At 36.0% G+C, this 127,194-nt stretch overlaps 1 protein-coding gene across 8 annotated transcripts; it reads right to left on the bottom strand.

Annotated features, from left to right (window-relative positions):
* Window positions 1-5,132: 5,132 nt before the first annotated feature.
* On the bottom strand, window positions 5,133-102,804 carry LOC142345788 (uncharacterized). Of its 8 annotated transcripts, XM_075398137.1 has the most exons (16): window positions 102,762-102,804; window positions 102,004-102,186; window positions 85,954-86,126; window positions 57,244-58,233; window positions 52,180-52,285; window positions 51,266-51,406; window positions 45,678-45,866; window positions 45,277-45,420; window positions 43,067-43,384; window positions 35,912-36,097; window positions 34,587-35,362; window positions 29,421-29,650; window positions 13,377-13,690; window positions 12,980-13,121; window positions 6,530-6,683; window positions 5,133-5,924 (listed from the first exon to the last, which is right to left on the bottom strand). In XM_075398137.1, the coding sequence occupies exons 4-16, from the start codon at window positions 57,376-57,378 to the stop codon at window positions 5,493-5,495; spliced, it is 3,267 nt and encodes a 1,088-aa protein (XP_075254252.1). In that variant the 5' UTR covers window positions 57,379-58,233; window positions 85,954-86,126; window positions 102,004-102,186; window positions 102,762-102,804; the 3' UTR covers window positions 5,133-5,492. The 8 variants fall into 8 exon arrangements, with proteins under 8 accessions (XP_075254252.1, XP_075254249.1, XP_075254250.1 ...); XM_075398134.1 differs by lacking the exons at window positions 102,004-102,186; window positions 102,762-102,804 and adding an exon at window positions 101,338-101,663; XM_075398135.1 differs by lacking the exons at window positions 102,004-102,186; window positions 102,762-102,804 and adding an exon at window positions 93,840-95,024.
* Between the last annotated feature and the right edge of the window lie 24,390 nt (window positions 102,805-127,194).

Below are 127,194 nucleotides of genomic sequence, written 5' to 3' on the forward strand. Positions count from 1 at the left end.
AAATTAAAATTGGTGTGGTTAATTTAGTCATGATGGGGTTTTAAGTGCAGCAAAAATCGAGAAGTTATAAGGCGTGATTTTTTTCCAATTGCTTTTAAAATTCAAGCGAGAGAATGGTGTTTAACAGATTTTCAGTTTTTGAGTGCAGTTTGACCTCTGTTTCCGCTGTTTTTCAAATATTTTTGTTACGAACACTTTTTAAAACTAAAACATACGTTCCAATAATGCACAGTTGAACTGTTTAACCCTGCAAATTGCCACGAAAGGTTTTCAAAGATTTTCTTCGTGAAAAAAAGGTTTCTTTGGCGTATCATTTTTCTTGTTGTCTAGTGGTTTCTTCTCACCAATGATAGGTCTCAGTGGTTTTATTGAGCAATGTTGAAATTAAATAACTCCTTTGAATTGAAACAAATTGTTCTAATGACATTGACACTAACTCAAAATTGCAATTTTTTGGATTTTTCGTCTTTTGTAGTTCTTTTTTGTTCTATCAATTAGTCTTTTTATGGACAGCTCTAAGTAATTTTTTTATAGATCCCATCTTGGTTTTTTTAAAATTGTTTTCTATCAAACATTTTTCACTTCTTTGACACCACTTGCTTTCAAAAAAAAATTTTCCCGCTTTTTTGTCTTTTGTACATTTTTTTGTTTTGGCACTTAATCTCATTAGTTATAGTTTTTTGGCTTTTCCGTTAGACAGCTCGTAATTTATTTGGTGTTTTAATTTCAAAACGACAGGTTTTAACGACTCTGAAAACGACTCGTTTCGAAAATTATTTGAATTTTTTGGGTATTGACTGTATTTGTGATTGTTTTTTGTTGTCCTTTCGGCTAGTTTCTATAATGATTGGTCTTGTATTCTCTTCAGTTAAACATAATTGGATTTTTAAAATGGTTTAGGCTTATAACTAATAAGTTTTCGGGCTTTCACGCCGTTTTTTTTTTACTTTTTTTTGAAATTGTTGCCAGCTTTTGTTGCTAATTTTATTGCCTTCCCAATTGTTTTCACTAAAGTCGATATACTGTTTTAGATAGCGCAATAGATGTTGAGGAATTCAAGTTTTAGTTGCGTGTATTATTGACTTTGATGCCGCTTATTTTCAATGATATTCGTAAAACTCATCTTTGCCGAATGTCGTTTGTGTTGTCCTATTAATTTGTCTGCAGCGAAGTTGGTTTTTGTTGACTATACTCCCATTGTGTAAAGATCTTCTCAAGAGGTTTTGGGAATATTAACTTCAATTGCACTACTTTTCCGGAAGAAACGAAATGAATTTGTTTTGACGGCTTATGAAGTAATCCGTGTGTTTTTTTTTCATATTTGTATTGTTTTGTTTTTTTTTCGTGAACGTCTCGATGTTTGTTTGGTTGAATATTCGAAGCTGACATGTTGTCTTCAGTTGCTTCATTTCATTGAATTAAAATTCATGACTGGTCCTGTTATGTTCTTAGTAAAAAGTTTGTACGCCTGTTTCCATGACTTTGAGCTTCCATAACGGGATAAACAGGTAAATTTCAGTGGTCATCAAACCTCAAATGCTTAGGTTAGCGAAGCTGCTGGGAACGCCTTAACGTGGCGCAATTTTTTCATTTTTTCGTCAATTTTGCGCGGTGCAATTTTTCACAATTTTTGTCAATTTTTTTTTAGCTTTGGGTTTGATCACTCTTATATTGACGTTCGTAAAAGTTGATAAAACCAAACGTTATTACTGTTCATGACATTTTTTGAACTATATGTTTTGCTACTCCAAACATAAACACGTTTTCAAGTTTTCTGAAAACGTGTTTTCAAACACCTGGGTCCAAGGCACCTCCTCTAGGGTTTGATAATAGGTTACTGTATAATTTGGCAATTGAACGGTTTCCAACATTTGTGTGGCATAAAGTTTAGCATTTTTTTGATAAAAATTGCATTTTTTTGTGCAAGTTTTCAAAATTTTTGTCTTTTTTTGAATTTTTCAAGACCGAGGGACCAGGAACCTCCTCAAGGGATTGTTAATAGTTTACTACATACATGGTTGTGGCATACACTACACACATACAAATGCATGTACAGTTGCAAATATTCATACACTACATACATCACTGCATACATACAATTGTTTTCAATTTTTTTAATAGAAAATTCTGACAATTTCCGATTTTATTGATTTTCAAGGTCCAATTAAAAATTTTTAAGTCTTTTGGATGAGTTACCGGACAAATTTCAGACATGTGAAAAATAGTTTTGAGCATATTGCGAAGTTTCAATCATTCATTTTCTCGGATTGTATTTCAGGACTTGTCCTGCTTTGTTTTTTTTAACTTGTTTTCACACATTTCTTAATGACATTGATCTTTCAAAACAGGTCAATATAGTAGAGGTCAGTGGGCATCAAGTTTCATTGGAGGCCCTTAGCCGAATTTTAATAGACGTTTGGCTGCTTAGGGTGGTGAAGCTGCTGGGTTCACGTGTTTTGTCATTTTTCGAGCTGTTTCACGTTTTTCGTCATTTTTCGAGTTTTGTGTGTGACGACTCCTGAATCGACAAAGTTGACAAAAGTCCTCTGCAACAAACAGTTATTTTAACGCGTTTTTCATGCGCTGTATTGGGTACTGCAAACATTAACATGAGAAACGATATTAATTTTCGCAATTTTATCCAACTTTTTTGAAAAAAAAAATTCGAGGTTTTTCCAGCATAGGGGCCAAAAAAATCCTCTAGATTTTATCAATAGGTTACTGCATATTTGCTAGAAGCAAAGGAACGGTTTTCAAGGTTTTAATATTACGAATTTCTGCAGTTTTTGATAAAAATTGTTATGTTCATAGTTCATCGATGGGCAAATAAAAGTTTTTAAGGCTTTAAATTGGGTTACTGGATAGCCTCTGGAGATAAGAAGGTGTCTGAAGAGAATTTAATATCACAAAACTTTGCAACATTTCATTAAATTTTGCTGTTGGTTTCAGTTTTTCTGAGATTTTTCTACAAAGTTTTTTGGATCTTTAGGAGCATGAAACTTTTTTTACCTTGCAGATGGGTTACTGCTCAGATTCCAAAGGAAAAAAGTGCGAACTTTTTGTATTCGAAAATTAGGAAACTCTTTAAGTTTTACAGTTTTCAATTTTTTATGTATTTGTCATATTTCTTGATTTCTATCTTTATTGGCAAATAAACCTGTTTCAGGGCTTGTACCTGGGTTATTGGGTATATTTAAATGCATCAAATTTTAAATGGTTTCAAGAGGTTTAGCAATGATTATATTTTCGATTAGTGTGTTTTGTTATATTAGATTCTCAACTTTTGAGGTTGTTTTTCTTTTTGGCTGGCATGTTTCAATTGATCTGCTGGTCAGGTACGGTTGCTCTAATTCTTATAATCAATTCTTTGAATTGTTTATCAGGACTGATCCTGCTATTTATGTTTTTTTTCAACTTGAGACCTTGTATCTCGAAAAAAGCACTAGAAATTGTGCCTACCAGCATCTTAGTAACTCAGTAGATTTCTTTCACAGATTTTTATCAAAATGCTTCAATTTTTTCTGCAATTCTTAACTCGGAGTTGATTATAACCAATTGTGTTAACCGACTATAACCAAAGTAAAATAATGTTTCCATAGAGAATGTGCACAAGCTCTGTAAAAGGGGAAAGAGGTGCATAACGTACTGAGGGAAGCACAAACGAAAAATTTAATGATTGATAGACCTAATCTTGAATCAAAAACTATAAAATTAGTTTGATGATTGATTGAAAAAAATAAAAAAACTTTAAAAAATAACAATCTCGTTTTTGCAAAAGTAATTAAAGTTCTTGGACAGAACTTCACAAAGCTATATATTGCTTACCAAAAGCATGTAGTGGATTTTGACATGGCAAATAAAAAATTTTCTGTCAGAGGGCCTTATTTTGCGATACGCGTCTATTGGTTTTGTCACAATTATCCATGTATTCTTTACGTTACAAAGTCACATTTCATTGAGTACACCTACTCGAAAATGTAAGTGTTATTCGCGACCATGTTTAAAGATATTAGGATTTTTAGCGCATGCAAGGACAGTAAGCAAATTTAGTTCAAATTTTAAAGTTTGTAAATATACTCCACATTTGTCTAAGACGCCTGTTTTTGAGCACACGTTGAAAAGATTTTGTAACTGTATTACACAATCCCGGTCACACTTGTCCATACCGTCCCTGTTGTGCATGGTAAGTATCTGATTAGCGAGATAGTTGATAACATGTTAATTAGACCGCAATCAAAGAAAACCTAATTGGCGAATAATTGGAGAGCTGTGGATATAGCAAATGTTGCAATACCAAATGTGGATTAGAGGACAATTTGCTGTTTTATGACTACCCATATCACGAAAAAAGTATCTGAATTTGGTCCCATATAATAACTAATTAAATTAGAGCAATAAGTTTTAGACTAATTGAACGATCAATATTATTGGATACGTTATCCAATTATAAGTGACGAAATTCAATGATGACCACGGTTAGTGTAAATTTTTTGATCCATCATGTGTGGATACCAGTGCCATTTAATGAGATTGTATGACGAAGTTTTGTCGCGTGTTTTCCACGAAAAGCTAGAGCAGCCTCAAAATTAGCCAATGTATTGTTTGCAACGTAATGTAGGTCACAAAAAAGGTCACAGAAAATCTTATCTTAATGGACAACCAAGTAGCGGTAAAAGCCGGAACTTTAAAGTGAGTTTAGCAGCGAGTCACGTAACTTTGCTTCAAACGCTTTGCTTTCAAGTTTGAGAATACTCCCGTTTTAGAAAACGGCATTCTAGAATCCCGAACAGCAGAACAGCTGTAATCTTGCATTGTAAAACTCTCAGGTGCGAGAATTGTGTCCTACAATACATGAGATATCAAGTGGTCATCATTGAATTTCGTCACTTATAATGTTGGATAACGTATCCAATAATTTTGGTCGTTCAATTAGCCTAAAACTTATTGCTCTAATTTAATTAGTTATTATATGGGACCCAATTCAGATACTTTTTTCGTGATATAGGTAGTCATAAAACAGCAAATAATGGCGGTCCACTATATCGCTCAGAGAACCCTTATGCAAGGCTCGCATTTTTTATGTTGAGCAAAGTTTTTAATACGAGGGGTTTTCTCTAAGAGCAAAAAGGGTGTTTCTGTTGATATTCAAATTAATACTATATTGCAAATTGTGCTAACGAAACAACATGGAGAAAGGAACTGTTCAATTGACATCAAAATTGCACGTTTGTTTCAAATTAATCAACTGCTACCCGTGTGATATAATTGTTCAGGAGACAAATTGAGATTGGAATGAAGTAGCAGGAAAACGGGGTGGGGAGGTGTACTTCTGAATAATTTTTAATTAGAATTCATTCAGCTGTCTTTTCTTTCTCAGCCCACTGTTGCGTTATATGGTCTCGAGTCTCCGGGCAATGGATTATGGTCTGTTTTATGGTAAGTTGGATTATGGTCTGGTTATGGTAAGTTTCACAACAATAATCACACATGTTTTATTGATTGTCTTGTTGGTCGCTTTTCTGATTACTGTCTTTATTATAACTACGGTGGAATCGTTTGGTGCCGCGTGAAAAAATTCCAGAACTGCTTGGGGGTGTAGCCGAGGGAGAAACGGATGCGGAATCGCCAGATAAAGAAATTTGGACTTTGCTGTGATCATTAAGGTCATCTGTAACATGTCTGGTATGATCGTCTCCTGCCATAGACATAGTACTACCAATTCCACAGTATCCCCCCTCACTCATGTTGTCAGGGGGTGAGGAGGGTGGTGGTGGGGGAAGCCACTTGCTTACGAGGATCAGCAGAAATGCGCCCACAGACAGGAAAAGTCCAGTCACACTGAGAATCCACTCGTCATCTCTACCCGGACTCTGTTGGCTGAAGAGGAGTCCAGCTATCACTGGTCCTATCACATAGCCCAGTGCCTGCAACAAATCCCCTGGTTTAGGCCTATAATTATGAATAGACTCAAAAATTACAGTGCGGGGAGAACATTTTATTAAATAAAATTACACAGGCGAGCTTGCTACTTAAAGTTGAGGAAAAATCTTTTCATGGGTCAAGCTTAAGACGATCTTTACCGTTTATCTACATATAAAACACTAGAAAAACCAGAACAGGATCTATTCTATTTCGGTCCCCAGTGTTTTCTAATGCCCCCAACAATAGCTTATTTTTTAAAAAATAGCACATGGACGGCGTAAAAGTTATCTGCCCACTCAGGTTTTTTTATTTCATTTTATTTTTATTTTTTTTGGGGGGGGGGGGGTGGTGGTTCCGAGCAGGTCCTTTATTTCGTAATTTTGTAATAAATTGCGAATGAATCAAACCTGTGCAAATTGTACATAAAAAGATGATTTTAATAACTGTAAAATAATTATAACTGAGTGCGTAGATTTATTTAACCAGTTGCACCTGGTTATACTTAAAACAATCTTTTGATGAAACTTTGTATTAACATTTCCAAATAAGGTTCTATCAGGTATGGCTGTGTAGTGTGTAGTGAATGGGAGTGTGTGTTGTGTGGTACCTGGAAGGTGTCCATGATTCTGAGAATGAAGGTGATGTGTTCGTGTTGGTTTCCAGGGATGATGTGGATGAGGTGGACTGAGTAGAGGAGGAAGGAAGTGGCACTCAGAAATGCCACCGACAGAGACAGTCCTCTCTGCAACATCTCACGGTCCCTACAAACAACTCAGTACAACAAAAATAAAAATTTCAAACAACAAACAAAGTTCAGCAATGTAAATGATCAAATGAAATAGCCAACTATCCTGACATAATACACGGTTTGCTCTTCTAGCGACAACCACTCCTTTATTACACTAGGGTGGCCTGTAAAATTTGGAAAACCTTTCAAAAATTTGCAAAACCATTAACCCACGTCTTTATTCTGAAATAGCCTTTACAATTTCTCGATTTTCTTGAGGAGCACTTGCTCAGTTATAGGGAATTTCTACGCAATAATTGTCAACGAATGAGGTGAATTATTTAGAAAATGTGACAAGAATTATTAGATGACCATACACAAACGAAATATGCGGTATTTCAAAAACACATGATTCATCTTGGCTGTGTTAAGTGAACAGCATAAGGAAGTATTGTAGCCGGCAACTGCCGCCAAAGACTACAACTGATTTTGCACCTAAATATGAATTGAGCAGTTGAAGAGTTCAAGAGACCTTGAAAATTTTCAAGATAAATTTCCAGCTTTACCTTAAGTTTTGTATCCATGAAAAGGCTTAAATCATTATTTATACAGAACAAATAAAGACGACAATTATGCTTGTTTGAATTATTGAGCAAAGTAGATCCTTTTGCATGAAACTCTCTTGTTTCGTATAAAAAGCGGTAACCAAAAGATGAAGTTCTTTTTTTATAAAAACCTGGAAATTGCCCGTCAAAAGATTTGTTTCGCGTATAGTTCACACAGATTGTCAAGTAGTTGGCCTTTAGGAAAACGTTAATCTTGACCATCAGCTGTGAGGAATAACAAAGTTTCTGTAGATTGCAACAAGCTTTGCCTGGCTAACCAGTGTTTGTTAAGTGATATTCGCAAATATGAATTTATTATGCTAAAACTTACAGCTGAGTGTTCGTGGTGACCTCAAAAAAATTTAGTAGCAGACAACTCAATTTTCTGATACGAAGTTTCGTAATACAGAAATATCTTTTCTGTGCTTCGAGTATTTTGTGATAGTTTTTGTCTTCTGCTGGTGTCCTTTTTTAATAAATGACGTCCTCCTTTTAGTAGTTTTAAAAATAGTCTGTTTTTCTTAAGAAACTCCATTTCGTTCACCTCATTGAGACTTTTATAATTTAATTCGACTGTATTTCTTCCAAGCTGGCATTGCGGGGCAAGATGAGTGTTGCGTTTCCGTTTTGGATCAACCATTTGTTGTTTATTACACTGCTATATATTTTTTGAATATAAACAAATATCGACAATTGCTCCGAGAGCAAGAGAAATGATTTCTGGTTGGTTTCTAAATAATTCATTAATTTTCAGAACTACATTTGTTATATTGTTCAGCAAAATACTGCGTTCTCAGAATTTTATTATCTGGCCGTTAGAAGGCTTCCAGCTGGGGACTAGCTACCGTCCAAAACTTTAAAAAAAATTTTGAAAATTTTGATTGGTGGTTCTACTTGTTGGGTGTGTACTATTCTGTCCACAAAAAGTTGTTCTCTCAGCTGTTTAAAAATTGGTTCCGGACAATTGAATTATTAATCAACAAATGTAATATCAAAAATTAGTAAATCTTTGGACAAAAACATACTTGAGAAAACTCATAAATCCAGGGGACGTTTCTGTCTGATACTAACAAATGATTCACATTAATTGAAACCAATTAAATCAATCTATCTACATGTATCCAAAATTCAATCAATGAACGTCTTCAACCAAACAAGGCTACACTATCTGCTTCCCAGTAGCGCTGTTACTAGCCAGAAATTTATTATCCTCTCCAATAACAATTTTAGTTATTTTTCGCAGATTTTTCCACTGCAGCTAAGCAACTATGTTCTTTCACAACAAACATGCTTAATACCAATAAATCTTGTTTCAGTGAGAACCAACTCCTCCACTCTAGCGTTTTATTTTTCTTGTTTGTTCTTGTTCTTGCGCAGTTTTGCGTTCTACTGAATGTTTTTCCTGGGCCTGAGGGTACAAAACCCTATCTGTTTTTATCAACAATTTGTAACATCTCGTTTCATTTAAAACATTTCGGCCTAACGTATTAGTACCATAGTGCGCGTACAAGATTGCTCACAACATGCAACTCATCTGATGTATTTGTTTGTTCAAGATAATTGGGGTTCCGTTTTTACGTGGTTTGGTAACTTCAGGAAATGGTAGAACTGATGGTTGATGCACAACTTTTTTTTATACAAGTACTTGCATGTTTTTCGTCTGCTGCTTCATTTCTCCTTTAGAAAAACATTTTAATGACGTTTGTGAGAACTTGGACAACAGCAGTAATCCTTTTTATTTTTTATTTTAGAGAAATTCTGAAAAAAAACAGATAAAGAAAGTCGCGAAATCTTTAGATACTTTGTTGAGTTTCAGCCATCCTTAACCAATTCATATTGAAAGCTGCCGGTTGGAATCTTTTTAGTTTGAGCGAGTTTATCCATAAGTACAATGTTTCTGATAATTTTATGAAGCTTTTTTGAGAGTGCAGAAGAACTGTTAGGTTTTCTTTTCTTTGCTTCATATAAAAAGAAATAGCAAGCTTCTTGAAACTGTGAAGTGCTCGCTGTTTTTGTCATGGCGTATATAGTTCTCTAGGGAACACAAATTACAATTGGAGGTCAATTCTGAGTCAGAAAACATGGTTTTAGAGATTTGCTGAAAGGGGTTGATAACTTTTCCCGTCTGAAAAACTGTCATTTTGATGTTATTTAGTTCAAGAGACATTCAGTATTTAGTATATGTTAAGTGCTTATTAGTTCCAACGATTACCAGTAATCCCGTTGCGTGATGTTTTGTTATTAAATCAAATTGATTGGTCTTTCCTCATTTTCATTGCTTGTCTTATATTAATAATCAGTTCGAAACTTTTTCCCCAAACCTATGAATTTTGATAAGTTTCAGTCAATTTTGTGATTTTTTGTTCATTTCAGTTGGGTCTTAGCTATAGTTCCAACAATTAATTTGCCTATTCTATCTGTCTCAATTATCAAACTTAGTTCATTACTCAATTTTTATCCTCAAAAATCCTCCTTCGGACTTTTTAACTTATTGAATGTCCACGACATTTTTATTGATATATCTTATTGACAAATTTTTGTCTACGAGTTTTTAATTTACAAAAACTCTCAATACATGCTTTTTATAGCTTTGGTGTTTCCAGTGGACACTTTGAGTTTTCTCAGTATCATTACCAGATATATCTGAGCTGAGTGGTGCAAATTGAATATGAAAACTGAAAAGAATGCTTATATTGCTTCAAAAACACCAAACCGGATTTCATCTTCAAAAAAAGGCACTTCTAGAAATTCATGCGTTTTTTCTCCCAATTCATTGTCAATGGGTTTTGATACATTAGTTTTCTACTGTAATAACAAACAAACAAAAATTGAACAACAGTAAAGTCTCTTTTTTTCGTACATGTTTTTTAATCGCCCTTTGCTGTTTAATTTTATCTGGTTGTTTAACGTTTTTGGTTCATGCACAGAAAATTCAATATTTTGCAGGATTAAACTTTAAACAAATCGAGTTCTGATAATCTTGAATCTTTGCTCCGAAAAAATAAACAATTGGTGAATCTCATTCTCCATACACAGTTTGCTTTGTGTTCTACCGCAATAAAGCTTTTCATGAACATTTATTGCATCTACTGCTTTTTCTTTTAATGTTGGTGTTTATTGTTAGCTAGCGAGCAAATACTTTTCTAATTTCGTGGAGAAATCCAAAGCGAAAAGGCGGACAAGTGTTTAAAAAAAGCGAATTTAGTTTTTCTTTTTCTTATATTTAATTACCTATATGTTTTGCCTGCTGAAAACCCCACTTGATTCTTCCAAACGTCGAATTGTTTATAGTGAACGCAAAATAGCAAAATCTTTTGCTCGTTTTTTTTACTGCTATCATTTTAATTTCATTTACAATATCCTCTTTGTTTCATTCATAGTATTTCTTACAAGAATGACTTTGTAAACAAGATGACTTTGTAAAGCTTTTCGCTTTAGCGTTGTTAAATAAATTTGAGCCACATTTCACTCTAACTTACACTGATTAAGTTTGGTCTTGAGTAAATATGTGCAAGATTATTAGCTACAAAGTTTTGCAAACTACGTTTCTCAAAATCAAAGTTCCAAGATAAAGTGTTCATGGCCTCAGAGTTTTAAAGCTATGGTATCAGCCACGTCTACAACATGGATGTGTAAAATGCGCTGAAGAACTGGTGGCTTCATATGGAAAACAAATCGGGCCTAAAGTTTGGTGACAATTGAGCTGAAATTGCGGTGAATTGTGATCAGAAATTATAAATCTTAGTTTAATAATTTTCAGTAATCATCCTCATTCTTAATAATGACAGCGAATTATTAAATGACAGCAAAAAATATTAAATGACAGAATTAATAATGACAGCGAATTATAATGACAGCAACATTGAACTTGATATTGCGAATTGTCTCAATAAAGTTTTCAAAAACTAGGCTTATACAATGGACAATATGTGAGCGCTCCAAATATTTCTCGCATAGAAGTTAGGGAAAAGTTTTGCTTCAGAACAGTTACACTAAAGGAACTCTATGATGCCATTGATTCACTCGACAACAATAAGTCTCCGGGTCCAGGCGTTTTTAATGCTTGGGCAATCAAGGCAGCAAAGTTTGCAATTGGAACCCATTTGCAGTTTGTTTTTAACACATGCATTAGTCAAAATATTTTCCCGGAAAATTTAAAACTTGCTTTCATTAGTCCGCTCTACAAAAAAGGGGATGTGAAAATTTGTGAGAACTAAAGGCCTATCTCAATTACTCCAATGTTTGCAAAACTCTTTGAGCGTATACTTCTCAATCACATTAACGAATTTATGCAAAAAGAAAAAATCTTGAACGGTACACAGTTTGGATTTGAAAAACATAAGTCTTCTACACTTAATCGAAGCTTTACAAGAAAACTATGATAACTTAAAAATTTCAGTTGCCGTTTTTATCGATCTAGCTAAAGCATTTAATTCAATATCGCACGAAATTTTTCTCAAAAAGATTGAAGCTTACGGTTTTTCAGAAAGTGCAGTTGATTTATTTGCTTTGTTTCCTAAAAACAGACAGCAGTGTGTTAAGATAAATGATGTTTACTCAGAATGGTTGGAAACAAATGGTGTTCCACAGGGAACCGTTTTAGGGCCACTAGTTTTTCTTCTCTACATTAATGATTTTCGAGAAAAGGTACAAGGAAACTTCGACATAATTCAATTTGCTGATGACACATGTTTCCATTTTAGCAGAAACAATGTCAGCGAACTGGAAAAATCTGTTTCTGAAATACTGGAGAAAAGAAAACAGATAATTATCTAAAGGAAAACAAATTAACCATGAATACCGGTAAAACTGAAATTCTTTGCGTCTCGAAAGAAAATGAAAATTTTAATCCAATAGTTTATCGGGGACAAGAAATTAAGCCACAAAATCACTGCAGATACTTGGGTATAATGATTGATTCTAATTTAAATTTTCATGTACAACTCAACAAAGTCCTGTCAAATATGGCCACAGCGATTAGATCCATATATCTTAAACGTTATCGGTTACCTCTGAAAGCACGATTGATGCTATTCAAATCCCTAGTCCTTTCTCATTTAACGTTCAGTGCTCTATTTTTTCAAAATTTGAAATTCTCTGAAATGCAGCGAATTAATCGACAAATCAATTGGGGAATTAAAGTTTGCTATATGAGAAAAAAGTTTGAGAGATCTACAGATCTCTTAGTAAAATCTAACAATTTGCCTGCAGAACTTTTAATAAACCAGATGAGCGTTTCAAAACTTAGGAATGATATTTCATTATTGAAATCAGATGGCACTGAGAGTTTTTCTCTGAGTGGTAATGTCTTAGTAAGAAAAAAACAACAGAACTGAACAGCTAATTCTCCTAAGGTCGAGCAGTCGATCATTACAAAAAAGAAGCATCCAAAAATGGAATAAACTTCCGCGTGAAGTCCGGACTATCAGATCACGCTCAAAGTTTAAACGCATGTTAAAACAGGATCTGCTCCAACAATTCAAACTTGTACCGTTGGAAAGGAACGTTGGTGGCTTCAAAAGTTATTTTTACCTTTAAAAAACGGAACCACTAATTTTGATTTTTAACATTGTACTAATTTTGTATATATAATTTTAAACTTGTAATATTTAACCCCCGGGTTATGTTTTCAATTTACTTGTTTTTTAAAAAAATTGTGTACTAAATATAGATATCAAAATGTGCTGACACCTTAACCCGGGTGAGTGTGTCATGGGGGGTGTACCTGTCCAGGTGTAGTGGGGATCCCCTGAGAATGGAGATGAGACCAGCTAAGAGACAGCAGAAGAAGTTGAGATACACTCTGTCACATTGCTCCCAGTCTGCCACCACCCCCAGCAACACTCGGCCAATCAATGCACCAAATCCTACCAACACAACACTGGCGATTTATAAATAACGGACTGGGAGTCAATTATTAAGTGAGTGGAAGTACAGATTCTGCAATAGCTTGCGACCACGAATAGACGTTTGTTACGCTAGTTTTTTAAGTTGGCCAATCACAGCTTCAGAATAAATTTTATTGCTCATTTTAATTGAATTGTCGGCTAATTTTCTCATTTTTTGATTGTCGGCTAAGCGCCCTGCCGGCTAATACGGCGGCCACCATTGTACAGATATACCTAAGCAGAACATTGTTGAGAATACGCCGATGGTGATGACGTGTTCATTGATTATGAGTTGTTTGGTGGGAATGTACACGAGTATCATTGCAAATGCAGCCCTCAACAGAAGTGTGATCAACCCATACACCCAGATACGAGGGTTTTTTAGAGCTGCCCTTCTTTCCCTCTTCACGTTCTTCTTCCTCAACCACTCCAGTTTCTTCGCCTGGATCTCGTTGATGCTGGATGCCTTTATCCACATGCCCCGGAAGGTGGCAGCCACCAGGATCTCCGGCACTGTGACTCCACTGAATGCTCGCACACTGTCGCGTCTTAAGAAAGAGAATAGTTATTCTTAACACTTAATTGGAGGAAATTTAGCAACTATATGGTTTATCATATGGGTCGTCGCGAGAGTGATTCCTTTGATGATTCGAAGTGAACTGATAATAACAACAATGATCACCTGTGAACCAAGATTTTAAATTTATTGATGACTAAGAGCTAAAAGTAGAGTTCATTTGGCGGAATTTTATAGTAAAAACGCCAGTTGATTGATCAAGGCTTATCTGAAGTTTGGTAGTAAGATTTATAAAGGTGAGAAATGAAGGGAATTTTTGCATTTGCAAGTACAGTTTCTTCTGACCACCATCTTGCCATTCTTCCAGCCTGTTATATCTTATCTTATTGAATAATTTAGGATTCGCGTTGCGAATGCTTTGTCTTAAGAATGTAGTAGCAAGTGCAGGGCGGATACACAACTAACTGTGTATTACGAATTCTGATTATTGGAAACGCGACGCGGATCCACTGCTAAGTTTAACTTAGGATTATGAAGAGCGTTTGCAGAGTAACTTGAATTCAGATTGACTAAATGAAATTATGATTACTAATAATAAACTGGTATGAACAAAATATGAAATAATTTAGTAGACTAACGGGAATATTAATATAGGTGAATAAATAGAAGTCATAACTTTTAGTTATAAAACACATGATATAATTATAGATATAGAGGGTAAATAATTTAGTACACATACAGGTTTCGATATATATTTAGGTATCCATACGTATCACATTTCCCTCGTGACAAAAAAAATTTTAATGTATTTACACTTTTTTAGTATCAACACAAAGCATGAAATTGAATGAGATGAACATAACTTAACTCAAAATGTAGGGGTACTACTATTGTTAAATAATTGTGTAAGTGTAAAGCGAATACGCGTCAAATTTTCAACATGTAAAGTGAATACATTATACTGAATAATTTAAATGCACACACAGAAATAAATGGATTCGCAGGGCGAATACTGAAATAAATTAAAGGCTAACAATTGAAGATGAACTGTAATCAATTAAAAGTAAAATTAAGATTAAATTTGGATCAGAGGAGCGGGAACAAGACTAAATAAATGAATGTAGTTTAAGACAGTTTTGCTGAGTTTTTGGACTTAAATTTCGTTCTCTGCATCCCAAACCGACATTTCCCGTTCTTGCTCATATTCAAAATATCTAACTCTAGGGTCCGGTGGTGAAACTTGTCCCAATTGTAAGTCGGGTCGGGGTGGTGACGGGATTCTAGATTGTTCGGCCGTTTGGATGAGAGCTACCACCGAATCCGTCTGTTTTGATCGTTTCTTCTCTTTTTTATTCTTGCGTTTCTTTGGTTGAGCAGAACTTGATGAAGCCAGAGAACTTGTAGGGGAAATGTCGGCATCTGTGAAGCCATAGAATTGGGGTCGATTGCGCTTGCGGCCTTTTGTTTGGTCGTCTTGTGTCTGTGCGGGGGGTACTTGTGATGCAGGTGTAGGTGGAGCCGGAACAATCGAAATGAGGGGCTGGTTTTGAGCTGGTACATCTTCTTGAATATCTGCTGTGAGGAAATTAAGGCGTCTTTTGAACTGTGGTTTGGTCGGCTTGCGTACCGTTAGCGCACGCGATACGTTCGAGTTTACAGATGATACTACCGATGTAGTGTCACGTTGTCGATGTCTAATTTTGATTTCGCCCCTCTTCTGTTTCTTAAGATCGTCACTATGCTTCGCGATCTTGAATTCTGTGGTCTTTTCGTAGGGAGCAGGGCATCGCTGGGCATATACCCACAAGTTGGTGGATCTTTCTGCTTTAGTTCCAAATTTTGCGAGATCACTATCTCGGACTTTCACTGGGGTTCTGCCAGGCTCATTGATTATCGTCGTTGTTGGTGACGATTTGGTGACGAAGGATCCAGGCTTTAGTACTTCGTAGAGACCCGCCAGTTGTCTTTTTGCTCGTTTCTTTTGTGGTAATTTTCGAGCCAGTTTGACATTAAGGGACTGTTCTGTCCTGGGTATAGGGTCTGTGATCTGCGGATGAGTAATAAAACGGGACTCTTTATTGTCGGATTCCCGATAGCGTTGACCTGCATCTAAGGAGGCCTGGCACATCTTTTGCTCTATTTCAATGTCACTTCTGTTGGCACTGATCCATCCATTTTCGTCCAGCAAATCCTCCGCAGAAACTGTTTCAGCATCTAAATAGTGATTAACAATTTTTTCATAAATTAGATTTTGACTTGATGGAAGTGTGCTGATATTACTTAAAGGATTATTTGCAGGACGACCGAAATGAGCTTCAAAAGATGTTATCGTTGTTGTTTTCTGTTTAGTTAATCGTAAATCAGAGACTATTTGTTTTATTGCTTTAGCTGTTGAAAATGTATCTTTATTTTCGGCTTTCATGCAAGATAAACGTCTTTTAATTGTTTGGATCATTCGCTCCACCAATCCAATAGCTCTATGTTCACCGACCGGAGCGTCGAGAATGTCGATATTATGTTCATTACAATAGTTTGTAACTTGTTTACCTACAAGACAAGTTGCTTGGTCTAAGCGTATTGTTCGCGGGATTCCATGAGTATATGCATAATCACGAAGAAATTTTACTACGTTTACCCCATTAGCATTGTCGAATACTCTAACAGTTGGGCATTTTGAGTAACGGTCAATACATGTTAATAAATAAATGTCTTTATCTTTATCATTAATTATCGGACCCCCAAAATCAATCTGTATTTCTTCGTTTGGTTCTTGACAAGCTTTGTGTGGATGCCATTTAGATTTTGGTATGATAGGTTTCAGATTCTTACCAATATCCGTACACGGGACGCAATCAGATGTTTTTGCTAAAATTTCCCGATGCATGTAGGGCCACCATGCATATTGAGAGAGAGAGAGAGAGAGAGATCATCCCCCAACTACCCGGGTGCGTCATGTGGATGGATTCGAGCACCGCCTCCTTAATAGAGTTTGGAATGGCCACGCGTTGGTCAACACACAGACACCCAGATTTCACGTGTAAGTCCTTCCAAAAGGAGTGGATGTATGTGCTCACTTCTTTACAACGGACCTCATCATCCTGCATTACACAATCGCGGATCTCTTTCAACACCGCGTCTTTGCTCGTGAGGACCGCCAGGAAAGATTTAGCGAAGAGCTGGTTGAGGTTGTTTTCAAATACCTCTTCCCGAGAGAGCTCGATGTCATATTCCTCGGGTGATGATGATGCTTGGGTGTTGCTGGGTCCGGCTCTTGTAGATGAGATGGGGGTGGATTGGGTGCGGAATGTCACTCTTGGGGTGTGTGGTGAAGTTGGTGGATTGTTTTGTGGTGCCTCTTTTGCTGACATGTTGATGTGAAGTACTTGCTGTGTGGAGCTAGCTATCAAATGGCAATTAGAATTTTGCGACTGGATTCGCGATGCGAGTGTGATATCAGATTGAAGCAATTGATTTGCACGGCAATTAAAGTTAGAAATGAATTCAGAATTGTAATTGTTTACTTGTGCTCGAGGAATGAATGGATTAATTGAGGCATTTGAATTATGCGCGCTAATTTTAGCAGGTTTGCAAGAGTGGACGCGCGTCGGGTGTATTTGTTGCTTATAATTACTAGTTATGTGCCGCTTTTGGAAAGGAATTTTATTCGCGTTACTAAATAAAGATGTAATCGCGTCGCGAATACGGGAAATTGTTGCTACCATAAATTCATCATCGTATTGATTGACACTTTTAGCGTTCTGATTTGGTTGTCGCGAAATATAATCAACCAACCCCATTCTGGTACCAGGAATATGTTCGATGTTAAAATCAAATGGTAACAAACGGTCAATCCATCGTGTTAATCTACTGTTGTAGGATTTATTAGAGCGGTGTGATTTTAAGACTGAAGGAAGTGCTTTGTGATCTGTTAAAACTGTGAAAGTTTTTCCAAATAGATAATATTTAAAATATTCAATGGCCCAAACCACCCCAAGTAATTAGAGTTCATTTACACTATAGCGTTCTTCATTGCTATTAAGAAAACGAGATGCAAACGCTATTGTTTTCCGTCCTTCACAATCTAATTGTTCAAGCGCAGCGCCTAAGCCTTGGCGGGATGCATCGCATTTGATGCGCGTTTCCAGTGTTAGACTAAAATGAGTATTTTCTGTAGCGTTTGCGATAACAGTTTTGATATGTTCAAAATGTAATTGATGATTCTCATTCCAAATAATTTTTTCGTTTTTCTTTAATAAAGGTCGAAGAGGGTGGCATATTTTGGCAAGATTAGGTATAAATTTGCTTAGATGGTGAACGCTACCTAAAAATGACCGTAATTGTTTCAATGTTTTTGGGGCTTTGATTTCCGCAATTGCCGCTGTTTTAGATTCGATAGGTTTAACACCACTTTGTGAGAATGTAAAACCAAGCCAATTTATTTGATGTTTTGCGAAGTGGCATTTGCTTAAATTAATTCTAAGGTTATCCGCTTCAAGTTTTTGGAGACATTTGTATACGTATTTGAGGTGCGATTCCTGGGTGTCTTTGCTAACTACGATTATGTCATCCAGAAAACAGTATGTGTTAGTCAGCCCAACCAATGTGTAATCCATTGCCTTTTGAAACTCGGCCGGCATATCCGTAAGGCCATAAAATCCCGTTTTAAAACGATACGTACCTGTTGCTTCGCCGCAAATGATATTAAAATTACAATGACGTGCGGTATCTGGATGCAGCTTTAGTTGGCTATAGGCATATTTTAAATCGATTGTTGAAAAATAGACGTTATCTCCCAGATTTGAGTTATTAATATGTTGTGAAATTGAATCGATGAGACTATCTATGTTTGGCATTTGTTACTTGTTTTTGTGGATCGCTTTGTTTAATATTTTCGAATCAAGAGCTAATTTTACAGATTTGTCCTTTTTGACCGTAATTACAATAGGAGAAATGAAGTTTTTATCCGAACATTCTTGTAATTTTTCAATGTGTCCTTGTTCAGAAAGTTTCTTTAGCTCAGCGGATACCTTGTCTAATAAATTTATAGGAACACGGCGGCCTTTTTGGTGTGATGGGGTATAATGTTTGTGGAATTTTGAACGAACTGTATGTACTTTGGACTTACCAATTCTGGAGATTAGGTCGGGATAATCAATAGCAATATGTTTTTTGATTGGGCAATATTCTTGATCTACCTGATTGATTGTTACATGATTACTTGATTGATGTATTGAAAGTCCAAGAGGTGGAAACAAATCTCTACCCAATAGAGAACGATGTCCATCCGCCACTACTTGAATTTCGATTGGATTCGCGTACCAATTGCTGCTTTGAATTGAAGTTTGGAGAATGCCCACCGTATGAATAGGTTCATTTGAAAATGTTTTCAATTGTTTAGGATTCGCTTCGCGTATCCACTTCGATTTTGGGTCATGGGAAATGATTGAGTTCGCCAAGGATTCATTTATTATTGTGCATACGCTGCCCGAATCCGCCAAAACATTTGTTGATGTATTGCCGAGAGTTACAGGGAGATTGGTTGCGTCCACCGAAGTTGCGGAATCTGTTGAAGATATTACTGCTACACAGTTATCTTCATCTGAAGAATAGTTTGACTCCAAATCGGGATCAAAATTGGCCGAAATTTGATTGACGTCTTCCGTTTGATCGTCTTTTTCTACGTTATTGACCCGCGGTTTAGGTTTTGGGTACGAATTGGGATCTTTAGGTTTGCGACAAACCTTTGCGAAGTGGTTTTCAATACCACAGTTATTGCATCTTTTTCCCCGAGCGGGACATTTATTACGGTGGTCGGAGGTCCTATTAGATCCACAGAAATGACAGGTTGTAGGCTTCTTCCGTGCTGTTGTGTTCATATTGGAAAAAGGGGTAGCATTCGCGATACGTGTCCGTTGTACTTGGTTAACCGTTGACTGTGACTCGGTTTTGCTTGCGTTCATTTTTAGTTGGTTGAGTGTACCCATCTCAATATTAATTGCTATTGCCAATGCTTTTTCCGGGTCTACTGTTTCTTTAAGAAGTTCCTTCTGAATGTCATCATTTTGCATACTTGCGATAAAGACGTCCCGGATGATAGTGTCCCCTTTATCTCCTAGATCACAGTTTTCCGAAAGTTCTTTGAGATGTCCATAGCACTTCTCAATAGGTTCTCCCTTTTGCTGTTTTCGTGTGAGGAAGAGGTATCTATCGAAGGTTATATTATGGATCCGAACGAAAGTTGTTTTCAGAACATCCCAAATATCCTTCGTTGAGATTGTTGCGAGGTTGATGGTTGAATTTTTTGAGTTGAACACGCGCCGCCCTTCCATGCCTAAGCTCAAGTACATCAAAGAGGATGCTTTTCGATCACATAACTTCCACGGTTTGTCACCACAAAGTACGCCGACTGTAATGACACGTTGACATTGATTTTTCCACGCTGTTTTTGCCTGCTCATTGCGGGTACGTCGATCTCGCTCTGATTGTGCCGTCGGGTTGTCAACTGCGTCCTCATATGCTGGCTCAGGAGGTAAGAGAACATGTTCTGGAGGGTCCACCAAGAGAAGGTCCACTTCAATTCCCTCTCTAGCGAGGATTGCGAGTTTCAATTGTATTCTCCAAAACTCCCAGCGAATTGGAGGTTCTAGTGTCGCCTTTTCCCAAAAAGGTTGAATTCCAAGTGGGGATTTGCCGCTGTCCTTTGTCGCTGACTGCGCCATGTTATATCTTATCTTATTGAATAATTTAGGATTCCCGTTGCGAATGCTTTGTCTTAAGAATGTAGTAGCAAGTGCAGGGCGGATACACAACTAACTGTGTATTACGAATTCTGATTATTGGAAACGCGACGCGGATCCACTGCTAAGTTTAACTTAGGATTATGAAGAGCGTTTGCAGAGTAACTTGAATTCAGATTGACTAAATGAAATTATGATGACTATTAATAAACTGGTATGAACAAAATATGAAATAATTTAGTAGACTAACGAGAATATTAATATAGGTGAATAAATAGAAGTCATAACTTTTAGTTATAAAACACATGATATAATTATAGATATAGAGGGTAAATAATTTAGTGCACATACAGGTTTCGATATATATTTAGGTATCCATACGTATCACACAGCCCTTAAACGCATGATTTCACTATTCAAATGCGACAATATTGCTTAGAATGTTAGATTATCCCCGCCAATCGAAACTTTTGGGCTCGTATTTTAGTGCCGATTTCCATGGGATCAGTAAATGTACAGCAACCAAATGTAGAGTAGACTCTATATTTTTGCAAGAGTTTCTTGCTCGAAGGAAATTCATTATAAAATTAGATTTACAAAATTTTCAACATTTTTTCAAATGAACTGACTTTGAACGAAATGACGTGAATTGTACGAAATCAGTTAATTGTTTTCAAGAAGACCATATGGGTTTAATTGAGGTTCAATTTTGTTCCTGAAATTATATTTCAGTTGTCTTGGCAGTTGTTCATCATTTGTGGATCCACAAATGTGCAAAAACTGTTGTCAGCTTTTTAGTCAGCGTTTTTGCCTTCAAAATTTCACTAATATTATATCCATTCAAAATCACAAAAATCAAATCCGATTAATGTTTTCGAGCTCTTATGGATACATTTTACAGATTTTAATGGCTATGGTTCAATTTGGTAACTTTCTACACGAAATAACTGCTATAAAGATCTAGAAAATACCTAACCCAGTGAATCCAAATTTGATAAACCTTGGTAAGACAAGCATGATCCTGACATCTTTTGCAAGAACTTGAAATACAAACATTTTGTGGCAAGAAATATTCTTCACACCTCTTGACAATGTTTTGACAAATCTTGATATGACTTTTCATCATTTCTGAGTGCTGCTCGATGTATCTAGTCCCCAGAAAAGAAAAAAAATTCCTGTGAACTCAAAAAAACAAAGTTTAGTTGCAAGAGTGTTTAGTTGCAATTTTAAACCTAAAAACCATAAATTTTTTTATCATGAAGTTTTTGACCCAGAGATAGAGGGCAAGGGGCGTCTTTGAATTTTGCAAACAAATAATTACTTCTTTTTTGCGTCGGCTTCATTTTATTTTATTTCATGTCAGTCTCATATTCTTTTTTCATTAGTAGAAAAAAAATGAGAAAAACTAAGAACAACCAAATGATATTATCTAAAATAGGAGGTCTCCACCTAATCGCTGACCTGCTTTTGGACACAATTCAGTAACCCAATGAAATATCAGAGTCGTAGGACAAGTTTCAACACCAAACTATAATTAGGTTTCTGCATTGAAGTTACAGTTGTTTACTAAAAGATTTGGCTTTGAATGAAATTTGTTTCAAAAGAACTGGCTAAGAACTTGCACGAACATTGAAAACGTCACCACCATATGAATTATGTAGGCTCAGTATTTCAGATTTTTTCACAAAAGCTCAATAATAAACAAAAAAATGATTAAAAAAGACAATAAATTTTGAATGAAACTCGGTTCTTTAATGTGAAAAACTTTACAATATAGTTTAATTGTTTATTATCGTTTTCCGGATTAAAAAGTCTCATTAATATACCACCCATTCGATAGCAGTTAGCAAGTTTGCATTTTATATTAAATTTTGTTAAATTTTGCTACATTGAACATTATAGGCAAGTTACAGCTAATTTTTAGTTTACAGAAAAAAAAAACAAATGATTAACGTAAAATCACCCCGCAATTAAACGCCGAAATAATCGAAAATCAAGTTATGTAAAATGAGGTCATTTTGATTTATCATAAAACAATTTTTCCGATAAAAATTGCCAAAAAAATCTTTCTGTTCAATTTCGCAATACTTTGCTTATACTTACAGGTTAAAGCATAAAATTTGAGACTACTTTTCATTTTGTCTAAGTTTATTTCTTAATTTCGTGGGCTTGTCCGCCCAAGTCGCCAGTTCAGCCAACTTCAAAGTGGACTAGGGCGGAACAAATTTTTCAAACAAAAACCTTCAATCCCGTATTTTTGAGGTTGATTATAATAGCAGTTTGTTCTTTCACTTATTTGGAAATAAGCATGTTCAAGTTCATATCTAATTATTGAAAACTTCTTATTTAGATGATTTTTAATAGCCGCAAAGCAATAGCTGAGGCTATCATTGGCCTTCTCTTTTTTTTTTACAATTCAGAGAATTTGAATTGTATTGGGGCGCTGTCTTTTTTACGACTCGAAGAGCACTATTGGTGGAGCGTCTTTTTTAATCGGTAATTTTGTTTGACTGTATTTGAAACAGGAAGTGAAATGCGTGAAAACAAAGTTTTTAGGTCAAAATGATGTGGAGCAGAGAGAAGATAGATTGGTTTCAGGTTTAAGCTATATTTCTGAGAGAGAGCGAGAAAAGTAGGTGTGAAAATATTTTCGTTAAGCGAGCAAATGTTTTGCGAGAACACTTGCGGTATTTTTAAAGCAGTTTTTTAGGTTAAACGCTAATTTTTGTCAAAGATGTTTTCATCGTTTACTAAAACTAACAATAGTGCGTTTGAAAGTTTTTTTGACCATCAGAATTAACAGATGATGTTTTAGATTCAATTTTGAGCTTTTTTATTAACAATTTTGTTAAGTTGTATGTTTGTTTAGCAGATTGTGTATTCTTCTTCAAATTTTCATAGCATTTGAGGAGTTCTGTGATTCAAAACAGCTGAATTAGTGGTTTTGGTTGGCTTTCAATATAATTGTTATTGATTGTGAGTTAATTTTGTCAATAAAAGTTTGAGTAAATTTAAGCAAAATTTGGTTGATTTTTTTTACTGTTTTCTCAATTTTTTGAACGTTTTTGCTCATTTTAAGCTTTTCGCTATTGTTTTTTTTTCAGTCTTCACTTTTGAGCTGTTTTATACGTTTTGCTCTGAAAGGGTGACGTTGAAGGCCAGAGAGGGCAATTTTTACTAACTTAAATAACAAAAATTTCTTAAATTTTTACGGGTTCTTTTCTCTCATTCTCTGCATTTTCCTGTTGTTTAACAAGTTTTTGCAAGGTGTTGGGTGGTTAGGAGTGTGACTAGAAGCAGTATAAAAATTTAGTGGACACTTAACTGGTGGGAAATAGCTTTACAGCATTTTGTGAATAATTTTCTTCTAATGTTTTGCCAAAATAATTTTTTCTACATTGTCCTTGATTTCTTTTTTCTTTTCCTCGGTTTCTTTCTATTTGAACAGTTTAGTCGCCTCTTCTGTCAATAAAACGTCAGTTACTAAATGAGGACCCGCTGTGTTGATATATTGTTTGCCATTAGTTGTTTTGAAGCCGCAATTCGAATTGAATTTTTTAAAAAAGATTCTGTATCAGTTGTTGTTGTCAATTCCTCTTCAATTTTTTTTTCTAATTTGCCTTTTATTGTATGCAATTGTTTAGCGAAGCTAATGAGAAAGTTCTTTACTTTAGTTAGGGCAGTCAACTATCCAATCGGAGTCATTTCCGGAATTCCTACGGCTACATTTTTTAAGAACTGTTTCTTGATTTTTGTTGTCAAATTCCAATTCGAATTTATTTTGGTCTTACCGAAACCGGATTAGGAACAAAAAACAAACAAGTTTGCGGCGTGCATTTTGTTCCATTGAATTTTAAAGTAGAGTGAGAATTTGGTGTTTGAACGAAAATTCGCTTTATCGATTGCGATTTTTCATTCACATGCTGTAAATTGACTTTGATTTTGGATGTTTTTTCATTTTTTTCATTGCCTTTTCTAAATAGTTTTCCCAATCCATTCAATTAACTTTCTAGGTGTGAGTTGTTTCCTTAGTCAATCAAAATTTTTTGAAGTGTAGGCCAGGTTTTGTACCGCTATGTTTTTTTTTTGTTGTCAAGAGTTGTGTTACAACCATATGATGGCATAATCACTTCAAATCTGCGTTCTGTTCATTTTTTGTTGCAATTTCAACCGAATTGTGTGCGTGACGTAGTTTTTCACTCTTGGTGGAGAGAGTCTTTTTTCACTCACGTGATTAATTATTTTGTCACATTAGACTTAACGCTCTCTCAATGACAACTTCATCACTCTGAAATTGACTTTGCTTTACAGTAATTGAAAAAAAAGTCAAATGTGTGGGTGTCACTTTAATTGAAGGATATTCGAGGGCAGATAATAGAAACAGCAATGAAGGAGATTCTTAACCAAGAAAACTTTTCAGCGTTTAATAAAAGAAATTTATTTTTTGGTTTGTTTCTTGTAGCGTCTTTTTGAGAATTCAGATCTACGGAACTACAGCGGATATTATCTGACAATCTGCCAGCTATGCTTTTATTTGCTCTCAAAAAGCTCCATTTAAAGCAAAATGGAAGCAATTATTGTGAACGGGTTTGTGTTTTCACTACTCAAACAGGAATATTGGTATTATACAGTTTTTTTTTTCGATTCGAATACGAACATTGGTATTCTACAGGTTTTTTTTAAAACACGAACAAAAAATTTGTTATTCTACAAATTTTTACGATTCGAAGAGAAGTATTGTTATTCTATAGGTTTTTCTAGCTGAACCAAGATTGTTAATGATTTGAACTATGACTTCTGTTTTCGAACCGTGACTTCCATGTTAGAACGTTTACTTCTGTTTGCGAAATTTGGAATTTATCGGTAGTTTTGTAGGTTTGTTACTTAAACGTAGTAAATAGGAGCTGCTAATAAATTTCAAGGCTGGAAGGTCATTTTGAGACGTTTTATTTCCACAGCAGTCCTCCCCCTACCTAACCAAATTACCCCAAACATCAACCCCAGCCAGCTACCCCGCCCAGCTACTAACCCCCACCCAACACCTACCTATCGCCCCGCGCACGTACTTTTGCCTCAGGGACATACCCCCCATAACCTACTCCTCCCTCCTCAGCTACCAAACCCGCTATCATTCCACGCCATTAAACAAAAACTTGCGTCTGCATTTGGTTCGAAACATTTTAGATCTATTATGTATTTAACTTTGAATCTCTTTCAATTTGATATTTGCTTTTTAGGTAGAACACTGACTCTTTTTTGATGTTTTTGATTTAAGGATTTTATTGAACGACTTTTCGAGTCTTTTTCCTTTTTCTTTCAGCTATGTTTTTTTTAGCTGAAGCAAGTTTGTTCAAGACTTGAACTTTAACTTTTTTTTTCGAATCTTGGCTTCTGCTTTAGGACGTTGATTTCTGCTCGCGCACATTGAACTTTAACAGTTGCTTAGTTTTTGAAACATAGTAATTAAGCTCTGCTCGTTTAGTTCAAGGTCAACCGGTCATTTTGTGTTTTATTTTTGCTTTCATAACAATTGCCCTTACCTATCCAGATTACCACAATTTTTACCCCCACTTACCGACCATCCCAACACCTACCTACCACGCTACACACTGAGTCCAACTGCATATCAATTGCAGACTGTAGGCAAAATCTGGCTCTTAATCCTCAAAATCAATGGTAGAAATTCCATTCTTAAATTGTGGGAAATTTTCTAACAAGGTGATTTGGTAATGTGAAATTGCACATAAGGTTCTGACCCCGCTCATCCACAATTTTGGCATGATTGTCTACCAAAGGAGGAACATAGAAAAATCCAAAAATTCAAGTATTTTTTTTTAAATTGGTGTATGAACAAAACGATAGCCTTCAAAGCAAAAAACTCAGTGATGGAGTGAAAAATGGTGCATTAGATTGATGAGATGTGTAAATATTAAGAAAGCGAGTCAAGACAAACAGCAAAATCAAACAACAACAACAACAACAATTAATTACATCAAAAACTTCAAGTCCGTTTTAAAAAACAAAATTTAATAAAAAAGTCAAAAGAGCGTCAGATAAAACTGATACTAAACAAAATAACTTTTAATTCCAGAAAAAGATATGGGACTACTCAATAAAAAGGCTTGGTAACAATTAGACAATAAAGAACAAAAACAGTAAAGTTGTAAATTTCTATTATTTTTTTTAAAACAATTAATCTCAAAGTAATGAAAAGAATCAGAAATCAACTAAACTATCCCATAGGTGACCAATTTTTCCATGGAAGGAATTAAAAACTGTCGGTATTGAATTTTTTATGCGGTTAGAAAAAGAAGAACCTATAGACAACAAATAAAAAATCAATTAAAACTTGGCAGAAAACGCTTTCGAAACCTTAAAGTCAATACCGACAGTTTTGCAAAAACTGCAATGTTCGATTGCAGTTTTTGCAAGCACCAATATTGTATGATGTAACTTCTCATTAATGAAGCTAAGTAACAAGTAGTTAAAAAGTAGTTAAGTAACAAGTGTTTTGAATTGTTCTGTGATTTAATTAATGTAGAAAAGATCGATTTTTTTAGTAAAAAAGACCGACTGATTACAATCCGAATTATTTTTGAATTATACCAGTCCAAAATTGGTCCTAAACTAGCCCTGCTAATGCTGTTGGCCTATTAGGAACACTTAATTATTCGAATGTTCTAGATATTGTTCTTTGGTTAGTTAAACACTCAAAAATAGATGCTGCATTTTTGATAATCAATGAACAAATTTAGCAAAAAAGGGCAAAGCTTTAATTACAGAGCACTCTCAATGGAATTTGAACTAGAAAAAGCCCCATTTTGAGTCTAAAAAGATTGTATTTGTGGTGTTTGGGTCTGTAGTTCCTGTAATTTTAATCAAACTGGACTAAAGAAGCTTATTTCGTGCTGATTTTGATGAAGAAGTCTTAATTTTTCCATGGAAGGAATTAAAAACTGTCGGTATTGAATTTTTTATGCGGTTAGAAAAAGAAGAACAAATAGACAACAAATAAAAAATCAATTAAAACTTGGCAGAAAACGCTTTCGAAACCTTAAAGTCAATACCGACAGTTTTGCAAAAACTGCAATGTTCGATTGCAGTTTTTGCAAGCACCAATATTGTATTATGTAACTTCTCATTAATGAAGCTAAGTAACAAGTAGTTAAAAAGTAGTTAAGTAACAAGTGTTTTGAATTGTTCTGTGATTTAATTAATGTAGAAAAGATCGATTTTTTTAGTAAAAAAGACCGACTGATTACAATCCGAATTATTTTTGAATTATACCAGTCCAAAATTGGTCCTAAACTAGCCCTGCTAATGCTGTTGGCCTATTAGGAACACTTAATTATTCGAATGTTCTAGATATTGTTCTTTGGTTAGTTAAACACTCAAAAATAGATGCTGCATTTTTGATAATCAATGAACAAATTTAGCAAAAAAGGGCAAAGCTTTAATTACAGAGCACTCTCAATGGAATTTGAACTAGAAAAAGCCCCATTTTGAGTCTAAAAAGATTGTATTTGTGGTGTTTGGGTCTGTAGTTCCTGTAATTTTAATCAAACTGGACTAAAGAAGCTTATTTCGTGCTGATTTTGATGAAGAAGTCTTAGCCAGAAATTGGCCAGAAATTTTTGACAAAAAAATTAATAAAAATAGCCTACAATAAAGTTTTTTGTGTTTACAAATAAAAATCAACAACACTGTCTCAGAAAATTATCAATTTTTAGCAAAATTGGCAAAGCTTTAGTCAAAAATTCCGGAAAATGTGACAAAAGTCTCACCGGAAATCACTCTATTTTCTCAAAATTTAAAACTCGACAACTCCCTGTAAAAAACGAAAATTAAAAAATCTTTTTAGTTCCATATTCTACGATGGACAAGCTTTCTAATGATACCAGTCTCAACTCTGTACGATGAATATATCGATCGGCCAAAATTGACTGAACAAAAAAACCCATTTGATTATATAGTTCCTTCCCCCTCAAGAGGGGTCGGAACAAAAATTTTTGGATTTTAAGGGAGTTGAATTAAAAACCCCTAATTGTGCAATAATATGTTTCTATGCTATAGAATCAACGAGACAAAGCTTCTCGCTCGATTCTACAAAGTTTGTTCTATTTTGTGGAATCCAATGACAAAAGTGTAGATCTAGCGACAAATCGTTCCTGTGTTGCTATATTCTCACTATAATAATAATTATGGTTTCTGCGTAACCGCAGCGGAACAGCATTAGGCCTACAGCAGCCTGTTTTTCAGCTGCCCTTTTTCTTATTATTCCCCACATTTCAGACTGATCTTTTTATGAGCAGCACTGCTCTCTTTTTGGTGACTATAGCCACTTTTTTTTGCGTCTGAAACTTTCACATGGTACCATTATTGCAGCCAACATTGGTCAGGCTATGGTCAAATTGAAGCTATGGTTAAGTAAGAGCTCATTCTCACACAGTCAGCTTCACGGAGGCAGGGGATTGACCTCACAATCATTGGCATGTGAACCACACACCTTACCTCTCGGCTATCACGCCACTATAAGGTTTTACATCTATTAACATTTTAAATTTTTGTCGAATTAACGAAGTAAAGGGGGCGCTGACTAGTAATGGGGTTCTGGTGATTAAAAGTAGATCAAATAAAAGGGAAAATTTATAAGAGTCAGCACCCAAAATTTTAGCGAGGTGATTCTCCTGAGATGCAAATAACTTCCTTATTCAGCAGGTAAAATCAAAATTTTTGTCGCAAAAATGTTTAAGACTGGTTACGCACTGGGAGGAGTTTTAAAAATAAAATGCAGCTTACTTGCGGACTGAGAGATCCGGAATTTTCGAAAGTGCCCTCCTGTGCAGCTCAAAGTTTAGATTTTTGTACGCCTTTTGTTCCATAAGCTCATTTTATTCATAAGCTCAATTGTTTGAGCTGAGCTTTTCTAAAGTCATCACAGAGCCGACCTTCTAAACTCTTTCTAGGAGGAAAAATTGGACCTCGAAAACTTGCTGTGCTTTCTATTGAATAAATTTTAAAAACCTGTTGCTCTGGAATGGTTTTGTAGCAATATTGGCGAGTGTCTCTCTTCTCTCTGCAGTCAAAACAGAAGACTTGATTACAAATGCCAATGTTCCTCTTCTAGCCGAGTGATTGTACCCTTTATTGTAGGCATGTCCACCCTGTTTGTTCTTCCCCTTTGCCTTCTTCTGGTAGTTGTTCATTCTGCCCTGCACATCGTCTGCTGATCGCACTCTTTTCACACTCGGCATCTGACTCAAAAGTTAGATCAATCATAATCCCTACGCTAATTGTTAACATACACAAAGAACGCTCGTCATACTTAACATGGGGTGACAGTTGTAGGCAAAATTTTGCAAAATGATAAGGAAACGAAAACGACGAATACAGGCAAAGGAATCTTCATTTCCAACGAAAGCCACCCGATTCACAATTTCTTGACTATACAATTGAACTTATCAATGAGAACATGAACAATGAATGAACATAGGTAGAACATGAACAATGAATGAACATAGGTGAATGAACATAGGTTATCACCATTTTTGTCCGGCATTAGTTAATTTTTGAACAGTGAGCATGAGAAAATAGGCTGACACAATCGGAAAATTACTTAAGCAAATTTCTAATCTGGAAAGGTATTTGCCATTATATTTAGTTGAAAGGTATTTAATTTAACTAACACCTTAAATTTAAAGGAATAAAATAACTAAAAATCAAAATTTAAGTTTTCTCAAGTTTTTAATTACCTTGGTAAGCCATGACAGTCTTCAGTTGTAGTTTCTTATAATGTTCGGGAAAGATTTCAAGCATTCGTTGGACAATTTTTGAAGTATTTTTGTCTATCATATCAACTATACCACCAGTTCTTTCATATAAGAGCGTTTATATAGAATAATATAATATTGGGAAAAAATCATGTTCATCCTCCGATCGATAGGTTGTAAGATATTTGTAAAAGTTACTAGCTAAAAATGACTTAGAGGGAAATAGCTAAAATGGAGGAAATTTGGCTGGTGTTTGCTGCCGTCCTTTTGATTCTATTCCACTAGCCAATGGAACAATCAAAGAAAAGCTGGCTCTAGGAATGTTGTTAATCCAAAAATTTTTGAAATTTATGGAGAGGAAGTGAAAACAACGTAAAATTGAATTGCATGGAACGTCGAATTTTTCGAAAGAGTTGCTAGTGTGGTGTCCTGTTTTTTCACCCCTATTCTTTTAACCCCCTATAATTTAACCCTGATTTTTTAACCCCTATATCATTTAACCCCTCAATTATTTAACCCCTATATTTTTTCGCCCCGATTTTAAGCTTCCTATAACTGAGGATAATTAGGCCTCAATCAATTCTATTTATTCTGATTAATGGAGATTAAAATCGGGGTGAAATGACTGAGGTGTGAACATACTTTTCACGCCTCAATCATTTTACCCCAATTTTAATCTGTAAATTCATGGATCATAATTATCGGGGACATAAAGCTAATTAGTTATCTCATCTAGTCCTTAATGGGGCAATTAAAAGCAATTGAAAACTGAATGCAACTCAAGAACATTTCTTGTTTCGTTGCATTTTGAATTCAGCATGATAACTGCCGACTTCGAGTTTACTATTTCTTCCAAAGTTCCATTTTAAAAAAGTTTTATTTTAAAAGATTAAATAAGTTTACCAATGCCTGGTTGTTCAAAACATCAGATCTATAAGTGCCGCGTTTGCGCTTTTACACAAGATGACCAATTTATTTGCGTAAACGGTGAGCACAATCATAATGCTTCGATTGGAAAGCCGGCCACACGAAAAGTTATAAAAGAAATCAAAGCCCTGAGAGAAAACCTAACGCCCACAGCAGCCTTAGCTTCCGGAATTTTACCAGTAAGTGACGTTCTTTCCACCCAGTATACGTTGCCGACAAAACCAAATTTAATACAAACCTCGCAGCGTTTGAGAAAGAATATACAAACAATGTCAATTCATGAGTCATCGGACCGGCATTTTGATATAGCCGATACTTTTCAAGTTTCGAGTTTTTGCGGTATGACAGCGGAAAAGATGACCATGAGCGTATTTTAGTTTTTGGTGATCCGTATATGTACAGCCAATTACTTGATGCCTTAGAAACCATTGCCCCAGATTGTAAGCCCGATAAGGTTCTGTTGGATTTTGAAATTGCCCCTGTTAATGCCTTTCAGAAACATCATCCAGCTTCAATGCTATTGGGCTGTTATTTCCATTTTACTCAAAATTTTGTAAGAAAAATTGGAGAAATTGGACTAAAAAAGCTGGTGTCAGCAAATCATGAAGTGGCCCTGGCGCTTAAATGATCCCTGCTCTAGCTTTCGAAAAAATTGAGGAAATCAAAAAATCTTTTGAATTGATTGTCGAGGAAATAAGTTATGTGGCGGATCAGCAGAATTTACATAGCTTCGTTATTGAGAAAATAGGCGAGTTTAGTTTATATGTCCAATCAAATTATATCAAGTGTCCACTATTGAACCATCCTCACACATTCCCCACCCCCCAAATTTGGAATCAAAGAGACGCAGCCATTGAGGGAATTGTCAGAACAACTAATGCTGTTGAGCGCTGGCATTATTGGATACAAGCCTTGTTTAGCTGATCCCACCCCGGAATTTGGACACTTTTGCTTAACTTACAAAAAGACGCGGCGGTGCTAAGATTAAACTTTTTGAATTCCTCATCCGGGCAAAAATTCCCAAAGGAGAAGAAGTATGAGAATGTGAAAGGCAAAGCGCAAAACTTGATGCAGATTTACAAGGATGAAATTGATATTCATTTTTTCAGGGCTATTGGCAGTTTGACTTAGTTGTGTATTATTGTGTTTCTTATTGTGTTTACCTTTTCGTGTTAATTTAAATTTGAAATCCATCTTAACATTTTTGAGTTGGCGCCCTCCTTGCGTCCTCGTCACCGAGTTACGTCGAAGCCTCATATCGGTACTCATTAGGGAATTTGAATCCGCGCGTTAACCCTATGATGGGACCCCTAATTGGGAACACAGTTTTGCAACATTTAAATATGAAGCTTGCACAGCGTAGCTGCTGCCAAAATTATCAATCTGGAAAAATATCATCAATAACACAAGATTGAATTTCGTTTGTATTGTGATTTTACGCTTGCTCAGAAAGTAAGTTTAAAATTTAGCTTGCAGCATTTCATATGAAAAGTACGGGTTTTTCCGTCTTTTAGACTAGGACAGTTTTTGAATTTTTTTGATTCAAATCAAAGTGCAAGTTAAAAGAGGTCAGACTTGTCAAGTGTTCTTTTTCGATCAAAGGCATTGTTCTAAAAAACAGTCGCGTCATTATTCTTTGATTTCAAACAAACGCAAGCTGTTCAATGCCGCACTCTTGAAGGTCAGTAGTTTTGTGTTACTTAAGTGCTTTGAACTTTAGCTTTGCTAATTGTTCTTTTGGATGCCGAAATAGATAAAAGATTTCGGTGGTAAACCGATTTCGGGGTGAATAAATTGCGGGGTTAAATGACTGAGGGGTTTTTATATACGGGGTTAAATTATAGGGGGTTAAATAAATCGGGGTGAAAAGGAGTAGAACCGCAAGTGTGACTAGTTGGCTGAATCTATTTATACTATGGGCAGAACATGCTATATTTTTCGTTTTTCGGTTTTTCCTTGAACGAGTACGGTGTGCCCTTGATTTCTTACTCCAGAAATATCTTCATATTATCTTTATTTTGAGAAAAAAAATTAGTTCTCCGACTTTCAGGTTTTGAGTTATTTGTAAGACTTGGCGGGAAATTGCAAACATGCGGGAAAAGTTGGGGACTCTGAAAATTGTTTCTTACTTTGTTTCTTACCCACAATTCTTTGACATGGCTTCAAAATACTGGTCCCCCTAGCTCTGGACACGAGCAATTTATGTAATTAGTTATAGTTCATAGGATCCCAAAAAAATTTGAACAATGAGTTGAACTTCCAGATCATATTGTCGAAAATTAAGTTGATTTTCCAGTTCATGGTTCATTCCGCATGACCAATACCTATGAAGATAACAACGTAGCAACGCCATGATGTCGGAAATTTACAAAAGTTACTTTAAAATCATTTTGTGTTTTCGAAATTTCATTGCTCATTGATTTTGGCACATCCTCAATATAACACTTGACCTCTAGCCATAGCTAACTATTTTAATGTAACTATGGCTAATCAACAACGAAAAACGTTCGAAATAAAAAGATATCGGAGTTTCTTCATGGTCAAGGTTCACTTGCGGACAAATTTGAGTTTGATTGCAAAATCCACAAAACCTGTCCATTTTGATCCTTGTACTTGAAGATGGCATGTACAAGATTACCTGAACTATTGTTCAGGTCAGATTCAAATGTCTGTTCAATTGAAGATTATCTGAATGGAAGTTGCCTGAACTGAGTTCAAGTATCTTTACTCGAACTTTTCGCACTTTCTGTAAGCCTAAGATAGCCTGTAATACAGCGCCTAAGAAATTTTAGCAAAGCAGCATTACAGTCCATTGCTATGTAAATATGGGCACATTTAAGGACATCGGAATTTACTTACCACAATGCCTTCTAATAACCCAATGACTGCCTTAATCGCCACATCACTCGGACTTAGTTCACGATACATACGAGCAACATACCCGTTATTCCCTTGTATGGTAATAATCACTCTCAGGTGGACCAAATCAATGTGTACTCGAATTCCGTTTTGAAGCGGCCTCGCCAATGTATTAAAATTAGAAAAAGATTAGGATTTCAGTTCACTTACTAATGAGAGTAATTTTGCTCGTCTCTTATTTGTGCCGATATAAACATAGCAGCGGACTGTAATGGATTGTACGATGACGTAGTAAATTTGACCACAACTTTGAACTAATTTATTTTCCCTATTAACACAAGATTTGTTAAAAATCGATCATTGAAAAACAATATGAAAACAATAGTATGACAAATAAGATGTTGATTTATGATCCGGTACTATCATAACCCTGTGCGTTCGAAGCTTCCTCTGATCAGGCTGGTTCAAGACCATTTTCTAGACATTCATGCGCTCGATGACTTTTTCAGATACTTTAAATTGAGCGCACAATGAGGAGAGGCGTTTGAAGATTGCCTGATCAGAGCTCATTTTGGCCTGAGACCCCAACCTGGGTACTATGTTGATTTTTCCGAGATTTCCATGTTTGGTTTACCTGGGTTGGAACTGCGAGAGTATCCAGCTGGACATGAGATGCAGAAGGGGATACGATGAAGGAATCCTCGTAACTTCGGCTGCGATGGATGCTGGACTGACTGCCGTGTATTCTATCGTAACTGACTGTCAAGTAGTTCATACCTCCACCCCCACCACTACCCCCGCTAGTTGAAGAATGATGCTGCTTCTTCTCGTACAGTGAATGTTGACTATCCGTTTCATCAACACAATATATCCCTAATGACGGAACCCTGATATCCCCATTTTGAAGTTGGGTAAAAGAGCCAGCAGCATCTGTGGTTGTTCTGGTGATGTTTTTGCTGGTAACGGAAGCACTCGTAGTTATGGTTGGTAGCAATTTGGGAGATAAACTTGTAGGAATTAGATCACACTCGATCTGCGAGCAGGATCCCACTGATTTTGAGCGGGAATCTTTCCTAACGGGTGGACTATGTTTTCTCTGGCCATTAACGTTAGGTCTTTTTTCTGAACTGTTTGCATTTGGGGTTGTAGTAACTGTTGTTTGAGTGACGTCATCGTGGCTGCTGATACTGCTACTGCTGTTGCTACTACTAATACTAATGTTGCTGTTTATTCTTCTGGTATTGAATGGCGATGAGTAATTGTGTGGGTATTGGTGATGACTGATACTGACTTGTTCACTTATAAACACATTGTCTTGTTCGTTATTGTCTGTGTGTTCGGAGTAGTTGACCAGTTTGTGAATGGAAGCATCCGACCTGCTTCTCTGATCTTCACAATCGCTCCCAATTCCTAACAAGACAGATGAACCCACGAATGCTGAGGTTTAAATTGTAAGAATTACAACAGAATACTTCTATGAAGTTCCGGTCGCTACCCTCATTTCAGTGTTGTTTCAAATGCCTAGCGCAGCAAACATCGAAATCCACTAATTTCTTTGGTGCAAATTTAAGAAAAATTTAATTTTATAAGGGTCATCAAAGTAAGCCAAATGGATAGTAAAATTTAGTACCAAAATATAACTAAAACTCGAGCTGGTGTTCAAAATTGAATGACCATTTTAGAGTTCAATAGGTGCTCAATCTCCGTCGCGGAATAATACTACCAATCAAATCATACAACAATTCTTAGGAATATTTTTCAAAACAAGCAACCACAATTTCCGTGGGGAAAAAATTTAGTAATGAAAATTATAGAAGTTACCCTCTCAACCCGGTCCTAAGTTAATTTGAGACAAACGATCGGATCTTCAAACTTCATTTGATTGCGATATTGAATTCCCCATTAATTTTCACCACACCCTAATCAACCCTGTACTGCATTATTTAAAACAAAACGTACCAGCTATGCCCATTCCCACCTCCATCCCCAATCCCACAGTTAGCCCTCCCACCCCATTGCAACTGGCATTGAAGTGACTTGGGGATGGGTGTTGGTGGTTTTTAGGGTCGTAATTGAGAGATCCAATGGACCCTTGAACATCGTCATCATCCTCATCCTCTTCATAGATGGTGGCCTCCGCGGAACCTACCAAAGACAACCGTGAATACGAAATTGGGCACGAACTGCTTTTATGAATTAAAACTTTGACTTCATTCCTATATATTAATTGCGCACAAGTATTAATACTTTTACTGTAATTGTAATTTTACATGTTTGAGTGACAAAAAACAAGGGGTGACATCTTACAATTGATTAGTAGAGATTTTGAATCCAAACAAAATTAGCCAAGCTGATGTTTCAGACCTAATTGACCTCTGGGAATTAACCCAGGTTGAGGTCCCAGACGGAAAGTCGATATGTCCAGACCCAGATGAAGGCACGGCGGGGCTGTCGTGCGTTCAAATTTAAATAGTCTGCAAACAAGGAAAAACGCAGGGAAATCTGGACCTGAACGCAGGAAAGTCTAGTGAACGCACGAAAGTCTGATCATGAACGCAGGAAAGTCGGATCATGAACGCAGGAAAGTCTGGACAGGAACGCACGAGAGTCTGGTGAACGCACGAAAATCTGCTCATGAACGCATGAAAGTCTGGACTTGAACGCACGAAAATCTGGTGAACGCACGAGAGTCTTGACATGAACGCACAAGCATCTGGTGAACGCTGTGAAGTCTGATCATGAACGCACGAAAGTCGGAGTGAACGCACGAAAGTCTGGTCAACGCACGAAATCCTGATCATGAACGCACGAAAGTCTGATCATGAACGCACGAAAATCTGGTGAACGCACAAAAGTCTGGGCATGAACGCACGAAAATTTAGCGAACGCATGAAAGTCTGGACATGAACGCACGAAAGTCTGGTGAACGCACCAAAGTCTTGGCAAGAACGCACGAAAGTCTGGTGAACGCATGAAAGTCTGATCGTGATCGCACGAAAGTCTGGTGAACGCACGAAAGTCTGATCATGAACGCACGAAAGTCTGGTGAACGCACGAAAGTCTGGTGAACGCATGAAAGTCTGATCATGAACGCACGAAAGTCTGGTGAACGCACGAAAGTCTGGTGAACGCACGAAAGTCGGGGCAAGAACGCACGAAAGTCTGGTGAACGCACGAAAGTCTGATCATGAACGCACGAAAGTCTGGTGAACGCACGAAAGTCTGATCATGAACGCACGGAAGTCTGGTGAACGCATGAAAGTCTGATCATGAACGCACGAAAGTCTGGTGAACGCACGAAAGTCTGATCATGAACGCACGAAAGTCTTGTGAACGCACGAAAGTCTGATCATGAACGCACGAAAGTCTGGTGAACGCATGAAAGTCTGATCATGAACGCACGAAAGTCTGGTGAACGCACGAAAGTCTGATCATGAACGCACGAAAGTCTGGTGAACGCACGAAAGTATGATCATGAACGCACGAAAGTCTGGTGAACGCACGAAAGTCTGGTGAACGCACGAAAGTCTGATCATGAACGCACGAAAGTCTGGTGAACGCACGAAAGTCTGATAATGAACGCACGAAAGTCTGGTGAACGCACGAAAGTCTGATCATGAACGCACGAAAGTCTGGTGAACGCACGAAAGTCTGATCATGAACGCACGAAAGTCTGGTGAATGCACGAAAGTCTGATCATGAACGCACGAAAGTCTGGTGAACGCACGAAAGTCTGGTGAACGCACGAAAGTCTGATCATGAACGCACGAAAGTCTGGTGAACGCACGAAAGTCTGATCATGAACGCACGGAAGTCTGGTGAACGCATGAAAGTCTGATCATGAACGCACGAAAGTCTGGTGAACGCACGAAAGTCTGATCATGAACGCACGAAAGTCTGGTGAACGCATGAAAGTCTGATCATGAACGCACGAATGTCTGGTGAACGCACGAAAGTCTGATCATGAACGCACGAAAGTCTGGTGAACGCATGAAAGTCTGATCATGAACGCACGAAAGTCTGATGAACGCACGAAAGTCTGATCATGAACGCACGAAAGTCTGGTGAACGCACGAAAGTCTGGTGAACGCATGAAAGTCTGGACATGAACGCACGCAAGTCTGGTGAACGCACCAAAGTCTTGGCAAGAACGCACAAAAGTCTGGTGAACGCATGAAAGTCTGATAGTGATCGCACGAAAGTCTGGTGAACGCACGAATGTCTGATCATGAACGCACGAAAGTCTGGTGAACGCACGAAAGTCTGGTGAACGCATGAAAGTCTGATCATGAACGCACGAAAGTCTGGTGAACGCACGAAAGTCTGGTGAACGCACGAAAGTCTGATCATGAACGCAGGAAAGTCGGATCATGAACGCAGGAAAGTCTGGACAGGAACGCACGAGAGTCTGGTGAACGCACGAAAATCTGCTCATGAACGCATGAAAGTCTGGACTTGAACGCACGAAAATCTGGTGAACGCACGAGAGTCTTGACATGAACGCACAAGCATCTGGTGAACGCTGTGAAGTCTGATCATGAACGCACGAAAGTCGGAGTGAACGCACGAAAGTCTGGTCAACGCACGAAATCCTGATCATGAACGCACGAAAGTCTGATCATGAACGCACGAAAATCTGGTGAACGCACAAAAGTCTGGGCATGAACGCACGAAAATTTAGCGAACGCATGAAAGTCTGGACATGAACGCACGAAAGTCTGGTGAACGCACCAAAGTCTTGGCAAGAACGCACGAAAGTCTGGTGAACGCATGAAAGTCTGATCGTGATCGCACGAAAGTCTGGTGAACGCACGAAAGTCTGATCATGAACGCACGAAAGTCTGGTGAACGCACGAAAGTCTGGTGAACGCATGAAAGTCTGATCATGAACGCACGAAAGTCTGGTGAACGCACGAAAGTCTGGTGAACGCACGAAAGTCGGGGCAAGAACGCACGAAAGTCTGGTGAACGCACGAAAGTCTGATCATGAACGCACGAAAGTCTGGTGAACGCACGAAAGTCTGATCATGAACGCACGGAAGTCTGGTGAACGCATGAAAGTCTGATCATGAACGCACGAAAGTCTGGTGAACGCACGAAAGTCTGATCATGAACGCACGAAAGTCTGGTGAACGCACGAAAGTCTGATCATGAACGCACGAAAGTCTGGTGAACGCATGAAAGTCTGATCATGAACGCACGAAAGTCTGGTGAACGCACGAAAGTCTGATCATGAACGCACGAAAGTCTGGTGAACGCACGAAAGTATGATCATGAACGCACGAAAGTCTGGTGAACGCACGAAAGTCTGGTGAACGCACGAAAGTCTGATCATGAACGCACGAAAGTCTGGTGAACGCACGAAAGTCTGATAATGAACGCACGAAAGTCTGGTGAACGCACGAAAGTCTGATCATGAACGCACGAAAGTCTGGTGAACGCACGAAAGTCTGATCATGAACGCACGAAAGTCTGGTGAATGCACGAAAGTCTGATCATGAACGCACGAAAGTCTGGTGAACGCACGAAAGTCTGGTGAACGCACGAAAGTCTGATCATGAACGCACGAAAGTCTGGTGAACGCACGAAAGTCTGATCATGAACGCACGGAAGTCTGGTGAACGCATGAAAGTCTGATCATGAACGCACGAAAGTCTGGTGAACGCACGAAAGTCTGATCATGAACGCACGAAAGTCTGGTGAACGCATGAAAGTCTGATCATGAACGCACGAATGTCTGGTGAACGCACGAAAGTCTGATCATGAACGCACGAAAGTCTGGTGAACGCATGAAAGTCTGATCATGAACGCACGAAAGTCTGATGAACGCACGAAAGTCTGATCATGAACGCACGAAAGTCTGGTGAACGCACGAAAGTCTGGTGAACGCATGAAAGTCTGGACATGAACGCACGCAAGTCTGGTGAACGCACCAAAGTCTTGGCAAGAACGCACAAAAGTCTGGTGAACGCATGAAAGTCTGATAGTGATCGCACGAAAGTCTGGTGAACGCACGAATGTCTGATCATGAACGCACGAAAGTCTGGTGAACGCACGAAAGTCTGGTGAACGCATGAAAGTCTGATCATGAACGCACGAAAGTCTGGTGAACGCACGAAAGTCTGGTGAACGCACGAAAGTCGGGGCAAGAACGCATGAAAGTGTGATCGTGATCGCACGAAAGTGTGGTGAACGCACGAAAGTCTGATCATGAACGCACGAAAGTCTGGTGAACGCACGAAAGTCTGGTGAACGCACGAAAGTCTGATCATGAACGCACGAAAGTCTGGTGAACGCACGAAAGTCTGATCATGAACGCACGGAAGTCTGGTGAACGCATGAAAGTCTGATCATGAACGCACGAAAGTCTGGTGAACGCACGAAAGTCTGATCATGAACGCACGAAAGTCTGGTGAACGCATGAAAGTCTGATCATGAACGCACGAATGTCTGGTGAACGCACGAAAGTCTGATCATGAACGCACGAAAGTCTGGTGAACGCATGAAAGTCTGATCATGAACGCACGAAAGTCTGATGAACGCACGAAAGTCTGATCATGAACGCACGAAAGTCTGGTGAACGCACGAAAGTCTGGTGAACGCATGAAAGTCTGGACATGAACGCACGCAAGTCTGGTGAACGCACCAAAGTCTTGGCAAGAACGCACAAAAGTCTGGTGAACGCATGAAAGTCTGATAGTGATCGCACGAAAGTCTGGTGAACGCACGAATGTCTGATCATGAACGCACGAAAGTCTGGTGAACGCACGAAAGTCTGGTGAACGCATGAAAGTCTGATCATGAACGCACGAAAGTCTGGTGAACGCACGAAAGTCTGGTGAACGCACGAAAGTCGGGGCAAGAACGCATGAAAGTGTGATCGTGATCGCACGAAAGTGTGGTGAACGCACGAAAGTCTGATCATGAACGCACGAAAGTCTGGTGAACGCACGAAAGTCTGGTGAACGCATGAAAGTCTGATCATGAACGCACGAAAGTCTGGTGAACGCACGAAAGTCTGGTGAACGCACGAAAGTCGGGGCAAGAACGCACGAAAGTCTGGTGAACGCACGAAAGTCTGATCATGAACGCACGAAAGTCTGGTGAACGCACGAAAGTCTGATCATGAACGCACGGAAGTCTGGTGAACGCATGAAAGTCTGATCATGAACGCACGAAAGTCTGGTGAACGCACGAAAGTCTGATCATGAACGCAAGAAAGTCTGGTGAACGCACGAAAGTCTGATCATGAACGCACGAAAGTCTGGTGAACGCATGAAAGTCTGATCATGACCGCACGAAAGTCTGGTGAACGCACGAAATTCTGATCATGAACGCACGAAAGTCTGGTGAACGCACGAAAGTCTGATCATGAACGCACGAAAGTCTGGTGAACGCACGAAAGTCTGATCATGAACGCACGAAAGTCTGGTGAATGCACGAAAGTCTGATCATGAACGCACGAAAGTCTGGTGAACGCACGAAAGTCTGGTGAACGCATGAAAGTCTGATCATGAACGCACGAAAGTCTGGTGAACGCACGAAAGTCTGGTGAACGCACGAAAGTCGGGGCAAGAACGCACGAAAGTCTGGTGAACGCACGAAAGTCTGATCATGAACGCACGAAAGTCTGGTGAACGCACGAAAGTCTGATCATGAACGCACGGAAGTCTGGTGAACGCATGAAAGTCTGATCATGAACGCACGAAAGTCTGGTGAACGCACGAAAGTCTGATCATGAACGCAAGAAAGTCTGGTGAACGCACGAAAGTCTGATCATGAACGCACGAAAGTCTGGTGAACGCATGAAAGTCTGATCATGACCGCACGAAAGTCTGGTGAACGCACGAAATTCTGATCATGAACGCACGAAAGTCTGGTGAACGCACGAAAGTCTGATCATGAACGCACGAAAGTCTGGTGAACGCACGAAAGTCTGGTGAACGCACGAAAGTCTGATCATGAACGCATGAAAGTCTGGTGAACGCACGAAAGTCTGATCATGAACGCACGAAAGTCTGGTGAACGCACGAAAGTCTGATCATGAACGCACGAAAGTCTGGTGAACGCACGAAAGTCTGATCATGAACGCACGAAAGTCTGGTGAACGCACGAAATTCTGATCATGAACGCACGAAAGTCTGGTGAACGCACGAAAGTCTGATCATGAACGCACGAAAGTCTGGTGAACGCATGAAAGTCTGATCATGAACGCACGAAAGTCTGGTGAACGCACGAAAGTCTGGTGAACGCACGAAAGTCTGGTGAACGCACGAAAGTCTTATCATGAACGCACGAAAGTCTGGTGAACGCACGAAAGTCTGATCATGAACGCACGAAAGTCTGGTGAACGCACGAAAGTCTGATCATGAACGCACGAAAGTCTGGTGAACGCATGAAAGTCTGATCATGAACGCACGAAAGTCTGATGAACGCACGAAAGTCTGATCATGAACGCACGAAAGTCTGGTGAACGCACGAAAGTCTGGTGAACGCACGAAAGTCTGATCATGAACGCACGAAAGTCTGGTGAACGCACGAAAGTCTGATCATGAACGCACGAAAGTCTGGTGAACGCACGAAAGTCTGATCATGAACGCACGAAAGTCTGGTGAACGCACGAAAGTCTGATCATGAACGCACGAAAGTCTGGTGAACGCATGAAAGTCTGATCATGAACACACAAAAGTCGGTCATTAACGCACGAAAGTCGGATGGACGCACGAAAGTTTGGAGCTAGGCACTTTCCGTCTGGAATGATCTGGACAGAGAAACTTGCAGTCTGGGACCTCAACCTGGGAATTCTATCAAATATATAGATCATTTCTGCCTGACAGCAGAGCCTTAATATGTGCCTAAATTATTCCACGTTGAAAGGCAGGGTATCTCCAAATTTCAACAGATCTGACGGACCTAATTTTTAATAATTTTGGAATAAATATTATTGCTCTATCTATTCGTTTCTTTAATGTTCCGGTCATTTAAATCCCATTCCTGTAAGAGAATTTCTCTCATTTTTTAAATTGATTTGAATGGAAAATTTCGAGCTTTGACATAACTAATATCTTTCTAACTTAGTTTTTGTAGAAAAATAACTAACAAACAAAGTTTCACCTTTAACTACTCCTGCCAAACGAGTGGATCCAAAATTAGCAGCAGACAGCATACTTTGAAGATTAGGGGCAACTGTGATATCAGTTGGGGGGACCCCATAAGCAGATACGACAATGGGGGGCTTAATACTCTCCAGAGTAGACTTGAGCTCATCTGGATCACACAAATCCTCTTCTTCCTCCTCCTGGTTATGATGGAGGTGTTGTTGGTTTGATGTGTTTTGGTTGTCATTATCAGTGCAACAGACTACAGTTGTAGTCACTGTTGGGTTTGCAGTTGATGTTAGTTTTTGGATGAAGGCTCCGCTTGCCGAGTTACCTCAATAAGAAATCAAGTTATTGCTTTAAACTTGCATTTCAGGGTTTTCCAATCAAATTTAAAGGTACACAAGTGCCTTAATATATTAATAACTTGGATATTCAAGGTCATGGTTTTGACTATGAAACTTGACTTCGCTCACCAGATACAGCCTGCAATAAACAACAGTTAACTGCCTTGAGGGAAAAACTTTGAGAGAGCTTTCTGTTTGACTCACCCAAGGAGTGGGCAGATCAAGCTCATGAAAACAACAAAATCGAGAAAATAGCAATTACAGCTCAAAAATTTTCAAATACATTCAAAAGCAGACGAGAGCGCGTAGAAAGATGAATGAAGATAGCTACATGGGGCGGGTGATTAACTGTTTAATATATTAAATGTGAACTTTGATTTTGTAAATCACAGCACGTTGTCGAGGAGGACCAAGATCAAATTAAACTTCGCTAACGAAAAACCAAAAGAGCAGCTCAACTCATTTGAGGTGTTCCTCAGCTAAAATGTTGAGTTGATTTATTACAGCCATTTACCCGATAAATTTGTTTCCGCAACAGATGTGTTTCTGAGAGATATTTTTACCAGCAGTACTACATTTTTAAATCACCTAATCCTTGATTCTTGTCGCAAAACAATTACACAAACGAGCAAATGCATTTTGAGAAAAACATTTGGACAAAATCTGCCTCATTTATTAAAGACAAGAGAGATGTGTCATTTAAAATAAAAACTCTATATATCCATATCAAAAACTTAATACTTAGGTGATATGATTAGTTAAAACTTCTTCTCAAAAAAATTTCCAGATGCTTGCTTTTAACAAATGACCCTTGTTGACATTTATTATTATTCACTCAGAGGCCAATATTCATGTGAGAAGAAGTTTCTTGAGGCATTTATATCTCTTCAAAAATTCCGAACACTTGTCCCAAAAACTACCAAAAATCAGTGGAAACTCTCAATTTTTATCTTGTTAAATTTACGCACTATGCGTAATGAAGCATTATTGGTGATCCATAATTTACTTCTTAAAGTGCCTTTCTGTAAGTGTTTCTGTAAATCAACTTGATGATCACCAAAACAACTTAACTTTAAGCTGTTAAAGAGAAAACTAACCATGATCTTCTCATCCCCTTTTTTGTGGAACACAAATTCATAAGTTAAAGACATTTTCTACAAATTAGAAAGGCAATATCTCTTACAAGCTTTAACGAAGCCAACGGTAGTTTCATATTGCTGTTATTGAAACCATTACAGAGACTTGCGAACAATGAAATTTAAAAATTTTTGTTTCTCACACAGTAGCTTTTACAGTAATTTTGACTGTTTTTTAAATCTAATAATACAATACTGGAATTTAGTCTTTGCAAACTTATAGGTATTTTCTGTTGATTCTGAGTTTTCTTAATTCGAATTGAAGTTTGAATTGTTAGAAAAACGCAAGCGAAATTTCAACTTGGAATTATTTTGATACTTGTTAAATCGGCAAGGCTGAACAATTATTTATTGGGACTAATTGAGTATCAATTAGTTCAACGGTAATCCTTAGTGTAGCGGATAATACAATTCACAAAATCCAACTGCAAAAAAACTTAACATGCGGGCAGATTTTAGACCACTGAAGCAAACTGGGTGGTACCACGTTTTCCTTGTCATTGATAGGAGAGCAGGAGTTACACCAGTAATGTTGTATTACATTTAGCGTCATAACTGGCTTTCAGGTCCATAAATGCTGCCTCGGACTTTTAATTATTGTCTATGATCTGTAGCACCAGGTTGAACAAATCTTTTCGTTATTGTCTCATATAAATACTCATCTGATTTTTTAAATTACAATCCGACGATCAAGGAAAACAAAAGACAATAAAAATTACTTGTCAATATGTTGAGCTTGTTACCTGCATTGTCCTCTGCTGGTTGGAGGCGACTTCTCATCCGAGGGGTCTGGACAATTGAGGAGAGATCTGGAATTGCCTCTGCTTCTGACTCTTCGTGCGGCTTTAACGCCAGCGCGATGAATACTAGGGTGAAACTGGACCCACCTGAAGTTTGGATTAATCATAAAATTCAGGCGTGACCGGTATTATAGTTGTATAATAGATGACAAATTTCGTTAAATTTATTGTGACTGTTTGTGCGTAGTGGTCGAGGTCTTGGTGTGCGATATTGATCAGACAATAAGTAACGCATAGGATTTTGTGAGACACGTGAAAAACCCTGAAACTGAACCCTTGGAAAATTCGACATTTTAAATTTATTGTGTCATTGTTTATTTTGGAGTGAATTGAATTGAGTGTACCTGATATGACGGATGCTCCGACCCATCCGACCTGTCTCTGTAACCAGTATAGGATGAGAGGGGTGCTCATTATGGCCACTGGCTGTCCACAGAGTGCGAATCCCATTGCAACAGAGAGCGTCTCACTGTACTTGTAGTGGTAGTTGAGAAGAATTATGGCATTGTAGTGCAGGAAGATCGTACCTATTCCTAAACACATGTGGACCAAGTCAATCCAGTCCATATCAACATAGCCATATAGCCACATATGAAATGCTAGTCACGAGCCCGTTATACCCTTTTAGTATTCTTATTTTGCACACTAAGAATTAACAATTAGGTTCTTATTTTTGATAGAATAGAATAGTTAATTCAATTGGATAGTATTGGACAACATTTCAATCATCACATCCAGTTACAATCCAATTAGGACACAAAATGAGCATAATTGCTCTTCAAGTCTGTGCCCATATACGCAAAAAATTAATAACCCAAATAAATTGATGTCATCTTGCTGAAGCGTATTAAAAGTTAGTAATAGAGGGCAAAAACATCCCTATTATCTTTAATGTAAAGCTCACTTATTTTTGATATATGTGCTTTCACTTGCTGAAAACTAAAGTTTTGAAAGTTTTCGGGTAATAAATTCAGTTGTTTTAGCCAATTATATGTTTTCTTCAACAAGTTAGCTAATGACTTTTTGTTTTTTGTAGTTTTCGAAATTGGTGGGGGAAATAGGCCTCTTAAACTCCATCTCGTTTGTTTTTTAATGACTGCTAGACTTTGAGGAATTATGTATTGTAGCGGAGATTCGGACCTTATTTGTTTAAAAAGTTCTTTGACAAGTTCAATCACGTAAAGTTCGTATACAGTATATATCTTGTTGTCAATTAGTGTAAGACCTAAGGATTCATATTTTTTCCTGAAAAAAATTGCTCGAATGATTTTTCGCTGTACCCTATCAATTTTTTCTAAATTCTGTTTGCTTGTGTTCCCATAGACTAATAGACCATAAGTTATGACCGATTTGGCAAAAGAGTCATAAAACATTAGAAGACACCTTCTTGGATAAAAATGTCGTACCCGATACATTAGTCCGCAAAACTTGTTAAGTTTTTTAACAACAAAATCAACATGATCACGGAATGTTAAGTTCTTATCAATGTAGATTCCTAAATACTTACAAGATGTGTTGTAATCTAGAGCATTATCCTTGAGTTTTACTTTTTCTTTTGTGGGTTTACCGAAATTTATAGCTTCACTTTTGACATAATTAATTGTTAATTTGTTAGTATTAAACCAGTTGGAAACTCTTTCAACATCCATTTGTAGAGGCGAATTATTGTCATTACTGGCATTAACAACAGTAGTATCATCTGCGAACATTACTAAAGTGCTTTCATTACAAACTGCGGGGAGATCATTGATATACAAAATGAACAAAAAAGGGCCCAGAACAGAGCCCTGAGGTACGCCACAAACTATTTGCTTTTCTGTCGTTTTTTTGCATCCTGCACTTACAAACTGGGTGCGCCCAGTTAAATAATTCTTTAATAGCTCCAAAATTGGACCTCTGAATCCATATCTTTCTATTTTTAGTAACAAAATTTTATGATCTATTGTATCAAAAGCTTTGCTTAAGTCAATAAAACTAGCTTGCCCAGTTGATTTGTTGGCAATAACATTTCGAATATACTCCGTTATGGTGGCAACTGCATGCACACATGACATTTTAGATCTAAAGCCAAACTGATTGTTCGCTAGCAAATTATTTTTTACACAAAATTTCATCATCCTCTTAAGTAAGATCTTCTCCAGAATTTTGCTTATTGTACTCAGTAAACTGATAGGTCTGTAATTACCAGGGTCAGTCTTGTTTCCTTTTTTATATAAGGGTATTACTTTGGTTATTTTTAATGAATCTGGGAAAATACGCTCTAGCAAACAATAATTAATGGCTCTTGCAAGATGACATTCAATAATGGGAGAACAACACTTCAAAATTTCGTTTGAGATTCCATCATGACCAGTACTTTTCTTGTTCTTCATTTTCCTCAAGATTTTTGTAACCTCTGATTCATTTGTTTGATGAAGTACCATCGTTTTTTCATTATTGCGTATATTGCAACTGCTTTTTTCGTTATTAAATTTTGCAGATAATTTTGGTCCAATTGAAACAAAGTAATCGTTCAAGTCATCAAGATTTGGTAAGTCGATGGTATTGTCCTTTCTTTTACAAGTTTTTAGTGTCCTATAAATAATTTTTGGGCTTGGATTTTTTCCAAGTTTTTTGAAGTTATCGTCTCTTTTTCCATTTCTTATCAAGTTAGTTACCTTGTTCCGTATTTGTTTATATCTAGTTTGGTTTTCAATAGTAGGCTCTGCTATCCATTTTTGAAACATTTTGTCTCTCTTTACAATGGCATTTTTGATTTCATTTGTAATCCAGCTTGCAGATTTAGGAGAATCAGATGTTTCGAACACCTTTTCAGGCGCAAATTTGTTTAAACTTTCAATAATTTTCTTGATCATTGTACTCATGTAATCATTAGCATTCAAATTCTCAGGAATTTTTTTGATATTCTGGTCTAAGACGAAAAGAAAATTCAGCGCTTTGTCATTTTTGATTGATTTCAAATTTCGCATGAGTACCGATGACTGAATGCTTTTAATTTTAAAGCTTGATACAAAAAATTCAGCAGTTAATATAAAATGATCGCTTATTGTCGTCCCTAGCGTTTTAGTTTTTATGTTTGTTTCTGTGATTATATGATCAATACAGCTCTTTGAATTTTTGGTTACCCTTGTGGGCATTGAGTTTTGTACTTGAAAATCAAATGATCTTAAAAGATTCTCATAATTTTTGGTACTTTTTTCTCTCTTTAATATATCTATGTTAAAATCACCAAAGATTAAACTTTACTTTTTTGAAAACTTCAAACAATGTAAAATGGTTTCCAGCTTTGGTTGAAAATCAGTTAACTTCAAAGACGGAGGTCTATAAATCACGCAAAAATTATGCAAACATTTCTCGTCGTATTTCACTTGTAAAATTAAGCATTCAATTTCTGTGTTAGTATCCTGTATTGTATATTGAAGATTATCTCTAATGTAAAAGGCTACTCCACCAGATCGTCTCTTAGCGTTGTTTCTGGGTTTCGACACTATTGTCTGATAACCTGGTAGATCATAGTCGTCAGGCTGGTCACTATCTTTTAACCATGTCTCAGTTAAAGCAATAACATCAGGTTTTTGATCTAATGTATCAAGGAAAACTACTAGTTCAGCATGATGGAATCTCAAAGACTGAATGTTTAAACCCAAAAAAGTTCGGCTTTTGTTTTTAGTATGACAATCAATGATGTATGAAGACTAAATCGGATTCTCTTCACTGCTCTGATTACTCGAGAAGTTATTGCATTCATCGTTCAAGTTTGTACTTTTTTTGGACGGCGGAGACTCTTTTTCAACCAATAAATTGAATACTTTTTCAGTCAAACAGCATAACCTGTCCAGCTTGTCAAATTGTTTTGTGCCACAATGCTTTTGAAAACTTCCTTGAGGTGGTTGAAAAGCCACCTGCCGACTTCTTTTCAATGGTGTTTTCTTATTTACATAAGGTTCTTGTGCCAACATCTCTACTGTTTCCATACCCCATTCGTTTTCAGTATTACCATTAGTTCCCACAAGGTAATCAACTTGATGCCGACTGTCAACTGGATACCAAGTTGTATCGTTTTCTGAGAACTTAACGCGTACTTGGTTTTTGTTCGTGGTTGTAAGAAGATTTTTTTCTTTTCTGCAATAGTTGTACAAGTCTCTATCACTTTCCGCTAGACGCTCGTTTATGTGGATTTTTGCCCCAGAAACCGGATCAAAAAAAGAATTGCGATTAAACCATACCGAATCGCGCTGATGATTATAAAGAAATTTTACAATTATGGATTTTCTTTTACCTTTCCCAGGTAGGTAATGGCAGGCCGCAATATCATGAGTTTCAATTGGAATTTGTACTGACCTGATTAACTCCACAATTTTGTGTACCGGGTACTCACCACCGTTCTCTACCCCATGAAAAGTCAAACACATAAAAGATGAATAACGTTCCAATTTAGTAACTCTCTTTGAAAGCTCCTCCTTTTCGGTCCTTAGTTGATCACATCCTCTACGCAGTTGGTTGATTTCTTCTTTTTGATAATTAATTTCTTTAATGAAATCCAGAAATAATGAACGCATTGAATTTGTATCGTTAAGATCAATTGAGTTTAGTTTCTCATACAGCGCCATAGTTAAGAATGCAGTTGAAATTTTATTACGTAATGCAGTGTAAAAGAAAGCGACTGTTTGCTAACTGCTCATTTCGTGCTCTGACTGCTCATTTCGTGCTCTAGATCTAATTTTTGTAAAATGTTTCAAAACGAGATTACAGGTTGCCAGTACTGCTAAACATGTCTAATAACTTCTATCAGATCTCAATAAATGCCGCAATGGAAGCCTTCCCCAATACTGAAGTTAAGTTATTGGATGCATTTTTTGCCATTTCTGTCCCGTCACTCTCTATATAGAAAAGTAGTTGAATTGGGCATTGCTGTCAAATATCGGGAGGACAAAAATTTCAGAACATACTGAATCTTGGTTCAAAATGCTCCTATTATCTGTGTAATTATGTTAGAATATAATTCATTTAATTTAATTTGATTGATTTTACTTCTCTTTGACAGTCAAGTGGTGTTTTTTCTATGGGTTTTTTTCCGAAAGCGGAAATACACCTTGATAAAATTGAAAGTTCCTTAAACTTTTTATTGCTTTTTTGATTTAGGGAAGGTTTGATTTCTGTTAATATAAGTTGTTATGTACTGCAAATTTTCTCACAAGAACATTTCTTCCAGAAAAAGTCTGTCAGTACTAAACGCGCTTCATGGTGAAATTCACTTCTTAATTTAGAATATCTCATAAGAGTGATTAACAATTTTGCTGATAATCAGTCACATTTTATTAAAAGATCTGTGGACGTCTCAATTGATTCATGGACGTCTCATGCAGCACATTTTGAACTCTCGGTATATTTGTCGATTTGTCCGATGGTGTGCTTAATTATTCCGATTATGAAACAATATTGCATTATCCCACAGAATCACCGAAAGTTTCCGAAGTTTTTAGGTCACCCATTTTTGTGGTGATTGCGACAGATTATTACCTTCTTTCAGCCAGAATGGAAGATGGAAGATGTTTTTTTTCTGGCGTAAATGGAAGATATCTTTTTCGGCCACATTGTAACAAATTCCTATAAATAAGCAATTGACCAAGACTAGCGTATACAATTGTACTTAATGCTAGCTCATTTATTTTATGTACTATTTCAATTTGATTTTTTTTGTTACCCTAGTGTTGTTCTAGTGTTCTATTTTTGAAAAATGTTAAAAGGTGGGTAATGTACGTCATCAATTGAAACTTGCAACCACCAATCCTCCTTAATTATATATAGCTGCAAGGTTGCCTAAATTGGCTTGATAAAATTAAGGAGCATTGGGTACGTTCTAAATTTCAATTTTTGACCCGCATATTTCATATTTTTTGGGGAAAAGGGTTCCGAGGGAAGGGAAGTGTACCTGCGCATATGGATGCAGGGTATACGAAGGGGAGGGAAGGGGATAGGGTGATGGAGATACGACCCAGAGTGACCAATAGCCCAGATGCCACTGTCACATTCCGGAGACCCAGTCTAGTTGTAAGTGGGGTCACCCAGTACGCTGAAACATCACACAACACTCAAACACTGTACATGTACACAATTACATAAACCTCAATTAACGAAAAATGATGCTTGACTCATAAATTGTTGAATGAAAGTACCTTCCTCGGAATGGTATAATCAAAGGGCCATTCCTTTTTGCAGTGCTTTTTTTAAGTAATATGGCACATTGTTTTGATGAGAAATAATCCTTCCGTTTTTTGAGAAATACTTCACATAAGTATAAACGATTACCGTTGGACGAATTGATCACGGACGACAGGCAAGGTGTTGTACTGCTGTATTTTGAGTAGGCTTAAGCTCAGACTCAGCCCCGTTAGTTAGAAACCAAACCTACATTAATTCAAAAATGGGCTTCACTCTTGGAATTTCTCCTTACTCAGCAGTTGCGGTGAACCGTCCACTTAGAGCCCACTAAAGCTCTAAGAAAGCTGCTCAGGTATGTGCTACCCCTTCAGAGGCATAAAACCACACAGCCAAAATGTGGAGTCTAGAATCTATCTCATTTCATATACAATAACGCGAACTAAAGCAGTTCAGCACATTTACAATTGTGACAAAAACTGGTTCTGAGTTTTCTTCCAGTTTTCATTGGTCATAATTGGATAAGAAGCAGAGAAAGTGTTATTGTTCCGTTGATACTCTTGAAAAAATCTAGTTAGCTATGCAGTCAATATTAAAACTTTGCTGTTTGTGTTAATCGTGTAGTTATCGTTAATCGTTTCATGGACGACTGAAGATAAAAAGTTTAAGGGTTAATCTGGGACTCACTGATTGCGAATGCGACGTGAAATACTGAGAGAGCGAGAGCAGACTGCCAGAGGTCAGCCGAGTACTTGTTGGCCACCGGGATTATCAAGATACTCTGCAGTGTCAACTGAAACAAACAAGCTAACAAACTACTTTTACAACAAATGCTTCTATCAAACATATTCCGATGTTTTTGTCTTGGGACCAAGATATCATTATGAGTCTTAATAGACTGTTACTAGAATGCTACGTTTCCAGGTTAAAAAAAATAAATATAGCAAGTCTTAGATGGTGCAATAGTTTAACAGTTAAACCTAGATCAGATGTCCGAATTAGCAGCGCTTCCATCACATTTTTTCTTATGGTATACTTTAATAAGAAGCCATCGTCTCCCCTCTCATTGGGTAAGATAAAAAGATCAGAGTTCGCTCCCTCTCATTGGGTGCAGAGATTCATTGATGGAAACAAACATGGTCTAAACCCCGCTCATTGGGTGAGTATTAATTGCTGTTGTTGCGATGTTGATTTAATTGTGGATACAAGAGAGGAAGCTATAAGAGACGAGCTGCAAGAGAGGGATACAAGAGAAAAGGAAAAATGACTTTTTATTTTTTTTGTTGCTCAAGTTTTTTAATCACGAAAGAAATTTTTTATGGAAAGAGAACTAAGAATTATTTTAAAAAAAACACGTAATAAAAACATAATCAGTCAGAAATTACCGTAGTTTTTACGCCTGATCAGTGTGAGGTCAAGCTTATTTTCAATTTGCGGTTATAATCTGTACAAGCGGGATACCAAAGCTTACCTTTGTTCAATCGAAACTAAACAATGATTATCACAAAATTATCATAAACAACGTAGAGAAACTATTTTCGCTTTTATTTCATTTTAGTTCATATGCTACACTGATATTGATCACACTTTGAGCTCAAATCTGAACAACGCAAATTGTTTTTTACGGTTCATGCAACGCTCAATAACCTCCCCTCTCATTGGTTGAGACCATAAAAACTTTTGGCATTCTATGCGGAACCATATGTATTCTCTCAATGGTCGACAATCAGTTGGATCTGTTGAAAAGGCTCCCTTGCGCTATCAAAAACTTTCGATTTTGCCCCTTCAATTACTATTTACGTCTTGTCTCTCGAGCAATGATTGATAGAGGCAAAAAAATCTCGTTTAAACACAAAACAACTCTGAGCTAAAACAACTGAAAAACCACAATGCAATTATAACGTTCCTTTGTTATGTTATGAAATTCGATTTTCAAATATATGGAACAATCAATTAATTAAACATTGTATCCTCTCGAAGACGTCTTGAAGCTTTTTGCGCTAAATTTGAAAACAATGAGTCTAAAACCAGACAAATGTATAGTTTACACACATTACTATGTCTCTTATATGTCTCTGTAGGTTACATTCAAAAATCTGATTTGACTTCTGTTGGTTCTGTTTTCCATTCATCTGATCTTGAAAGAATTCTAACAGGCCGTATTTCATCTGAAGACATCTCATTTGTAAATAAAAATGAAGAATTAATTGAAATTTCAACCGAGCAGCCCTTTTAAAGAAAAACCTCAGAAAAAACCTGATAACTCAGATTATGACAACTTGCTAGGCAAACGCAATTACAAAAAGCAAGTAAGCTATATCTTTCTATACGCCAAAAAGGTGCCTGATTATTTTTGGCACCCATTCCAGCTTTCAAGCTCAATTTATCTCCAAATGAACAACGCATTGCTCTTAAATACCCACTGAGTGTCAAAGTGTGCCACAACAAAAAAAGTCCGTTTTGTTAACCTGGAAAAATGGATTTAATGTAAGATCAAGTCGATTTCGGCCATGATTTGGTTGGTATGATCGCTCGCTATAATTGTATACGTGACAGAATGAACTCAGCCTGCTCAAATGCACTTATTTCATCTATCTACGATCAGGAGAGTTTACTCTCTGGCAAGAACTTTAGACCGGGCGATACGGCATATTCCTACATATATGGAATGCGAGTCAGCCAACAGCAATGATTTTTACCATTTCATCGTCACTTACCCTTGCAAGGAAGACTTATCGCAACAGGGGCGGGGAAACGTGGTTTGTCTTGTCAACTGTTGAAGACAAAAATACGATTAGTACGACCAGAAAGGTAGCGTGGTTGGAATTCTATTCATTTTCTGGCATTCGAGTCCTTTGGGAGATTTCAGAGACAATTCAAAAGGCCCTAACATAACAGCCCTTCTGGTTAATAACAAAAGAATTCAACATGCTGGGTCATCTCTAGTTTTCAGTGGACTGTATCAATCAGCTTCTATTACAGCTTTTTGTGGATCCTAGATTATGCTGATTTCGAGAGATGCGTGATTATAGGCAGATGTAGGAGGCGAGCAAGCCATTGAAACCTTGTCCTACCGTTAACAGTGGAGTCTTCTTCAAAAAATTTGTCACTCAATGATCAGGAGCGGCGAAAACTGATGAGAATTTGATGTCTGATTTTTTGCGATCGTTTGGGTTGCAAAGCAGTGGCGAGAAAATCTGGTTGCGAGAACAGGAGAAGAAATTCGAATGACTTTGCCGCTAAGGTAGAAGGAGTCTGTCCAACGAACTGATTGGATAAAATAAATGAGTGTTTAAGAACCAGGATTTCATTAATTTAAATCTTTGTGAGTAAAGCAAAATTGTTTTAGTTGATAGTGATCATTTTCCCCTAAAATAGTAAATACAATCTACTCTGGCTGAAAATCTACCTACTAATAAAATTTTAGATCTCAAATGAGTTAGACTCCAAAGAATTGGAAATTTTGATTTTTTTTTTCCTGGTAGACTCGTCTTTTCAAATTTGTTCACTCATTTTTCGGAGACAATGGAAACGGTCCGTCTCTTAACTCATTGTCAAACTATGGCAAATTTGTTGCAAAAACGATTCATTATTGATAACGAAAGCTTTCACAGATCTCATATATTTTTTTAAATGAGTTATATCTAACTTTTTGTTTTTTAAAAGCATCCAAATGAATTTTAAGTTTTACCCTAACTTAAAAAATCATTTATCTCAATGAAAAATTTTCCGATAAAAAAGGATATCAATTTTTTTGGTTTCTCCCATTTTTTGGAGAAACGGTAGTCTAATTTTAACTATAGAAGTCTGTAAAGTTAAGTTTCAGTCAGAGTTTATCTTCTTTAGAAGATAAGAAACGTGATATCTCAACTCTCTCTTTCTCCAATGAGTTTTTTCACTGCTTTAATTAAATAATTGATTAGAAAACCGTAAAAAGATTTTCAATACCACAAACACTTTCTCAACAAAGCAAATATTACAGACAACTCTTTCTAATTAACATTAATCATTATTAACCACAGTTATTATTTCGTTGGTGTTTTGCAAAATTTGGTAAGTAATAGCTCATTTATGATTTTATGAAAAATCGTTTTTGCTTAGATAAAAATAACAAAATTTTTAAACGAATAGCATTAATTATTATAACAAACAGTCAGTTATTAATTAAGACCTTAATTAGGACATTTTGTCGCAGAAACGATGAAATAAGAATAACAAATGCATTTACAGCCCTAATATTTTACTAATTTTTGAAATATATCTGAATCTTTGTTGTATACAAGCATCGAAATGACTTTTAAATGTACCCCCGGAGCGGCGACTTCTGAATAAACTTATATTATTGTAAACAGAAACGCCTACTTTTAAAGCCAGTTAATTTTCATCTAGAGCAAATAATTCTGATAAAAGTAACTCTCATTTTATTTTTGGATTCTTCCCACTATCAACCCAACGCAAAAATTTAGCCTCATTATGGTATTTTGAGGTTCTTGGGGGGGGGGGGGGGTGGCTCTTAGTTTTTGGGCCACTTTTTCGGGATTGGGAGCATTATTAGATGAATCAAATTTAATGATAAAAATAAATGGCAGTGATTGTATTCTTTTTCTAATTGTTCTGTGACTCTTTTTATTTAAAAAAAATTAAATTAAAAAAGAAAAATGTCAAATTCAATAGAAAAAAATTGCGAAAGATTTTTTGTAAAGAAACGGTATTCTAATGCGATTTATAGAACTCTGTTAACATTAATTGTTTACCCATTTTTTCTTCTGTAGATCTCATAACTTTTTTTACATTTCAACTCTCTTTCTCTCTCCAATAAGTTTTTTTTTCACAGATTTAATTATATAGTTGACCAGAAAACTGCCAACAGTCTTTCACTACCCCAAATAGGTTGTCAACTAAAAAGAAATTAAAGATAACTCTCTCTAAATATTAATTGTCATTATTAGTCACAGTTATTATTTCTTAGTTGTTTTTTGAATAGCATTTGCTCATTTTTGTGTTTATGGAAAACAACTTTGTTGAGATATTAACAACAAAAATTTCAAGCGAATAGCATTGGTCGAATTGCTCAAGGAGAACACCGGCGCGGTGTTGTCCTGTCTGATTGTAATAGGCTTAAGCTCAGCCCCAGTGATTTAAGGGGTAGAGAAAAAGAGAGAGAAACCAAACCTACATTAATTCAAAAATGGTCTTCCCGCTTGGAATTTCTCCTTACTCAGCAGCTGCGGTGAATCGTTCACTTAGGGCCTACTAAAGTTCTAAGAGAGCTGCTCAGTTACTTCTTGATTTTGGGTTTCGCCATCTTACCGCGTTTTGAAGACTGCTAGAATCTTGCAAAATCTTACAAGAGAAACATTCATCTTGAAATCTTGCAAATTATCTGAACGAGTTCAAAAATGATCTACACGTGACAAGGAGGACGTTGTGTATGCCCTTTCTCAATTCCAGTCAATTGCAATAATTACAGCCAATTTCAACCAATAAATGTGCAATTTTGTACTTTCTTAGCAAATTAAATTATAATGATTAAAAAGAAAGAACATATGTTTGTTTTTTCTCAAAAACAACCACTCGTCTTGCGAGATCTTGCAAGATAATCATCCGGTCTCATCATGGACGGATCGACAAGGCGAGTCCGGATGGAACGAAATCGTAGATCTTTTCCAAAAGATTTTTTGTTTTCCTTGTTGTTATTTTGTAGCAAGGTATTGAACTAATGAAAAGGATAAGTTAGTGGTAGAAATGTACCTGGAATCCGATTCCAAAGTACAGAATGGCGAATGTGGCGAGAGAGAGGATGACTCCGTGTCTCTTCTGCTCATCTGTGGCCAGCTGTCCTGCCTTGGCAGCTGCCGCATTCGCAAACCTCACTGGAGTCTTCATCACTTAATAAACACCACCACCCAAAATACTAGTCATTCGAGTGGGCAGGAGTTTAGATGGAAGCTATTGGAATATGATCAAAAGTAACGTGTCTTTTAAAAGTAACGCGAGTAATTCGTAACATTGAAGAAATACGGATCTAATTTGCCATTTTGTTCAATGGAACGAGATATAGGGCGCAAATTAAATATATAATTGATCTGAGCATTTAACTAAGTGTTATGACGTTTTGTCTCCCAGATGGATTTTTTCACGCTTGTTTTGTAATCTTTTATTCGACACTTATTACACGAATAAAAGGACAGATTAGACAAAAGGTGATTTTGTCAAATATGTTCGATAAACCAGTAGTTGGTGTTGAGAAGTCATAGTTGACGTCAACAGTGACAACTCCTAAGCACTGACTTGAATGAGGTCACAAAACCGATCAGTTCTACGACCTTCCTAGACTTCATAAAGATATGAGTGGGCGATGAGTAGCAAATATATAATTATAGCAGAATTTGATGCCTAGAATCAACTATGGAATGAGTATAGTTGTAATAACTGGAAAAGACTAAAGCTAACAGGAGATAATGTTGTCGCAGGAGGACTGAAAAGTAAATGGGAGATATTTCGTCAGAAAATGGTAAATCGCTAGAATGTGCAGACGGACCATAAGAGGGCGATAAGTGAATAAATTGCCCTCTAATGCACCAGGTGCTTTTGTGCATACAAGTCTGTTGTTTGGATGGAAACACGTCATATGTTGTGAGTGGTCAGGACTCCTTCGCACGTTTGAGTGTCCAGCTGATGTTTGGAGATTTGTTCATGCATGTCAGGAAGGGTAACGTGTGTATGTGGTTGTTTGCTAACCTGAAAAAAGGATAAGGCACTTGGAGTGTGTATTGATTGCATCTTGACTTATGGAAGCAACTGCGAAAGGAAGAGATTGCTTGTGTGTGTGTGTGTGTGTGTGTGTGTGTGTGTGTGTGTGTGTGTGTGTGTGAGAGAGAGAGAGAGAGAGAGAGAGAGAGAGAGAGAGAGAGATAGAGAGAGAGAGAGAGAGGAGTGGGAAATTGGGAAGTGTTAGGAAAGTAAAGGGTGGGTTGTTGTCACCTTCCGCATATCACAACAAGTGGACAAATAAGGAAGGCTTCTCAATAGAATTGTGACGACAACTGAAGGGAAGAGAGAGACAAAGTTGAAACAGAGAGAGAAGAAGGAGAGGGAGGAAAGGGGCAATAGGAGAAAGAGGAGAGGGAGGAGGAGGAGGAGGAGGAGGTGGGAACAAGTTGAAGTGAAGTGCCTTAGTTTAGGTGACCAATACCATCCGCACAACATAAACCCGAACTACTCTCCTACCCCACCCATCCCCCTATTATGTAGCCTCACTTCACCACCATCCCGACAGAGACCCCGAATCACGCCCTACCCCCCCCCCCCCCGTTGTAGCTTGACTTCTGTGTTCTGAGCTAAGAGAGTATAAGAGAAAGGTGTCCATCGAAGTGTACAAACATAATAACAACACACATTTTGCCTTTGCCCTTACCACTTACCATTTCTCTCTCTCTCTCTCTCTCTCTCTCTCTCTCTTAACTTATTTACTGCTAGTGGTGCCTGCAGAACTATAAGAAATGGGAAGGGATAGAACTGAAGTGAGAGGATAGTGATATTTATCATCTCGCATTCAAAGAAAGAGAGCGAAAAAGAAAGAAAAAGAGACATGTATGTGAAGAGAGTAGAATAGGAACGAATAGAGAAAGAGAGACAACAACAAGACACATCACTAGGCCAGTCATGAAGTCGTTCACAGAGTGAAAAGGTGAGCAGCAGTGAATAAAGTGTGATGAAATTTCACACATACAAGAGTCAATAGCCACAATAGTCAGCTATGTGAACAAAGGAGGGTAGCCCTATCCTAGCCTAAGTCTATAAACTAGTCAACACAACTCAACACATCCAACTTCACCAACATACCATAACATACCATCCAATGCCCTACAGTGTACCACGACTCCCCACCACCATTTAATCCAAGACTGTTCATTCTAAAAGCTATCTATTTCAGTCTGTGTATCCTCTTTCAGCCTAAAGTCATCTATTTCAGTCTGCAAGCACCCATTTCAGTCTAAGAAGAGGCAACCATTTCTGACTTGGAGAAACTATTTCAGTTTGTCAGAGGTAAACCTCATTGTTCTCTCTACTGTCGTTATACAATCAATCTGGCCGGTTGGCAATCAGGCATCATTTTTTTCATGAACGCTTTTGACTGCTCCAAATCACAGAGGGTTTGAATTTTAGATTTCTCGATTAATGTTAGCAGGATTAAGGACACGGTAGCGCAACAACCCCGATGAGTTAGGACGCGTTTTGGCAAGTTAGAGATTAAAGCTGTTTAAGCTCAAAAGATATTAGAGAGGAAAAGATAAATTAATTTTAGGGGATTCAAAAGAGAAGAGAAGAGAAGACTGAAGATTTCAACAAAGTCGGTCGTATTTATAGTCTCAAAAAAGTATAGAATTTACAGTTTAAATTTGTTAAAAGGATAACATATCAAAAATTATGCAATTTTGGGGCGTATGAGTGGGTGTCATTTCATAATTTCATACAAAAAATTGCTTAAGTTGTGATCGTTCACAAAGTTGCATTTACCATTCGAAATTAGCAAATAAATATCAAAATTTGACATACAGTTCAAAACTATTCACATTCATTTTATAAACTATTAGCTGCAATTGTCGTTATAAATCTGGTAGTTTTGTTTTCTGCCTGAGTTTGATATCATAAGTTAAATTTCCAATATCTAAGATATTTTCTAAGTTCTTATCTCTGATTCAATATTTTAAAAAAGAGGCTAAAAATTTTCAAGACTTCACTTTTTCCTTTTCATACAACCGGATCGCCTTTTCATTCAAACTTAGTGTCCCAATTGTTTGTAGATTTTCTACATAAATTTAATGGGAAATTCTAGCACAGAATTAAAAATGAAATATCAGCATCTCGACTCCTTATCATATAAGAAAATTAAAAAACGCTACTAAAAATTGTTCTTGGAGAAATATGAGTTCATCATTAATTAGAATTTGAATCAAATTTCCACAGCTTTATCAGTGGTTTTGCAATAATAAAAGGATATATCGTGTTCAGTTTTAAACGTCTCCACAAAATGATTCACTTTCGTTTTCTAAATTTTCAGCCGCAATTTTTGTTATAAATCTGGCAAGCTTGTTTTCTTTCTGAGTTTATTATCATAAGATAAGTTTCTAAGCTCTAAGGTATTTTCTAAGTTCTTTTCTGTGATCGAATACCCACACTCAGAGTTTTACCGCTAGGAAGGGAATCTGGGTTCGTCCGAAAATTGTTCTCACTGTTGCTCTAATTTCGGCTGTGACAAAAATTTTGTCAAAAGTGCTGCCACCATTTCATCTGTTGGTATAAAGATCACTTTGATTGAGTTGTCATCAACTTGTTCTCGGATGAAAAGATAATTAGTGCCAGTGCTTTGGTCGTTTGTGAAGCACTGGGTTACATACCTTTGTTTTTAAAAAAAGTTTTCATTAGCTGTTAAAGCTGTTAGAAATTTATTGGTTTTGGATTTGCTTGTGGGAGTAAACGTATCAGAATATTCAATACCCGCACTTTGTTTAAATTTTTTTGGTTCATAACGATCTTTAAACTTATCGATCTTTTCGTTCGAATCATTTTGGTACAATCTTTGGCCAAGCATAAAATTTTGTTCCTTTCATTTGGAACTAAATCCCTTTTTTTTTCATTTAAATTTTCTTTCTCTGTTCTCATTGCTTCAAGCCATTTGTCTTTTTGTTCCGAATAAATAGCATTTTCAAAAATTTCCGGCTCGATTAAACTCTTTGTTATAGTGCTTTGTACAGCTTGGAGGAGTTTTTACCAAAGCCATCCGGAGCTGCCCTGAAACTATCATTTCGCTTAGTTCTCTAACTTGTGCTGCCTCATTTCTCAATATTTTCATTTCGTCGTACTCTGAGCAACATTGAAAATTTTCCTAACTCCTGAAATGTTTGCTAATTGACCTAGCCTACCAATCATTTGCCGTTCTGCGGCTGGTTTCATATTTTTTCAGTTTTAAGTTTTTGACGGGTACTAAAATTTTTGAAGGTTTTCCCCTCAATGTTTTTTCATGCGGTTTTTGGATTAAACTGTACATTAGTTGTCAATTTGGTTTGACGTCGGAACTTTTCCTTTCTTGTTTAATTTCGTGTCAGTTTCAGTTTCAGTATTGTTTTCACTTTCCTGAATACTTTCTGTTTGAGTTGTGATTCTTTAAAACTCGGTTGAGCTGCTGGTATTCTGAAGTTATTCTCTTCCTCTAAGTCTAGTAATAGAAAGCTGTTTTCTATATTTTCGTTTTCGTATTGAAAAACCTGGTAGATGGTTTTAATTGAAAATAACGCTTCTGGAATAACAAATTTGCCAACTTATTTTGCACTATATAAATTTTGCACTATATAAGCTGTTGTGATATCAGAAAAACAAATGAACAGTCTTTTTGTAGCTTTTGGATAAGACTTTCATTTTTTCCTGGCATCACTTTTTTTCCAATAGGCTGTACAACAAATCATTTATTAGATGGTTGCCTCTGGGTTTTCTACCAAAATTTTTTTTAAGGCTGACTTTGCATTCTTGACTTTAGCAACTCAATTTCCAACATACAATTCTGTATCCACAGCTCAAAACCAATATTTTTGGCAATTTTGAATCAAATAAAAGGCATCCTGCAGCCTGCACTAATGTTCTATAAAAAATGCTCTGCAACACTATATTGATCGGGTGTTTCAGGAACTCCCAATTCAAGAGCTATTTCTTTGCTTAAGCCGAAATTTTTAAAGGCCTTGTTTTTGTATTCTGTTCAAATATCAGTTCGAAAAAATTCCCCTTATCAGTTCCAAAGCAGAAATTTCACAAAAAATCTGAAGCGTAGGAAGCGTCATCTGTTGTATTTGGTTCCTGTTCAAAATTCAAATTTCAAGTCTTCTTGCCAGAGCTTTGCTTGACATGTGCCCCCATTTTATATTTTAAAGTGGTCCTAGATATCTTTTCCTTATGCTAAGAAGAAGAATTTGTCTTTTTTATTAGCATGAAACTTTCTTTGCTTCTGAGTTTTAGCACTGACTTAACTTTTGTGTGACAAATTTCATTTTGGTATTGAACTACATTTGAATTGGGAATAATCTTTTTCTGCACTCTGGTAAATGCAGATTTTCTTCAAAATTCAGTTTATGTAGCACACCTTTAGTGTCTCGTGCTTCCTCATCTAGTTCTAATATTCTTGCAATTTTTGTTTTCTCTCCATCTGGATTGTTAGCTGTAGTTTCTTGTTTTTGATAATTTTTTTAAATCAATTGTTATCTACCATCTTGCGGCCAGTACTGCCTGAATCTCCAACTAAGTTAGTGTTTGAAACTTCAGATGAGCTGTTTGGGACCAAACTAGATTTTAAGCTTTTATGAGGATTTTTTGTTGATGTTTACATGCACTTGCTAGATGAACTACATTCTTGCATAAACTACATACAGCGTAGTATTTTGTAACAAATAGCTGCCTAACGTCCATAATTGTTACATAAAAACACATTCTAGGTTTTATGACCTTCAAGGATTAGAAAAATTCTTCCTAGGATGTGATTTGAAAAAGAGTGTATACCAATTTGATGTGAAGTCTTCTTTGATGACATGACAACGTGCTAATCCTCCCTCACATCAACACTCTGTCTGCGGTTCTCCTCAGAGTTGGTGAGACGCTTCCGCAAACCCGTAAAATTCTCTGCAGGATTGACATTCTCGTACACCACGAAATGCTCGTATCCTTGTAGAAGGCCGTTCAACACCATTGTAAAAAATAACGTCTCAGAAAACTCTTCACCAGCATGATCGAAGCGGGTGACCAGTTCCTGCGCTCCGATGAAGTAATGTTGGTTTTGTTTTGTAACCTCAGAGTTGCAGCTTGACCAACTGCATCATCAGACTCATGACCGTGGTTGTCTCATTGCTTTTGAACCGTTGCTGGAGAATTTGCTAGGTTTTCTGTCCATCACCGAGACCCTTGTTGTTCACTAATTTTGCCGAATGAGCATGAGGCTGATGTCATCTAGTGTCATTGCGAGGTAGCGCTAAATTTGGTTTTTGCGTCTCTCACTCTCTTGCACAGTTGTAGCTCTAGTTTTAGTCGGTGCCTCGTATTCTCGCGTTTGCGCATCATTGGCATATCCCTCAGAGCTAATTTCATGTCAGGTAGTTCAACTAAGTTTCGGAGAGGCCCTTGGTTTTTGCAAAGGCACAGAAATGAGTGCTCCATGTTGGGTAATCCTCTGCGTGCCCACTGAATCTCATCCACTTCCAACGTTGTTGGATGGTTCCAGTAGGAAGTTTACACTTATAATTTCTATTACAACGTCTGATTTACATCCTATATACAAGGGAGCTCTCATATTTTGTATCATAAAACATCCGTCAATCTAGAGGAGCCAAAGCTGCCAACGATTACACTACACACGGTACCGCAGTAACCGCGATGAGGTGGGATGAGTTTTAGCAAGTCAGAGATTGAAGCTGTTTCGGCTCAAAAAATTTTACAGATTAAATGATATATTAATTTTAAGAAATTAAGAAAATAGGGAAAATTTTAACAAAAATTGGTCTTATTTATAGTCTAAAATTGAATACAAAAATACAAAAATCACAGTTTAGATTTGTTAAAGGGATAACACGCGTGATATTTGTTGTCACGCGACTTTTGGACTTATGAGTGGGTGTCATTGCTTTGCTACAAGTAAAAATTTACTTCACTTGAGATCGTTCACAAAGTTGCCTTTACCATTCATTGTTAGTAGATAAATATCAATATGTGACAAACATACACTTCGAAAGTGGTTCACATTCTTTGTGTAAACTATTAGCTGCAGTTGTCGTTATAAACCTGGTAAGTTTGTTTTCTTCCCGATTTTCATAACATAAATTAAGTTTCCAAAATCTAAAATATTTTCTAAGTTCTTATCTGTGATCCAAAAATTAAAAAATTAGGCTAAAGCTTTTCAAGTCTTCACTTTTTCCTTTTAACACAACGGGATCGCCATTTCTTTCAAACTTAGTCTCCAAATCTTTTGTAGGTTCTCTAAATAATTTTAATGGGAAATTCTAGCAAGGAATTAAACAATAAAATATCGGCATCTTGATTTTTTATCAAATGAGTAAAATAAGAAAATGCTTCTAAAATTGTTCTTGGAAATATATGAGTTCATGATTAATTAGTACTTGATTCAAAGATCCGCAGTTTTGTCAGTCGTTTTAGGAAATTAAAAAGATCAATTTTAATTATAAACGTCTCATACAGACGTTTCAAATGTTTTCAGTAATACGATTTTGATTATTTAGACAGAACATTTTCCTTTTTTTGTGTGTGATTTGTTTCCTCTAAAAGTGATGTGACAGGAATATAAAGTAGCTATCAGTTGACGACATTAGACAAAAGCAGCAGCAGCGAAGCACTCCTTATCTTCGAGAAAAAAATAAACTCAGTTTCCGGGATTTTACAATCCTTCCATATTAAAACATCATATCGATGCTCTGGGTTTTCAGGTAGAACAAGTAAAACTATTCAATGAAAACAGATGGATTGGCATTTCTAACTTAGTTTCTCTATGTAGCTTTTAGTTTTTATAAAGTTATACACCTTGTGTTCATTTGTTTCTATTTCGGAGAAAAAATTATGGATAAAGTTTTCGAAAGCGCTCATATTTGATCTTTTAACGCTTTATTTACGATTATTAGCCTAAATATGTACTAGATATATCATCGAATCATGCCATTATTAAACCAAAATTGATAGAGCAAGTTAGTTTAGTTAGTTTAATTGCAAATCAGAAATGAAAAATTTTAGGTACTCAACCATAAAGTTTTATACAAAAAATTGCAAAAATTTTGGGCCATTTTCTATTCTCTTTTTTGAACGAAAATTCATCAATGAGCAGACAAAAGAGAAATAAATTTAACAACATATCAAACTAATAAAAGTTATATGATCTCGGAAAATAGCCAAAATTGAACTCCTTGCCTTCAATAAAGTATCGAAATATAATAAGACAATAAAAGATTCGAATTGGCAGCATTTTTGTCAAATGCCTTATTACATTGTTAAAAATTCAATTAAAAAGCAAAGCCTTTTAAAAGTCTATACAAAATTATTGATCCTTTGACTACAAATGCATTCACGATGTCAGATGAAAAATGTTCAGCATAACTTAAAACACATTCAATTTTTGCATTCAGCCAGTCAGCATTCAAGCCTGAAAAGTTCGGCTTGAAATAAAGAAGAGTAAATTAAGAAATGAAAACGAAAGGTAAAGTGAATCATTAGAACATAGATGGAAGACACTAGACTCTAGATTGGTCTGGACTGAAAAACTGACTTAAACTCCAGCTTAAAATACCTCAGTGTTTTAATCTATTGAACTAGTAAACATTTCATTGGAAAAATATTGCGGAAATTAAATTTGAAAAAGAAAATCAAAATCTTAGAGTTCCCAGCAAATTTTCTACAGAGTGATATTCCCACAGAATCATCCTGAGTCCTACAATGACACGCAATACTTTTGAACAATTGCAAACGACAAAAATTGTAAAAATGTAAGAACGGTGCATACCACGAAAAACGAAGGAAACAGGAAATTGAAACGAGGCCATATAGATTCAAGTTTTTTAAATAGTAATTCGAGCGAATCTCACCAATTTTCGAGGATCCAAGTGTTGTTTGCAGAAACCTTTTGTTTCAGTGTTTGCTTGATCCGTGAATATCTACATCATAACCAATGGCACCTTAAACATATAAGCCATATAAATGTTAGTTTTTCTTTTGCATTAAAACAGGCCGAGAATTCATCCAACTCTGTCCTCAAAGTATTATAACTCCAATAAAAACTAGATGAAAATCCAAGACAACATGACTTGAAAGCCGAAAATGAAAAGAAATAGGCCGAAATTAAGAAAAAGAGGCAAACAATGGGCGTATATTCTTATTTTGTTATAAAAATTCAATGTAAAATCTTATATAAACAACCCAAAAATTATATGATTATTACTAAATAGAGAAAAACAGATTATAATTATTAATAGGAAACAGATTTAAAATGAAAAATGCTGCATCGGAGCAAACTTTCTTCTCGCCCTGAAAAATTTTTCTGAGTCTTATTTCTCGCACTTCCTCGGAGTAATGCAGAGAAATAAAAAGATGGTCTATTTCTTTAATTTATTTTTTTACTCGTACATATCAAAATTGTTGAGCTCAAACAACGCTTCATTTAAATTCTGCTTTGAACCAATTGAGAGTCACTGTTTTTGAAAAAAAAGACTTCGAGGAATATAAAACTACTTTGGTTGAGTTTGTTGAAACAATTCTTGCATACCAGAGAATCAAGAAATTTCTTCTGTGGGTTAGCAAAAACAAAAAAAACAAACAAATTATTTTAGTTATCATCTCATTGGAAGCTCTAATGAAATACATTTTAGTGAATTATATAATTTCTTTTACCAATTTTTTTAAAAAAAATTAGAAATCTTTCATCTGTCTGCTGGTTGCCAAAAAGATTTAGTGAAAGTGAGAAGTTAAGAAACTCAACGTCTTCACCTCAAATTTTAAGTGTTGAATTGTTTCACCGCTTTCAACGCATTCACCGTTATTCTTACATCTTTTTAGTAAAAAAAAATCTTTGGTGAAGCTATTTGGTTTTATTAGTGGTGATTTTTTGTAAGATTTGCGACTCTTAGTGGTGTTTTTTATTCACTGTTTTCAACGTAATCAGCGCTATGCTTACATTTTTTTTTGCAATAATTTCAGCGGTGAAGATATTTGGTAATTTGAGCGGTTATTTTTTGTTAGATTTGCGATTTTTAGCGGTGATTTTTTTCACCGCATTCACTTCATTCAACGCGCAATAAAACTCACAATGCTTGTCTTTGATTTTTCTTTTTTCTTGATAAATAATACAAGAAGAAACAGAGAAATAGAAAAGGAAAAAGAGGAAAGGGAGAAGGAATTTATGGCACCATACAAGATTTGGCAACTGTTGCAAAATAATGGGCCACTCTCTCGTAATAATCAAGAATTGTTAGAGAAGATGGCAAATGAGTCATTGCTAGCTTCTCATCTGACAGGTTTGAGCTGAGATTTTAATAGTATCCGCGATGCGTATACCAAATTGAACTCTGCAGAACAGAGAATGGTGGAATGGCTACTGATAACTTTCTGCAAAGAAATGTTGATAGATTTTAAAAATATAAAAATCTACTTTCCTCTCATAGTTTTTGTGTCTGCTTTTTCTTCTCTGTCTAATGGCTTCTTTCGCATCATATCGTCGACAATTGCTTATTTAACATTTTTCATATTATGATAGTAAAAGTTAGAAGGCTACTTTATAATATGATATGGATAATACTACAAAAACAGTCCGATGTCTTCCGATAAAGTTGAATAGATATTGTTGCACTCCTGAAAGCATTCATTAAGTTTGTTGCGTTTGATCAAAATTTTTCTACTTATTCAAAAGTGAAATTCAAGTGAAGTGAAGCGAAAACAGAATATCACTTACAACGCAAAAATAGCTCTTTGCTCCTAAAGATTTTCTGGGGTTTTCTGTTCTTTTCGTATTTCGTTTTTCTTAAATATAAAGGAATTGATTCAGACCATATGCCAATTTTTTGTCCTGTAATTCCTATAATAAGCAGAAGAGTAACAATGAAACCCACTGAAATATTCTGGGAAATTTAATTTATTGCACTTAATCACCGAGAAAATTGATGAGATTGATTGATGAGAAAAGGCCGGTCTTTTTTGTTAAGGAGAGTTCAGAAATTTTACGAGGATTAGAAGTAAAATGAAGGTATCTTTTCCTTAAGCATTTAGAGCGCTTTTCTATATAATTGTGTGTAGCTTTGCTAGCAAAAAATACCACTGGCGTGAGACAATTGGTTAATGGTGAACGATAGTGATGTGCTGTAAAGAGTCAGAGCGCGCGGAGTCAAATAGAATCCAGTCAGATAGAAGACATTTAGTGCTGGTCATTTTGAAAGAAAAATTGAAGATTTTTGAACTCAATTGAGCTTCGAAACATTCAAATTCAACAGGTAGAAAATAGAAAACAGAGAAATGAACAGAGAAATGCCCATTTAAAAACTATAATGAATTTTTCGTGCTTTATTACAGCTTTTAACTAGAATGATCCTCCTGGATTTTATAAAAAATAGGATTCCTTTTAACTTTTTTTCAGCAAACTTGGAACAATTTTTTTCTCGCTGACACGTAATACAATATAAAATTTTGTTAGACAAGAAAAATTGACGAGAAAATTCAGCGGAATGGAAGTGCAAGCGAAAAAAAGTAAATCGATTTACAAACTAAACTTTAAACATGGTTAACTTAAAAATTTGACAATTGAGGGCATTCGAGTGTTTCAAATTTGAAGGAAAAGAAGACTCGGATGTAATAGCTTGATACGCAAGATTTGTTAATTTTTCTTACCGGCTACCAAAGGGGCTCAAAGGGGAGTTTAGTTATACCACAAGAGCTTAAATTCCTGAAATTTTGCGTCACATGATGCAAACTGATACAATCTGATATTCTGTGACCTTCGATGACAAGTTAGATGAAAACAAAGATTAGAACATACAACTAAATTTTCCAGTACTGACCAAAAGTGTATCCCCAACGACTCACTTTCTCGTATTATCGAATCTCTACGCACTGCAATTACAGCTCCAATACTGACTGCTCGGTGCTTGAATTGAAGTTCAATGCCATTCGCATAGTTCGCCATTAGTAATGAATTATGCGCATTTGCTGTAAAATCTTTCCGGAGGTAAAAACTTGTCTTAGATTTTTCCGACAATATTTTGAATTTTAAGAATGATGCCGAAGAATAACAAACCAATATTTTTTTTTGATTAAGGCAAGTTTGAAAATTCTATTTCGGTAGAAAATTGCGTGCGCGTTAAGGCTTAAACGTCAGTTGTTTGTTCAAAATTTATTGACAAGTAGAAACAGCGTTTAAAAGTAAGAAGAAGAGAGAAGTGATGTTCTAAGTGGGCTCTTTCTCTCTCTCCCTCTCTCTCCCTCTCCTTCTGTGTGATTAAATTTATCCAAGTGTGTGGTAGTGGAAGTAATGGACTGAAACCAAATTCAACTCTGCAGAACAGACGATTGTGGAATGACTACTGACTACTTTCTGCAAAGAAATGTTGATAGATTTTAAAAAATATAAAAATCTACTTTCCTCTGATAGTTTTTGTGTCTGCTTTCTTCTTCTCTGTCTAATGGCTTCTTTCGCATCCAATCGTCGGCAGCAGTATAATTTAGAAACTAGAACACTTATTTATTCTCCGCACAAATAAGGGATACATCTTATTTCTATATTGAAAACTGAAAATAGATGAAAACAAACTATCTACGGGGGAATTTTTTTGAACGCTTTCAAGTGAAGCTTTTCTCTATTTTGTTGTCTGTCCCAAAACGGTCTTAAATGAATGTTTAATAGCCTCCTTTTGGTTTCAGTTCCCTCAATATTCTCATAAAGTCATGCACATTTGGTTCCGTTTGAGACTGTGTTTATTTTACCTTACGGACAATAGCAAATTCCTTCCTCAAACAATCAGTGCCTCAACTTCAGGCTGTAGTTGTTTACAAACCTTTTTAGCTGGAAAAACATTGAAAATAAACACGGATGTTTGGTATTAATAGGAAATCGATTAAGTGCTCATTGCCAAATGTTAGCTTCAAACATTCAAGTCCCTCGCTTCTATTTTTTAACGGGTAGGAGGCGTCACGCCATCATTCTACAACTTGAAAAAAACAGTGAAACGAGTGACTTCTTTTGAAAAATTATTCCCGGTATGCTGCAGTCGAGAAAAGAGATCAGCTAATGCTCTCTAGGAAAATAATGTAAGCGATGGAATCAATGAAGTTTGATCAAAAGCAACCATTGATAGCTCACAAGCCACTAGTGGAGGATATCAGACATTTCCTCTGCTCAAGAGGCGTTAGAAATGGAGTCCAAAACTTATTTCAAATTCAAAGAAATTGTAACATTCAACTCACCAATATAATGTCTGTAAGTTATTTAAGTGATTATATGGTCACATCAACTCCGAAAAAATATTTAGTTCCAGAGATTTCGATTAACCATATTTAGTCACGCTTAGTGCTCCCACTATAATCACTGTGACATCATTAGACTCCTACTTCGCCTCTCTCATAATGGGTACATATATGTAATTTTTCAAAGCTTTTCATTTCCCAATTGCAATTCGTCATCTTGAACTACTAATAAGAACTCTCCTGTAAATCTCCAACTTCTACTGTACAAATCTTTATACAGTCACTCTTGAGAAAATCTTTTTTCAAATATATCGGGAATATTTTCCATTTAGCCGGGCAAATCCAAAACCCAACAGGTTAAGGGCCCAACTGATTTGACTTTTATAACCCACAAAAAAATTTGTTTCTTTGACAAGCGTGACCCTTTCCTTCGTAGATATTTTCTATCTATGAATGTTGTGTTGCCTAAATTGACAAAAGACGAACAAACAGTCACGATGTTGATCTACACAGAAAAATAACAGAACTTCCCAGTCTATGGCACAAGGTCTGATTTAGATACAGCTAAGATTTAGACAAATCCAATCCATACAGTGGACAAAGGAATAACCAGATGAGCCCAAGCCATAGCTCAGTAGAGCAAACAACAGAATAAGAAGGACTCCTAATTGAGACAAAATTACCCAGTATTTAATGAAATTAAGGAAAAGGGAACAATTTGTGTTGCTACCTGGCATTGACGCTCGGTACAACAGACCTCGTGCTAAGCAAACGTGACTCTATAGTAGACAAGCGCACTGCAGCACTGAAGACAAGTCAGCGAATTTGCATGAGAAACTTATGGGTGCAGAAACCCTGATAGTGAAGACTTTGTTGGCGCAGCTGGTTCGACTTGAAATTGAGGAGTCTGAGGTTATAAACAACGCCTTGATCAGAAAAGAGGAGCTTCTCACTAGGCTACAGATAGAGCTTTTCTATGCTTTGCCTATCCAAGTTCTGCCAATGATTTATGAAAACTGGGTCGTTCAAAAGACCTTATCTCGCAACAATTTTCACAAAGTTCGAAGAATTGATTCATAACTTTTATGAAAGCATATAACGGAGAAAAAAAGCACAGTGTGGTTCAGTAAAAATTGCTGTGAGGCTGAACTCGCAACAGAAGGCGCAAATAGAGCACTTCTTTACGACGTTCAAACAAAGGAATTCAATTAAAAAAATTGTATGCAAAAAGTAAAAAACCACCTATACAAGAACAAAGGACACGTTTAGAACCCTTTCATAAAGAATTGTTAGCTACGATAAATGATAAAGAATCAATCAGAGACCAACCATTACCAAAGTTACCAAAGCCACCACCACCACCACCTATACCACCACCACCTCTACATATAATAACACCTCCACCATATCAATCACCCAGTGCACCAGACTTTTTCGAACCAAAACCAAATTATGAAACGCCTAAAAATGACTAAACATCTAAACATCTAATTCCTTCAGTAAGATTGTCAGAAATCCAAAACCCACCACCGTTAGATTTCCAACAGTTAAAATAAAATAAGTGTAAGCTTAGATATGTTATATGATGAAGATAAACCACATACGAATGAAGTAACATACAACGATTCACAATCTATAACAAACTATGAAATATAACGAAAAAACATTTTATGAGAATCCTCACCAATCCATTATACAGATTTTAGAAGATATTAATATTGTTAATCCTCACCGTATTGTTAATCCTCACCATATCACAGTCATTATTATTATCATAATCAAGTATTCACATTCACCCATACCATATAGTAGCTATACGTATGCTGAATAATATCTGTATATCAGACTTATATACATCTAGTCTCATTTGAATAAAACTGTATCCATACCAGATTTAACAACAATCAACGTTAATAACCCGTTAATAATCTTTCCACCTTTCCTAATTCGCCTATCACAAAGCATTCAGTCTGTGCAAAAACAAGCTATACTTTTAACACATCCATTGTTCACATATATCAACCTATTGTTCATGTACAAGTAAATCACTAACAATAAACCTCTCTGATTATATCTGATTACTAATAATTGAACCCCCCCCCCAACCTCTCTGATTATAAATACTAGACCCCTCCAACCTCAACCCCGCTAGTCGACAAATTTTCTCAGCATAAGTAATCACCACGGAAATGAATCAGACATAGTAAGACGCTCTATGCTGATAACACATTGTAAAAACAGTGTGACAAGATAATATAATTATTGTATTTATTTATAACATATCGAATGATAGATATCTATTTATATCACCGTTTACATATCAAATGTTTTAGTATGACAACAAACAGTGATTTCCATCCCGTGATTAGCTACACTGTACAGGAAGGCGAAATTGGTTCCGGCCCATTAAGCCCAGATGACACAGTAGTCGATAACATGCAAACTATGGACACCTGTGTACAGACTACATCGCCACAACCTCAATCACCTGAGTCACCAAGACCACAGAACCTGATTGTGCACATCGACAATCCAGCTGACAAACCAGTCAAACATACATCATTGTCGGATAAAAGGAAAAGTATAGCGGCTAAAACCAAAGGACAACGACAGATAACCAACCAAGAGGTACAATTCCACCCAACTTATAAACCTGTTGCTAACCTAGCTTTCCAATCAAACCAATTACAGGCAACACCATTATATCAATCAACACCTCTTATTAATAGTAAAAAACCTTATACAACCTAGGTTACAGCAACATTATTCCCATAACCCATATATCAGTAATAGTAACACCTATACAAATCCATCAATGCCAGTTTTTCCACCACCAATGGTATATAATACACCAATGCCAGAACAGCTACCAGAACCATCTACAACTCTAAACTTCAATGAGACCACACCGATCCATCAAAGAATAGAGGCCAAACCAATCAACCCAAAGTTGAACATTGCAATCAAGTTCAACGAGGTGAACTTTCTAGAACAAAACCGAATAACCTGAGATTCCCAGATGCAGCTACACCTAGAAGCAAAAACTTCAAGAGATTTTTCCACCAAAGTACGTACAAACAATCACCAAGCAAATCGACTAGTGACACGCTTTGGCTTTAAAACGATGACCCGAAAAACTACGCAAACCCTGTCCGTGATGAATACAACCCTTTATTAGCATTTCTCAATTGGGCAAATATCCCATATGAAAATAAGCTGCACAATTTTCATATTCAAACATTATTCCAACAACAACACCGACTACCCAACTACCAGAATTTATGTCACTTGAACCTTGTGAAAATGTTGAGTCAATAAAGAATAGTACACGAAATATGGGGCGAGATATACATCGTCAGCAGAATTACCCACAATTAAAGCAATTCTATAGCCTGACCGAAATTTTTTTTTATAATTATAATTACCGATTTTATATCTTCAAAAGCCCCACCCTCAATCATGTAATAGCCAAAGCCTCCCAAGACCTACATGCATATAAAATATATAACCATGACGTATTTCAATTAAGTTTTAATTTCATGCACCCAACACTAAAGACGTACAATGTAACAATTTCAAAGTACATGAAGCAAAATTAATACATAACCTTATATATTATACATTTTTAAAAGTTAGCCCACCCCATTAAAATTTTTTATATACAAATGATCGACCAACATCTCCCTATTTCCCTAAATATTCATACACCATAAACCAGAATACATGAAATTATGAACCCGTTAAGAACTATTATATTTTTCGACTTATTGAACACCCAGACAGGCCTCCTATTGTACCAATTGAAACACTGGAACCATGTAAAAAGTATCATTCGTACCATATCGATGATAGTGTTTCAGTCAAACCCGTTAAAAAATATGTTGAATACCTCGAAAGTCGCTTCCCAACCAACGACGAATATGAAGGTAGAAAAGAAGTACGAGCAACAATATCAAATACAGACCCCTTAATTAATAGTATATGCTCTTGCTTGCTTACTTGGGAAAAATGAAGACTTTTTAAAAGAATTCAACGAATTCAAAACTATTAATAACTACAATCAGCAAACCTAAATTGTTTAACCTTAACCATATATAATCTGTTTTTCACATATAAACTGTCTTTCATAAACCTTAATTGTCTTTCATAAACCTTAACTGTCTTTCATATACCTTAACTGTCTTTCATAAACCCATTTATATATGCACACCTTACTTTACCAGTTCTCATCAGTATTATCTCATTAGTACTGACCAGTAGCAATAATAACCTGTACTCACAAAGTAGTCTGTGCTCACAATTAGCTAAACATATTAGTAGTATCAGCAGGTAATGCCACGATTGAAAAATACATTAATTTAGACTTTCAAACATTATTGTTTTCAAATTTCCGAATTCATAACTGTCGAATTAAGATTAAGTAATTGCACTCTAATACAATAGCTATAGCCTATCACAAAAATATGAATAATTAGCTATCAACAATCACCATTTGAATTCGAACGTTTATTTCACCAATCAGTTCGATAACGTTAAACTTGTGCTATCTAAGATCATAACTCAGGTACGCAAATGCACCGCAATGGTAATAGACAACAGTATTACACCCTCCCCCCACTACCAACCAATCACCCAGGACCAAGTTACAAACCAATACCCTTTAGAAGGTATACCGTAAAAAATACAAACTCACCTCAGAAATGTAAATAATGTCAAATTGAATATATAAACATCGATGTAGATTAACTGTAGTGTATGTAAATAACAATCAAAATAATTAATGACACCTCGGAATGTATGTAAAACATGCAATTAATTAGGTTAATAAATTAATTCGTGCCAAAAAGTAAATACACGTATTTACAGAGACATGCATGTAACCATAAGTTACTGACTATAAGTACTATCGAGAGCTGACAATATGTACCTGTATAAATACAGCATACAAGTAAAACAACTTTTGTAGCAGATTTAACACTAGATGTTTAACAACAACAAATTTTTCACCAGATATTCGAAAATAATTGTAAATAACACATATTTTTGGAAATTTTCAAAAAGAGTGATAAAAATTCAGATTATTACTGAATTACAATATACCAATATAACACATTCGAATTATAGCAAAACACGATTTAAAATAATCAACAAGGCAAGCGTTTTGCAGGCTCCATCCATTACTACACTTCTCCTTAAATAAATCCCTTAAAGATACGATTTACAAATAAAACAGAATGAAGATACTAACAATACACCTTTGACATACCAACTCCGTTCAAACGTCACCGAACGTTCATGAACCTCGACTTCTAACAACTCACAAAACTAAATGCAGCTGAAGTAACATAGCAACGTTAAATTTTCCCCGCATCATTGGAATCAGGCTGTTATATGTTTGCTTTATTTGGTTAATTGACATCGGATCTTTCTTAAACTAACATCTAACATCCACATACCAAAACACGATCGAGCGACTTTATATATGAATAAAGTTTTTCCTTTTCCAACCGGAAGGGATACATGAAGTATACATTTAAATGTTATCGAATAATTAGAGCAATTGAATATATAATTATCAGGAACCTCGTGATCGCTGAGAGAAATATTTTCAAGAAAGACTTGTTAAGAAATACCCAATTGAACCCATACCTAACCCGGGTAACACTTTAATATTGTTTAAACCTTATTCACAATTCACATCTAACAAATACCAAACTACTAAACAACCATTCGGGTAAGTCAGGTTGGTCAATACACAGCAGCAAGGACAGACCATCAGCACACCACGGATCATTGGATTGCCGGCCTCTGCCATTTGACAGTTGAACCATTGGAACTTCGCCAATTCCAAATAATTCGTGGATTAGATAATTTTGTGGTTGTTGATGTTCAACTACGTCTTTGATATTCGACTACCTCTAACTGCCCGCTGATGACAAATCTATTTACAAACTACATAACGAGAGAAAAAAAGTAGAAGAGAACCTAGAACAAGTCACAATTTCTCAAAAACTCAACAACCCGGAAAAACGGAGTCAATCTTGATTGACATCCAGAAACAAACTTTGAAAAACTATTAATTCAAAAGAAAATAGATAATCTGCTGAAACTGAAATACTCTTTTCCGATTGGTCGAAAACTATATTTATTATTTCCCATTTAGAAATAGCTAAAATCCTTCCCTTTCACTCCTTAGTTGGTTCCTTCAGATTCAGACCTGATATAACAATAATTTATATGAATCTCTCTCTACTCCTATCGTGAAATATAAGTACTATCGAGAGCTGACAATATGTACCTGTATAAATACAGCATACAAGTAAAACAACTTTTGTAGCAGATTTAACACTAGATGTTTAACAACAACAAATTTTTCACCAGATATTCGAAAATAATTGTAAATAACACATATTTTTGGAAATTTTCAAAAAGATTGATAAAAATTCAGATTATTACTGAATTACAATATACCAATATAACACATTCGAATTATAGCAAAACACGATTTAAAATAATCAACAAGGCAAGCGTTTTGCAGGCTCCAGCCATTACTACACTTCTCCTTAAACAAATCCCTTAAAGATACGATTTACAAATAAAACAGAATGAAGATACTAACAATACACCTTTGACATACCAACTCCGTTCAAACGTCACCGAACGTTCATGAACCTCGACTTCTAACAACTCACAAAACTAAATGCAGCTGAAGTAACATAGCAACGTTAAATTTTCCCCGCATCATTGGAATCAGGCTGTTATATGTTTGCTTTATTTGGTTAATTGACATCGGATCTTTCTTAAACTAACATCTAACATCCACATACCAAAACACGATCGAGCGACTTTATATATGAATAAAGTTTTTCCTTTTCCAACCGGAAGGGATACATGAAGTATACATTTAAATGTTATCGAATAATTAGAGCAATTGAATATATAATTATCAGGAACCTCGTGATCGCTGAGAGAAATATTTTCAAGAAAGACTTGTTAAGAAATACCCAATTGAACCCATACCTAACCCGGGTAACACTTTAATATTGTTTAAACCTTATTCACAATTCACATCTAACAAATACCAAACTACTAAACAACCATTCGGGTAAGTCAGGTTGGTCAATACACAGCAGCAAGGACAGACCATCAGCACACCACGGATCATTGGATTGCCGGCCTCTGCCATTTGACAGTTGAACCATTGGAACTTCGCCAATTCCAAATAATTCGTGGATTAGATAATTTTGTGGTTGTTGATGTTCAACTACGTCTTTGATATTCGACTACCTCTAACTGCCCGCTGATGACAAATCTATTTACAAACTACATAACGAGAGAAAAAAAGTAGAAGAGAACCTAGAACAAGTCACAATTTCTCAAAAACTCAACAACCCGGAAAAACGGAGTCAATCTTGATTGACATCCAGAAACAAACTTTGAAAAACTATTAATTCAAAAGAAAATAGATAATCTGCTGAAACTGAAATACTCTTTTCCGATTGGTCGAAAACTATATTTATTATTTCCCATTTAGAAATAGCTAAAATCCTTCCCTTTCACTCCTTAGTTGGTTCCTTCAGATTCAGACCTGATATAACAATAATTTATATGAATCTCTCTCTACTCCTATCGTGAAATATAAGTACTATCGAGAGCTGACAATATGTACCTGTATAAATACAGCATACAAGTAAAACAACTTTTGTAGCAGATTTAACACTAGATGTTTAACAACAACAAATTTTTCACCAGATATTCGAAAATAATTGTAAATAACACATATTTTTGGAAATTTTCAAAAAGATTGATAAAAATTCAGATTATTACTGAATTACAATATACCAATATAACACATTCGAATTATAGCAAAACACGATTTAAAATAATCAACAAGGCAAGCGTTTTGCAGGCTCCAGCCATTACTACACTTCTCCTTAAACAAATCCCTTAAAGATACGATTTACAAATAAAACAGAATGAAGATACTAACAATACACCTTTGACATACCAACTCCGTTCAAACGTCACCGAACGTTCATGAACCTCGACTTCTAACAACTCACAAAACTAAATGCAGCTGAAGTAACATAGCAACGTTAAATTTTCCCCGCATCATTGGAATCAGGCTGTTATATGTTTGCTTTATTTGGTTAATTGACATCGGATCTTTCTTAAACTAACATCTAACATCCACATACCAAAACACGATCGAGCGACTTTATATATGAATAAAGTTTTTCCTTTTCCAACCGGAAGGGATACATGAAGTATACATTTAAATGTTATCGAATAATTAGAGCAATTGAATATATAATTATCAGGAACCTCGTGATCGCTGAGAGAAATATTTTCAAGAAAGACTTGTTAAGAAATACCCAATTGAACCCATACCTAACCCGGGTAACACTATAATATTGTTTAAACCTTATTCACAATTCACATCTAACAAATACCAAACTACTAAACAACCATTCGGGTAAGTCAGGTTGGTCAATACACAGCAGCAAGGACAGACCATCAGCACACCACGGATCATTGGATTGCCGGCCTCTGCCATTTGACAGTTGAACCATTGGAACTTCGCCAATTCCAAATAATTCGTGGATTAGATAATTTTGTGGTTGTTGATGTTCAACTACGTCTTTGATATTCGACTACCTCTAACTGCCCGCTGATGACAAATCTATTTACAAACTACATAACGAGAGAAAAAAAGTAGAAGAGAACCTAGAACAAGTCACAATTTCTCAAAAACTCAACAACCCGGAAAAACGGAGTCAATCTTGATTGACATCCAGAAACAAACTTTGAAAAACTATTAATTCAAAAGAAAATAGATAATCTGCTGAAACTGAAATACTCTTTTCCGATTGGTCGAAAACTATATTTATTATTTCCCATTTAGAAATAGCTAAAATCCTTCCCTTTCACTCCTTAGTTGGTTCCTTCAGATTCAGACCTGATATAACAATAAATTATATGAATCTCTCTCTACTCCTATCGTGAAATATAGTTGCGACTAAGTCTAGATGGCAACATTGGGGCCCGTGCTCTATCCACTAGCCCTCCCCTCGAAAAGTAACAGAATAAAATCATAGAACTTAAATTAGTCAGGTAAGCCTTGAGATTACTTCTATTCTTGAGACGACCATAAGACAGTTCAGATAGTTTCCTATTAAAAGGTAAGCTCAGAACACGTCTTACTTCAAAAAGGCTGGTTAATACATTGATCAAATAGGTTGCTATCCCATTCAAATAATTCAAACAGGTTTTTGAATACAAGTTTATTAGAAGATTTTAGATACACGATTATTTTATCATTTACAGTGTTCAAAATGGCAACTTTCTCTTTTTGTCTAATAAGAAACATGACCTTCTCTCCTAGTGGTGTTACATCATCATTAAAGAAAAGTCTCTGGTCCATCTCTCTCAGCTTCTTTTTATTTCCTATGATCAGATGTTTACTATGTCTCTTGACAAATTTCACAATTATACATTTGGATCCATTTCTTCTTGTTGGAAGGCGATGGCAGACGCTAATGTCGGTTTTATCTATTGTGTTGCGGCTGCTCAAGAATCTCAGCGGAACTGATATATCACAGCCTAGTTCTCAAGTTTTAGGCTAGCTTGTTTCTTCACAGGGTTTGATTGACTAACAATCTCGCAGAAATAATGAGTCGCTCGGACGTATTAAAGGACTGTAACTTTAATTTTGTTGATTGACGTTAAGAAAATCTTTAGTGATAGTCTACGTTCAATCTCGTGCTGAAGTTTTTATGGCTCCAACCAGTAGCTAGTAATGTTGCTAACTTATTGTTAAGTAAGCTCAACTAACTTAAAACTCGCAAGACCATAAGATCTAGCAAAACTTAGCAAAAAGAATAAAGTTGTTGAAGAATCAAATTTTAGTCAATCTGAGAGCCAACTGCTCTGTATAATAGTTTCTAATGGTTCCAAATACAATTCGATTTCACTAATCAAACAATTGGGTTAAAGTAAATAATCAATTATTTATCATTTAAATCATCATCAATACTTGTTTCAGATTGGTTAATCAAGAAAATGATTTAGGTCATTGTATACATAGTAAATGTCAAATTACTGCAATATTTACTTTTGTTGACATAAGCACGGATGATTATTACGTGGCTGTAAATGCCTCGAATGTACGGTATTTGAATTAATGGTCATCTAAAGTATCATAAAATAAACAACTTAAGAAATTTAACAATAGATAACAAAATATCGAAAAATGCAAAATCGATTTCGCACAATATAAGTGCTAATAGCCACACTTGTCTGATGCAAAAAAGTTCCTTGGGTCCATGAGTAGTCTAGAGATAACCCTAACCGTGTGCCATGACTTCGGGTTGTTCGGGTTTTGCCTTCTAAAAATCGGTGGGTGTACAGGTTTTCGGTCCCAACTTGTAAAAACTTTTAGTTTGGACCATTTTTGAGTTTTGGCAAAATCTAAGTTTTTTTCAGTTTCAAACGTTTTTTCTTGCTGTCTGATGGCTTTTGTAGCTGAATTGAAGTGGCGCCAACATTTTGTAACCCCAATTTGTTCGACCACGTCGATAACTTTCTGGTACAAAACTTCGTTGTGTTTTTCAACCACTCCTGACTTTCGTATATTATCCCTCCTACCGTATTGCTCTTACGCTTCAGCATGAAAGGCGCCAGTCGGGGTTGGAGATTATCCTTGTTTTTAAACTTCGGTTGCCTTTTTAGCTGAGCAGAACCCACAGTGAAATTTTCGAGTCAAGTCTCTAGGGATTTTCTTTGGTAGCCACACTTGTGTCCATACAACACATTTAATCAACACCTGCTGCGATAATAGCAGTTAAATAAACGGCCAGTGTAATAAATTTTAATGCCCGATTGACACTGGAAAAACACTTCAGCATTAGACTACGATTTTATTACAATCTTTTATCGCCACTGTTACTAAGTAAACAGTGGCAATAAAAGAGTGGTGATAAACTCGTAGTCTAATGATGGAAACAGTTTGATAAACTTGTAGTCTAAAAAAAACTTGTGTGGTGTGTGTGTGGTGGGCGTTTTGTGTGTGGTGTGGTTGGTGTATGTGCGGTTTGTGTGTGTGGTGTGTTTGTGTTTGTGGTGTGTGTGTGGTGTGTAGGTGGTGTATGTGTGGTGTGTGTGTGGTGTATGTATGTGTGGTGTGTCTGTGTGTGAGCGTGTGTGTGTGTGGTGTGTAGGTGGTGAGTGTGCGGTGTGTGTGGTGTGGGTGGTGTGTGCGTGTGGTGTGTGTGTAGTGTGTTTGTGAGGTGTATAGGTGGTGTGTGTGATGTGCGTGTGTAGTATGTGGTGTGTGTTTGTGTGTGTTGTGTAGGTAGTGTGCGTGTGTGTGATGCGTGTTTGGTGTGTGTGTGTGTGGTGTGTGTGGTGGGGAGTGTGTGTTGTGTGTGTGTGGTTTGTGTGTGTTGTGTGAGGCGTGTATGTGTGCGTGCGCGTGTGTGGGTAAGTGTGTTTGTGTGTGTGTGTGTGTGTGTGTGTGTAGGTGTGTGTGTGTGCGTGTTTGTGTGTGAATGTGAGTGTATGTCTGTGTTTGTGGGTGTTTGTGTACGTGCGTGTGTGTGTGTGTTTGTGTGTGTGATTGGGAGCATGCGTACGTGTGTGCGTTTGTGGGCGTGCGTTTGTTTGTGTATGTGTGTGTGTGTGTGGTGTGTGTGTGTGTGTAAGTGTGTGTGTGTGTGTCTGTGTGTCTGTGTGTGTGGTTTTTGTGTGATGTGTTGTGTTTGGTGTATGTGTGTTGTGGTGTGTGTGTGTGTTTTTGCGTGTGTGTCTGCGTGTGTGCGTGTGTTTGTGTGTATGTGTGTGTGTGTGTGTGTGCGTGTGAGTGTGTGTTTGTGTGTGTGTTTGTGTGTGTGGTCAGTGTGTGATCTGTTGTGTGTGGTGTATGTGTGTTGTGGTGTGTGTGTTTGTGTGTCTGTGTGTGTGTGTGTTTGCGTGTGTGTGTGTGTCTGTGTTTGTGGGTGTTTGTGTGCGTGCGTATGTTTGTGAGTGTGTGTGTGTGTGTGTGGGAGCATGCGTAGGTGTGTGCGTTTGTGTGCGAGCGTGTGTTTGTGTATGTGTGTGTGTGGTCAGTGTGTGATGTTTTGTGTGTGGTGTATGCGTGTTGTGGTGTGTGTGTGTGTTAGTTTATTATTATTATTATTATTATTATTATTATTATTAATATTATTATTATTATTATTATTATTATTATTATTACTATTATTATTATTATTATTATTATTATTATTATTATTATTATTATTATTATTATTATTATTATTATTATGGCTTCCACAAACGTGAGGGACTGCTCCCGCAAAATTTATATAAATAGATGAGTCATACTAGTTTAAGTTTGTTAGGTTTATTTCGTTTGAGGACCGACATTTTTCGCAGAGACAGATAAATGTTATGGAACACGACTTTTCGATGCTGAAAAAAATATTGAAGTACTTCCATATCAAGTTTAAGATTCGATTTTTGAGTCCGACTGGTTGAAAGAATTTAACATTTGAATCAATGATATTTGCTCTTTATGTGTTTCGATAGAAAAAATTTGACCGCTGAAATTCTTTTTTGATTTCAGGTAACACAAACCGAAAACTTGACCGTCTTTTCACAATATTAATATTCTCGCTGATGTTGAACGCATAATAATTGTTCAAAAATTTCGATAGCAAGAGAAGATCTGTTAGCCAAATGTAATAGTTGAGAGGTAATAAGCTCAGGGATCTCAGTCGTTCGCAATAATTAAGGTTCGGTAGGATCCATTTCGAAACTTTTTCTTGAGATTTCTTAAAGAGTCGTATGTTAGATTTTGAAGGCATATAACATTTAGATCCATGGATTAAGATTGGAATAAGCGTACTCTTATAAAGATTTAGTTTTGCAGTAACCGTCAGGAGATATGATGTGTTTCTTTTAATTTGGTGGAAAAATTTTTTGGCTTTACGAGTCCGCAATTCTACTTGTTCCTTCCAAGTGAGGCTGTCGTTCATAGTGATACCAAGGTCCTCCACAGTTCTTGATTGTTCCTTCGACATTGACCCAAAACCGGACTTAATCTCGATTTGATATTGAAATTTATGTACCGACATTTCGATAAATTGAAGCTGATGTTATTTTCGTAACTCCAACGCAATATTGAATCTAGATCTTGTTTGATTCCGTGTGCGTTTCCAAGATTTTCTTTATATAATAATTTTAGATCGTCAGCAAAGAGAAAGACTTTGGAGTTGAAAACAGCTTCAGGTAAGTCATTAATGAAAATAAGAAAAAGTGGGGGCCCAAGTATTGAGCCCTGAGGTACACCCGAGGTGACCGGCGAATTCTTCGATTTTAGATTTCCAATTTTCACGTATTGCAGTCTGTCGCTCAGGTAAATCTTTAAAATCTCGAACAGCTTGCCACCTATTCCAATGCAATTGATCTTACGTAAGAGTATTCCATGATCAATTTGGTCGAAAGCTTTGGAAAAGTCAAAGAGAAGTGAGCTATTTTCTCGATTGTTCTCAGAACAGAATTTGTATATCTTATCTAAGTAGGTTACTATTTGAAGAATAACTGATCTTATTTCACGAAAACCGTACTGTGAGTCAATTATGAGTCCTTTGAAAAAATTGACAATTGAGCCATACAACAATCTTTCTAGAACTTTCCAGACAATGCATAATAGTGTTACAGGACGATAATTTACCACATCTGCTTTCAATCCTTTTTTCTTGAAAATTGGGCTAACTGCCCCTATTTTCTATGCACTAGGATAGGTTCCAAGGCGCCTAAAATTTCTGAACAACTCAATGATTGTGCGTGCGTGCGTGCGTGCGTGTGTGTGTGTGTGTGTGTGTGTGTGTGTGTGTCTGTGTGTGTTTTCAGTGTGTGATCTGTTGTGTGTGGTGTATGTGTGTTGTTGTGTGTGTGTGTGTGTGTGTGTTTGTGCGTGTGTGTGTGTGTTGGTTTGTTTATGAGTGTTGGCGGGGGGAGGGCACGAGGACAAGAGGACAAAACGAAGAACAGATCCGACGAAATATGACTTACCTTTGAAAATGTAATTGTTCACAAAAAATAAAAATGAAACATCAAAAAAACCGTGTTCAATTTTGAAATGATCGCAACAGGTGTTGATTAAAAAAAATTACCACACGCTTGTTATCGCCCTCGAAGTTATCATAACACCTCGGCTTCGCCTCGGAGTTTGATAACTTTTCGGTGGCGATAACAACCGTGTGGTAATATTCATGATTGCGGTTATCCATACCCGTGCTTTCGATGAGATAAAGGCTTCCATCTTCAATGTCATTTTCCGTCGAGACTGCGTTTTTCTGCGATTTGGGAGGCATTGATTGTTGGATAAACATTACAAAAATTTAGTTAAATTAATACTGTGACTCTAAAGATGTGCAAACCACTGGGCGCAATTCCCTTAATACTTCACTACAATTGCTATTACTACTATGGGGAGTTGGTTTAGTCATTGCTCTTTAGGCACTTGCTGTTGTCTTAAAATTATGACATAGTAATATGAAATTATAATCCACAATTAGTTCAGTTTATTATCCATAGTTAGTTCAAATAATAATTTTGACTTGGGAATAGAAAAATAGGGCTCAGAATATTTTGTGCATGACAAAACGAAACTTGCAAAACTCTTACAATGGGGGATACTTTGGGTTAGGGCAAATTCGGAATTACACTAGAAATACAAAAAGATGGCCAAAATAGAAAAATCCGGATTAGGAACGTTTTAGAGAAATTGGGATCTTTTCTGTTTGCCCCCCCCCCCCCCCCCCAGTTTAGTGGGCGCATATTATTTGCACCCCCAGACGCACGTGTCATATTTTTACATGATGATTTACTATGTAATGACACGTGCTCTGTAACTGGGGTGGGGGCATAACGTACTGGAGGGGCACAAACGGAAAAGATCCATAAATTGATAACAGATGTAACTATGGGTTGTAAATGGGCTAAACATTGTATACATGGAAAATTTTTGATTTAATTTTTTAGATAGAATTGTTTTAATGGAATTGTTTTAATTGTGGTCTCAGACAAATGTAAATACATTTTTTCCTTGAAAAATTTGTGAAACAGTTTTAAACTGACGATGAACGAAAACATGAACGAAAGTTCGAATACATTTGTTTTAATTGTCAGAATTATTTTTAATTTGACAAATTAGTTTCTACATTATCCACAATGTGTAGCAAAATATTTCCCCGAAATCTTTGTGTATTTGAAACAAACTTTTGTTACATTATATTGCAGAGCTGTTCGATTGAGAGGGTAGTTTAGTTTTGTTATCTGTACTTGAAATATATCACGTTCAATTTGTTTGGTTTATTATAGGCCCAAATTTTTTCGCAGCTCTGGTAGAAAAAGGCCCTAATATCACTTTCAGATTTGTGTACCTTGTGCTGAAGTTGTCATCGTTATGTATTTAGCAAATAAATAAATTACCTGTTAGTTGCTGGCTACGCCGTATTATCTCAGACAGCAGACTCATGGAGTCGCCTCATGAATCAGAACGTTTGTTGTCTGTGGAAGCCGAAGCTGCTGTACGCGAAATAGCCTTTGCGGTTGATCATGTTAGCATATCAGACAGTTTGCCTCGAAACTCTGAGATGGTATATCTAAACATTCGAACCAAGGAGTATAAAACTTTATGCGTCCGACTAACTATTGAAGGTTTCGCCATCGTAGGCAATGAATTTGATGCTCCGACACTAACCTACAATTCAAGATTCACCTTCTACGAGACAATCTATCAATTGCTTGATGCTAATAGTGAGCAGTACAGAAATTCGTTTGGCGTTGCATTGCGGGAGAAGCTAGAGCAGATTGCATCAAATGAATCCTAGTCAGTCATCATTTTATGTCTATAATTGTTTTGCTATATAAATTCGGATAATGTACAGCTTTCTTGTCTTTCGTTTATTTGTAGTTATCATAGAGTATGATATTTCCACTTTTGTCAAAGAAGTAATTTATTCTAATAGTTGCAGATTCTTCAAATAGGAATTGATTGTCAAGTCAAATATACAAGGAAATGGCCCAACTTAGTGAAGCAAAGGGTATCAAAATTTTTCTGGTATCAAAATTATTTTAAGGCTCATAAGGCACTATTTTGAAGCAAAGTACCGAGAAATTGAAACATGCAGCAGAGAAATGGACTTTTTGTGGCAGTTGTAATTCAAACGGTAAATTACATTGCAAACAGACTCGAACAATCTCGGGTAAAACCCCCTTGATTATCATGAAAGCTCAAAGCCTTTTATACTAGCACTAATTTGATATTTTGGTGTTGCATGATAACAGTGACATAATTTTCATGTTAAACAATATTTTGTTTTTTAACGGAAGGACGAAACTTTTTTTGCAACCGTCAACGAAATGGGGTCATTTGTCGCTGATCGGTATTATCATTTTTGTAGCGGAGCATAAGCGGTGCATAGAAAAGATTGTCAAAATTTAGAAGCTCTAAATTAACAATTTTTTATCAACACAAAATTTGACAAACTAAACGAAGAATGAATTAAAAGAGAATTTGTAATTAAAGCCAAGTTCTGTTTCAAATTTAGTTTTGAGTGATAATTAAATTAATTATTGAATCTGTTTATTGTAATAACAGGCATGAAATGCTCAGTATAAGCAAAGAAAGACAGTATTTAAAGTTGGTCGTTAACAAGAATTTTTTGTACGTCAGCAGATGTATTTGGTTTATTAGGAATTGGTGAATGAAATAGGCGAAAGTTGGAAATCCGTCTCCGTGAAAAGATTTGTCGATTATATAAATTCTCTGTCTTCAAAATTGTTTTTCAAGAAATTACTATTCGTTTGTCGGTTGGCGACTTTTTCAGCGATGTTTGATAGCTGGAAAATCCGTTATTGTCTGCACTCCTGTAAACATATTAGAAACCGTTCGAGGCGAATTAAAGTTTTTTTGTGAATGTGCGCATACTTCTGGCAACCGTTGTTTTTACTACAGTCGGATTTTAAATTTCATTTACCTTCCTAATTAAAAAGTATTTTTTTGGTGATATTGTGATGGTGACTACAGTTAGTCTCTTAGGTGACTAAGGTTAGTCTGAGTATGCGCACCTCAACATAGTGTTGGGAAAACCAAATTGACAGTCTGGAACTTGGAGCCTTTCGGAAACTAGTTGCACTAAATCCTAATGAAAAAAAAATAAATTTACGCTAATTTTTAATTGCTCTGAAATAAAAGTTCTAGCTATTATTTATGTCATGTTGGACTTTTGTTGCTATTTCATGCTCGATCAATCAAATTGTCTGCCCATTTGAGTTAAGATGATATTTCACTCTGTTTTTTGCATGACCTTACTTCGAAAGAATCTTTTTAAGTCCTCTTGTTACTGCAATTCTTTGTTGGGCGGGACCAACAAGTCAGGCATATCAAAGTTGCAACGAGTACAAAACGCTGCCTGTCGTATCATATTAAACCTAAGGAAGCAAGAATTGTGCAAAGAATAAAGATATAATCTGAATTGGCTACCTATTGCTCAAAGAATCGATTTTAAAATCTTAACCTTTGTTCATAAAATTGTCTGTGATCTTGATATTCCAAATTATCTTAGACCTGATTTTTGTTCAAGAGAAAAATAGTAGTAAACGATCAAAAAATCAGTGGAAGCTAAGAAGTTAGAGCTTTCGAAGTTCCTTTGGAAAAAGAGCCGTTTCAGTTTACAGTCTGCGAAAATGGAATGCAATGCGCGTCCTATCTACGCAAAACCACAGATCACAAACTCTTTCGCAAGGAGCTCAAGACCTTTCTTTTTTCCAGTTGTTACTGAAACTACTTTTCAGAAAAAAATGGACAGTAAACAAAAAATCGAGTCGAATAAACGAAATTAAGAAAAATCTCTGGAGAAGAGGGCGCTCCCTTGTTGAACTAAAAGGTCCGTACAGGAAACTAATTGTTCCGCCATGTTACAAGAAAACTTATGAATTATGTATTCTGGGTTCATCGCTAGTGTTTGGAGTTTTCATTGAACATGCGCTGACTATATCGTGTCCAGGAGGATGCATCTGGCCTCAATGTAGCAATAAGATTTTTGACGACTTGAAAACTTACAATATTAAGAATGGAATCGTTATGGCCGGCACCAACTATTTATTTGACAAAAACGATTGCCCTCTCGTGTGACGAATAGTGACATCAGATGAAATGTATTTCCTAATTGAAAAATTGAGTTTTCTCAACTTCAAAGTGAGCATTATGGCCCTCATAAGTCGACTAGATAAATCAGCAGCTATAAAAAAAATTAAAAGACTTACCGTGATGTGGCACGAGATCACAGGATTCCATTCGTGGAACACAAGAAATTCAGATTCAGACATCTCTCTGCTGATAGAGTACATCCAAATGCCAAGGAAATCAGAGAGTTAGCATCTGATTTCCGAAACGCTATAAGACAAAACAAAATATGGTACATGTAATAGTGAGCTCATTTTTTATCTTTTTAAGCGTGTTTTATCCAACTCATAATAGATCCTTATCATAATGTTTAATGCTTGGCTAGAGCGGAAGGAACGATTTGTTTTGGATTTGCTCCGCTCTCAGCAGAAGACAATAACGAAGTGTTCGGTTAAAGCAGAGGTATGCAGTTATGGTCGACGAAATGCTCGGTTAGAGCTGAAGTTATTGCAGTGCGTACAATTACCTTACAAATTCTTCAGTTTTTGCTCGGATAGAGCTGAAATTATTTGGATATTTCGTTATTGGATGGAAGCTGTGTGAATGTGCTCGAAACCAACTTTTGAACGAATCACCTTTGTGTCCAGAACGAATCACGAATAACCTTTGTGTCCAGAAGAGGTGGAAAACCAGAAATTCTACTACTACTACTCTATTGAAGCTATGCCTACGGATTTAAAATTTATGAACCGACTGCATCCAATTGATGTTGTTCAATTAGAAGTTTTTGATTTTTTTCTTCATTCCAATTCATACTGAGTACTGAGATGAAGTGAGAGTTGTGTTCCTTCTGATCGTAAAAAGAACTGCCCTGTGTTCTTATGCAACACTAGCAACAAAATCAATTTTTCTGTTTCGATCCTCTCTTGGGATTAGTTTTCCGGGGCGTAAACGGGGATTCGCTTTCCGGGTTTCAAGTTAATTTCTATAAAAACGTCTTCTGTTGCAGCTGGTTGGTTGCGGGATATAACTTAGTTTTGAATCACTAAATCGCGGTGTTTTTACGAGTGTACAGATCTGACAATAGGCAAAAAATTCTGCATGATTTTGGTGCTGGGTGAGTGTTGGGAGCTGGGTCGATAAACTTTTGATCCAGCTACCGCACCTAATGGTGAGGTTGGAGGGCAAATAATAAAGGACAGCCCTCAAAGCCACTAGCCTGTCCCATGGTTGGATACAGAGATAGGGTTGCCTTTAATTGGTATAGCAAGCCTGATCGCGAGATAAAGATTTTTATGTTAGGGAAAGACGAAAGTCATGGCTGGGGAATCTAAACAACCATTTCTGATTCCGAAATAAAGTCAAAAGCGAACCGACACTCTTGCATGCTCAAACTGAGCATGTGCAACTTTCGCAACCTAAACTCTACAATGACTTGGGATAGACAGTGTTTGGGATGCGAACCTTTTTGTCTAGAAGATTTCAATCTGCGCAAAGGATAAGAAACCGCGTGCCAACCGCAAAAGAAATGAGGGAAATGTCACAAGATACATACAGTCCACCTGAGAGAAATTTTGCTGAACTTCAAATGAAGTTGTGCTGCAAAGTAAGAACAACTAAAGAGATCTGTTGAAGACAACGGAAATGTTATCTCAGATTTTTGGCAAGGATTTTTTGAATCTGAGAATTCGACGACTGTTGGTGCTGATGAAGTGCTGCTTACGGAACATAGTACTGACATTGAAATGAAACAAAATTTTGAACATGATTTTTATAGATCTCGTAAAGGCCGTTGACTTTGTAGATGGAGACGATCTGGTGAGTACACTGATTGAAGAGATCATAAATCCCGAAAGAAACCTGGTATGGTATTTTCATTCTATTGAAGAAGGCGAAATAAAACACAAGTACAGGTTTCTTCTCGAAAAAGGGATAAGTCAAGGCTGTGTTCTTGGCCCAAACCTCTTGACACTGATGTGCAACAAAATTTTTTCAAGGTTGCCCATGCAACAGTCTTAGTATTCATCACTAAAAGTCAGACGAAATTGACGGAAAACTGACCTTTTCGATGAAGGCGTCTGGAATGCAAGTATGTTACGAAGACGGGGTCACCTTTGTGACCTCTGAAACACTGACCTTGCGAAATCAGACTTTGGGATTGACGGAAAAAGACAAAGTGGTGTCGGGGTTTTAATACCGCGGCAGTATTGTCACGGCAAACTGATATCATCAAAACTGTAGCAAGTAACTACAAGGAAGGAAAAGCGATTGCCTGTACAGTGAATCACTGTAATGAAATTGATATGCAGATTAATAGTGTTCTGTATGCAAATTTTGCTCTACGGCCGTTGTATGATTATCACAAAAAAGATGTATCGATAAAATGAGTGCGGAGTTTAATGATGTGCGTCGCATTGTCACGAAAATCAGCGACAAGTAGCCAATGCGAGTAAAGGAATTGAGCAAAACAGTCCCTCTAGAGGACGTTTATACCGAAACTGCGGTTAGAAGAGCCAATCTGTGGAAAGGGCTAAACCTGAGCAACACTGACGTATTGCAAAGATTGGTTAAGAGAGCTTTAAAAAACAACCTAAAGAGGCTAAACTTTAATGGTATGGAAGAGCGGACCACGAAACCGAAGACCATAAAATGTCTGTACATGGTTGATAGCTCTGTAAAATCTGTTTGCGAAAGACCTCAGATAATAACGTTCTATCCCTTGTTGAGATTTCAGGAAATCTAGCTTGATTCAATGATAATGTTAGAGCAAACAAGGATAAGTTGCTACTACCCGAAATTGGGTATTAGATTAAATGCCCTTAATGACTAAGAATGGAAAAACTAATGTGTTTATTTTACTTTTTTAACTTGCAAGATCTTCATAGGTTTCATATGTAACCCTACAGCGTTACTGTCAAACATTTTTTTAGTTGAGGGAGTTTCAAGCGAACAATTAGCTGGACAGACTTTACGACTAATGTTTTCTGCCCAAAATTTTTAGCCTTTGATCAAAGTTAGGAAAGATTTATTAAAGGAGTAGGAATATGTACCAACGCAAATTACCGACCCCTTTTGTTTCACTGTGAGGGTGCTTTTTCGCAATGGTGCTATGTCGAGCATGTGATACAGGATGCGATTGAGCGGTTTTAATGAACAATACTGTCGCTAAATAGTAGTTTCATGCAAGCAGTTTCTCATATGAGGTGATACTATTCATAATATGGTCATATGAATAATAGGATGGTTTCCTACAGACTAATAGGCATTTTCTACTCAAGTAGCTGAAATAAGTCGTTTATTACTAGTCGTGTTGACGAGGAATTGAATATTGTCTCGAATTGAACAAATATATCTTGCAAAATTAGTTTCTAAATGTTCAAATCACTTTCAATTATCAAATCCATTAACGTGTCTTTGATGAGCACCCAAAATAGAGTATTAAGGCATTTCATACGAAAATCATGCTTTAAAATCGTAAATTTATTAGTAATTGTAGAGCAATTTTGTGATGCCCCGTTTTATCCAAAGGATTATAGCAAATTGATGTTCCTCAAATTTCATGCCAAAATTCAGATATTTTTTTATAACCATAGGTATTATATCATTTTTAGATATAATGTAGGAAGTTTGTCATTTTTGTACAATGAATGGTCCTTATTGATTAACTCGTATTGTACCGCAAACATTAGTTTGGCTCTCATTGCATTAATTAAAACTACCTGAAGTTGGTAAAAGGGAGTGAGAAATAACTTATTTTATTTTAATTGTAAATTTGAATTTATTGTTCTGGCAAGGGAAACTACCAACTCTTCTTTATAACACCTTCAAACAATTTTACGCAAACAGTGCTCAATCCATTAAAACCATAAGCCTTTCAGTACAATTATAACATGTCTTGGTCCTCACCTGCACGTAAATGGGATCTTTCAGTTATTGAGCTTTGATTGTAAATAATTCTGGGTATCAATGAACGTCAAAAAAAATAATGCAAAATTTTTTGAAAACCAGCGGCCCATTACGATCCGAATAGTTTTTGAATTCCACGTTTAGACCAAAACTAGCCTTGCTGTTTCATTTGACAAATCATGTGCCGAAAAAATCAGTATTCAATATAGTTGACGTAATTTGGATAATTAACGAGTATAACTTGCGAACAGCTGTTTTAATTCGAGAGCCATCTCGTTAGAAGTGAAATAGCTAGCCCTCTTTAGAGCTTGATAAATCCGTTGAAAAAGCGAATTTCAAACTTTTTAATTATATTCTGTACTGGATGGGCTTTCTAGTGAAACCACGCACAATTCTTTGCAATGAGTATGTCGATAGGCCAAAATTGACTGAACAAAAAACCCATTTGAGTTCCCAGCCCCACTAAGGTGTGTCGGAACAACAAGGTTATGCATTTTTTTATTGAATCGTACCTGATGTGTGGCTTGCTGTTTCTTTCAAACGTTTTGCCAGTCGAGGAGGGTTTCCACTCCAAAATAATATTTTTGAAATCTTTAATAATTTTTGGTTATGTCATATTGCGTTATTGTTTGCAATGACAAATTAGCAGAACAAAACAGGAGTTCTCATGGGCCTATTTTTTGTCATTGATGATTCTTATGTTGCATTTTAAAACTTTTGAATCTGTTAGAGACTGAACCCAAGCTGTGGGGTCATTGATGAATTTTAGATATTTAATGATTATTTTCTACGATAGAAGTGTGACGTTTTGGAGAAAAAATATTTGTCATTTTTGCACGGTCATCCCAACACTATAAGAGCTCGTTAATGTAAGTTATTGCAGCAAAAATTAATCGTGAGTTGTTGCTTCTCTTGCAACCTGAAGATAGTCATGGATGTTTGGAAAAATTATTGCTTTGGTATGTAACAGAAAATTGATGAGTTTGATTGTTAAAATAATTACAGGTCTTTTTGAGCGAAGTAAGAAAAATTTTGCAATCTTTACGGACAAACAAAAACGGAGTTTTTCTCCTGTTGAAAATGAAATTGAAAACCGAAGTTGAATGCCAAATTTTATGGTGATTTAAAACATGTGAATGCCTGCGGTCACTGCCTTCTTTCATATTTTGTGAGGAAAAGATGTCACATTCAAAGAAACTTAATGGCTGGTAAATTGATTTAAAATGAGTGAAGTTACGTGAATGAGGTGAAGTACAATTAAGTTGAAATAATAAAAGCGCACCTGAGATTTCTGTCATTCTCTGTCTCCTTGTCCGATAGCTATTTGGGTTATTAGAGATCAAAATGGGCTGGAAGCTCAAAAAATGTTTAAAACGTGGAAATTGCAATAGGCGTTGTTGGTGAATTCGGTGGTAATGCGCTTGTTTAAGGTCATAAGATCAAGGACGAATTCTTAATTGAAATTGGATAACTGCAAGTTTATTTAACATATCTGTCTAGTCTACGCGACGCTTCGTGCAAGCTTTTTTGAGTTTGTGATGCTTTGGTTTTTAAAATACTGTAGTTTTCTTTTCGCTTGACAGGCAGAATTGTTTTTGTTGCGCTGTATAATAGAAAATAAGATGGAAGAATAAATGCATCCATTGCAGAATGTTGTACAGATTTAGAAAAGCGTATTATTTTTGTCATCATTCAATAATAGTAAAAAAAAATAGTTGTTCTGCCAAGACCATCACTCCGTTTGGATGAATAAAACGAGGTCTACAATGATAGAGAATAGGCTAGAGGAGATAATAGGACATGAATTGAAATATGATGTATGAAGTCTAATTGATGCGAAATTTTGGCCTATGAAACTTCCGATTTGGGGCCAATTAGAAAGGAGGGTGACAGATATTAACATTAACCTCCCTTCCCCCTCTCTCCACACTAACAACTCTCTTCTCTTTCTCTCCCACTGTCACTGAAGCAACTCTCCTGTCCTTATGGCTTTGCTATGTATTCACGTCTTCCTTATTGGCCCCGCCTAATCACTCTGGACAAGAAACACCGAGGTCACCTCAGTTTCTACTATTTATTTTCTGCCAGAGCTGTATCGTCTATACTCTTTAAAATGTTTATTTATTAACCCAAAATTCTTTTTCTAAAGCACTTTGGAGTTACGATCCTTGGCTCAAAAGTTAATATGTATAGCAACTGTGAGATTTGCAGTCAAGATGGCTCAAAAGTCAATGCTTTTCTGTTGCGGATCTGTAATGTTTCAGGAGCCGTTTCAGTCTTTTAATCTTGAATGCATTTTTGAAGCCATCAGCCAATATTACTCATTATCTACGTTGTATCCGAAAGCCTGAAGAGTTATCAGAATTCTTGCAATTAGTGTGACAGATAGGAACAAACTATCGCTATACACTTTTCTTAAAAATGGGTCTATGTATGCGAGTCCGGCTTTTCTTTATTCTGGCATTTTTTGTCTAGGTATCATCAGTCTAGGTAATCATAAGACGATCATCAGTTAAAGTTCCATATATAATCTAGTTCCATATAGTTCTTGTAGAAAACGTTTTGAATATTGAAGAACGCTTGGAAAAACGCTCATTTTTTGTCCTTTTAATCGTTTCTCTTGAAAACTCTGAAAGAGGTTTTGGATAATTATTTTGGTTGCAAGCTTATAAGTGTTGCATAAAGACATTAAGGCGAGAATTTTTAGTGGCGTGAAATTTTACTCAAAATTTGGACCTTTTTCTAATCTTTGTTTATAAGAATAGTTTTGTTACACATTTTATATGTCCTTCAAGTAGTTCTTGCTTTTGAGAAAGCATGTATGCCATGAAATTTTGAAAGTTGTTACCAGATTCCTATATGTATCTACGTTGTTGACTTTTCTGTTTATGGTTTTAGAGATAGCGTCTTTTAGCAGATTACAGTTTCAAAAAATAAAACGACAACAAAAACGGATTGAAAAATAATAATAAAAGTTAATTGTTTCTTATTTCCCATATTTTCAAATTCCCTCAAATAGTTGCCTATTTTTTCGTTAGATTACGAGTTTTTGCGTCTATTTTAACCATCATTTATAAAGCCGAAGCTTTTAGCCAGCATTCTTGCAGTTGGCCGAGTATCTGAATTTGAAGATTATAAATCGAACTTTTGAGTAACATCTGACAAATAGCTATCAATGATTTTGCTGTGTGTATTTTCTACCAAACTATTATATAGAAAATCGAATTTTGAAAATTTTTGATGGTTTTCTTTCCTTTTTCCACTTATCAAGTCTGTTTGACCTTGACTCCGTTGCTGAATTGTTTGATTGGAGTTCCTTTGGCTAAAAATTTTGATAAAATTTTTTTAAAATTCAGACTTTTTTCATCAAAAACTGCACATATGCTTTTTTTGGTCCACTTTGTTTAAATGTGCCGAAAATGGGGACCTACGAAACGGTGACACAATCTCTAAAAACTCCTAAAAAGAGCTAGTTGAAACTCGGCGACCTATAAAAATCTTATGGAATTAAAATTTGCCGTTTTTTGCAAATTTAACTCGATGATTATACAAAATGAATCATTAATCATTATCTTTTTTAATATTTGAAGTATTTCACTCAACAATTGGTCTAATTCGCAAACTTTTGGAACACTTAAGTGATTTGTTGAGAGCGCTTCCAATATGTTGAGAACCTTCAGGGATAGGTTTGTTATCATGGATTCTTACAATTAGAAATTTTTAAGTTTTTATTTTGGTGCAGCCTTTTTTTTCAAAATATGTTGCTGTTTTTCAATGTTATTTACTGACAACATTTTCTGTTAACGGCTCTATTAATGGCAGCTCCCATGTACTTAATAATGTGGCCTATGTAGATATAGTTTGCATTCAGAGAACCTAATGGTTTTTTTGGATTTGATGAAGAGTTTTATTAATTTTTAACTGAATTCTTGTGTTTTGCCTACAATTTATATTCTTTCTGCAGTCTGATTACTAGGTCTAACCATTCAAAGATTCAAATGGTTCCTTCAAGAGGTTTAGGCGAACCTGTACCTTACATTTGGTTGTTACCTAATATCTCCTATGTCATTGAATGCATTTGTTTAAGGAAATTTTATTGATTTTGTGAACATGTCAGTTTTGTATATCCTTTCTGTCAACTTTTAGCTTATTCTCAGTAATTGCAGGTCAAAATTTCTTATAGAATACAAACTAGTTTTGTGGCGGATTGTTCTAAAAGAACGATTTCTTGCTTTTAGTGCTACGAGTTTTCATACAAAATTTTGTGATTTTTGCGCATAATTTCCCATTTTTGCTGTTGTTTTTGTTTCTTTCGTAAATCATCACATTACTTAACAATCTAGCTGAAAAAAGCGTTACAAAATTCCTAACTGAACATATTTATTGTTTTCATTGCATATGCTTTTAATGTCTGCGACACCTTTCTCGCTGTTGGGTAATTATATTGGGTAATTAAAGGTCTCATTGGCCAACTATAGATACGCAAATGAACTTAATAACGGATATCGGCATATAACTAATGGTTTTTTTGACTTTCTATTTAAGTTTTCAAAAATAAGTATTCTTCAACTCATCCTTTTTTGTTCTAAATAGCTTTGTTTTGTATTTCTCAATGTTGTATCGTTTTTGTAACTTAGCCTCATTGTTGAGAGATTTCTTTAATTTTTTGGTAAAACCAAAGATGATTTTTCTCTTGCTTAAACGTTTTGACTGATGATTTCAGGGCTTAGGCAATTTGTTTCAGAACAATTTGTGTGAAATTTAGATACTTTTCATTTTTCGTGGTTCTTTTTTCTGTTGTTTTAAGATAGTCCTTTTACAAATGCTGTTCAAATGACATGCAAATGAAGGTTTAATTTTTTCGCGGTTACTATTTCATTATTTTAATGGCTTCAACACTGGATTCGTAAGTATGTTTGAAGTTTTTTAGTTCAGCTTTTATTTAATGTTGTTTTGTAGTCTTATGACTTAGTCTTGATAAAATGCGCCATTAGTTTTCGGAGAAGTTAATAAACTGTATTTTTACGTCGAAGGCTCATAATTTTGAAAGTGTTTTTTTTTTTTAAAAAAAGACAATGTTTTTCCGAGATTTGCCAATGCTCTTTCTGTTAACTTGTAGTTTAGCATCTCTATAGGCAAGTCACATCACTTATGTTCTTCTCGGTACGCAACCAGTTTTCATAAAATTTTCGTGATTTTTTGACATTTGCCCATTTTTGTAGGTGTTTGTTTTCTTTTCGCATTATCACAATAATGGGCGGCCCTCTGCTCATATGAAAAATACGCAATCAAAAGTTTTTTTAATGTTTATAGTGAACAGTTTAATGTTTAACTGGCTGCGACCACGTTTTTGTGTAAATTTTTTGTGCAAAATTTTTGGTGCAGTTTTTTTTGTGCAAATGTTTTTTAACTGTATTTGTCGTTTGTAGTCGTATGACTTGTCCTGGATAATGAAAGGTCTCAATGGCTCTCTATGGAGGTATAAAAGAAGCTCTCAATGCTTTCATTTGATGCATAATAATTTCTTATCAGTTTGACATTAATTCTTTTCAAAAAAGGAACGTTTTAAACTTTGCCCTTTTGCTCATTTCTTGTCGACTTGTTACCAAGTCGCATTGAGGAAAAGTCCCATGTTTTTTTCTAATAAAGTGCGGGGTTGTCTTTTTTGTAAACGTTTCATCTGATGCCATTTTGATTTTTTTTATTAATGGTTTTCAAAAAATGGACAACCGATAACGAGTTTTGCTCCTGATTATTATTTGTAATTATTTGATTTTTTTCGCCGTCTTTTCTGGTAGTCATCATGGTAGTCACAGGTCTCAGTGGACCTTTAAGGTAGTTTGTTTTTTTTTTCAATTAATAGTTTCTTGAACGATATGTTGATATGTGAATTTTTTAAAATCTCTTCCTTATTTGGTAGACAATTATGTAAATAATGTAGATGAGCGGGGTCAGAACTTTAGGTGCGAACGCACATTACCGAGCCTCCCTGTTACATAATAGTTCCTCACATTCGCTGTGCAATTATTGTTTAAAGGTTTTGCAAAAGCTTCATACATTTTGTCACTAGCTTCAAGTCCGCCATTTTAAAAAAATTAGGCATGTGAAAATCAAATCTGCAGAGCATTTCAGATAATCTATAGCGTATTGCTTGGCCATGTAATTATAGGATTTTTGTTCCTAATACTTTGCTTCGAGTCGAGATATACATCATTCTCGCTTCGCCTTGCGCTTTTTGAGGTCACTTAGAGGATATAACAACGAGATCTTTTGGCCTCGGCTTTAGTATACACAAGGTTTCTATCAGATATCTTTTTGTAGCATTTGAAGATGATGAGTCATTTTGCTGGTTTGTAATAGACTGCTTGGTACTGATTCTACATTTTTGAAATTAGTTTTCTAATTTAATACTCATTCGCGTCGTTTATATTATTCATGGTTCAATTTCTACTGATTCTACTGTTTCTGTTTTTAATGGCGGCAAAAATAAGTTGAGTAATGGTAATGTGCGTTCGAACATGGTGTTCCCACCTCGCAAAACCACGTTTTTGACTTAAATATCTACCAAATGAGTTCATATCGTTCGAAAATAATTGGCGTGTATCCATTTGAAAAAACCCTCTAAGCTCAAACTACTATAAAAATTAATTAATAACTCATTAGCGGTACGATGATATATGCCGCTAAGGTGAGTATGAGACCTCAAAAAATTGGAAAAAGGCCAAAAATAAAGTTATGAAAACTCGTTGTATCAACGCCGAAAAATCCACTGTTTAAATGATAAAACAGCAATGAACACTACATCCTACCTAACATAAAAAAGAATACCGATTATGTCCTTGCTGAGACTACGCTAAAAGGTTGCAGAAATAATATTAAAATTTGCAAATCTCAGAAAAAAAACATTTCTTAAAACAAATTTTCTAAAACTAAGTCACAACAGCTATGAGCTTTCAGCTAGAAATGAGTAAATAGATCAACTTTTTACCGCTTAGGAAGCCAATTGGACATGTCATTAATCACATTAGGTGAATTTACTACAAAATAACAACGAATGCAGGCAGAACTCAAAATTTCACAAAACTATTTAACGCAAAAATGTTTTGCAGCTAAAAACCATAAGCGTTACGTTGAAATTCTTATGTATGTTCAATGGGCGTCACTTGCACGTAGATTTGACCTCTCAATGGTTGAGCTGATTTTAAATCATTCTGATCTCTAGCTAACTTAAGAAACAAAAGAAAGGTAAAAATATTTCTTTATAGTAAGCTCTCCGAGTTTTCCGAATTAAATATTAGACTCCGCCATAAGACTACTGAAAGAACATCAAAAGCTGTCAAAACTTAATAAGAATTCATTGAAAATTTGCAAAAACAAATTGCCCGAGCCATAAAAACCATGTGCTTTACTCAGAAAACACAATGTTTATACATTGGACCTGATTTGAACATAAATGGAACATTTTATTAATTAAAGTTCGAAATGAAAACAGACTTGCCTGTATTTGGGATGAAAAATTGAAAGGACCGACCCAATATACAATCCGATTACTTTTTCATTGCAAAAATCAACCTTGAGGACAAGACTGGCCTTGATATTGCTGCACGGCCGTTAAATAACGCAATTGTTCTAAAAAATTGCGTAATTTTTTTTGGCAAACGAAAGTCTTAAATGAAGAGTAAATGCAGTTTTAAATATCGATTTGATTTAGCGAAAGGCAGCTAAAATGTTAGTTGCAGATAACCTTCCTAGAGGATAAAATAGCTCTATTGTGAGTAAACGAATATAGTAGTGTCAGTTGTTCTTTTTTGTCTCCACTACCGGTCAAACTGGATATACGCATATTTGGTGCCATTTTCCTCAAAGAAAGGAAACACTGATTTTCAGAAATTTAGCCAAAGTTTTAGCGGAAACAGTTGGTTGAGGCAATTCATCAACTCCGTTTTACCTTAAAGCGTAAAACGAATGAGACTATTTAAACAGTTTTATCATATTATATTTTTTAACAAAAACTGATCAAAATTGAAGCAAATTTTAAGAAAAATGTGAACAGAACAACGGAAGTTTGGCTAACGTTAAACCTCCGTTACCCCTCGGAAAAAACGAGATTCAAAAAATCTTCGGTGGACAAGCTTTCAAATGATACCACTCACAACTCGGTACGATAATTATATCGATCGGCGAAGTTTTTCTGAGCAAAAAGAAACCAGTTGAGCATATAGTTCCTCCCCCGATAAAGTGACTCGGAACAATGAATGCAATATGGATAACTTCTATACAAAGCAACGCAATATAAAATAATGTAGCTGGCAGAAATATGGTCGTTTGTATCTCGAAGCACAACGGTATAGGACCAAAAGTTTCAAAGGGCATCAAAGTATATCAAAGGTTGTTCTGAAAGCGTATTTATAGAGCGAAAAATGATCAGGGCACATCATCAGCAGAGAGAAAGTTACTTTTCCAGCGTTATCGAGTGTCGGTCCATTCGTTTATGCATCTTAAAAAAGGTTTGCGTAATGCTTCTACATCTTGTCAATGCTAATTCGGAAATTGAATTTTTATAAAGATTGCTGGCATTTTTGCTCGTGTCTTAAGTTGATATGCTAGTATCTCCAGAAATGAGGGATCGCCTTTTTCGAGTTAAACATTTTTGGAAAGTTTAAATATTTTTAGTGTTTTGCAAAAAAATGTGAGGCCGTTCATCTTTTTAGATTGAGACTTGCTCAACAAAGGCTGTGCAATGTGACATTGAGTTCTGGAATGAATCATATGTGACTCACCATATAGGTCAAGCGGGCAGTCGACAAGAGAAGGGCTCTTTTGGGGGTCTGCCCGAACTGTTTGGGATCGTTTGTTTGTTTACTTGATTGGGTTGTGATAATTGATTACTGTTTTGAGAAGCGGTGGATTTGAGGAAGTTGGAATGTTTGTTTATTTGTTTGTATGTATTGGTGGTAGTGGTGTGTGCGAGGTGTTGTTTTGTTTATTGAACAGTAGTTGGGGTAAGCAAACTGGAAGCGATAGGGACAAATAAATTTATTAAATTCAGCTGGGATCAAAAGTCAGCAGTTCCTCTGTTGTCTCATTACCCGGATCAAACACGACACCGATTCTGTATTTGGAATAAAGAATAGATATAGTGAGATAGATAGAGGGTGGTTGGAAAAAGTACAGCAACCCAATCACCAATACTATTATGAAAAGTAGCACAAGTGCCTGGTGTAAAGGTAAGGATAGGACGTGGATAGTAGTATCACTGTGTACAAGTAACGCATTCGGTAGTAAATAAGGGCAGAAAACCAAGTGACAAACTAGGACTAGATAGATAGATGGATGGATGAGGAAAGACAGAAAGGTAGTTGGATGGATGCAAGGGGCTACAAGCACTGACTGACTGCTTCTGGTCAATGAAGTTTGTGTAAATTGATTTACGAGGCTTTTGGTACCTTGCGTGATGTATGGTTGTTGCGTCATGTAATAGTCCCCAGCTCCTCACTGTCTGTCATTGTGAAATAGGTGAGAAGTGAACAAATAGCTGCTCACGTCCACACAACCCACATAATTTGTCCCTTTTCCTCCCTATTCTACGCACGTCTCTCCTTTCATTGCGTTACCCGTTGTTGGTTTTACTTGGTTATTGGGTATCTTCATATGCTGCACCTTTTTAGCTGCCAATCCGGTCTTGATTCGTATCCTCGTTTCCCATTTGAGATGGTAGGTGGGGGGGGGGGGGGAGTAATGGCTAATGGTAACTGAGAGACTGAGTGAGATAGAAAGAAGACTCTCTCTTAAATTGAATTATGATTTGTTGGCTAATAAATTTCACTACAATTCTGCCAATATGCCACCCAACAAGTCTACTTGGTGTAGATTTGATCAAGTGAAAGCAGCAGCAGCAGCAGCAGCGTCTTCCCTCTCCAATTTGATGTTTTGTGTTGTCAAAGACATTTAGTGAATGCTGTGCTTCTTTATGCTCATAGATTGACTAACGCACTGTGAAATAATCAATTTCCTGGCCGCTCTTTTGTCCAACTGTGAGTGATTTATCTTCTATTGCTTTGATTCCCAATTTATCAAATGAGCCATTGTCCCGCACCCACCCAAGTGAAATAAATACCTTTCCAGTAAATAGCTTGCAACTGTTTTAAGAGGTTGTTTATATCTTTTTTAAAAGGCACAGCATTTGAATCCCAAAGCAAATAACAAGATTCGAATTGAATGACTGCTGTGTGCAATAATAACAATGGTAGAGTGAGTGCATTTTGATGTGTTTATTTGTCTGAAAAACAGTGCGCAATGTCTCTCCTCTCTCACTCTCTCGTGTGTTTTCTGAGGTGGTTTATTTGCAATCAGAATAGAAAAGTAAGTGGGCTAATAGGAGGTATCACACACACACGTAACACGTACACATATACACACTCTCACACCTCCATTGCTTATTGGTAGTGCCTTTTCGGTACTTGTGCTACTGTTATTATTGATGATATGATATTAAATGGATGGATGCACTTGGAAAGAGTAAGAGGGGATGAGAGAAAGTTACTTGGGAGAGAGAGAGAGAGAGAAACTAACTAAATTACTTGCTCTTCTCTTTTTCCTACTTTACGGCCTTTTCTCCTTGTATACTATTGCTGTATTTCCATGTTAATTACTTTTTGCTATTATCTAGCTCGGTTATTAGGGGTGTGGTCGGGTTAGGGAAGGGACTCTAATCCAATAACTGCCGTAGACCTGGTGCCAGTGATACTTGTGATTTTTGCCTATTAGATATTAGTAACAGTATACGTGGAATAGGCCAACACCCCCACCTCTGGCTCTGGGTGGGGATACTTGTCCCCTACCCATAACCGCTCTGGAATGAAAGAACTCTATATTGAACTCAGTTCACGAAAGATGTTACGATCTTATTAAAAAGAATATTTAGAGAGGTGTGGTATACCCATCATGGAATCTCTAGCCAACGCTCGGCTGGTGTTTTGCGTACATTGTTAGTATTAACATCTTAGCTAGAGACAACTTAGAATTCGTCAGAGCAATTAGTCGTGAAAATATCATAAATCATACTTGCATGACCAAGTTGTCTGGTGACGAAAAGAACGCTAAAATTTCATAACTCACTCGGACAAGAGCAAACAGCTCAACATCCATTTTTAACATTCCCGCATTTGAATAGATCTTGAATGGAAAATAATTATAGTGAGCCGGATTCCCTTTTGTTCCAATATGAGGGAAAGAACTTCATGCTTGGTTGATTCGTTTAGTTGAGAGTGTTTGTGGTTGGTCGCCTTCTCACCCAGAGAAAGGGTTGATCATTTTCTGGTATTTGCTGAATTGAAATTTTGAATGAAGCGTGTTAATTTAATTTCAGTGGACTTCACATCGCCAGTGTATTCCGAGAATTGTGACTCGATTTGCGTAACTTCAAAATGCTATAAACGAATCAATAAAGTAAACAAAAATAGTTGGAATTGCAAATTTTGCGATTCAGTTTGTAATGCTCACTTGAATCGCAAAATAAATTGTTTTTCCGTTTAACTCTGTAAATTGGCCTGATTAGTTCAGTATTTTAACTATAAATTCTGCTAGAGTTGGTTAAAACTTTATTTTCTTCAGATTAAATGAAGCGCAGGCCAGAGAAGGAACATTCGAGTGTGGAGCAGAAAAGGCGGAGGAAAGATGGGAAGAATGAAGAGAAAGAAGAAAAGGAGAATAAGAAAAGGAAGGTTGTGCAAGTGCAGTATCCCAAGGGAGAGCCAAGGTCATTCCAAGCAATGTGCAAGGTCATCACAGACATCATGAACAGACAGCTGATTCCCTCTAAGACAGTGCTACACAAGAGCAAACTGAAACTGCTTAAGAGTCGAGTAGAAGAAAGACGGAAGAATCGCGAGCGAGTCCAAATGCAGTCTTTATGTCACGTTTTGCCCACATCTGAGAACTCAGACAAAACTCTAGAACGAGAATTGGCTTTGATTGCAACTTCCAGTGTGGTGCAACTGTTCACTCGCATCAAGAAACATCAGAAGGAAACGGGGACTGCTCCTGAGAAAAAACCGAGTCACTGGGAAAGAAAAGCTCAGCTGAGAGAACAGAGGCGGACTGATACCACCTCCTCCTCCGGGATGTTATTTAGATCAAATTCCACTTCAGCAAACAGCAAGTTGACAGTCCCCAAAAAGAACTTAAACAGATCCACAAAAAGTAAAGAAAAAACTTGGTCGGTTTTGGATGATAACTATCTGCCTATTTAATGCATGGAAATGTTCTTTGTTTTTTTTAGTCTTGAAATCAGATGTAATCAAATCATTCCGAGACACTTTTTCAACCACTCAAACAAGAGTATACGCGGAGAGGCTTTGGTGTGACCAGGAGGGGAAGCACTGGTATCGTCTGTTCGTTAAGACTTCGTTTGAATCTTGCGCCATAAAAATGGGATTTAAAAGCCGAGCATTTCCCCAGCACTGATTGGTCTTAAACACATCACTCATTCTTGGTGGAAAATGCTTACAAAATTTAAAGGAAGGTCTATCCGTGGGCGTTAATGTCTTAGCAGCATCATTTCAGAGCGAGAAAGTAAAAAATCACTTTGCAGTTAACTTTTATGTGCGTGACGTCATTTGTTCTGCTTTCAGGTCAATTGTGTGACGTACCTCTCTAAAAAGTGACTTATGAACTCATTTAATGAACATTTACTAGTTAACGATCAATAGTGATCATATATCAGATATTTTGAAAAGGCTCTATTAGGGCTTTTTTTCTAGAACGAATGTGTCTCATAGAAAGGAGAGTCCGAATCTAATCCAAAAAGTCTAGTACTCTAATAAAGGACTGGTTGGCAATCTGTCTATCTTATTTCCGGTTGCGAAAAAAAACCCACACGGAAAAAACCTCACTTCATTTTAGATAGGAAATAAACCCCCACGGAAATAAACCCGCACTTTACTAATGAAGAGCTGAGCATTTAGCGCGTTTGGACATGCCTCGCGTGGCATGGCCATGCCTCAGCGGCCCGTGGGACTTGATATGAAACTATCACTACCGAACAAATTATCACGACCGAAATTGGATTTTAAAATGGGGGTTTATTTCCGTGGGGGTTTATTTCCTATCTAGAGGCAAGTGTGTTTTGTTCCGTGTGGGTTTATTTCCTAGACCCCTTATTTCTTTAGTGTTTCAATTCCATAGACGGCCACAAGCGTCTATCGTGGCTTATTTCCGGCAATCTGCAGGCTATGTTAAATAGGTCAAGGGGCACTTAAACAGTATGTGAACGGATATGGCGCACGTGAAAACAAGTGTAGCTCAATCTGCTAAACAAAAGTCACAAGAAAATGGCATTCGGTTTTGTTCATACATCATTTTGAGAGAACATTTGGTCAAAAGGTTCTACTTTTATAGAACATTGGAGAGAATAGTTTAAAGGATGATAAAAATATTGATTTTTGCATTCTTCATTTTCCCCATTTTCTATAGTCGTTACGTATGGTTTCTATGGTTTTGTCTGCAGTGCTGAATAGCTATAACTGAACAAAACTTACGACTTACACTGTTGAATTTAATTGGTATGTTGCTGCAACTTTGGACCTTGTTTTGTCCTTATATTTCTCCAATTTTTGTTCGAAATTGAGTTGGATATTGATATATACAGTTATTTAATTCATTGAGTTGTTGGCTGGATCTCATGCTAATTTCATTTGAGTCAAATCTGACTTTTACGCCCTTGACTTTTTGCGTTTCGCGTGATTTAGAATTCTCTCTCAATCACTATTTCAAGCAGCTGAACTCAATTGGTGGCAATTTAATACAAAAAGCCAAATGAAAAGTGCGCCGAAAAAGCCAAATGAAGTGCCATTTTTCACTTTAAAGCCTAATAGTGGTATATCTTAACCTCTAATGTGATTAATTGAAGCCCACTATTGAACTTCTTAGTCCCATTTAGTCTCCCCCTCCCCCCGACTGAAGCAGGTTGCAACTGATTAGAGCTCCCACTAGTCGTTCGAGAGCAATTCTTCCGATGTTAAGTCGATTTTGCTTCAAATATCTTATTTCGTTATCACGCGCTAAGATGTCGGAGAGCAACTTCAATATTGACTTGTACGGGGCATATGATATTAGGCGAAAACACGATTAGGCGAAAGGAATTTGGTAGCCAGTAGGCAAAAATTTCGAACAAAGGTTTTCTGGAAATGAATTAAGCAAATGCAAATCGAAACACTCCAAGGAGCTACTGCAATATCCGATTAGTAATATAATGTAATCAGGTAACTATAACAATAGACTTTATAAAAAGAAAGCTCCAAAATGAACACAATTTTGACTTTTCATCATTTTCACTATGTAGTTTTGCAACCAGTAGTTCTAAATTATTTACATTAAAGCCATTAATAAGTACTTGAAACATTTTTACCCTTTTAACTTTTTTAATAACCAAAATTATTGGTAACACTGAGTACATTAAAAAAAAAGATGGAAAACATTGAAAACAAAGATACATTTTGCATCTAAAGACAACTCTCATGGACTCTTGAGAATTTATAACATTGATTGGATTTTGAACTACCGCTTTCAAGTGGTTTAATTGCTGTTCGCCGAATTTCCACAAAACTTTAGTTCAGGATTTTCGCCTAATGACCACAAGTTTTTTTTCACCTAATCGAGTTTTAGCCTAATACGCCATCCCCCCATTTTAGCCTAATACGCCATCCCCAAATTGTACCACTCTACAGCTGAATCTATTTACGTGACGTTCTTTGCTTGCCCTCTAAGGATTGAGTTTTCAGGACAACCGTTTGGAAAGTTTTTATCACACATGACTTACCTCACTCAAGACGATGAGAAACTGCAGTCGCTTATTAAATCTAAATTGAGAACTGAATCGCTAATTGAAATTGAATAGTGGCCAATCGAAAATTATAAAACACTTAATATTGGAGGACATTGGTGTATGAAATTTGATCAGAAAATAAGGATAGAGTATAAATTTTAGATTTGTTGACTATTTTTTGTCTTTGCCTCTGCATTTTTGTTTCTGATCTATTGTCCAGCAATCGATTGACTAAGTTAAGTTCAGTTGGATACGAAACGGACCCCTCTCTTTGCTGTTTCTGGCGAATCTTGATGTACTATTCCTATTGTGGTTCTTCATTTTCTCTATAATCATTATTCATTCAGTTTGTAGAAGTCTTTGAACTCCATACTCAATAGGTGAGACGTATAGAAACTGTATTGAAGTTTTTTGTTCTTTTCGAAATATAAAGAAAAAAAAGTAACAGAAAATCTTATAGCAAAATTTTAGGGAACTCATGGATTTTCTCTTGATTCGGTTGAAACTCCCGTCAAATTTAAACTTTTTTCGACAAAGATTCCTAGTTTTGGACAAACTTGAGTTAACTAACTTTGACTCGGGTTTTCAGTGGCTTGTTTTGTTATCAAAATATTGATTTTTTAATAGATTAATTTGCAGCTATTAGTCAAATGATTAAAACTTTCTGCACTTGAAGTCCCAAAATCAATAACGGCTCGAAATGAATCGATATCTTTAATTAAAAACTATAAGCTGAGCCTGTAGTCATTTTGAGGTCTGATTATTATTTGTTCAATTTTTTTGAATTGTGGTTGAGTGCTTTATTTCCTATACATTTTTCAAAAACTTTCCTTTTTCGTTGCGCGAAGTTGATCAAACGCCAAGATGTTAAAGAATAAGCTCCTGACTGAATTCTACAACACCTTTTATAATAATTATCTTTAATTAGAAAATAATAAAAAGTATTAGTTACCACCAAAACTCAATGACCAAATCTCTTTTTTTATAACTTTATAACGAAGAGAAAAACATCAGAGAAAACATAAATTAAACAGATAAACTGGAATTTTAATACTTTGAAAGTATGCGACCTGTCTTTTTTGAAAAAATATCAAGGAGACAAATGAAATTCATTAATATTTTTTGAAAACGGTTAATTTCAATATCAAGAAAACCACCAGCTAACAACTGAAACATTTACATAGCTAGATTCAATGCTCCGCTTGAAGCCGTTGGGACCTTTCATAAACCAGAATGTTGTACGACTAAGAAAAGAACAATTACAGGCACAAATCAAAGATCAATTAAGCTTCGCGAGAAAATGTTGACGAAGCCGTTCAGCTCTTATTCTATTCAGAAAAAACGTTAGAAACTATCAGTTGGATCTTCTTTCAAAGTCATTATTGTGCAATGTGATTTGTCACTAATGTGCCATTGATGTGATAATGTGACAGAACAGTGAAAATAGCCTCAAAAATGAGAAAATTCAGCAACATTTATTATAGCTTCAAAGCCAAATACTATTTTTTAAAAGACAAAACACAACAACAGAGTACAATTGAACTCATTTAGAACAGTCTGTGACCCTCTCTTTGCTGGGAGTACCCGCCACAAAACTGAAAAATGATAAAAAGTGGCGCAGCTCAAAAGACACCTTATTGAAAATTAATTATTTAGAAATTCGTATTGAGTTTTCAGCAAAAAAACATTTAGTAGAATACCTTGTTAAAGCGTAGCAAGACAATTGGACCGGTCATTCAGAAAAACAGAGCCAAATAAAGACAAAATAACAACTACAAGCAGAAATCCAAATTTTAACAAAAAAATTACGCAAATACAGTGTTGAAGCCAAAAAATCATATCCCGAGTCAGTATGTCAAAAATAAATGATAATTTCGAATCGAGCTATATTAGCGATAAACTATTAGGTTTAATTCGAAAGCATTCGATAATTTTACAAGTAGCTAACAACGATTTCAACTTTAAGTTGATTAGACACAATCATAGGACTACAAAAGACCAGCAAGCGCTGTAAAAATTTGTGCATTCATCAACAATTTACTAAAATTTTTTGTCAGAGCCTATTAAACCATCAGATTTAATCCAAAAAAGACATGAAATTTATTCATGCGGCCTCATTTGCACATAATTGGTTATCCCATTAATTGTTGGCAGTTTGGGTGAAATTAAATAGCGAAATTATTTTAAAGAAGGCTGAGCCATAATGGAATCCGAATCCTTTTCCTTGCAAAAATTAACGGGAGACCAAAGCTGGCCTTGTCATTGCAGCGCGGATGTTGAAAATTAATTTTCCGAGTAGTCGCTTAATAAATGTTTTCGCACACAAAATATGAATAAATCGAAAATCAATCAAGCGTTTCTGATAAATATTGATTTTATTCAGCAAAGGGCCGTCAATTTTTTGTTTCAAGAGATTTTTTCATGGAAACAGGGAGTAAAGCCCTCATCTGAGTCAGCGAAGATTGTTTCACCAGTTTTTATATCTTTAGTGCGCCTGATTTTGGACAATATTGGCTAAGATGCAAATTTGTCGCAATTTTTCAATAAAAAATGGAATAATTTTTAAAATTTTTTAAAAAATTTTGCCTAAATTTGAATCAAATAGTCTATCTCAACAAATCAGCACTTGTGTTATTTATAAACGTAAAACCAATAAAATTATTGTTAACAGTTTTATCGAATTTTTTAAATCAAAATTGATCATTTTTCCAGTAGAATTTCAAAAACTATGAACAAAACACCGGAAGTGAGGCTAACGTGCCCAACATTTTAAACCTCCGTAGCTTCTAGCAAAACCAAAAAATTTTAAAAAATATTAGTTTTAAGTTCACATTCTACGTTTGACTAGCTTGTTAATGATAACACGCAAAACAGTTTACAGTAATTTTATAGGTCTGCAAACATTGACAACCAAAATCACAAATGAGCATATAGTTCCTCCCCAAATAAGCCGGCTCGGAACAAATTTTTGGCTTAGTTTGCGAAAATTTTCTAATTTAACGGTTACTCGCTGCTTATTGAATTGATTTAGTCAATTCGGTTTCGTTCATATGGTATTCAATAATCTTCCTTTTCTGAGGCAAAATGATTTTTTAGTGCTAGACAAAAACAGTTTTAGTGCAAAAAGATGACAATCACAGGTTGTTTGCTTGATAACATTTTTCTTCTCCAGCGAAAACATGTTTGAAAAATTTTGTTTGAAAGATGATTTCCATCGAAGTTTTTGATTATTTTACTTATAGTTTTACCTATAGTATTTTAATGGTGGAAAATTTTCATTTACCGAGACTGTAAAGTAACATTAAAATCAAGAAAAAGCACCAGATATAGCACAACTCATATGAACGATCTAGAAAATTGTGAATAATGAAACTGTTTCTAGTTACAAAGAAATAAATTTGATTTGTCATCTTTGCTTAGTTCATTTTAAGTTTCTTGTTTTTGATTAATTGATTTCCCTAGAAAAAGTTAGTTTTAAAAGATCACAAGTACTGATTTTTGACCCCTTGATGGCATTATTTAATCTATTGTACTAAAATAAGTAAACAAGTGCTTTTATTCATCGCAATTAACTTAATTATACTCTGAAGCTGACCCGCCTAATCCGAACATTTGATTTAACCTTATGTTCATTAGTGCGCTCTGCAATTCTTTAATTACTAATCAAAGATTTTCTTCTGTTGTCGATTTGCTTTGATATGCAGTTATATCTAATGCAATTTTTTGCTCCACAAATTCCGATTTTCTAAGCGTTCTTCGAGTCAGTAAATAAATTTTGTTGCAAAATGCTTCTTTGAAATAGCTAACTAAAATAAATTGCCGTTCAAATTTAGAATTCAGACCGCGAATTATACAATTGAAAAGTTGGATAATGCATAACATGGCGCAGCCATCAACCCTCGACACTTGCAAATCATCCTTACCAATGAACCCTTTTTCGCAGAATGCGACAATGGATCCCCCTCTGTCATCATGCTACACCGCAGCAACCTCCGAATTAGCATTTTTCGCTTTTGTCGCAATTTTTGGGTATTACAATTTTTTGCCTTTACCCGCCGAGTTAGAAACGCCGATTTTAAAAGGATTTGCTTTGTTATCTCTTTTAACCATCTTTTTCTCCCCTCAGTTACTTTCTTGAGAATTATTTATTGGCTACAAAGTTTATTGTAGTTTAATTATTGACTACTTAACAATGCATCGTCTTTACGGAAGCCGACTATTCTTTGCAACCCTGCAAATGGGGCCGGCGATGTCATCAACATTGATGCCCAGTGAAATATTTGCCATATGTGCACTATTTACCATCTGTGCCCGATACTGATTCGACACGGTTAAGAAAAGTCATGCAAGTATTCAACCATAACAACATCAGAAATCATGAAGAACACTCGATTTAACTGAAAACTCAAAACTGATTAATTTTTACTAAACCATTGTACTCCTTTATTAATTCAATAATCAAATCAATCTTACAAAGTTCCTAAGGCGGCCAATGTAACACCCTGTAAGATGAGATAATTGGAAAATCAAATAAAACTCTTTTTTTTTCCTGCAAAATGGAATAATCGGATTGACACACTTCTTGGACACAGCCGGATAAGTTACACTCCAACTTATTCCAATTTATGATGAAAAAGCTCCCTATCCAAATGCAGATGCCGAAATTGAATAAGAGCACCGAGATTCACTGCTTAATACTGCTTGGGAGACATTGTCAGCCAATGAAAGATTTTAATCCTTTGTGACTACAAACCTTATATTATCTCCTATCAAAAATGTATCTCTTTTCTATTTAAGCGTTGAAACAGAAGGCTGACCTCTACTAAAACTTAAAAAAACCGTCAAGTCCAAGTCGATAAAATGTCTAACCGAGACCTGTTGAAAACTATGTGTCATTCGTATACCCAACTTGAAACATCACAATTATTTGTTTTTTTTTCTGTCAAAAAACAGCAAAGAGGGGTAAATGTAGATCAATTCTGTACCAGTCACAAAAAAACTTGCAGAAAATGCCAATTTAGAGAAGAGGAGGCGGGACATCCTTATTCATAATGTGTTCATAACAAATAACATAAAGACGTAAACGTAACGTGAATTGTCTCGCGAGACAAATGACCCCAGCGGCCATTAGAGACATTCACAAATAATGAGATCGGACTGCTAAATGAGCAAAAAACATCAGAACCTCCAAATAAGTAGATAAGCACAAAATAACAATACCATCCGCAAAACCTGCGGAAAACGTTAAAATCCAATTCAAGGCATGAATTACTCAGCATTTGGCATATCGTGTAAAAATTGCAGAATTGCCGATCGTTTTGCTAAAGTTTGCTGGCAGCCGAAAGTTCAAATCGGCACGTCAGACGTCCGGTATGCAGGTCAAAGGCCCCTCCTCAACAAGCCACAATACATGAAGTCAATAAAATTGTGGAAAATAAACAGCATGCGACGGACAACAATGTAAATTTCGTTCAAAACTCTACGATGAAGCTTACGATTCCATTTACGAATCATCAGAAAATAATTGCACAGCAATTGTGAAAATTACTGATGTTCACGACATTGAAATGGAAACAGAGTTTGAAGACCAGCTTTGGAAAAAAATAATGTACATCGATACTTGACTCTGACTGGTTACGTATCGTTTTAACACGACAAATCGCGGAGCATAGTGAACTAAGTTGCGACTCTGCAAAATGGGTAGATCATGAGTCACAAAATCTTTGCAATTTCTGTAGCAAAGAACTATGGTAGGAATGATAGAGACACCCACGAAATGTCATAATTAGTCACACAAAAATCTCCAAATCGTGCTTGTGAAATCGTCTTCCAGAACTTCTCGGCTACATTTTTGCTCTAAAATTTGGAACCAAAACTTCTCAGAAGATACTCCAAAATAATAAAAAGAGCAAAAGTCAAAGAGCAGAACAGTTGGTAAATGCAATTTGCTGCGTGAATCGAAATCCAACCAAAGTTTTGATTAAAAATGCCTCAGCAGACTAAAACTGAATTGAGCAATGAACTTTCAAGACTTACAAACACCATCGAGGACATGCGAAAACAGCTAAAGCAAAGAAACGAAATTGTACAAGAACAGAAACAATTAATCGACAAACAAGCTCAAACGATCTCAGAACAAAACCATGTTATTGACAAACAAAAGCAGCAGATAGAATTGAAAGATAATCCAAACGCGTACCAGTGTCGAATGATTGATCAATTCCAATCGGAAGTCGGATATTTACGGGATCAGAACAGTTCGCTATTGGAAAACTTAATCGGTCACAATATTCAAAATTCAACAAATTTTTTGGAGCCGTCGGAACCAAAATTTTTTCCAAAATTTATTAACAGAAACACTAACCATCTTATAATTTCAGACGGTACATACAAAAAAAATACGACAATCTGATATTTCCTATGATACTGGGATTCATTCTTATCACTCTGCAACAATTATCGTTTTGGGACAAACAGTCGAACAGTATTCGTCAGGAGCAAAATGCCAATCACTCATTTTTCATGCGGGTCATAATAGTATAGATAAGGGTGTTTCGGGGGTGGCCGCAGCATCTCAATTATGTGAAACTGCTACAAAAGCAATCAAAAAGTTGAAAATGGCCATTATGGGCGTGAATCGAATAATATTGAAATTGAAGAGTTCAATAAACAACTGGGAAATATTGCTTTGGAGTTAAATGGAAAATTTAAATGGACAAAAGTAGAGGTTTTGAAATGCAACATTACAACATCCGAAATATCTAAAGATGGTGTTCACTTTAATTTGGCTGGAGTACAAAAAATTGTCAAGAGTATTCGGAACTATTATCAACAGCATAATATTACTGTGTCACAAAACAAGATTGCACTGCGACAAATTCAGCGTTTTAATCAATCCTTTGGTTGTGTGACTTAATGTTTTTTTGTCAGCAAAAATGAGCATTACCAAACTAACAGTTTTTGCTTTTTTTACTTAGCACTTCAAATGAAAAATTTATATATTCGGTTATGTCACACAACCAAAGTCATGATTATTATATTGTGAAAATTAGGTTCCGCTTTTTTCGGTTTTTGAGTATTTGCAAAATAGTTTTTTTTACACTTCATGCGCTTGCTCCTAAGCGGTGATATTCATCTAAATCCGGGTCCTTTTTCTCACATTCGTGAATCGGACATGTTGATAGAAATAGTTACAAAAGATTGCAAAAATCTAAACATTTGTCTTTTCAATGCACGCAGTTTAAAAAACAAATACGACTTTTTCACTGACTTTTTGACAAATTCGAATCAAAACACAATAGTGGTCCTAACTGAAACTTGGTTGAATGAAACAGATATTTATCCAGAGAATTTTTTGATTCCGAAACACAAATTTTATTCAAAATCGAGGTCATCAAAGACAGGAGTAAACAAGGGTGGGGGTGTTGCCATCTGGGTTGCCATCTGGAAATTGGAAAATCAAATAAAACTCTTTTTTTCCTGCAAAATGGAATAATCGGATTGACACACTTCTTGGACACAGCCGGATAAGTTACACTCCAACTTATTCCAATTTATGATGAAAAAGCTCCCTATCCAAATGCAGATGCCGAAATTGAATAAGAGCACCGAGATTCACTGCTTAATACTGCTTGGGAGACATTGTCAGCCAATGAAAGATTTTAATCCTTTGTGACTACAAACCTTATATTATCTCCTATCAAAAATGTATCTCTTTTCTATTTAAGCGTTGAAACAGAAGGCTGACCTCTACTAAAACTTAAAAAAACCGTCAAGTCCAAGTCGATAAAATGTCTAACCGAGACCTGTTGAAAACTATGTGTCATTCGTATACCCAACTTGAAACATCACAATTATTTGTTTTTTTTTCTGTCAAAAAACAGCAAAGAGGGGTAAATGTAGATCATTTCTGTACCAGTCACAAAAAAACTTGCAGAAAATGCCAATTTAGAGAAGAGGAGGCGGGACATCCTTATTCATAATGTGTTCATAACAAATAACATAAAGACGTAAACGTAACGTGAATTGTCTCGCGAGACAAATGACCCCAGCGGCCATTAGAGACATTCACAAATAATGAGATCGGACTGCTAAATCAGCAAAAAACATCAGAACCTCCAAATAAGTAGATAAGCACAAAATAACAATACCATCCGCAAAACCTGCGGAAAACGTTAAAATCCAATTCAAGGCATGAATTACTCAGCATTTGGCATATCGTGTAAAAATTGCAGAATTGCCGATCGTTTTGCTAAAGTTTGCTGGCAGCCGAAAGTTCAAATCGGCACGTCAGACGTCCGGTATGCAGGTCAAAGGCCCCTCCTCAACAAGCCACAATACATGAAGTCAATAAAATTGTGGAAAATAAACAGCATGCGACGGACAACAATGTAAATTTCGTTCAAAACTCTACGATGAAGCTTACGATTCCATTTACGAATCATCAGAAAATAATTGCACAGCAATTGTGAAAATTACTGATGTTCACGACATTGAAATGGAAACAGAGTTTGAAGACCAGCTTTGGAAAAAAATAATGTACATCGATACTTGACTCTGACTGGTTACGTATCGTTTTAACACGACAAATCGCGGAGCATAGTGAACTAAGTTGCGACTCTGCAAAATGGGTAGATCATGAGTCACAAAATCTTTGCAATTTCTGTAGCAAAGAACTATGGTAGGAATGATAGAGACACCCACGAAATGTCATAATTAGTCACACAAAAATCTCCAAATCGTGCTTGTGAAATCGTCTTCCAGAACTTCTCGGCTACATTTTTGCTCTAAAATTTGGAACCAAAACTTCTCAGAAGATACTCCAAAATAATAAAAAGAGCAAAAGTCAAAGAGCAGAACAGTTGGTAAATGCAATTTGCTGCTTGAATCGAAATCCAACCAAAATTTTGATTAAAAATGCCTCAGCAGACTAAAACTGAATTGAGTAATGAACTTTCAAGACTTACAAACCCCATCGAGGACATGCGAAAACAGCTAAAGCAAAGAAACGAAATTGCACAAGAACAGAAACAATTAATCGACAAACAAGCTCAAACGATCTCAGAACAAAACCATGTTATTGACAAACAAAAGCAGCAGATAGAATTGAAAGATAATCCAAACGCGTACCAGTGTCGAATGATTGATCAATTCCAATCGGAAGTCGGATATTTACGGGATCAGAACAGTTCGCTATTGGAAAACTTAATCGGTCACAATATTCAAAATTCAACAAATTTTTTGGAGCCGTCGGAACCAAAATTTTTTCCAAAATTTATTAACAGAAACACTAACCATCTTATAATTTCAGACGGTACATACAAAAAAATACGACAATCTGATATTTCTTATGATACTGGGATTCATTCTTATCCCTCTGCAACAATTATCGTTTTGGGACAAACAGTCGAACAGTATTCGTCAGGAGCAAGATGCCAATCACTCATTTTTCATGCGGGTCATAATAGTATAGATAAGGGTGTTTCGGGGGTGGCCGCAGCATCTCAATTATGTGAAACTGCTACAAAAGCAATCAAAAAGTTGAAAATGGCCATTATGGGCGTGAATCGAATAATATTGAAATTGAAGAGTTCAATAAACAACTGGGAAATATTGCTTTGGAGTTAAATGGAAAATTTAAATGGACAAAAGTAGAGGTTTTGAAATGCAACATTACAACATCCGAAATATCTAAAGATGGTGTTCACTTTAATTTGGCTGGAGTACAAAAAATTGTCAAGAGTATTCGGAACTATTATCAACAGCATAATATTACTGTGTCACAAAACAACATTGCACTGCGACAAATTCAGCGTTTTTAATCAATCCTTTGGTTGTGTGACTTAATGTTTTTTTGTCAGCAAAAATGAGCATTTCCAAACTAACAGTTTTTGCTTTTTTTACTTAGCACTTCAAATGAAAAATTTATATATTCGGTTATGTCACACAACCAAAGTCATGATTATTATATTGTGAAAATTAGGTTCCGCTTTTTTCGTTTTTGAGTATTTGCAAAATAGTTTTTTTTACACTTCATGCGCTTGCTCCTAAGCGGTGATATTCATCTAAATCCGGGTTCTTTTTCTCACATTCGTGAATCGGACATGTTCATGCGCTTGCTCCTAATCGGATATTCATCTAAATCTGGGTCCTTTTTCTCACATTCGTGAATCGGACATGTTGATAGAAATAGTTACAAAAGATTGCAAAAATCTAAACATTTGTCTTTTCAATGCACGCAGTTTAAAAAACAAATACGACTTTTTCACTGACTTTTTGACAAATTCGACTCAAAACACAATAGTGGTCCTAACTGAAACTTGGTTGAATGAAACAGATATTTATCCAGAGAATTTTTTGATTCCGAAACACAAATTTTATTCAAAATCGAGGTCATCAAAGACAGGAGTAAACAAGGGTGGGGGTGTTGCCATCTGGGTTCCTAGGGACATATCTTCAAAACAGCGAAATGATCTAAATGTACTCAATGAAAGCTTTTTTGAGTCCTTATGGGTAGAAATATCTGGGCTGTCGGTTAGCAAAATCCTAATTAATGCTTCGTATTGTTCAAAAAAAACTTGGGAAACTATTTCATTGACGAATTAACATCAGAGACTTCCTCGGCTTACTCAATCATTGACAAAATTTTGCTTTTTGGCGATTATAATCTCAATTATTTCAACAAAAGGGAATCCACTTTATTGGATGAATTTGCGAGTAATTCCGGCCTTACCTTGGCAAACACAGAAAAACCAACACGAGCCACCAGCCAAGGCGTAACACTAATCGATCATGGGTTTTCCAGCAAAAACCAAATTCAAGATGTTCAGATTTTTTCACCATCAGTTGAAATGGATCACTTGATTGTTTTATACACTACCAATTTTCCTGTTGAACCTAAAAACAGGAAGCAAAGTTTTATCAGTAGAAATAAAAAAAAGTTCGATGCAAATAAATTTAGTCTTGATCTTTCAAATCAGGACTGGAGTAACTTATATCAATGTGAAGATGGAAATAGCATGTACAATGCTTTCATAAACGTTTTCAGTACGACTCTAGAGTTCCACGCCCCACTTATAAAAAGCTTTCAACCAGAAAGGAAAATTGCTGAAAAACCTTGGCTGACAAAAGAGATGAGAGAAGAAATCGCCAAAAAACATAGACTTTTTAATATCTGGAAAAATAACCCATCGGAGCAAGCTCATACTATTTTCAAATATCAAAGAAATTCAGTTAATAGGCGTTCAAAAACAGCCCAAAACGAGTTTTGCAAACAATTTTTCAAAGAACTACCAACAAGTAAAGAACAATGGAGTTTCATCAAAAAAAGAATTGGCAAAGAAAGGGAGTGTCTCGTTATAGACAAACTAGTCGACGGTGAAACAGAAGTAGAAAATGAAGTTGATATTGCAAATTGTCTCAATAGAAGTTTTCAAAAACTAGGCTTATACAATGGACAATATGCGAGCGCTCCAAATATTTCTCGCATAGAAGTTAGAGAAAAGTTTTGCTTCAGAACAGTTACACTAAAGGAACTATATGATGCCATCGATTCACTCGACAACAATAAATCTCCGGGTCCAGGAGTTTCTAATGATTGGGCAATCAAGGCAGCAAAGCTTCCAATCGGAACCCATTTGCAATTTGTTTTTAACACATGCATTAGTCAAAATATTTTCCCGGAAAATTTAAAAATTGCTTTCATTAGTCCGGTCTACAAAAAAGGGGACGTAAAAATTTGCGAGAACTAGAGGCCTATCTCAATTACTCCGATGTTTGCAAAACTCTTTGAGCGTATACTTCTCAATCAGGTTAACGAATTTATAGAAAAAGAAAAAATTTTGAACTGTACACAGTTTGAATTTCAAAAACATAATTCTTCTACAGATGCTGTTTTACACTTAATCGAAGCATTACAAGAAAACTATGATAACTTAAAAATTTCAGTTGCTGTTTTTATTGATCTAGCTAAAGCATTCAATTCAATATCGCACGAAAATTTTCTCAAAAAAATTGAAGCTTACGGTATTTCAGAGAGTGCAGTTGAATTATTTGCTTCATTTCTTAAAAACAGACAGCAGTGTGTTAAGATAAATGACGTTTACTCAGAACGGTTGGAAACAAATCATGGTGTTCCACAGGGAACGGTTTTAGGGCCACTAGTTTTTCTTCTCTATATTAATGATTTTCGAGGAAAAGTACAAGGAAACTTCGACATAATTCAATTTGCTGAAGACACAAGTTTCCATTTTAGCAGAAACAATGTCAGCGAACTGGAAAAATGTGTTTCTGAAATACTGGATAAAACAGATAATTATCTAAAGCAAAACGAATTAACCATGAATACCGGTAAAACTGAACTTCTTTGCGTCTCGAAGGAACATGAAAATTTTGATCCAATAGTTTTTCGGGGACAAGAAATTAAACCACAAAGTCACTGCAGATACTTGGGCATAATAATTGATTCTAAACTAAATTTTCATGTACAACTCAACAAAGTCCTATCAAATATGGCCACAGCGATTAGATCCATATACCTTTTACGTTATCAGTTACCTCTGGAAGCACGATTGATGCTATTCAAATCCCTAGTCCTTTCTCATTTAACATTCAGTGCTCTATTTTTTCAGAACTTGAAATTCTCTGCAATGCAGCGAATTAATCGACAAATCAATTGGGGTATTAAAGTTTGCTATATGAGAAAAAAGTTTGAGAGATCTACAGATCTCTTAGTAAAATCTGACATTTTGCCTGCAGAACTTTTAATAAGCCAGATGAGTGTTTCAAAATTTAGGAATTATATTTCATTATTGAAAACACACGGCACTGAAAGTTTTTGTCTAAGTGGTAATGTCTTAGTAAGAAAAAACAACAGAACTGAACAGCTAATTCTCTTAAGGTCCGGCAGTCGATCAATTCAAAAAAGAAGCATCCAAAAGTGGAATAAACTTCCGCGTGATGTCCGGACTATCAGATCAAAATCAAAGTTTAAACGCATGTTAAAACAGCATCTGCTCCAACAATTCAAACTTGTACCGTTGGAAAGGAACGTTGGTGGCTTCGAAAGTTATTTTTACATTTAGAAAACGGAACCACTAATTTTGATTTTTAACATTGTACTGATTTTGTTTATATAATTTTAAACTTGTAATATTTAACCCCTGGGTTATGTTTTCAATTTACTTGTTTAAAAAAAATAAGTCTAATAAAAATGTTCTTTTGTCAATGAACAATAAAAATTAGAAAATCAAAAATCAATAAACAAAAGTAAATCAAAAGGGAATTGTTTTTGTTGCATTTCTTTAAAAAGCTGTCGAACACAGCACTTGAAGTTAGACAAGTACCTTGGAACATTTCGTAGAGTAGTAGAGAATGAAAAGACTTTTGAAAGAAGGCCACATCGAAAACCTAAAAAGTAGTCCCATCAATTGTATTTGTGTTGTTATCATAACTAATGGAGGCCATGCTAATAAACTCTTGTTATTATCAAAAACCTTTGAACCATTCTACATAATAAAAGTACCAGGTGCCAAACACATGATCACTTATTGACAGTGACACAATTTAACATCTTTTAAAACAAAATCAAAATAACCAAATTGAGCCTATTCAACTTAAATCCATATAATGAACTCCATCTTTATTTGAAAAAAAAAGTTGGTTGAGGATATATAACGGACGCATATCGCTTTGAAACTGATATTTTTCGTTTAACAGATATTTTGGCCGAATCTTAAAAATTCGTGAAAAAAAGATCGTTCGGTTGAGCATTAAGCTTTGTTTTCTAGATGACATTTTTGTTGTCAGTAAGGACACACAATAGGAAAATCTCCATTTGGATGAATATATTTAACGCTTGGGTTACCATCGTTTTAACTGTCAGAAAGTTATTTCGTTAAATACAAAACATCTTAGCTCAGCTTTAAGTTCACGTAAACCGCAATTCAACTTTGACATTAAAAAAACTGACCCAATTTTGACAGTTCGTTCTCCTTAAACACTAGTAGAAGAGATATTTGAGATCCATCTCTGCAAAAAATGCGAAAATTTTTCCATGTTTGGCACACGTTTGCTACCCATTACGAATATTATTAAAATAGACGAAGAAAACGCATCTAGATTGATGCACATCAATAGCATTTTAACGCTATTTAACATGGTCTTGCAAGTTGCGACTCTGCAAAATGGATAGATCATAAGTCACAAAATTTTTGCATTTTTTGTAGCAAAGAACTATGGTAGGAATGATGGAGACGCTCACGATATATCATAATTAGTCATACCAAAATCTCCAAATCGTTCATGTGAAATCGTCTTCCAGAACTGCTTAGCTCCATTTTTGCTCTAAAATTCTGAACTAAATTTTGTCAGAAGATACTTCAAACTAAGTCCATTAAAAACGTTCTTTATCAATGAACAATAAAAAATAGAGAATCAAAAATCAATAAACAATGGAAAATCAGAAGAGAATTGTTTTTGCTGCATTTCTTAAAAATCATCAAGCACGGCACCTGAAGTTAGACAAGTGCTTTGGAACATTTAGTAGAGAATGAAAAGATTTTTGAAAGAAGGCCACATCGAAAACCTAAAAAGCAGTCCCATCAATTGTATTTCACTGTTGCTATCACAACTAATGGAGGCCATGCCAATAAATTCTTGTTATTATCAAAAACTTTTGAACCATTCTACCTGTTAAAATATACCAGGTGCCGAACACCTGACCACTTATTGTCAGTAACACAATTTAAAATCTTTTAAGACAAAACCAAAATAGCCAAATTGAGCCAATTCAACTTAAATCCAGATACTGCAATCCATTTTTATTAAAAAAAAGTTTTGATGAGGATACATAACGGACGCATATCGCTTTGAAACTGAGATTATGGGCGAATCGTTTTCGTTTAACTGAGATTATGGCCGAATCTTAAAAAATCTTGAAAAAATAGATCGTTCGTTCGAGCATTAAGTTTTGTTTTCTAGATGAAATTTTGGTTTTCAGTAGGAACATACAATAGGAACATCTCCAACTGGATGAATATATTTAACGCTTGGGTTACCATCGTTTTAACTGTCAGAAAGTTATTTCGTTAAATACAAAACATCTTAGCTCAGCTTTAAGCTCACGTAAACTGCAATTCAACTTTGACATAAAAAGAAAACTGACCCAATTTTGACAGTTCGTTCTCCTAAAACACTAGTAGAAGAGATCTTTGAGATCCATCTCTGCATCTTCTGCAAAAAATTTTCCTCATATGGCACACATTTGCTGCCCATTACGAATATTATTAAATTAGACGAAGAAAAAGCATCTAGATTGATGCACATCAATATCATTTTAAAGCTATTTAACATGGTATTGCAAGTTGCGACTCTGCAAAACGGATAGAGCATGAGTCACAAAATTTTAGCACTTTCTGCAGCAAAGAACTATGGTAGTAATGATAGAGACACCCACGAAATGTCATAATTAGTCACACAAAATCTCCAAATCGTGCTGGTGAAATCGTCTTCCTGAACTAATCGACTGCTCGGCTCCATTTTTGCTCTTAAATTCGGATTTAATATTTCTCAGAAGTTACTCCAAACTAAGTCTATTAAAGACGTTCTTTATCAATGAACAATATAAAATAGAAAATCAAAAATCAAAAAACAATAGAAAGTCAAAAAGGGAATTGTTTTTGCTGCACCTCTTAGAAAAATTATCAAGCACGGCAATTGAAGTTAGACAAGTACCTTGGAACATTTAGTAGAGAATGAAAGGATTTTTGAAAGAAGGCCAAATCGAACACCTAAGAAGCGGTCCCATCAATTGTCGTCTGTTGTTATCACAACTAAGGGAGACCATACTAATAAACTCTTGTTATTATCAAAAACCTTTGAACCATTCTACATGTTAAAAGTACCAGGTGCCGAACACATGACCACTTATTGACAGTGACACAATTTAACATCTTTTAAGAGAAAGTCAAAATTGCCAAATTGAGCCAATTCAACTTAAATCCAGATACTGCATTCCATCTTTATTTGAAAAAAGTTTGATGAGGATATATAACGGACGCATATCGCTTTGAAACTGATTTTTTTTTAGTTTACCTGATATTATGGCCGAATCTTAAAATTTCTTGAAAAAATAGATCGTTCGGTTGAGCATTAAGCTTTGTTTTCTAGATGACATTTTTGTTGTCAGTAAGGACACACAAAACGAATATTTCCAACTGGATGAATATATATTTAACGCTTGGGTAACCACCCAGGTTGAGGTCCCAGACCGAAAGTCAATATGTCCAGACCGAAATGAACGCACAAGGTGGCGTCGTGCGTTCAAAATTACACGGTCTGGAAAAAAAAATGAACGCACGATAGTCTGGACATATGCAATTTTGAACGCACAATAGTCTGGACATGCAATTTTGAACGCGCGATAGTCTGGACATATGCAATTTTGAACGCACGATAGTCTGGACATAAGCAATTTTGAACGCACGAAAATCTGGACATTGTGACTCGGAGCGCACGAAAATTTTTTGAATGGAAACAAGAATGCCAAAAACTAATGAGTCCATGTTTGACTAAACACTCTTAATAGAGTGCTCACTCAAGTAAAAGCCTTCTACCAAGAAAACCTCAACTCACTTGAGTTCAAAAATTACAAAACATCGAACGCAGGAAAATTCGCATCCAACATTTTGCTTTGTTTAAAACAATTTCACACCTAGAATTATAAACCCTTGCTGAAGTTGCACAGCAAATCATACTTTAATAACTAGGTCGTTGGCACCCCCTTCAGCCAATACTTTCATCGAACATCTTTTACTAAACAAAATGTAGCAACTGCTTGGGCACTTCATCACAACCATCACCCTAACGTATCCATACTTGAAACGAATACATTATAAAAACGTTATCTGAACATGAACGCACGAAAGTCTGGACATACGCATTTTTGATCGCACGAAAATCTGGACATGAGTGTTTTTGAACGCACGATAGTCTGGACATGAACGCACAAATGAGCGCACGATTTTTCATTTAGAACGCACTAAAGTCTGGTCATATAAGATTTTGAACGCGCGAAAGTCTGGACATAAGCACGTTTGAACGCACGAAAGTCTGGACATAGGTGTTTTTGAACGCACAAATGAGCGCACGAATTTTAATTTGGAACGCACTAAAGTCTGGTCATATAAGATTTTGAACGCACGAAAGTCTGGACATACGCATTTTTGATCGCACGAAAATCTGGACATGAGTGTTTTTGAACGCACGATAGTCTGGACATGAACGCACAAATGAGCGCACGATTTTTCATTTAGAACGCACTAAAGTCTGGTCATATAAGATTTTGAACGCGCGAAAGTCTGGACATAAGCACGTTTGAACGCACGAAAGTCTGGACATAGGTGTTTTTGAACGCACAAATGAGCGCACGAATTTTAATTTGGAACGCACTAAAGTCTGGTCATATAAGATTTTGAACGCACGAAAGTCTGGACATAGGCACTTTCCGTCTGGGAGGGTCTGGACATAGACACTTTCCGTCTGGGACGGTCTGGACATATCGACTTTCGGTCTGGCACCTCAACCTGGGCATCGTTTCAACTGTCACAAAGTTATTTCGCTTAATACAAAACATCTTAGCTCAGCTTTAAGTTCACGTAAACCGCAATTCAACTTTGACATAAAAAGAAAACTGATCCAAATTTGACAGTTCGTTCTCCTATAACACTAGTAAAAGAGCTCTTTGAGTTCCATCTCTGCATATTTTGCGAAAAATTTTCCAAATATGGCACACATTTGCTACCCATTACGAATATTATTAACGCAAACGATGAAAAAAATCTTGATTGATGCACATCAATACCTTTTTAACGCAATCTAACTTGGTATTGCAAATTGCACAGAGAAAATCTATGACACTGCACACGTTAAATTACATTTAAAAATGGACGCATCACGCGTTTATTCAAATGCCCCATTAGTGCAACACAATCAGAGTGGGTGGATAACTATAGTCTTTGCCTCGCACGTTAACAAATAGAACGAAAAATGACATAGCACTAATGAATTAGAACTGCTTAGCGTTGTCTGGTCTTCTGAACTCTTTAAATACTGCTTATTCGACGAAACATTAAAAGTCCTTACAGATCTTCCCGCACTACTGTCCATCATGAAAAGGCTTCAACAAAAAAAATCTCACACTATTAGGCTAACGGGGTGGATTTATAGGCTACTTCCTTTTGATTTCAATTTTGAGCATTTGCTTGGCTCGCAAATGGGATTCGTCGATTACAAGTCTCAAAATCCGAACCAAAAAGCTCTTCACTAGGAACTCGTTAATGCAAATACAATTAAAAAGTTTAATTAATAATGACAAGGATGCTCGTTAATATGCGTTCGCACATGATGTTCCAACCCGAGATCATTTATATTTTTGACTCAATTGTCAACCTAATGATCAGATAATTAAAAATAGATGTTTGACTTTAAAAAAAATCGTTACAAAATCGAAGTAATAATTGAATTGGATAACAATATGCCTCATTACAGCGCTCCCAAGATCCGCCAATAAAAAGACTACGAGAAAAAAGAAACACCAAAATAAGGGAAAACAAAACTTTTTCAGCGACTGTGCTAAAAGACGAGAAAAAGAAACACAAATATTGACCACTCACAAAATTTAAGAAAACTCATATTTTCCAATAAACGAAACATGAGTTACGACTTGATATTTACCACTCAAAAAATTTAAGAAAAGGCATATTTTCCAACAAACAAAACATGAGTTACGACATGACATCAATGAAAAAGTACTTTTTGAATTACAAGAAATTGGATGGAACCTCTCAATGATGAGAATAAATTACGAGCTGACGAAAAGAACAAAAACTGAAAAGTATAAAAAAGGTTTGAGAATGAAAAATATTCTAAATTATAATACTATTCGCTATAAACTGAGTGCATTGAGCAACATTATTTATTCATTTCTCAATTAGAAGCTTGTGAGAACAGTCTGCATTTTACGACAACATGAAGAGTTAAATGGCAAAAATAGCAAGAATTTAAGCAAAAAAAGTGCCGAAGCAAAAAAAATACTGGCTAAAATTTACCTATTTTCATACAATTTTTAAGCAGCAATGGGGTTCTGCTTTTTTAACAATATGATTTCAAAAAATCAACAAGTATGAACAAATATAAAAACTCCACGAAATTTTTGAGAAAACCCGTTATATCAACAACGTTATTTTCTTTAGCTTTCTACGGAAGATAAAATAAGCAAAGATATGCCTCAATGAGAAGGCAAAGATGTTTGTCAATTATAAGTTATCAAAAGCACATCACAATAAGTCAAAAGCAAATCGGAACAAATACTTACAAAAACCCAAAATTCAGATGAAAAGTGCAAGAAAATGTCGAAGCCATCTAAACCATAAGTGTTTCTGTGAAAACTTCGTCTATGATCCATTGGACGTCTTCTATATGCCGATGGGAATTATCGATATTAGGATAACGACATAGGATTTCAAGAGGAACCAAAATTACAAAAAAAATGGATTTTTTTTTGAAATTATCAAAACCCGAGGCATCAAAATCGTAAAATTCTCAGTTAGCAGATAAAACATTTTAACAGGTCATTTCAATTGCAAATAAAAGAAATGGGGTCATGTCATGACTGAGACTGACTTACACTTCATAAAAACAAGTTTGATGATGGTTAGTGTCCAAATCCGATTTTTATTTAATGTCTCAACAGCCATTACATTCATTAAATCTCATTGATAGTCAATAAGCACGGCAATTTATGTCATAAAGAGAT

This window comes from Convolutriloba macropyga, chromosome 9 (assembly GCF_964194025.1).
Source record: "Convolutriloba macropyga chromosome 9, txConMacr16.3, whole genome shotgun sequence".
Taxonomy (NCBI): Eukaryota; Metazoa; Xenacoelomorpha; order Acoela; family Convolutidae; genus Convolutriloba; species Convolutriloba macropyga.

What these genes read in the sequence shown, in the direction of transcription:
- LOC142345788 (XM_075398137.1), bottom strand. Translation starts at nt 57,378, where the DNA reads ATGAAGACTCCAGTGAGGTTTGCGAATGCGGCAGCTGCCAAGGCAGGA. An exon ending in TCACGTCGCATTCGCAATCA is followed by an intron (nt 51,407 to 52,179) that starts GTGAGTCCCAGA and finishes GTGATGTTTCAG; the next exon opens with CGTACTGGGTGACCCCACTT. An exon ending in CTCTCGCAGTTCCAACCCAG is followed by an intron (nt 29,651 to 34,586) that starts GTAAACCAAACA and finishes CTTTTGAGTCAG; the next exon opens with ATGCCGAGTGTGAAAAGAGT.